The sequence below is a fragment of the Sus scrofa genome, chromosome 17 (assembly GCF_054392235.1).
Source record: "Sus scrofa isolate SSC_HxYL_T2T_F1_AM1 chromosome 17, Sscrofa_HxYL_maternal_Yorkshire_Landrace_v2.0, whole genome shotgun sequence".
NCBI lineage: Eukaryota > Metazoa > Chordata > Mammalia > Artiodactyla > Suidae > Sus > Sus scrofa.
The window spans coordinates 59,351,201-59,493,365 of record NC_139399.1 but is presented as its reverse complement, the minus strand read 5'-3'; the positions used below and the strand labels follow the sequence as shown (position 1 = coordinate 59,493,365).

Sequence of the window (142,165 nt, the reverse complement as noted above, 5' to 3'; positions counted from 1 at the left end):
GTTTCCTTCCCCAGAGGCCACCGTGGCCCCAATTTCTTGTGTTTCCTTCCAGAATCCATGCATACCCATATTTCTCTTCTTTTATGAATGTTTTCACACAAGTGGTGAAACAATAGGCACTACTCTGTACCTGCTTTTCCTCTGAACCATATCTTGGAGATCTGGTCCTATCAAAGCCTTCTTCCTCATTTCTAACGCCTGCTGGGTCCTGCAGGGAGTGGGCCAGCTTCAGTGGCCTTAGCCAGCCCCACTGATGGACAAGCTGGTTGTCTCCAGTCCTTTATAAATGTACACTATCACAGCGACCTCCATCTTCCCAACACACACGTGTGCACACATGCTTACACACACACTAGGCCGCTGACCTGTAGGATCCGGTTGTCCTAGAAGGTGGTACTGAGTCTTACCCAGGAATAAGCACTGAATCAGGGAGAACTTGTTAAAACTACACATTCTGGGCCTGCACCGAAGGCAGAAGCTTGGGTGAAGGGGCCCTGGAATGTGCATTTTTAGCCAACACTCCCAGAGAGGAGGGACTCATAGAGCCGGGGGCTGTGGCAAAACGGTGGACTGTCCAGCTGGGTTTTCCAGCTGTGTTCCCAGCTCACAGGCCCTGGGGTTCGCCCTGACCCCCATCCCCGCATCTCCCTTTTATTCTGTTCATGTGAGGCTCCAAAAAAATTTTGAGGGGCATAAAAAGAGCTCTAGGTGGTGAAATATAATATGCAATAATGAAGCTAAAAAATCATTAAATAGGGACACAGAGGCAAAGAGAAGCAATAGGGCAAACCCAAGACTCCAAAGGCCCTGGTATTGATACATAGCCAGGCTGAACTTGAACCCAGGTCTTCTGACTCTTGGGCCGGGTTTTTTCTGCTGCATCCCACACCACCCTGGTCCTGCCTCCTGTCAGCTTGCCATTGCTCATGCTCCCACCACCCCTCCCTCCTCCACCTGTTCACTGCTCACACCATCACCCAGCCCACTCCTACCCGTTCGGGACCATCCACCCATCTCTGTGTCCATAGACACTCATCCAACCACCCATCCTCCATCCAGGATTCGAGCACCCAATAAGTGCCAGGCCACTCCAAGCACTGGGAGCACAGCATCCACACAACAGTTCTGTTCCCACCCCGGAATTTCAGTGCCTATGGAAGAGATTGACTATAGACAGATAATCATGCAAATACAGACCCCAAAAGAGAATGTTTAGGAATGGAGGGGAGAAAGTGGAAAGCCAGGGAAGGCCTCTTTGGGTGAAGACCCTCTCCTCTGAGAATTAAATAATAAGAGGCATGAACTTGGGGGAAAGAGGGAGTTCCCGTCGTGGCTCATTGGTTAACGAATCCGACTAGGAACCATGAGGTTGCGGGTTCGATCCCTGGCCTTCCTCAGTGGGTTAAGGATCCAGCGTTGCCATGAGCTGAGGTGTAGGTTGCAGACGCGGCTCGGATCCCACGTTGCTGTGTCTCCGGCGTAGGCTGGCATCTACAGCTCTGATTAGACCCCTAGCCTGGGAATCTCCATATGCCGCGGGAGCTGCCCAAGAAATGGCAAAAAGACCAAAAAAAAAAAAAAAAAAAAAAAACTTGGGGGAAAGAGAAGGGGGAGGCATTTGTTGAAGAGGGAATAGCATGGGCAAAGAGTAGAAAGAGCAACAAGTTGGAGGGATGGGGGAGAGAAGACAGAGGGCGGGAGGTGAGGAGAGGGTTGAGGTGTGGGGACACACTGGCCACAGTGAGGATGATTCCGGTTGGAACCCCAGTCACGTCACGGTGCAGGGGAGGGGGGAAGGGGGGTGTTGAGAGGATCACGGGACCTGGGGTAGGGGTACAGAGCAGAGACCACCAAGCCAGGAAACAGACTCCAGGAAGCCCACTGAGAAGAGGCACTGGGAAGCCAGAAAGCTCCTCTCAGGACAGGTCTCCTTCCTGCCTCTCCCCCCAGGAGAAGCAGCCCTAGTCTGCCCATCCAGCTGGAATACTCTCCCCAGTGCCCCCACCAGCTCCCAGATTCCACCCCCCTGCCCAGGTGGCCAGGCCACCTCCTCCCACTTACCTGCCGATCGTGCCGCTGCAGGGGGTTGGGGGTGGGATCTTCCCCACTCCTGCCCCAGCTCATTAGGGGTTCCCATCAGGGGTCCCCTTAGGCACCACCTAGTCATCTAGGAACCCATTAAACTTAGCAGGTCATTCCATCCATCCAAAACCTCCACATAGCCTCTGCAGTAACACAATGCTATTAAGTGAGTGCCTGCTGTGTACCAGACTCTGGGTTCAGCACTTTCCAACAGTTCTTTCATTCTGATCTCTCCGCTCCCTGGATGCCACCACCCCATAACCTGGGAAGAAGAAATCAGATCATATCCCTCCTCTGCTCAGAATTCCACTCTCATGACCACATCCACGCACCACCTTCCAATGTCTCTCCTTCCTCTCTCCCCTCACTCACAGCAGCCCCCTCACAACACACACACACCCTCCCACCCCCACACACACTGGCCTGCCTCCCTCCTGCTCCTCGAACAGAAGCACGATCCCACCCCCGAGCCTTTGCACTTGCTCTCCCCTGTTCCCCAGATATCCCTATGGCTCCTCTCTCCCACCTCCTTCGGGACTTTGGGTTGGTTGGTGTGTTTGTTTGATCAATTCTTTATTTAGGTAACAAATTGGTTATGTTCACTGTATTGTATGAAACACCACAATATCATACTGGAAAGGTACTACTATCAGTACAGGGTTGGATCAGAGTGGACAGTTTGAACAATAAACCATTTTGCATCCTTCATTCCCTACCTTTTAACAACCCCCCAAACCCAGTCAAGGGACAAATAGCTTTTAACATCATCATGTAAAGCACTTTTAACTTATGAGGCTAAAATCTAAAGAATAAATAAAATACGTTGTGGCATTAACAGGCCTTTGTTTAAATACAGTCTTCTCTTGGAGTTCCCCTGTGGTGCAGTGGGTTAAATATCCAGCGTTGTCCCTTCTGTGGCTCTGGTTGCAGCTGTGACATGGGTTCTATCCCGGGAACTTCAATATGCCACAGGCACAGCCAAAAAAACCGAATAAATAAAATAAATACAGCCCTCTCTCACTGAGGCCCTCGCTGACCTCTGCATTTAAGCGCAACATCACACACAGACACACACACACCAGCACTCCTCCTCTCCTTCCTCTTCTTTCTTCTCCCTCACAGCACTCACCATCTGACCAACTGTACCCCTACCGTGAGGATGTAAACTCCACGAAGACAGGGTTAGAGCTGCCTTGTCTTCTGCTGTACTCTGGGGCTTATCCCAGTGCCTGGCACATGGCAAGTGCTCATTCCTGGAGCACATCTTTGAGAGTCTTCTGTGTGCCAGACTCGAGGTGGCAGATACAGGAAAGAACAATACGGGTGGAAAGCAGCATCAGAGGCCCTGGGTCAAGCACCTCACACAGCCACTTCTCAGCTGTGGGACCTCAGAAAAATATCAGCAGCCCGAGGCACAGCTGATCCCAAAGACCAGCTCCCCACTCCAGTGCCATCCCACTGGCTCTTTCAAAGGATACCATGACATCCACAATGTCATCATCCTTCTCTGGAAAATGCTGCACTCAGTGATACCATACGATCTGTGCTTTCACGTTTCACCAGAGACTCCAATTAACCCAACCCACCTCGACGGAACCCTCAATGACCCAGAGCTGGGTTTTGCTGTTGTTTATTTGGTCTTTCTTTTTACTTCCATTAGTTCATTTACCAGTCATTCACTTCCCAGGCACCAAGCTTGTGGCTCACATGGAATATCACGGATGCCCCACTTACAGACAGGACCGATACATACAGGGACTTGGAAACAAGGAGAAAGACGGGCTAGGAAACCAGGAGCGGGTATGAAGCCACAAGAAGGCATAATCACTGAGTGGGCTTTCACTGGATGGGGTTGGTAAAAATGCATCTTCTCTTTTGGACCCAGGTTATACTTCCACAAAAACTTTACATTTTAAAAAGTATAAGAGAAAAAAAGGAAGGAAGGAGAAGACACATTAGCACACAGATCGAAGTAATGCATAGACAAGGGTCTGGAAGTTCACACCCCAAATCATAAAACCACCCTGGGAGGGTGAGGAAGGGCCCAGCCCTGGGGTGGGTGGTCCAAGATGGACTTTCTGTCTCATCAGAAATGTTTTCATGGGAGTTCCCGTCATGGCTCAGTGGAAAGGAATCTGACTAGTATCCATGAGGACACAAGTTCAATCCCTGGCTTCGCTCAGTGGGTTAAGGATCCAGGTCACAGATGGGGCTTGGATCTGGCACTACTGTGGCTATGGTGTAGGCCGGTGGCTATCGCTCCAATTGGACCCCTAGTCTGGAAACTTCCATATGCCACAGGTGTGGCCCTAAAAAGACCAAAAAAAAAGAAATGTTTTCATGATTTGAAAGAATGGATGTGTGTATTACTAGCATCATTTGACAACACAATTTAATCCTAGAAAAGACAAAAAGGCCAGATAGGGAATCAAGGAGCATCTATTGAGCACCTACTATGTGCTCCAGGGGCACACAGTTTGACCAGCCAAGTCCTCATCTTCCCAGGTGTCACCTTAGCTCCACCAATGATGGAAGCTGGAAACAGGAGTCTGGGTTCCTCTCTGTCTCCCTGTGCCTTGCACAAAGTACTTCTCCCCACCTCCCAGATGAGGAAACAGGTCAGCAAGGTTAGTCATGGGGACACCAACACACAAAGAATGTTCCTGAACATTTAAGGAGAAACCCAGGTGAAAGTGCTTAGTGACTTCACCGGATGCCTCAGGACCAGCTGCATGAAAATGCAGAGCCCCTCATCCTGAAATCACTAGGAATCTCCAGATGCAGCAGCAGGGCGTTAAGCCAAGAGCAGGGCCCTTCTGAACCCAGGGCCCTGTGCGCTTGCCCCGCTTGCTGGCCCATGAAGCCTGCACTAGTCTTGGTTTAGCCCACCGAGAACTTTTTCAAAACCCAGATTGAGAATTAAGGAAGTTTTCTGAGTACCTTCAGGCACTCTGAAAGCTCCTACCTCTGGAACTTTCCATTCCATGCCAACTATCTTCCATGCCAGCTGCCTTTTTATTATTATTATTATTATCATCATCATCATCATTATTATTATTATTTAGCTGCACTCACAGCACATGGAAGTTTCCAGGCCAGGGATCAAATCCAAGCCTCAGCTGCGACCTATGCCACAGCTGCGGCAACAGCGCATCCTTAACCCACTGTGCCATGGCAGGAACTCCACGCCAGCTCTCTTAACATGCTGGTGTTGGGAAGGCCTAAGAGCAACATAGGCTCCTCCTTCCCACAAGTAGCAATAAAAATAACAATAGCAGTTACTATTCCTGAGTACTTAGTGTGTGCAGGCATTGTGTTGGGGTTTGCACCCATCCAACTGCTCAAGTCCACTCATCAATGCTATTAGGTAGATGCTGTTATGGGCAGGCTCTGGAGGTGAACACTGAGGCACAAAGTGAGGAGCTGCTCAGCCCAAGTCACATAACCAGATGGGCTTCGTACCCAAGCCTGTGGGGCTCCAGAGCCCACACACTGGCCCAGGAAGGAAGGAAAAGGCCGGCAGGAGGCGGGTGGGTGGAGATTGGCAGGGCTGCCCTAGGCCAGGGAGCAAGGCTCCAGGATGGGAGCTGCAGGCAGGGCTACCCTCTGTCCCACTGCCTCCCCTCCCCACTTGGAGCCCTGAGCTCAGGGCTGGAATGGCCTTTGCCAGGCAGTGGTTTCATCATTCCCTGCCAGGCCCTGGGGAGCCTCTGGGAGCCCAGCAGAGCTGTCCAGGCCAGACCACTGGGGAAGAAGCACACTCCAGGGTCACTGAGACCCAGGTTCAAATCCTGCCTCTGCCACTCACCCGCTGTGACCTCAGCCAAGGTAATCCCCCTCTGTGTCCCTTTCGGTTTTTCCTTTGAACCTCAGGCACAAAGGGGCAAATTATCCAAGCCAGCTCCTCAATTCACATCATTTGTCATCATTGTCCACACAAGGTTCCTCTCTGGCTTCATTTATTCTCTTTAACGCCACTCCCTGCCCACCTCATTCTCCTATATTCGATGTGTATCTTTTATTAGTAGTAGTAGTAGCAGTATTTCACTTTGATTTTGAGGTTGACTGAGTATAAAGTACAGAAAAGGAACTTATCTCAAAGAATTTTTTATCTCAATATATGTTTATATATGTATAAATCCATGTGAACACCATCCAGATCAAAACATAGGACTTTCACAGCAGCCCTGAAGGCTCCCGCATGCCCCTTCCCAGGCAATACTCTGCCCACAAAAGGAACCACTAATAGGACTTCTAGATTTATATGATCTGCTCTTGAACTTCCCATCAGAAGAATCACACAGTATATGGTCTTTTGTGTCTGGCTTCTTTCCCTCTACATGTGCTGTGAAGATTCATTCTCAATGTGTATGAATCAATAGCTTACTCCATGTTATTGCTAAATAGTATCCATTTATAGATGTATACATTCTGCTGATCTCTTCACTTGCTGAAAGACATTTGAGTTGTTTCCAGTTTGGGGCTATTTTAAATAAAATTTCTGTTTACAGGTCTTTTGCAGACATATATTTTCATTTCTCTTGGGTATACTGAAGGGCAAGTGTTTTGTGTGTGTTTTTTTTTTAATTTACTTGGGTATAATTTCTGAACTTAACAGAAAAAAAATTACAAGAGTTACAGGGACTCTTCACCCAGGATACAGGATATCCTTCACCCAGATTGTTTATATTTCATCCCACTTACTTTATCACGTCCTCTCCATTTATATTTCCCTCTTATCCTGAATTACTTGAAAGCCAGTTGTAGACATGATATCCTTTTACCCCTAAACCCTCCAGTCTGTATCTCCTGGCGCACCCATTACACACGCGGTACTATTGCCACATTCAGGACATTTATCAATACAGCACTATTATCGAATCCACACACCAATTCAATATTCCATAATTGTCCCCAGAAAGATCTTGAAGATTTTTTTCTGGTCCAGGTTCATATCTAGCTTCCCTCAGTTGTATGCAGGCTCTTTCAACAGTTCCTCAGCCTCTCCTGGATTTTCTTGTCCTGCTTTTGAGGATGACAGGCTAGCTATTTTGTAACACGTCCTTCGCATTGCATTTGTCTGATCTTTCCTCTTAGTTAGATTCAGGCTATGCATCTTTGCAGAGATATAATAGAAGTGATGCTGTATTCTTCTTGTGTGTCCTGTCAAGTGGCACACTATTGTGATTTGTTCCATTGCTGGAAAATTGGGATAATAAAAGCTCCCACCTCCTAGAGCTGCTACAGGGATTAAATGAGACACGACCTAGGGCCTGCTTTTGTAATTACTATCTCTCTTACATTTGGAGGGAGGACAGGCATGGGATAAAGGATCAAACATAGGGCTGTCCCCACCCAGACCTGTCTCCTGGGCCCTAATCCTCACCCTGCCTCCTAGAACTTGCAACCAGGATGCATAGAGAGACAGGAATGCACAGAAGCCAAAATTCTAGTCAGACCAGGCTGGAGGCCCCTTCATGCTGGCTCAGACTAATCCCCTGTGTTTTGGGGACCCAAGGCCCTGAGAGTACTGAGGGCTTCCCCAGTGTCATAGAGCAAGCCACTCAGCCTGTGAGGGGCTCTGGCTGCTGCACCCTCCATGCCAGGAATTTTTTTTTTTTCTCTCTCTCTCTCTTTTTAGGGCCACACCTTCAGCATATAGAGGTTCCCAGGCTAAGGGTCGAACTGGACCTGTAGCCACTGTCTATGCCACAGCCACTCAGCCAGAGCCACACCAGATATGAGCCACATCTACGACCTGCACCACAGCTCATGGCAATGCTAGATCCCTAACCCACTGAACAAGGCCAAGGATTGAACCTGCGAACTCACAGATACCAGTCAGATTCGATAACTCCAGGAATTTTCAACCTAGGGTGATTTTGTCACCCAAGAGACACTTTGCAATGCCTGGAGGCATTTGTGGTCATCAAAACTGGGGGCAGGGATGCTCCTGGCATCTAGTGGGTAGAGGTCAATGATGCTGCAATGCCTAAGACAGCACCCCACAGCAAAGAATGATCCTGTCCCACATGCCAACAGTACCAAGGTTGAGAAGCTCTGGTTCACAATGAATTGACAGAAGCCAAAGGGTGAGCCTCCGGCTAACTTATGCTGCCTGCTTTCTCACAGGGCCCAACTGGCTGCAAAGTAAAGGCAGCCTGGATCTTCAGCAGCATTTACGGCTTAAAGAGAGGAGTCCCCATTGCACAAACAGGGCTTTGCTGGCTGTGACTGTTCTTTCCCAAGTCAAGGAGGGTTCAGTTCAGTGCTTTTGAGGATGTCACAGCCTCTGGGGAGCTGGAGGGTGGGAGCTTACAGGGGTGTCTGGAGCCCTGGCCTGGAAATGCAAGAGGCAGGGTATCTTAAACCACCCCAGTAGCAAGATTGCTAGGTGAGGGTGGCTACATCCTGAGATCACATCATCATTTCTGAGCTCTGATTTTATAAAATCTGAGGCTCCAGGTGGTCCTAGTTCCAGGCAGAGAGAAACAACTAAACCTGGCATGTAGCAGATTCTCAGTAAATGACTTGTGGACAAAATGAATTGTAATAATAATTGATATTTATTGAATATTTACCATGTGCCAGGCACTGCTCTTAGCATTTTGCTTGTATCATCTCATTTAATCTCACCATGTCGATGCATTAGCTACTATTCTTGCCACCCCTGTTTTGCAGAAGAGAAAACTGAGGCACAGAGAAGTTAAGTCATTTGCCCAAAGTCACAAGCTGTTAAGTGGAACATGAATGAATGGATGAACAAATGAATGCATGAAATGAATACCAGTCCCCACCTAGATTAGCATTTTTCCTTCAAACATTACTGAATCAGAAATTCGGTTACAACTCTTCTTGGGCCATAACAACCCCAGCCCAACCACTCCGACTCTACTCCCTGGTCCTCTCTCTCACTGCTTTAAGGGGCTATGTCCCCAAACCTGGGCGTGAGGTAGAGATTTCTACCACAAAGGCCTGGGGATCCATCAGGGGCTTATTTCCCACCAAGCCCATGCTGTACAACAGTCAGGAATGTCAGAGACCCATTGCACAGATACAGACACCGAGGCTTAGAAGGGGGAGGGTATTTATTCCAGGTCGAACATCTAAGTGACAAACATCTAGTGACCTGCATCCACTGTAGTACTGTCTGAGCTAAAAAATGGTTGGAAACAACTTAAATGTCCATTGAAAAGGCACCAGTTAAATGATTACTGTACATCCATGCAATGGAATATTATGTGATCATTTAAGAGACTGAGTCAGCTCTACAGACTGGTATGAACAACCTCCAAGATACACTTTTGAATTAAAAAAAAGCCAAGTACAAATCACAATGGAAAGTGGTATGATGTGATGCATGTAAATATTGTGTGTGTGCTCAAGCTCACACAGACCATCTGAAACAAGAAAGACTGCTCAGCTGGAGTTCCCTTTGTGGCTTGGTGGTTTAAGAACCGGACCTAGTATCCATGAAGATGCAAGTTCCATCCATGGCCTTGCTCAGTGGGTTAAGGATCCAGTGTTGCCACAGCTGCAGCACAGGTGGCAGATGTGGTTCAGATCTGGCATTGCTGTGGCGTGGGCCGGCAGCTGCAGCTCAAAGTCAGCCCCTAGCCCAGAAACTTCCATAAGCTATGCAGGTGCAGAGGCGGCAAAGGGAAGAAAGAAAGAAAAGAGGGAGAGATGGAAGGAGAGAGAAAGGGACAGGAGAAAGAAGGGAGGGAGGGAGGGAAGAAAGAAAGAAAGAAAGAGAGAGAGAGAGAGAGGAAGGAAGGAAGGAAAGAAGGAAGGAAAGAAGGAAGGAAGGAAGGAAAGAGAAAAACTGCTAGGAACTGCAGTGACCTTGGGGAAGGGAACCAAGAGTCTAAGGACTAAAGTGGGAGGGAAACCAACTTTTCACTGCACACCCTTTCACATCTTTTGGAATTTTGAACAATGAGCATACATTATATATTCAAATTAAATAAAATTAAAAATAAAAATGCATAGAGGCCATGCAGAAGTTGAACCGAAATCATTCATGAGAGGTGACAGTGTGGGAGACAGAACAGGGTAAGGAGGGCATCCAACTGGAGGGGAGGGGTGTGTGTGCAGAGGTAGGAAACTGGTTGCATACAGAGGACTGTCAAATAAGTAAATATATTGAGGACAATGGAAGCCAATTTTCCCACTGTTGCAAAAACGGAAAGAGAGAAGATTAGAATAAACGTTATGGTGCTGGACTGCATCTAGAATTATCAGTTGTAAACTCACAGGTTTCTAAATAGATGTTGGGGGGGGGAGATAGGGAAATAATATGGCTATAAATACATGTCTATGTATATATACACACATAGCTCTCACAGAGCCTGTGCGTACGCCTGGGAGTACAATGGGCACACCTCCTGCTCATTGTACAGATGCTGTCTTCTAAATACCATTCTCTACTAAAAGAAGCCAGGGCTCCTTGGAGAAATGGCTGATCCCAGGGCTGGAGTAGGGGAAGCACTAGCTCAACCGGGAACACCTCGTGCCAGAAGGTAAGGGGAAGTGCTCAAAGAAGGATGGGGATGTGTCAGAAGGGCAAAGAAGCTAACAACAAATAGTCATTGAAAGTTTGATGAGGAACAGGCTATTTACATAGCTTCAAGGTACCGCCCCTCAAACTGTTACTAACTGCAAAGGGGGAAAAAGTAACTTTACAGATGTGAATTCTGGCAGATGTCTTCAACCCAGTGATCAAAGAGAATACCATCCTCATCACAGGGGGAAAAAAATGTGTAACGTGAGGTGATGGATATTAACTAAATTTGTGTAATCATTTCATAAAATATACATGTATCAAATCATTCGGTTGTACACCTTACACTTACATCATGTTATATATCAATTATATCTCAATAAAACTGGGGTGGGGGAGTAAACACTATCAACAAGAAGACGAAGAGAAGAACATGGCATCACTTGTGTGGTTTATCTGCATGACCTGAAGATGCACGGCCTGAACGTAACCACAAGGAAACAACAGACAAACCCAAGGTGAGGGACATGCTACAAAATACAAAACAGGCCTGTCATCCTCACAAGAGTCAAGGTCATGAAAATTAAGGAAAGACTGAGGAACTGTTCTAGATTAAGGGAGACTAAAGAGACATGGCAACTAAACACAGATGTAATTTTGAACTGGATCCTTGTACTGGACACGCTTAGGTCAACTGGGGGAACCTGTAAACTCAGAACATGGTTATACTGTGATTTTATAGAAAGTGTCCTGTTTGTAGGACATCAAAGCATCAGGGGATGATCAGGCAACAGGTCAGCATCTGATTCTCAAATAATTTAGGAAAAGAATGTTCTTTGTACCATATTTATAACTTTTCTATAAATTTGAGATCTTTTTCAAAATAAAGTGTTACAGACTAAGACCTCCAAAATTCATGTGTGGAAATAACTCTATGTTAGGGTGTTTGGAGGGAGGGTCTTTGGGAGGTGATCAGGCCCCTCGGGAATGGGATTAGTGTCTGATAAAAGAGACCCCAGAGAGCTCCCTTGCCCCTTCTGCCATGTGAGTTCACAGCATCCACGAATCAGGAAGCAGGACCTCCCCAGACACCAAATCTGCTGGCAACTTGATCTTGAACTTCTCAGCATCCAGAACTATGAGAGATAAATTTCTGTTGTTTATGAGCCACCCAGCCTAAGGTATTCTGTTATGGCAACCAAACTGACCAAGACAGAAAGTTTTTTTAAAACAGAAAAAAAGTAAGAAATAGAAAAAGATCCAGGATTGAATATGATTAACAGGAATTAAAACACATACTCATAGCATTTCCTGTGACTCAGCAAGACACTCCTTTGTATATGCACAACTAAAATATGTACATATGTTCACCAAAAGATGTGTATTCTAGAATGTTCATCATAGCCCAATTCTAAAGAGCCATTGGCTGGAAACAACTTAAATGTCCCTCAGCAATAAAATGGGTAATTACACTGTGGTATGGCCCTGCAGTGAAATTCTATTCATTAACAAAAAGGAACGAACACTGATACACACAGCAACTTGGATCAATGTTACAGTTGCAGTACTGAATTAAGAGAAGTTAGACACAAAAGAATGCATATTGGAGTTCCTGTTGTGGCGCAGTGGTTAACGAATCCTACTAGGAACCATGAGGTTGCGGGTTCGGTCCCTGCCCTTGCTCAGTGGGTTAAGGATCCGGCGTTGCCGTGAGCTGTGGTATAGGCTGCAGACACGGCTCAGATCCCGCGTTGCTGTGGCTCTGGCCTAGGCCAGTGGCTTCAGCTCCGATTGGACCCCTAGCCTGGGAACCTCCATATGCCGTGGGAGCGGCCCAAAGAAATAGCAAAAAAAGACCAAAAAAAAAAAAAAAAAGAATGCATATTGTATGATTCCATTTATATGAAGTACAGAAACAGGCAAAATTCATGTTTTCTGTTACGAAATCAGGATAAGGAATTCCCGCTGTGGCTTAGTGGTAACAAATCCGACTAGTATCCATGAGGATGCCTGGCCTTCTCAGTGAGTTAAGGATCCGGGGTTGCCATGAGCTGTGGTGTAGATTGCAGATGGGGCTCAGATCTGGCATTGCTGTGGCTGTGATGTAGGCCAGCAGCTGAAGCTCCAATTCAACCCCTAGCCTGAGAACCTCCATACGCTGCAGGTGTGGCCCTAAAAAAAAAAAAAAAAATAGAAATCAGGATAATGATTGCCCTCAGGTGGTGGAGGAGCTTCTGGGGTTCTGGAATGGTCTGGTTTTGGATCTGGATGCGGGCTACATGCATGGGAAACCCACTGAGCTGTATCCCTATGTTGTGTGCACTTTTCTCGGTGTGTATATTTCACTAGGAAGAAAAGACAAAAACGATGAGATGCATGTGTGACAGAGATCAAGCGCATTGGGGTGAGGGCTATGAGAAGTGAGTGAAATGGATATGGGGAGTAGGGACAGAGGCAGAAAATAAAACAAAATGCAATGAAGACCTTGAAAGGACTGATGGCAACCCCGTCCTAGGAACTGGGAAGCGTGACTAGCTAATGCCCTCCCCTGAGTCAAGACTAAAGGAAGGAAAGGGTCCCTAATAACCACATGTCCCTCACCAGTCCCAAGAGGGTCAGCGAGGTGAGCTTGATGACCGGCCCCATTCAGCATGAGAGGACTGAGGCCTGGCTTGGCAGCCCTGTCTCCTACCCCAGTTCTCTCTCTCCCCAGCCTACTGACCCCCACCTACCAGTTCTCAGAGGAATCCTTCTCCTCCCTGACTATCTCCGACCTCCAGGGCTCAGGAGGGCTAAGGCCTGTGAGGCAGGGATCTGGTGACAGCTATAAAAATAAACAACCGCCCAGCTCCCTGGCCTACAGACTCACCTCACAGAGATCTCAGCTGGGCTGGGCCCAGGCAGGCTGGCCAAGGTGCCTCCCAGGCCTGGCAGGCCGAAGGCTCAGTGGAGCAGGTGGTGGCGGTGGCAGCATGGGGCAGAGGGGTTATCTGGGGTGGTGCGGGGTAACTGGTCCCAGTGCAGCTGCCAACGTGCTCTGCAAGCGACAACAGGGGCTGACCCTCTCCGTTTCCAAACTGAGGGCCTTCTTGGCAGATCACATATGGAGGCTGGGGAGCAGGATTGGGGCTCACTTAGCAGAAGAGATTCTGTCTGTTCCAAAGGCCTGATTCAAGCCTATCCCAACAGACAGCGAGATTTCAGAGTCTTAGAGGAGACACCTGAGGACAGGCAGAAAACTCATGGCCGAATGTCTTCTGCATTACTTCTGCAATTAAAATGAATTGAAAGAAATCCTTCCACCACATCTGATGGAAATCACTGTTCCTAAGCAAAAGGCAAGCCCTTTGTTTTGAGCTCATGTGCAGTAGTGTCAGTAGAACATTCTCAGACAAGGAAGCACTGGGGCATCACTAAGAAATGCAGGTCACAAAACAGCTCACACAGGTTGATTCCGTTTTGGCAAATGTATCAGTTAGAAATAGATTCAGCTGCCAGTAACAGGAAGCCAAAATGTCAGAGACCTCAATAGGCAGAGATTTATTTTTCTATCATATAAACAAATCCAGAGCAAGGCAGACAAGGACTGGTGTGGCTGTTCTCTCACCATCAAGAACCCAAATGCCTTCTACCTTTTGGTTTCAACCCTCTCAGCACGTGGCCTGCACACTTCAGTGTTTGCCTCATGTTCAAGATAGTCCCTGAAGTTCCAGCCATGACATGAGTCCCAGGCAAGAAGTAGAAAGAAGTGGGAATTGGGGGGTTGCAGAGGAGGGAGACAAAAGTGAATGTATCCCACAGCTGAGTCAGCCCATTTTAAGGAGCTTTCCTGGTGCCCTCACCGACAACCTCTATTTTTATCTTATTGGTCACCCCTGGCTGCAAGGGAAGCTGGGAAATGCAGTCTCCGTAGGGCATTTGCCCCCAACAGTAGAGAGGTCCCGTTGTTAATGAGGAAAGTCGGGGGTGGCGTGTGAATATCAGAGAGATAACATTTGGAGTTCCCATTGTGGCTCAGCAGGTTAAGAACCTGACAAAGTCTCCATGAGGATACGGGTTTGATCCCTGGCCTCGCTCAGAAGGTTAAGGATCTGGCATTGCTGCAAGCTGTGGCATAGGTCACAGATGCGGCTCAGGCCCAGTATGGCTGTGGCGTAGGCCTGCAGCTGCAGCTCCAATTTGACCCCTAGTCCAGGAACTTCCATATGCTGCAGGTGGGGCCATAAAAAGAAAAAAAAATAGACATTAGCTACAATGAAGAAAAACACCCTTGGAACAAAAATTCTGGAAGAAAATAATGACTGCTGCTCACAGAGCTCTCTTTCTACAATCACCCTGCATGAATTAGCCTGTCAAGTCTTTACAAAACACCAAAACACTGTAAAGAATTTTATTTTCTTCCTCTTCTTCCTTCTTCTACCTTCTTTTTTTTTTTTTTTAGGGCCACACCTGCAGCATCTATAAGTTCCCAAACTAGGGGTAGGATCAGAGCTGCAGCTGGAGCCTATGCCACAGCAACACCAAACCTGAGCCTCATCTGAAAACTACGTTGCAGCTTGCAGTAATGCCAAATCCTTAACCCATTGAGCAAAGCCAGGGATCAAACCCATATCCTCATGGATACTAGTTGGTTCTTAACCCTCTGAGCCACAACAAGAACTCTTTATTCTCTTATTATACTTACAGATATAGAAACTGAAGACAGCAAGATACAGTCACTTACCCCAAATCACACAGCCAGGAAATGGTGACTTCAGACGTAGAATACAGGCAGCCAAATTGTAGGATCTGGACTCTTAACCCAAGATGATAATGATGTTATTAATAATGATGATGGAAAAATAAAAATAAATTTAAAAGAAAATGATGATGATGGCTGGCATTGCTCTAAATATGTTGCATGTATTAACTCATTTAATTCTCACAACAACTTTATGAGTCAGGTACTATTATTATTCCATTTTATAAACAAGGAAACTAAGGAACAGAGAGGTAAAGTGACTTGCCCAAGGCAACACAGCAAGTGTTAACAGAGCTTATTTCTGGGTTGAATTATTGGTGCTTTTGGGGAGTTCCCATCATGGCACAGCAGAAACAAATCCCACTAGGAACCATAAGGTTGCAGGTTCGATCCCTGGCCTCGATCAGTGGGTTAAGGATCCTGCATTGCTGTGGCTGTGGTATAGGCTAGCAGCTATAGCTCCAATTGGACCCCTAGCCTGGGAACCTCCATATGCTGTGAGTGCAGCCCTAAAAAGCAAAAAAGAGGGAGTTCCCATCGTGGCGCAGTAGTTAACGAATCCGACTAAGAACCATGAGGTTGAGGGTTCGGTCCCTGCCCTTGCTCAGTGGGTTAACGATCCAGCGTTGCCGTGAGCTGTGGTGTAGGTCGCAGACACGGCTCGGTGTAGGCTGGTGGCTACATCTCCAATTAGACCCCTAGCCTGGGAACATCCATATGCCACAGGAGCGGCCCAAGAAATGGCAAAAGGACAAAAAAAAAAAAAAAAAAAAAAAAAAAAAAAAGACAATACATTCATACGATACCAAACACCAAAGGTACAAAAAAAAGAAAAAAAGAAAAAAACTAGAACTATGGGTGCTTTTATTCCCTTCTTTTATTGACACTCTGTAACCTCCAACCATCCTACCACGATTGTGCACTACTTAGGATATCAAATAAAATCAACCCCTCTTAGAGTCCAGCCTTCTGCCTTCCTCCTAACTGCCTACTACCCCACCCGGAGGCCTCAGGGAGGCCTGGCCCACCTCCCTCCCCAGCCTCCCCTCTTTCCCTCCTCAGTGCCCTCTCCCCTGCAATCACCACTTCCCAAAGAACTCTCCCTCTCTTGGCTCCCAGCCTCCGCTCCTCCCGTAGCCCACTCCTGGCATGCCCTTCCCCTCATTCCTGCAGGGTGAACAGCTGCCTGTGGCTTCAGGCCCTGGGTCAGAGGTTCCTCACCCACAAGGTCTCCTGGGCCCAGGCAGGCAGCCTCCCTGTGCCCTTCACCCACTGCACTTTGCCTAATCCAGAGCCAAGGGGCCCATTTCATCCCATCAACAAATCTGTTAAAGCCCTGGCAGGGACACCTAGTCATTCATCCTCAAAACAACCTCTCTGAGCCCCACCCTGGGCTCCACTGCCCTGCATGAAGGACTGTGCCACCCCTCTGTCCTCCTCTTCCCACTCCACCCCAGATGCCTCCACTCTTACCATACTGGTTCTTCACTTTTTCCCTGACACAATGAACTTGGTCCTGTCTCAGGGCCTTTGCACCAGCTGCTGCTTCTGCCTAGAATGCACTCTAAATGCTCTCCCCAGTCACCCTGTACCACTTTCCTCAAGGCCTTTATCACAATCTGAAATTAGCCTGCCAATCCATCATCCTGCCCCCCACCCCCACCCCACCAGAATGTCAGCCCCAGGGGTGTAGGGACTGTCTTGGGCCCACAGCAGGTGTTCATTTGATGATGGCTGACTTAACTATATGAGTGGAAGCTGGTACTGCTCTTTGTTCACGGGTGAGGAAGCCAGGCCCAAAGTGGTCAAGCATCTTGCTGAAGGTCACCCAGCACATAAGGGACAAAGCTCAGAGGGGTTTTTGCTCTGCATCTTACTCAAACATGAGTCCATCAAGGTCTCATCGGGGTCTGCCCCTCTGTTTCCCCAGGTACAGAAGGTAGGAGACAGGAAAGTAGCTTAGCCTGGGTCTTAGACAGATATGGATTCACATTCCAAGTTTTCTGATTTCTGGGCGAGTCCCATCTCAGAACTTCAGGTCCTCACTCTATGAACCGGACCCGTATTGCTTGGTCTCAGAGGGCACCTGGGAAAGATGCAAACTCTCCCAAGAGCCTCGATTCCTCAGGCCACCCAAGCCTCCCTCCCCTGCACACGGCCACGGCCAATACAAGGTTGAAAACCCCCAAAGAAGGACAACCAGCTGGTGCACCAGCTGGAGCCACTGAGTCTCCACTGCAAGCTACCCAGGCGATCATCCAGGCCAAGAAAGGACTAAGGGGTGGGGGCAGGAAGGAAAACAGAGCAGATGAGATGTTTGGGGCAGGGGGGCAGGGGGAGACAGGAGGAGAAGGCCTCACGCTAGGCACTCACCAGCCACTGACCAGCACCTTCACGTCTCTGTGCCTCAATTTCCCCAACGAGGGAAAGGGGATGATAAACAGCACCCAAATCATTGGATTATGGCAAGAGTAAAAGGCACGTAAAGCACACATGGTAACACCTGGTACAGAGGGAGTGCTCAGGAAACCAAGGCTCCTCCCCCATCATACCTCACCTGGCTCAGGCCTCTGCTCAGATGCCACCTCCTTGGAGAGGCCTTCCCGGATCTCCCCACCCCTCCCTGCCCTACTTTCCTGCCTTCAGAGCCCTTGACCCCACCTGTCATTATCCTGTCTGGTTACTAGATACTCACTGTTTCTCCCCATAAATTGTCACCTCCATCGTGGTCTCCACATATCCCCAGCACCCAGCATAGGGCCTGGCACACAGCAGGTGTTCGATACACACTTACTGAATAAGTGGGGGAAAAAATAACTGGACAAATAAATATCTCAAAAACAACAAAACAGTCCCAGGGAGGTCTGGCAGGACTTTGTGGGAGAAGGTAACATTCTTTAGGTGTTTAGATAGGGAAGTCCCCCTTCACTTTCCTACCCAGTTCTACCATTCTTAGATGTGCAGCCTTGGACAGGTCACTTCCCCTTTTGAGCCTGCTTGTTTGGCAGGAAAATGCCAATAACAAAAGCCATGGTCTCCAAGAAGCTGATGAGCCAGCACACGCTGAGCACACGACCGGGCACCTGGCAGTGTCTCCAGCTTTTATTTCTGACACCCACTTCTCTCCTTGGTAAAATCACCAGACTGAGGCAATTACGTAAGATTATAAAGTGTAAATGCATTCCCTCAACTCTCTTGTCCTGGGCAAACATTGGTTGGGGTTCCAGCTAGCCTCAGTGGTCAACGCCACTAAATGGGTCGGTGGTTATCATGACCAGCCTACCCGGACAGATGGAAGAAACCAGCAAATCCATCTGTGTCAAGGTTTTGGTGTGCTGTTTTGTGCAGTGTGTAAGCACTGAACCTGCATCCACTGTCATTCTTACTTCTCAAGGTATGTCCCCGGCTTCCTCATGCTTCACTCCATCCAACTTTCTTGTTTGCCAGCTTTTGGATGGACTGGCCTCTCCTCCCTGCAAGCCCTTAGCCTTCCTAGCCTAGTGATCCATGGGGTGGGTGTCCCCCCACCTATGACACTTCCCCAAGTCCTTGGGCACAGCTCTGTCCACAGATGCTTCCACAGGCCACCCAGACTGCCATCGGAGCCCTCAACCTGTTAACTACTTCTCCAAGGCCTCTTCAGGGGTACTCAGATGGGCTTAGGTTCAAATCCCTTAATGTTGCTTACAAAGTGTGAAACCATAAGCAAGTCACTTAACTGGCACTTGGGGCACCTGAGCTGGGGGCAGCACAGGGAGCCCTCCAGGCAGAGTCCAAGATTTCAGGTGGGGGCTGGGATTCCCAACCAGGCTCTCAGCCCCAAGCTTTTCCCAGAGACTTGGGAGTCCGACATAGCTTTCTAACCAGCTCCACCCTTGTTCTACCTGAGCATTAACCCCACTATTGCGGACCTCAGTTTACTTTTGTAAAACAGGAGGAGCACTGTCCCTAGGTGCTCATGCAGATTGCAGCAAGTTGGGAGTGTGCAAAGAGCCACACTCAGCGCCGCCTCTGCCACAGCACTCAGGAAAGGGGAGCCTGGAGGTCACTTTTTGGCCAGGCTGCTCCCCTCTCACCTCCTTTGCACCAGTGACAAAACTGGGTGAGCCACAGCCACCAGGCAACCCTCAATGACCAAAGGAATGGGGATGGGAGAGGTTTGTTCCTAAACTGCAACTCCCCTCCCCACCCAAAGACTGAGCCACCTCCTTCCCTAGGTCCAGCCCCCCAGGCTCTGCCCTTCGGCAGCTAAATCCTAGAGGCCATTGAGCTGGTGTGCTGTTGCTGGTACTGGACTTTGAGGCTCCAGGTTCCCATCAGTCATCTGGCTGCACAGGGTAAGGAGGAGACCTGTCTGGGGCCACACCGGAGGTCCAGGGCCAAAGTGAAGTTATTTGTGCCCAGTGTTCTGGACAGCCCTCAGGCCACAAAGAGAAGACACTAGCGTCAGGAAGGTGGTGTTTGCCCTGATCTCCATAATGGTGGGGGCTGAGTGTCTCTGTCTCCCATATCCCAGGCTCCTACGGGGAAAGAACATTCAAGCCCCCAAAGGACATGGGAGAGAAAAAGCACTCCCTGTTCTCAAACCCCAGTATCAGCAGCTGCTCTCAAGATCCAAAGCTGCCCCAAAGCCCGCAGCAAACGAATCTATAAAGCCCCCCCATTCCACCCGCCACCCCTGAACTCCTAGGGCAGGAGGACTCCAAAGCAGTTTCTCACATTTAGGGATGTGACAGCTAAAAGGCTGCTCCACAGCTCTAAAGGCAGGCCTCGTAATAGCAGCAACCTTTCCAAAGGTTGTTGTGAGGTTTAAATGAGATGGGGCAGGTCCAGGGTTTACTGGACAACATCCCCTGGCAAGCACTGGCCACACTCGCACTGCACTGAAGACTCAAGTGCCAAATGCCAGGAGCCTCCCAGTGAAAATAATAACACGAGCAAACGCTTATATAACACCTCCTGCGTGCCAGGCACTGTGGGACGCTGTACGTGTATCCACTAACCCCTCTGTCTATATCCTCAACTCTCAGGAATGCTGTCCAGGGCTGGAATGGGGGTGGAGGTTCAGTGTTGAGGGGCAGGCAGGGGGGTGGGCAGGGAAGCAAAGGCTTTGCTGGAGGCCCACTTCTGTCCCAGGGAATCAGGGACCACAGCCCTGGGTTTACACCTAGGCTCAGCCACCTTGAGCAAGCAGGTAAGGCTGGACCTCAGTGTCTACACCTAGGCAAAGAGGACAAGCAGTACATCTCCCACCTCTAGGGAAAGGAGTGCAAGTACAAACCTTGGCCCACCTCCCCCACCTGGCCCAGATTCTCCCCACCGGCTGGCCAGGGACACACAAACACAAACTCGCCCACACACCCAAGCTACTCTTAAAAATACATATGTACACATATACTATTTATTTAACAGCCTGCCCCCACTGCACTCACCAAAAGAATCTGCCAAGACTTGGGCTCGGTAGGACCAAGACCTGTACCCCTCCTCTTTCAGAATCACTGTCCTGCTGGCTGGGTCCCCAAGTACTGTGCAGAGGTCACAGCTCTCCAGGCCCCTCGAAACCCAAGCCTAGCACTCAGGGCCAGCCAGAAACCCTGGACCCCCTCACCAAGCAGGGTTCCCAAACACTCCTCCCAGCACCCAGGGGCACTGAGTCATCCTGAAAGCCTGACCTAGCACTCCTCTGCCCCTCCCCCACCCCAGGCCTGGTACCCCCATCTCCAAGCACAGGCCCTGGGGGGAGAATCAGAGGAGAAAAAGCAGCTGCAACACCCCCACCCAACCACCTAAAAAGCCAAAAATAAGAGCAACTCATACACACAACAACCTCCCCCCTGCATACCAGAAAAGCAAATATAAAATCATAAATCCAAAATAAAAGGAAAAAAATCAAAAATCAACTACTGCCCCCAAAAGGCTTTTTAACCATTCTCAAAAAAAAAAAAGTTTATTAAAAGTGTTCTTAATGCTCGAACGGAAAAGATTCCCAAATATACAGATGCCTCTTTTCTCATAGAAATAGATTATTTTTTATAATACAAAAAAAGACCAAAAAAACAACAACAAAAACAAAAACAACAGCAACAGAAACAACCCCGTAGGAACATCTTTAAGCGATTACTCAGGGCCCGGCTGACAGTTACACGTGGGTTGCGTCAGTCCCGTGTACACACGCGTTCAGCCATGTTTAAACCGATTGCATCAACTTCGAAACCGGCCCGCCCGCCGGCGCCTGGAGAGGGGGCAGGAGGAGAGGCAGAGTTTATCATTCATCTGTACACATAGACATTTCTTCTTTAAATAACACCACGGGCGGGCGCCTCATCTGCATGTGCGGTTGGTTTGGACAAAAATATAGATATATATAATAAAATATTAAAATTACCGACGAGCTCCCCGCGCTGCCAAGTGCCCCAGTGCCAAAGTTTTGCCGGCGCCACTGGGGGCGGGGGCGGGAGCGCGGGCGCTTCCCGGAGTCACTGTGGCCGCGGCGCGCCCGGCAGCGCGGAGGCCGGCGGGCCGGCAGGGGGACGCGCGCGGGGGCCGCGCTAGCAGTGGCCGGAGGAGGCGAGCAGGGGCTCGGGCAGCTGCTTGAACAAGTTCCGCAGGGTGCTGAGCTCGCGCGACAGCTGCTCCACCTTCTTCTGGAGCCGCTCGTTCTCGGCCGTGAGCTCCAGGACCTTATGCTGCGTCTCCAGGTTGCGCATCTTGGCCTTGTCGCGGCTCTTGCGCACCGCGATGTTGTTGCGCTCACGCCGGATCTTGTACTCGTCGCTGTGCTTATCCACGGTCTTCTTGGTCTTACTCTTGACCTGCGAGGGCGCCGGCGCCGCCCCCGCGTAGCAGGCGGCTGGGGGCGCCTTGGCGTCGGCGGGGCTCGGCGTGCCGGGCGGGCTGGACGACGAGGATGTGGACAGGCTCCCGCTGCTGCCGCTCGGCACCGCCTGGTAGCCGAGGTAGGCGCGCAGCGCATACGGGAAGCCAGCCGCCATGCCTGCGGCGCCGCCGCCCGGCGCTCCGGCCTCCTCCTTCCGCTTGCAGTCCGCGGGCTCGAAGCCCGGCTCCGCCTTGAGCTCGGCCGGCTGCGGCGGCGGCGGCGGGGGCGGCGGGTGTAGGGGCGCGAAGCAGCCCGGGTGCAGCGCGTTCTTGGCGGCCCCCAGACGCCCCAGGCTCACGTAGCCGTATTCGGCCGCCTTCTTGCAGTTCTTGCCCCCGTAGTCGTCGGAGAAGAGATCGGAGAGGAAGTCGTGGTGCTGCCCGGAGGAGGCGGGCGCGGGGGCGGGCGCGGGCGGAGCCGCCTCGAAGGTGTCGGTGGCCGTGGCCGGCGCCGGGGCCTGCGGCGCGCCCAGCGGCTCCAGGTATGGGCTGAAGTCGATGGCGCGCTCGTGGTCACCGATGCTACCCAGCTCGCCGGCGGGGGGGCGCGGCCCGGGTCTGGCCGCGGGGGGCGCCGCGGGGGCCGCCTTGCCGCCGTACGCAGCAGCCAAGCAGTCCGCCTCGTAGTAGAAGTTGGCCACTTCCATGGATTTAAAGGCAGGCGGCGGCGGCAGGGGGAGACATGCTGGGTCCCAGGCCACCAGGCGTTGCATGAACGCGGGTGCCCGGGGAGGGGGCCTGGGGCTGCCCGCTCCGGCCGGCCCGCAGGTGGCGCGGCCTCCTGGCTCCGAACTGTCGCTGCTGTGTCGCTGCTGCTGCTGTTGCTTTTTCCGCTGGATTGGCCGCTATTAGTGCGGGGGCTGGTAGCTGGACCCTCGGGTGGGTCCCCTTCCCGGTCCCGTGCGCGGCTCTGACTCGCTAAAGTTTCTCCAGAGCCCGGTTATTTATAAGGCGGGCCATGGCAACGGCTGCGTCACGCCTGGCGGCCGCCCCAACCCCTCCCCGGGCACGCAGAGGACACGCTGTGGCCGCCCGAGACCCCCGGCAGGGCGGCGGTGGGGCACCGTGACCTGACTGAAGATCTGGAGCGCGCCCTTGGGGGGTCCTCCGGCTTCGGGGGCCGCCACACGCCCCCTGCCCACCCCCACCCTTCGGACTCAGGATTGGAAGCGAGAAGAGGCGCGAACCCGCCCCCGGACCGCCCCCTCTGGGCTGGAGGCTGTACTAGAAGGGAGGGGGGAATCCGGGGAGGGGGCGACGCCATCGCCTTCCCCCACCCTAAACGCGGCCGCGGCCCGCCCCCTGCTGGAGGAGGCCGTGGCTTCAAGATCAGCGGCTCTCAGCCCCAACTCCTTAAGGAGGGGACGCGCCCCAGGCGGGATCCTGGAGACCCCAAACCCCTGCTCTGGCTATTGGAGAGGTAGCCCATCTCCAAAGCCCTTCCAGGGCCCGGCCCCGCCCCTAAACTTGCCCTCGTCCCCAACTTTTGGAAGGAGAGGATTTCACGCCTATAGGGACTTCTCTCCTAAATGCGAAGACTTGTGGTTGGGGGCTTTGGGAGTGCAAGTCTGGAGCAAGCTCCACTGGAGCATCTGCCAGGGGCCCGACCTTGCCCCTCTCCTAGCCCTGCCCAGCACAGCCGCCCGCCCCCTCAGACCACACCCGGGTATTCTCCAGCCCCCCCCACTCCCACTTGGGCACCCAAAGTGTAGAAGGGGGTGTAGGTGCTAAGCTCTGACATTACTGTGTCACCTTGCGCAGGTCACTTAGCTAACCTTCAATCCTTGAAGGTCTCAAAACTTATTATTAGTTGTATTATTGTCTCCACCACAGACTCCCAAACATAAGGCTTTCTGCTCTAAGATGCACAGCAGAGAGAAGGGCCTCTCCCAGGGTGTAAAGAGGCCCAGAGGGGGCATAGCACACCCCAGGTCAGATGGCCTCATGTCCCCCACTATTCTCAAAGAAAAGCCCTGGTCCCTACACTCTCAGACCTATTTGCCACCAGAAGGCCAAAACACCTGTTTCTGAGGCTTGTGCGAAAGGAGTTCTGCCAGGCCCCAGTGGGGGCTATGCAGAGAGAAGGGACTCCCCTGTTTTTCCCAGGCACCTACTGTGTGATGTGGGCGGACCTGGCCCCAGAGTTTGCATTTTCACCCTGTGGAGACAATGCACTTACTCCCCTGGTTCAGAGATGGGGAAACAAGGTGACCCACCTGGATCTATCTGAAGGTAGGCCTGAGGCCCTCTCTGCTGAGTGGGCTCCAGCACCATTCCTAGGCCATTTGGGCAGCTCCTTGGGCCAACCCCTCTGCCACTCCTGGTCCAGACCGCCCAGGCAGGAGCTCCCAGCCTGCCTGGTCTGACCCCCAGCCCACTGACCCCAGCCCTGGCCCTGGCGGGCAGGCGGGCATTGCTCAACCTTCAGCGTTATCTGCTGAGCTGGAGTGACCTCCGCCCCAGAGAGCTGGAGAAATGACATCTCTGAGTGCCCTTGGGGGGTGGGGGGCAGGGAGGGACAGGATGAAACACTGGCCTAGCCTGCTGGGCCTTCCCAGCAGCCTCTGGGCCAGGGAGGGATCCAAGGCCCCAGGGCCACCCAGCCAAGCCTCCCAAGCTGCAAAATGGGACACTCAGGGCTGAGCTTGAGGGCCACTGCCTCCGAGAGGCCTCCCTGCCCCATCTACTGGTGAACTTCCTTCTCAGCCTTTTTCTCCAGCCACCATTCTCCTAGTTGTCTTGTCTATACCTCAGCCCCCCTCCAGACTCCAGTGCTACTGCATGAGCACTGACCCTCCTCCAGCATAGGTCGGGCATGCCTAAAATCTACCAGTGAGCGAATGCATTTGCTGTTACCTCTGGACCAAGAACACCGTTTCCCCAGCTCTGCCCAAGACAGCTCCTCAGCGCTCAGCCCAAAGGTTACCTCCTCCAAGAAGCCTTCCCTGACCTCCTTGTGGGAAGTCCTGGGCCCTCAATCACTCGTTTCACTCCCTCTGCTTCATGTCCTTTGCCATTATCATAGTTAACATTATCTCACCTACTCAGCGTGATTTCTGTCCCCATTGCCACTTCCCCTTTTCATCTCCACCAGGGCAAGGATTTTTGTTTGTTTTGTTCACTACTGTTCCCCCATCGCCTAGAACAGTGCCTTGCACACAGAGGTGCCCGATAAATGGAGGAGGCTGAGAAGAAGGTGAGGTCCTTCCCCGTTAACTGGACTATGTGACCTCAGATAAGATGGATGGATCCCCTCTCTGAGCCTCAGCACACACACACCCCCCCCCAGGGTTCTGGGGAGATGCACTGAGATCTAGGGAGTCTGCAGCTAACTGAAGGATTTGCTGTGTGTCCTCAGGCCCATATTTCACCCTCTCTGAACCACATTTTAAGCTCTTTCCATGAATTAACTTATTTAATCCTCCCAATAATTGGTAGGAAGCAGGTCCTGTTATAATCTGCACTTTACAAATGAGAAACCTGAGGCCCAGCAGAGCTAGCCAAGTGTGCCTGTTCAAGGTCACATTCAAGGGGTAGGAAGGATTAAAGGCTTTCCAGTCTGACTTTCCTCTTTAGGTTCCCCCCCTTCTTGGGACTGTAATAAATCATAATAGGTCTGACCATGTTAGCCCCATTCTGTGAATGGAAAAGCTGAAACCCTGAGAAGGCAGTTGGGGTCACACAGTAAGTCAAGGGATAACCCAGACCCTGGGAACCAGCCCCCAAGGACCAGACTCGATCCCATCAAGGTCTTGCCTTTCTGTCCTCACCCACCAAATACCAAACCTTTTGCTTCCCACCCTGCCCTGGCCTGACGGTGAAATTAGTGGCAGTTGCCACCCCAGTGCCACCCCAGGTGTCCTGCAGGGAGGCTGCGTGCATGGGTGACGTAAGCCCTTGTTTTCACAAGGCTCATTGCTCAACTGGCCTTGCCTGCTGCCCCACCGTTAATGCTCAGCCTTCCCCCGAGGAGGGGGATGATGTGAGCTGAACCACTATGGCCCAGAGGCCTGGCGCATGCCCCAGTGGCCCTGCAGGCAGCAAGGGCCCAGAAACCAGGATCCACCTGACACCACCTACAACGACCTCTCCCAGTTACCGTCTGGACTAGGTGTTTGTAGGAACCTGGGGAGGAGTCCAGGGAGGGTCTCAAACTGGCAGCCAACAGCCAAATCCAGCCCAGACTTGTGTTCAGCTTGACCCCATGGTGTTTTGCTTCAGATTTTGTGTTTGTCTGGTGGGTTTTTTAATGCATTTATTGCCAATATTTTTAAATCAAGATACTCCACATCAAAATTCAAAATTCCAGCTTCTCTTTCAAAACCAGAAGCCGTGGGCTGGGCTCACATGGCTACGAGTGGTGGGCAGGAGCCAGGCAAGGACTGTGGAGGAACAGGCACTTTCTAACCCAGATATGCGCCACCCTCTGCACCCAAACTGCTTTCAGAATTCCTTCTCCCAGTCTCTGCAGCCTTTCCTTAGCCCCATTCCCAGGAGGAAAAAACCAAGGCAATTTGCCCAAAGGGATTCCCATTGTTGCTTCTTTGACAGAGTGGGGTAAAAGTGTTTGCAGGGGAGGCTTTGAAATCAGCCAGCAGGTGGAAAAATAAGGCTGAAGGGAGAACCATCAGAGATGGTCCGTGAAGACTGTCTCTAGTGGACTTGGAGTTAGGGGATTGCAGGGTTAGACTTTTGTTTCTGCTCTGTACGCACCTGGCTGTGGCCCTTTGGTGATCTCTTAAATGAAGGTGATAATATCCCTTCTTTCTTGGGCCTTTGGGCTTACTGTTCCCCACAAACACTGGCCTGCCTCAACACATGGGAGTGAATTACCTCTCCAGAGCCCCCAAAAGGGTCTGACCACCCAAGTCATGAAAACCTCGCAAAGCAGGCAGTTGGGAAACAGGTCCAGAGGGGGTTAGGACTTAACCCCAGGATCACAGTGAACTGGTAGAAGAGACAAAAAATACCAGATTCCAGGTGTTCCCATTGTGCTCAGTGGAAGCAAACCTGACTGGTATTCATGAGGATGCAGGTTCGATCTCTGGCCTCGCTCAGTAGGTTAAGGATCCCAGGTTGCTGTGAGCTGTGGTGTAGGTCACAGATAAGGGCTCTGATCCCATGTGGCTGTGGTGTAGGCCAGCAGCTACAGCTCCAATTTGACCCCTAGTCTGGGAAATTCCATATGCCACAAGTGTGGCCCTAAAAAGCAAAAAAGAAAAAAACAGATTCCCCTGATTGACATGTCCTAGATTTTTCCCGCCATGCCTCCTCTTTGAGGCCTCACTTTCCCCATCTGCCAAATGGTGCCTAGGTCAGATCCCTGAGGCCTGTCAGGTCCAGTGTCCTAGGATCCGGAATTTCGGAGTCAGGGAGAGGCTGGGAGTGGTGGGGGCGAGGTGGTGGGGGGATGGAGGGGTGCCTGGCTAGTGAAACTTGCTTGAGCATATGCTGCCACCAGGTGGCCAGCTCTGGGAAGGCAGGAGAGGTTTAAATGAAGCTCTTTGATTGAGGACCTACTAGATATTTTGCTTTTAGTATACAGAGGTCAGCACTGTGGATATAATTAGATGCTCAAAGGGTAAGAGCAAGATGCCACTGGAAGAAAGAAAAATGCCCAATAAACAGACAAAAGGTACTTTCGTTTAGCCATTAATCACGTAGTTTTTAGCACCTGCTGTGGTTCGTGCCCTAGAGACATATCTATGAACAAAACAGAAGAAATTCCTGCTCTTAAGAAGTTGATATTCCTTTTTGGGAAGACAAACAATAAACAAGATAAATGAGTAAAGCATGCACTGTGTTTATTCTGATAAGCACCGTGGAAAAAATGCTGTAAAGAAAGGTGATGGGGCGTGTTGGGGATTTTATTTTAACATTAGGTTAGAGTGGTCAGGAGGGACCTCATTTTTTTTTTTTTTTTTGACTGCCCTGTGGCATATGGAGTTCCTGGGCCAGGGATTGAACCTGCATCCCAGCGCTCCCAAAATGCCACCAATCCCATCGTGCTGCCAGGATAGGGCTCACTGAAGTGACAAGTGACCAAAACCATGAATGCACTGAGGGAGTGTGCCATGCAGATAGCAGCGGGATGAACAGTAAGTGCAAAGGACCCGAGGTAGGAGCATGCCTGGCCCATGCATTTGCTATGGTCAGAATACAGGGGAAGTAGTAGGAAATTATCTCATAGAAATAGAGGGGCCATATCACACAAGGTTTTGTGAGCCACTGTAAAGACTTTGGTTTTTACTCTGGGTTAGTGGGAGCCATGAAGAATTCTGAGCAGAGGAGTGACAAGGTCTGACTTAAGTTCTAATGGAATCCCTCTGGCTGCCTCCAAGGGACGGACTGTACTGGAGGTAATGGCAGAAGCAGGGAGCCCAGTGCGGAAGCAACTAGAGTCATTGGTGACGGTAGATTCCACCAGGCCATGGAGGTGTTGATAAGTAGAGTCTGAATCTATTTTAAAAGTAGAAGCTTCAGGATTTGCTGATAGATCCAGTTACGGAAAAACCACACAATGGACACTCTAGAGCCATTTAAAGGAACAAGGTATATGACACCAAAAGCACTAGCAACCAACAGGAAAGAAGTAGATATATTTGACACATCAAAATTAAAAACTTCTGGGGAGCAAAAGACAAAACTGGCAGACCAGAAAGGCAGCCTACAAGATAGGAGAAAATACTGGCAAGTCACATTTCTGATAAGTGGTTAATATCCAGAAAATATGAAGAATGCCTACGACTCAACAACAGAAAAACAACCCAATTAAAAATGGACAAAGGAGTTCCCGTTGTGGCACAGTGGTTAACGAATCCAACTAGGAACCATGAGGTTGTGGGTTCGATCCCTGGCCTTGCTCAGTGGGTTAAGGATCCAGCATTGCCGTGAGCTGTGGTGTAGGTTGCAGACGCAGCTCCGATCCTACGTTGCTGTGGCTCTGATGTGGGCTGGTGGCTGCAGCTCGGATTGGACCCCTAGCCTGGGAACCTCCATATGCCACGGGAGCAGCCCTAGAAAAGGCAAAAAGACAAAAAAAAAAAAAAAAAAAAAAAAAAAGGCAAAGGCTTGAAATAGATATTTCTCCAAAGATATGAACGGCCAATAACCACATGAAAAGATATTCAAAATCACTAATGATTAGGGAAATGCAAATCAAAACCACAATAAGAGACAACCTCACACCCAATAGGATGGCTACTGTCAAAAAAAAAAAACCAGAAATAACAAATGTGAGTGAAGATACAGAGAAATTATAACCCTTGTGCAATGTTGGTGGGACTGTAAAATGGTACAGCCACTGTGGGAAACAGTAAGGTGAGTCCTCAAAAAACTAAAAACAGAATTACCACATGATCCAGCAATTCCACGTCTAAGCATATACCCCACCAAAACCAAAAGCAACTTTTTGCGGATTTATTTGTATACCCATGTTCACAGAAGCAGTTATTCACAATAGCCAAAAGGTGGAAGAAACCCAAGGGTCCACTGATATATGAATAGACAAACAAAATGTGGTCTCTACATACAAGGGAATATTGTTCAGCCTTTAAAAGGAAGGAAATTCTACCAGGTGCTACAACATGGATGAATCTTGAGGACATTATGCTAAGCGAAATATGCCAGGAACAAAAGGACAAATATCATCTATTCTACTTATATGAGGCAGCTAGAGCAGTCAAACTCACAGAGACAGAAAGTAGAATGGTGGTTGCCAGAGGCTGGGGAGAAGGGGATGGGGAGTTGTTAAGTGGGTTCAGAGTTTCGGTTTGGGGAGATGAAAACATCCTGGAGATGGATGGTGGTGATGGTTGCACAACGGTGAATACATTTAATGTCACTGAACTGTAGTTAAGACGGTAATTTTTTTTTATGACCACACCTGCAGCATATGGAAGTTCTCAGGCCAGGGACTGAATCTGAGGCACAGCTGCGGCAACGCCAGATTCTTTAGCCCACTGCACCAGGCTGAGGATTGAACCCGCACCTCCGCAGCAACCCAAGCTACTGCAGGTGGATTCTTAACCCACTGTGCCACAGCAAGAACTCCCAAATGGCAAATTTTTTTGAACATTTGTTTACTGATGATTAATTTTAACTCTTTACTTTGTAACAGTTTTAGGTTTATAGAGGAGTTGTAAAGACAGTACAGCATTCCCATAAACTCTTTGTACAGCCTCCTTTATTACTAGCCTCTTACATAAGCATAGCACATTTATCAAAACTATGGAATTATAAGATGGTAAATTTTATAGAGCAAGCATATGATCCAGCAATCCCACTCCTGGGTATATATACAGAAAAGATGAAAGCTCTAATTTTAAAAGATACATGTGGGAGTTCCCTAGAGGGAACTGTGTGTCTTGGATTATGGCTGTGGCTCAGGTTTGATCCCTGGCCCAGAAACTACCCCATGCTGTGGATGTGGCCAAAAAGTAAAAATATACACACATCCCAGTATTCTTAGCAGCACTATTTACAATGGCCAAGACACGGAAACAACCTAAGTGCCCATCGACAGATGACTGGCTTAAGAAGATGTGGTATAATATATACAGTGGAGCATTACTCAGAAAAAGGAATGAAATAATGGCATTTGTGGCAACAGAGATGGACCTAGAGAATATTATACTTAGAGAAGTAAGTCAGATGAAGATATACTATATAATATCACTTATATGTGGAATCTAAAAAAAAAAAACAGAAATATATATACAAAACTGAAACAGACTCACAGATAGAAAACAAACGTATGGTTACCAAATGGGAAAGGCAGGGAGGGATGAATTAGATGTATGGGATTAAGAGACATACACTACTCTACACAAAATAGATAAGCAACAAGGACTGACTGTATAGCACAGGGAACTATATTCAGTATCTCATATTATTATTCAATATCTCATAATATTTCTGAATCACATTGTTGTACACCTGAAACTAGCACAATATTGTAAATCAACTATACTTCAATTTATTTATTTATTTTTGGCCATGCCAATGGCATGTGGAAGTTCCCAGGCCAGGGACTGAACCTGCACCACAGTAACAACCTGAGCCACAGCAGTGATAACGCTGGATCCTTAACCTGCTGAGCCACTAGGGAACTCTAACTATACCTCAATTTTTTAAAAGACGGTAACATTTATGCTATGTGAATTTTACCACAACTTTTTTTTTTTTGTCTTTTTAGGGCCACACCCGTGGCATATGGAGGTTCCCAGGCTAGGGGTCCAATCAGAGCTGTAGCCACCAGCGTACGCCAGAGCCACAGCAACGCAGGATCCAAGCCAAGTCTGCGACCTTCACCGGAGCTCATAGCAACACTGGATCCTTAACCCACTGATGGAGGCCAGGGATCGAACCTGAGTCCTTATGGATGCTAGTCAGGTCCGTTAACCACTGAGCCATGATGGGAACTCCACCACAACTTTTTTAAAGGACAAGGTAGATTTTCACATGTCAACATGGAGAGACGCCCAGTGGTGTTGTGAGATGAAAGAAGGGTGTGGCAGAGCAGTCTCCCGGTAGAGTTCTGATTGTCTTGAAAACTTTCACCATTAGCTTAAAAAAAAATTGTTAGTTCCACAAGGGGTTGATGAAGGTTTGGGAAAACAACACGTTTACACACTTTTAGTGACCTTGCAAGGTGCATCAAACCTCAAGTTGTGCTTTGGCCATAGGTTATAAATGGGAAACGCCAATGAGCCCAGAAAGACTTGGCATTTATACTACAGAGACACACCTGCACAAAGACACATGGACATGCCATAGCAAATCTCGTGATGGAACATCAGTGACTGTTGTTTCCAAGAAATACTCTGCAGATGCTAAAAAAAGAATGGGGCAGCTCTGCGGGAGATGCTCTAGACCAGCACTGCCCCCCAGAACCTTTCACTGAATACTTTCACTGAATGTCACTTTGACAGAGAAACAAATATTGAACTCTAGCTCCTGGTGTGCATGCTGAAGTGTTTTGGGGTGAGGCGCACTGGCGCCTGCAACTTACTCTGCATTTCACTGCCCTATCTCTTTGGTCTTCTTTATTGGGAACAGTTCCTTGGTCTGTCTTCCCTAAAAATTTAAGCTTGACTTTGATGCTTTTGAAAAAGTCAGTTATTTTGTAGCATGTCCCTCCTGTGGGTCTGTCTGTCTGAAGTTTCCTCATGGTTGGACTCAGGCTATGCAGGAACCACCCAAGTGGTGGTGTGTCCTGTGTTTCCCACCAGGTGGCACCTGAGAGCCACATGTCCTATTACTAGTGATGTTAATATAAATCACTTGGTGGAGTGACAGCTGCCGGGTTTCACCACTGTCAGGTTACTGCGTTTTCTCTTTGTAATGAATAACTATTTTTTTTTGTTTTGTTTTGTAAATAGATCATTTGTGTCATTTTTTAATTTTTTTTCCACTGTACAGCATGGGGACCAAGTTACACATACATGTATACATAATTTTTCCTCCCATTATCATGTTGCAATGTAAGTATCTAGATATAGTTCTCAATGCTACCCAGCAGGATCTCATTGTAAATCCATTCCAAGAGCAATAGTTTGCATCCGTTAACCCCAAGCTCCCAATCCCTCCCACTCCCTCCCTCTCCCCCAGGGCAACCACAAGTCTATTCTCCAAGTCCATGATTTTCTTTTCTGTGGAAAGGTTCATTTGTGCTATATATTAGATTCCAGATATAAGTGATATCATATGGTGTTTGTCTTTCTCTTTCTGACTTCTTTCACTCAGTGTGAGAGTCTCTAGTTCCATCCATGTTGCTGCAAATGGCATTATGTCATTCTTTTTTATGGCTGAGTAGTATTCCATTGTGTATATAGACCACATCTTCCTAATCCAATCGTCTGTCGATGCACATTTGGGTTGTTTCCATGTCTTGGCTATTGGAATAACTATCCTGAGGGGAAATATTTTTAAACCATTTAAATATCCTATTACTCCTGCAACTTTCACAAATTTTTCACTATTTCACTAATTTTAGCATCCATTATGATGCTTGACCCAATCGATCTATTGTTATGTAATAACTCCACAAATTAGCAGCTTAAAACAATAATAATTCATTTTCTCACTGATTTTTGTGAGGCAGGAAATCATTAGTAGCTTGATTGACAGTTTCTGCCGTAGAGCCTCTCAGAAGTTTTCAGTCAAGATGTTGGCTGGAGCTGCAATCTGCTGGGCTGTCTAGCAGAAAGAGTAGAATGTAAGCCATAATGAGAACCCCATGTTTAATGTTTAATTTTATAGTAGTCACAGTTTATAAAGTAGAAAGGATGCAACTGGAATTAATTTTAGTAACATATTTTATCAAACCCAATATATCAGAAGTTCCCATTATGGCTCAGCAGGTTAAGAACCCAACTAGCATCCATGTGGATGTAGGTTTGATCCCTGGCCTCGCTCAGTGGGTTAAGGATCCAGTGTTGCTCTGAGCTGCAGCATAGGTCTCAGATGCAGGTCGGATCCCAAGTTGCTGTGGCTATGGCGTAGGGCTGCAGTTGCAGCTCCAACTGGACCCCTAGCCTGGGAGCTTCCATATGCCACAGGCACATCCATAAACAGAAAAAATATATATATCTAAAATCTTCTCATTTCAACATGTTCTCAATATAAAAAATTATTAATGAGATATTTGACCTCCGTGGTTTTTTTCACATTATCTTTGAAATTCAGTGTGTGTTCAACAGAGTGCCTCCCAACTTGGACCAGCCACACTGCACGTGTAGCGGGTATCGCAGCAGACAGCTCAGTGCTAAGGGATCTACTTCCAAGATGACTCCCGTCTATGGCTGCTGTGGGCAGCCTCAGCTCCCCAGCATGCAGGCCTCTTCATAGGGCTGCTTGAACATCCAGGTAGAGGTTGTCCTCCTCAGAGAAAATGATCCAAGGGAGAGAGCAAGGGGAAAGCACAAGGCTTTTTTTCTTTTTTTTTTTTAATGGCCACACCCACAGCATATAGAAGTTCCTGGGCTAGGGTTCAAATAGGAGCTGCAACTGCCAGCCACAGCCACAGCCACAGCAATGCCAGATCCTTAACTCACTGAGCGAGGCCAGGGATCGAACCTGCAACCAATGGTTCCTAGTCGGATTCGTTTCCACTGCACCACGATGGGAACTCCCCGCTGGAAATCTTTAATCTGCTTTCTGTCTCTATGAATTTGACTACTCTAGGTATAAGTGAAATCATACGATATTTTTTCTTTTGTGACTGGCTTTTTCCCCTTAGCGTCTTGTTTTCAAGGTCCACCCACATTGTAGCATAGGACAAATTTTCATTCCTTTTTACTGCTGAATAGTATTCTATTCTGTGCGTATACAACTTCTATTAATTTTGTATTTTGCACTCCATGTTAAGTCCAGCTAGAATCTACCTTTGTTTTCAGTGTGAGTTAAAGATTTAGTTTTATTTACGGCTACATTCCCAACACCATCATTTGAATGGTCTCTCCTCCACTGGGTCGTGGGGCTGTCTTTATTGCGTCTTTGGTCCTCATGCATCCAGATGCTCTGCAGTCACCACTCTGCCCCATCGGTCTGTTTCTCCCTGCATCGGCACCCCCGCTGTTTCTGTTATAATGGCCTATGTCTTTTAACTGCTGATGGGGAATTCTCCTCTTTACTATTCTTTCTTGCAGGTTGTGGCTAAGTTCTTCCCAGGCCACATCTCATCAAATCCTCAAAACAGTCTTGTGTCAATGGGTACAACCATTATGCTCACATGACAGGTGAGAAACTGAGGCCTCAGACAAAAAGTGACTTGAAGTTTACCGAGCTGGCAAGTGACAGAATTAGGACAAGACAAGGCCTGTCTGATTCTCAGGCTGCCCCTTGATCTCCAGCATCCAGCTGCCTCTCCCATCTGTAGTTTGCCAGGTTCTTATCTGTAAGAAGGGGGAAAAGGCTGGAAAGGCCTGCTGGGCTGGCCACTTGCTAGTCAGTTCTCGTATCAGGAAGGAAAACCACTCATATTATGAAAGGAAACCACTGAGCATTTAAATAGAGAGACTTTCCAACAGGGAATTAGTTAGAAAGATGATAATGAGTCCAGAAGCTACCAAGAAATTGTGAAGAAATTCAGAATCCACAGCATCACAAAGCCATTGCCACCTCTAGGCTGGAAGGATCAAGGGAGGAGGTCACATTATAGCAGCCTGGGGCCTGTGGTCACTCAGCAAAGCTGGAAACACAGTAGACTGTCCTGCAGGATCTGGAACCATGGAGAGTCTCAGTTGTTGATGGAGATGCAGCCCAAGGTATAAGGAGAAAGGGAAAAATACTCTGGCTCCTCCCTTCCTCAATCCTCCAATCTCCCACCAGGAGCCCCCATGTGCCAATGGGAAGTCAGCTGACCTGGAGCCTGGGACATGCAGCCTCCACAGACCAGCCCCTCTGTAACTCAGAGCAGAACAGGGGAAGGGCTGAACAGGGATCTGAGGGCAAAGAGGACCAGTCCCTCCCCAACAGGCCCTTCCTTCCTGGTCCCATTTCCCACCAGGCAGTCCCCACCATGGTTCCAACTCTGGCTTCTTGGATCCAGTGATACTACATCCTCCTTCTGTCCCTCTGGCCCCCAGCTGTAGCTCATCCTGGGTGCCTCATCCTGCCGTTTTGGCTTCTAGGCTCTTCTATCATCTGTATAAGCAATTCCCTGTATTTCATCTTCTGTTTTTTTGTTGTTGTTGTTTTGTTTTGTTTTGTTGTCTTTTCTAGAGCTGCTCCCGTGGCATATGGAGGTTCCCAGGCTAGGGGTCCAATCGGAGTTGTAGCCACCAGCCTACACCACAGCCACAGCAAAGCAGGATCCAAGCCGCATCTGCAACCTACACCACAGCTCATGGCAACGCTGGATCCTTAACCCACTGAACAAGGCCAGGGATCGAACCCACAACCTCATGGTTCCTAGTCGGATTCATTAACCACTGAGCCACGACGGGAACTCCTCCATCTTCTGTTTTAAATGCCTAGAGTGGCCTCCATTTCCTAAACTGGGCCCTTGCTAATACAACCAAGCCATACATCACAGAAGGGCCACGGTAATACATGCCAAGTTTGTGGACTGACTGAGTAATGGACCAGAGGGGGGAGCAGAAATTAAGTGAGCTGAGTTCTCAAAGTAGGGCAGATCCCGGGCACACCATGGGCCAAGCTACAGAGTAACCACAGCAATCCCAAGGCTGACTCTGGGTCTACGCAGACGCTGTGGATTCAAAAGTCAGGACCCAGGTATGGCTGAGAGGCTCCATCTAGCTCTGGGCCAAGGAAATCAGCTTCTATTAGGGGCTCCTATGTGCCTCTCTGTATCCATACATCCCCACGTCAGATTTCTAGGCCTGCCGTAAACTTTCTAGGGCTGCCAAGCACCACAGACTGGGTGGCTTGGAGGCTGGAAGTCCAAGATCAAGGTGTCCAGAGGGTTGTCTTCTTCTAAGTCCTCTCTCCTTGGCACATAGATGGCCATCCTCTCCCAGTGTCCTCATATCCTCTTTTCTCTGTGTATTTGTCTTATAAGGTCACTGGTCATACTGGATTAGGACCCAGCCTGATGACTGTGTTTTAACTTGATCATCTAAGACCTTATCTCCAAAACAGTCACATTTAGGGCCAAGACTTCAACATATGAACTGGGAGGGGAGCAATTCAGCCCACGACAACCCCCAGTCTCACGAGGTGGGCATTACCAGCCCTGCTTTCTAAATGAGGACATGGAGGCCCAGACAGTGATCAGCCCACGGCCACCTAGAGCTGAGTCAGCTCAGGTCCAAGCTGCCTCACCTACCAGGCCCCCAGGACTCTTCCCTCACTCTCTGTGACTGCCTAGCCCCTGGGAAATGGATTCTGGTCTTCCCTTAATTTCTTTCTCTGTGTCATCCAACACTGATCCAGCACATGTTGAGCATTTATTATGGACCAGCTCTTCCACTGGCACTTTGTGTTTTTGTTTTTGTTTGTCTTTTGAGGGCCAACCCACAGCATATGGAGGTTCCCAGGCTAGGGGTCAAATCAAAGCTACAGCTGATGGTGTACACCCCAGCTACAGCAACTCAGGATCTGAGCCACGTCTGCAACCTACACCACAGCTCACAGCAATGCTGGATCCTTAACTCACTGAGCAAGGTCGGGGATGGAACCCAAGTCCTCATGGATAGTAGTCAGTTTTGTTAACCACTGAGTGAACCATGATAGGAACTCCTCCACTGGCACTTTGTAATGTCTTCTGTATACACGAGATGCCTCTCCCTCAATCCACTGCTCAAACCCCCACCAAGCACCTTATTTGTAATAATGCCTCTACCCACACAGATCCATCTCCTGCTTTATTTTCCCTTACAGTGTTATCAATGCCTGAAAGTCTCCTACGCACGCACGCACACGGGTGCATGTGTGTGTTTTATAGTATTCCCCCAACTAGACTCCCTGAGGGCAGGACCCAGGTCTTGGTGTACCCTCAGCGCCTAGATAAGATGCATCATAGGTGCTTAATGTTAATTCAATAAATAATCAAAGGAGTGAATGCTCTTCTCAAGTCTCACCAGACATCTGTAAGGTGAGGGCCCCAGGATCCTCATTCTATTGAAGAAGAAACTAAGGCTCGGAAACTAAGTCCAAAGGTCACCCGGCCAGTAAGTAGTGAAGATGGAATTTGAACCCAAATCTCTGTTCTCAACTTCCACACTCAGGCCAGCCTCCTTGCCTTGGCCTTCTAAGTCTCTCTTTGCTCTGTGGCTTAACAGCCACCCTGAACCTCTTATTCTGCAAATTTCCAATTCCTCCCTGAACTGGGCTGCAGTATCACTTTGTGCCAGCAGGTGTCATCACAGAATTCCTCTCGACCACAATTAGCTGTTAAGCACTCTAGAGCATGAACCTTCCAGTTTATTTAATTACCTTTAAGGATATTTTCAAGTTTTTGCTACACAAACCAGTCTGCAGCTACATCCCTGCACCTGTGTTCATGGCCTATTGGGTGATAATTTCTCTGGGGATGGATTCCTAGAAATGGAATTGCAGAGAGCAATGAACATTTTTTTTTTTTTTTTTTTGGTCTTTTTTTGCCTTTTCTAGGGCCGCTCCCGAGGCATATGGAGGTTCCCAGGCTAGGGGGTCTAATCAGAGCTGTAGCCGCCGGCCTACGCCAGAGCCACAGCAATGTAGGATCGGAGCCACATCTGCGGCCTACACCACAGCTCACGGCAACGCCAGATCCTTAACCCACTGAGCAAGGCCAGGGATCAAACCTGCAACCTCATGGTTTCTAGTCAGATTCGTTAACCACTGCGCCACGATGGGAACTCCTGAACATCTTTAAATTGCACGGATTCCATGAACTTGCTAAGCCTGGTGTACAACTTAGGAGTGTGGGGCCCACAGAGGGCATGTGGGTTATCCAGGGGCATACAGCTAGCTAGTACAAGAGCCAGATTTGAAACTGGCTCCACTGGCCATGAACTTTTCCAATGCACTTGGAAGATATTTCCACCTAAGTTCAAGTGCTATGTTTATGCATTTTTATGTCTCTGGACCTCGATCTGACTACTCCTTCCATCACTCAATCATCCGTTTGTTCATTTAACAAATGCACTAGTGAGATACAGGCTCAATGCTGTAAGAATGGCTCAAATAACACATGTCCTGGAGTTCCTGTTGTGGCTCAATAGGTTACAAACCCAACTATTATCCATGAGGATGCAAGTTTGAACCCTGGCCTCGCTCAGGAGGTTAAGGATCCAGCACTGCCATGAGCTGTGGAATAAGTCACAGACATGGCTTGGATCCCACATTGATGTGACTGTGGTGTAGGCCAGTAGCTGCAGCTCCAATCTGACCCCTAGTCAGGGAATCTCCATATGCCACAGGTGCAGTCCTGGAAAAAAAATGTCTCCTAGACAAAAAAAATTAGTTTACATTTCCATTTTCACTTCAATCTGAATGAAAACAGTCCAGAGTTGGATGATGGCTTTACGGTATCAGGGACTCAGACTCTTTCTATCTTAGAGCACTCCCATCTTCAACCAGTAGTTTTCATCTCATGGCCCAATATGGCTGCTTGAGCATTGCCATTGCACCTACAATACTACCAGTAGGAAGTAGAGAAAAAGAAGTAGAAGTCACCCTCTTTAGGACACAAACAAGAATGTTTTGTGCCGCTTCCACTCTCACCTTACTGGCTGGAATTAGGCATATGTCCTATAATACTGCCAGAGAGGCTGGGAACAGTAGTCATTGGATAACATAGCTGGGCAGCCATCATGTTTTCCTCTAAAACTTGGGACTCTATTACCAATGAATATATTATCCATTCTCTGTCACTCATATATTTTCTGAGCACCCACCATGTGCAGAAGAAGGTGCAGCAGACTAGAAATAGCGTAAACTTCATAATTTGACTGTCTTGGGTTTGAATCCCAATTTTGTCTTTCCCAGCTATATTTCATCACCTCTCTGAGCCTCAGTTTCCTCATTAATAATATGGAGACAAGAGAGTAAGCATGATCATCCCATGCGGGAATTTTATGAGAGACACGATATAGACTTAGGACTGAACCTGGTGTACAGTTGGCACTAAGGAAACAGCAGTTGCATCAGACTCCAATGTGTATTTTATGCTGATAGCACATCTCAATTCAGACTAGCCATGTTTCAAGTTCTCAGTAGTCACTTGTACTATACTAGACAGCACAGATCTAAACCATCAAATAAAAAGATAAATGTTTTAAAAGAAAGAGAGAAAACAAAAGAAATGGCAGCTGCTTTTAAAATCAGCCAGACCCTAAGCCAGACTTCCGGGGGCCAGAGGTGACTTAGCAGAGGCCCTGCCCTCGATTCCAGTGGAGAGACATTCCAGGGCAGCCTGCTGTCAATAAAAGCCCAGAGATATGTCTATGAATAATCCCAATGCATCAATCATGCATGAGTCAGAGCAGTTATACCCATAAGTCATAAAGCAGCAGCTGGGCCCAGAATTCCTGGCATCCTTCCAAGCCCATCTCCCCAACCCCATTTTCCAGAGGAGCAAATAGAGCCAAAGGGAAGATTGCAAGCACAGTGTGACTACACTGTTTTATTTTATCAGTCTCCTCCTAATGGGGCATGGGGGTTGGTTCCAGTTTGGAGTCACCATAAACAGACTTGGCCGGGCCTTCCCATACCTACAGGAGCAGGGATTTCCAGAGAGGCTGGGAAGAAGGAATTGCTGGGGTGAATTACAGATCTGTGGGGTGCTCCAACTGCAACGGAGGGAGATGACTCTCCCCAAGTTACTGACAGATCACAACCTCAGCACCACTGACATTCTGGGCCAGAGAATTCTCTGGTGTGGGGGCTGTTCTATGTCTGGTAGGCTGTTTGGCAGCTTTCCTGGCCTCTACCCACCACAAGATGCCAGGAGCATACCATCACCCCCAGTTGCGACAACCACAAATACCTGCAGACATTGCCAAATGTCCTCTGAGGGTAAAAAGCATCCCCAGTTGAGAATCACTGCTCTCAAAGTACAGAGCCTGCCAGTAGGGTTTCTAAACACAGATTCTTTATGCAGATTTGTGGATGTTACTGATTTTCTTCTCTTTGGAAAGGGTCTATGACCTTGCTAGTTACTAGTTTATGAACAAAGATTTCAGGTCATTATTAGGATAATTAGTGGAATTTGAATATGGACAATAAGAATGATATTATAACATTGTATCAGCATTAAATTTCCTGATTTTGACAACTATACAGTGGTCATAGAAGTGAATGTACATGTTATTCAGTGATGCACATCAAAGTAGTTAAGACTGAAAGGACAATGTGTCTTTCCTGTGTAACTGACTCTCAAATGGTTCAGAAAAATTACACATGCACAGAGAAAGAATGATAAATCAAGTGTAGCAAATTGTTGATAATTGTGGGAATCTGAGTAAAGGAGATATATGGAAGTTTATTGCAACATTTTGGCAAATTTTCTGTAAATTTGAAATTATTTTTTAGCAATTATTATTTTAAAAGTGGTGGTTTTTTTTTTTCTTTTTTCTTTTTTTTTCTTTTTAGTGCCACACTCACAGCATATGGAGGTCCCCAGGCTAGGGGGTCTAACCGGAGCTACAGCCTGCTGGCCTACACCACAAACACAGCAATGAGGGATCTGAGCCAAGTCTGCAACCTAGACTACAGCTCACAGCAATGCCAGATCCTTAACCCACTGAGTGAGGCCAGGGATGGAACCCGCATCCTCGTGGATCCTAGTCGGGTTCATTAACTGCTGAACCATGACGGGAACTCCTTAAAAGAGTTTTTAAAAATCCTCTATGCTTTATTCTAGTTTTTGAAACATGGTTTTAATCTATTATTCCCGCCTACTCCCAGGAAAAAGATCCATGACTGTGCCCAAGATCTGGACCTCATTCAGGTCACAGTCCCAAGGATCTCCCAGTACGAGTTCTCTTTGCATTTATTTGCATCTGTGAAGTGCCGAGAAAGAAGTTTCACCCAACATTAACAATGATTAGTTATGGACCCACCAGGCCCCAGTTTTGTTCAAATGTCCACCCCTCCCCTAGGCAGCCCAGTTGCCTCAGAAAAGTGACCCCATCCCCAGATCCTTGGAAAGCCTGATGAGTCCAAGGGGCAACTTATCTTCCCGCTAGTGACTTGTCCAGGAATGGGTGTGTGGTGCAAGAGAGCCAGTGAGGAACAAGGAGTCTCCAAGCTGGTTTTTCACTTGTTTGGATGAATAAGACGCAATGGAGTAACTGATAAGACATCTGACCCGAGGACTCTTGGATGGTGCCCTGATGACACCATGTGAAAAAGCCAGATAGCCTCCTGGAAGATGAGAGGCCACAATCAGAACTGAGACGCCCCAGCCAACAACAAGTACCCACTGCTGGATGTAAGAATGAGGCCACTGTGGACCTTGCAGCACAGCAGGAAGCTGAATGAAGCTGCAAGAGTAAGACAGGTGAAACAAAGAGCGGAACCACCAGCCAATCCACAGAGTTGTAAGGAGAAATGCATTGGCACTGTTATAAGTAACTGTTTGGGGGATGGTGTGAAGATTCGATGAAGTTATCACATGACCCGGCATGCAGGAAGTGCTCAGTAGATGCTGATCACCATTGCGGACCACACATTACTGCTCTCAACCCCGGGCCGTACACTCCCTCCGTTTTCCTCCATCTAACAAAGCACTCCCTTATCATCCTGCACCCATCTCTTTTCCCCACATCTCCTGTCCCTAGATTGTCTTTTTACTTGCAACTGGGAGGGCAGGAACCACTGCTATATGGCCAGCATTTTACATGGCATCCGGCCCACGGCAGGTCTCAGTAAAGATTTGGTGAATAAATTAATGGGGCAATCCAGATCAATGTGACTTGAGGCAAGTCATGGGGGGGCTCCATCCCCCAACACTGTGACACCTTGAGGGGCAGCTTGGCAGCCTGAGTCTCACAACTAGGAGGAGCTGGAGAACAGAGATCTGAAGAAGGGGACAGCCACTTCCTCTCTGGGGAGCATGTGAACCAGAAAGCAGGTACAGTGAGGGCAAAGGCCTGGCAGCAGGATGACAGTGGGCGGTGACAGAAGACAAGGCTGAAGAGTCAGCAGGGCCTTGACTGTCAGGTGAGGGTGTGGCTCTCACCCCATCACTTCAGGGTCAAGCATTAACAGATATTTCTGCAGGGGTTCCAGCCTTTCACGGTGCTCACTGTGAACCTTACAACAAGCCTATGAAATGTTATTCTTTCCATTGCATAGAAGGAAAATGGACCCACACAGGCTCAGAAACACAGCCGTGAGACTCCAAGCTTCAAAGGCCAGGATCCTTCCACTGTCCTTCACTGCCCTTGGCCTTCCCCAATTTTAGGTGTGTGATTCCACATCTTCCCTCCTTTCTGACTTTGTTCTACCTCAATGACCAAAATTATGCATCATTCTCTAGGGCAGAAAAACTGCTTTATGCCACTCAACATCTCTACTTGAGACATCCAACATGCGCCTCACACGAAGCATGCCCAAAACAGAACCCCTGGTCTGCCCCTCCCTAAGCCTCCTCCCACCTTGTTCTTCCCCAGCTCAGTCTATGGCATCTCCATTCTTCCAGTGGTTCAGGCCAGAAACCTGGGAGTTGTCCTCGATTTCTCTTTCCTTCACCCCACATTCCATCAACCAGCAAGTCTTAGACACTCCACCTTCAAAATGCATCCAGAATCCACCACTTCTCCCACTTCCGAGGTCACCCTGGTCTGACCCTCCATCTCCTCCTACCTGGACTATTGCAGCCACATCCTCTCTGGACTCCTGCCTCTGCATGGTATCTGAGTGCACTTCCCACACACAGACTGAGGATCCTATAAAAATGTAAAGTCAAGGTCACTGTATGATTCTTTTTTTTTTCTTTTTAGGGCCAAGAACATTTACAATTCAACAATAAAAAGACAACCCAACTGTTAAATGGGCAAAGGATTTGAATACCTATTTCTCCAAAAATATGTGCAAATGGACAAAAAGGACATGAAAAGATGCTCAGCATCTTTAGTCATTAGGGAAATGTAAAACAAAACTATAGTGAGATGCTTACAACCAAAAGCAGAAAATAGGAGTTCCCATCGTGGCTCAGTGGAAACGAATCTGACCAGCATCCATGAGGATGCAGGTTCGATCCCTGGCCTCACTCAGTGGGTTAAAGATCTGGCATTGCCGTGAGCTATGGTGTAGGTCGCAGATGCAGCTCAGATCCCACTTTGCTGTGGCTGTGGCTTAGGCTGGTGGCTACAGCTCCAATTCAACCCCTAGCCTGGGAACCTCCATATGCCGCAGGTATGGCCCTAAAAAGACAAAAAGCAAACAAACAAAACAACAACAACCCAGAAAATAACAAATGCTGACAAGGACATACAGTAACTGGAACACTCATACATTGCTGGTGGGGGTGTAAAATGGTGCAACTGTCATGGAAAACAATTTGGCAATTCCTCAGAAAGTTAAACAAAGTTACCATTTGACCTAGCATAAACCCAAGAGAAATGAAAATAAATCTCCACACAAAAATTTGGACATGAATGTGTTCACAGCAGCATTGTTTATAACAACCAGAGGTGGAAACAACTCAAGTGTTCATCAATTGAATGTGTAAACAAAAATGAGGATTATCCATCCAATGGAATGGTGATGACCAAAAAAGGAATGAAGTCCTACAACATGGGACAAACTTTGAAAACACTATGCAAAATATAAGAAAACAGACCAAAAAAGACCACATACTGTATGATTCCATTATATTATATATGTATATATATATTTTTTACTTTCAAACTGTATGAATGTCCTACATATTAAAAAAAAATCATTCTCTTAAATACAAATCAGGTCATGTAATTTCTCTATTCAAACCTTAGAGGGAAGTTCTCTGGTGGCTAGTAGGTTAAAGATCTGGCATTGTCACTGCTGTGGCCCAGGTTCAGTCCTTGGTCCGGGAACTTCTGTATGTCATAGGCACAGCCAAAAAAAATTAATTTTTTAAAAAATTAATTAAAAATTTGTAAAAGTTTATGGAGTTCCCGTTGTGGCTCAGTGGTTAACGAATCCGACTAGGAACCATGAGGTTGCGGGTTCGATCCCTGGCCTTGTTCAGTGGGTTAAGGATCCAGAGTTGCCATGAGCTGTGATGTAGGTTGCAGACGCAGCTCGGATTCTGAGTTGCTATGGCTGTGGTGTAGGCCAGCGGCAACAGCTCCGATTGGACCCCTAGCCTGGGAACCTCCATACGCCGCAGGAATGGCCCAAGAAATGGCAAAAAGACAAAACAATAAATAAATAAATAATTAAAAATTAAAAAATAAATTGTAAAAGTTTAAAAAATTAACAAATATTTAAAATTAAAAAATAAAAAACTTAGAGATGTCCCAGCTCATTTTAAGTAAAAACCAAAGACCCACTAAATCCTTTCAAGATTCTACCCTATCTGACCCTCTCTGACCTCCCCTCCCCCGATCTTCCCATCGCTCACCTGGTTCCTATCTCCCTGGCCTCCTTGCTGTTCCTGGGCATGGCAAGCATGTTCCTGATTCAGAACCTTTACACTTGCTGTTCTCTTGGCTTGGAACAATTTTTATTTATTTATTTTTTATTTATTTATTTATTTTGTCTTTTTGCCTTTTCTAGGCCGCTCCCAAGGCATATGGAGGTTCCCAGGCTAGGGGTCTAATCGGAGCTATAGCTGCCGGCCTACACCACAGCCACAGCAACTCGGGATCTGAGCCAAGTCTGGGACCCACACCACAGCTCAAGGCAACTCTGGATCCTTAACCCACTGAGCGAGGCCAGGGATCAAACGTGAAACCCCATGGTTCCTAGTCGGATTCATTAACCACTGAGCCACGATGGGAACTCCCATATTTATTTTTTTGCTTTTTAGGGCCACACCCACAGCATATGGAAGTTCCCAGTCTAGGGGTCCAGTTGGAGCAACAGCTGCCAGCCTACACCTCAGCCACAGCAACACAGGATCCTTAACCCACTAGGCAAGGCCAGGAATCGAACCTGCATCCTCATGGATACTAGTCAGGATTGTTACCACTGAGCCACACTGGGAACTCTTTAGCTTGGAACAGTTTGCCCCCAGATATTGCCATAGCTCATTCCATCTCTTTTAGGTCTTAGCTCAAATGTCACTTCTTGAACAGGTCTTCTCTGACCTTCACCCCCACCTCCCAGGAGACTGTCATGTTCCTTGCTATTTCCCTAGAATAGCCCAGGCCAGGTGGGTGCTTAATAAATATGTGCTGAGTGAATGAATGAATGACCTTAGCAGTCTGTTTGTCCTTCACCCATCTTGTGATGCACTAGGAGATTGATAGACATCAGCAGTAACCAGCCATCGCAACCTGCTTGGAGGTCTGGGACACGTGCAGAGAGCTTGGGAAGCTGTCTCCTTGAAATCTGAGATCCAGCCCCCATCAAGGCAAAACACGTTAAACTCCTGGATTTGAAAAATCGAATGGTGTATGCTAATAATACAAGGCCACCCACTTTTGCCAGAATTCATCAGGATTTGGGCTGCAACCTGTCCCTGCTACAGAAGCATACTTTTCTTTCCTGGGAGGAAGTATAGAAGGAAGCAGGGAAGGAGCACAGGCCTGGCTGGAGACAGCAGCCACCCGGCACAAGAACACCCAGGAATCACACCTGAGGTGACTGGCTTTTCCTAGCAGCTGAGAAATCCAGGGCTTAAACCCTCAGAACACCAGAACAAGGATGGAGCTCCAAAATACATTCTAGAAGGGGTCTTATGTCCGGTCCCTGCTCCCCCTGGGCACCTCTTGGGTCCTTCCGTGGCCTCCCATTTGGTAGCACCATATGGAATTTATGTGAACAACTATTCTGTACTTTGTAGCCAGCTGGACGTGTCATTTACCTGCTGAGGCAGTAAAGTCATTTGGCTGAGCCTTAACGCATTCAGCATTTACTGAGCTTCCAACAGGAGCCCTATGCTGAGCCAGACACGGCGGTTCAGCTGTGAACCACCCAAGTCCCGGCCTTCGGGAGCTTGCTTTCTGGTGGGGAGGACGCGAACTCTTCACCGCCTACGACAAGCACTGAGAAGACAAAAGGGATGATGTCACAGTGACTGGCGGAGAGGAGGGAGCAACTCAGAGTGGCGCGGTCAGGAGGGGCCTCTGAGGAGGCAACACAATTCGTTATTGTAAGAACATGCTGTTGTCCAGCCCTTGGCCCGGCGCCTAACAGGTCTTAAGCGCTCACCAAATCTTAGTGACTCTCAGCAGTTTCCTGTCCTCTCCCTCAGGAGAGCAGGAGTCCCCAGGGGTGAGTCAGGCTCGACGTCTCTCGTCCCCCGGCGCGCCGCGCACCGTAGGGGTACGCTCGGTCCTCGCGCGGCAGGGCCCAGAAGCCGGCCCGGGGTAAACCGGTCCCAGCCAGGGAGCACTGTTTAAAGTGCCCAGGAAGCGCTGGCTCCCCGGCCCCGACCAGGCACCCTCCACACGGGTCCCTGGCACAGAGTAGACGCTGGACTGCGCGTGCTGAAGAGACGCCGCTTCTAGGTCCGCTGGCGCAAGACCTCGGCCCTCTCCACCGGCGGGTAAACCGAGCCCGAGGTGGGCGTCCACACTGCCCGCGTTCCGGTGCGGTTGGCGCCGGAGACGGAGCGGGACCGGGAGAGAAGCGCCGCCGCCCTACGCTTCCGTGCCCAGCTGCGCCAGCTGCGGTCCTGCCCCCCGCTCGCCGCGGTTGGCTGCGGCTCAGCGGCCGCTGATTGGCCGGTGTGGCCCCGGCGCGGGTCCGGATTGGCTGTGACGCGCGGCCGGGCGAGGTCCCCGCCAGCGCCGCAGTCGCGCGCGGTGCTGGGCGGTCATTGGGCGGCGTGATCTCGCCGCGGTTCCGCGGCCCTGCCGCCGCCGCCGCCGCCGCCAGCAGAGAGCACCGGGCGGGCCAGGCGAGTGGCCATGGCGGGCGCGGAAGACGGACCGGGCCAGCAGCTGGAGCTCGACGAGGACGAGGCGGCGTATTGCCGGCGCTGGGGCGCGCAGCATGCCGGGGCCCGCGAGCTGGCCGCGCTCTACTCACCAGGTAGGACCTCTGGGCCCCCCTCCGGGCCTGCAGTCACCCGTCCGAGCTACGGACAGCGACCCCCAGTCCGCTGTATCGGAACCCCTGCCTCAGGCCTCGATGCAAACTCCAGCGGCTTCTAACTTGCAAATAGCACCCCTAAGTCCGGGACCCCACCCCTGCGCCTCTTCCAAGCCCAAGCTAGAATCCCAGTCCCGGGACTTTCTGGATGCAAAAACAGTCCCCAGGTCTAGAAACTGCCATATCAGCTCCTCGGGCAACAAACAGCTCCCATCATCCTACCAGATCCAGATCCTAGCCCAGGGTACCCGCGGCTGCAAAGAGCGTCCCTAGACTTAGGAACCACCCCGCACCCCAGGACCCCGTCCAAGCTGAAGGCAACCCCTCAGCCACATGCACCGTCCTCGACCCCCCCAAAAGTTACACCGTATTCCAAGTTCCCCAGATCGGAAGTTCACACTCTAGGGCCCCATCTCTGCCCTAGCCAAGGCCCTGGACTTTAGTAACCTCACCCCACAAATCTGGGCACGTTTAGGCTCCCTGCTCTGGGAACATCAACTCAGGGTCCCACAGCTAATGGGTTCCCCAGAAACTTTTCCTCCAAAGCCCCATCCTGTATTTATAGATTCCATCTGCAGACCACCCTTCCCTCCTCCTCCCCTCCCCCCAGCATTATCTCTCACTCCATACTTTGGAATCCTAGGGTGGTGGGGGCACTACGAATCTTCCATTTAAGCTCCTCTCATATACAAGCCCCAACTCCAACCTTCTCCCATGTGTTTATATTAGCCCCCTCTATTAGGACTTGAGGGTCTCCAGAGGTTCTGTCCCCAGGCCAAGGGCCCTGGCTTCTTCCTGCTGGGCCTACCATTTCTGCTCCGGCAAGCACCAGCGCCCTCCCCCTTCTCTGACTTCCACTTGAGCTTCAGGAATCTCATTGCCAGGTTGCAGGAAGGCCAAGTGTCCCCAGGGGTTAAGGAAGTGCCTTTGAGAACTCTGGAGTCAGGTGACTGGGAGGCCCCTCTGCCTGGATGTTGCCATCACACCAAGCTTTGTTTGTCAAACGTTCGGACATCTTTCATTTTGCCAGGGTGTATCCACCATGTACAGCCCTAGCCTGGGGCAGGCATGAGTCCACTACCACCTTTGGCTTTGTGCCCTGACTGGCCTGGGTTTGCATACCATCTCTGCCATAACTGTGACCTTGGGCCATTTGCTCTCTCTTTGTGTCCTAGCTCACCAGAGGCCTTTCTAGACTTGTAATTCCATGTTCTGTTTGTAATTTTTTTTCATGCCTAAGTTGGGCACCTGGCCCATGCTGCCATGGTTTCTTCAGCCTGTTCCCCAGACACCCAGTCTGTGGCCTTTAAAACCTCCTCTGCTCCCTAAGACAGTCTGGACCTGACTTCCGGACTCTACTTCTTAGCTGTATGACCTGGGCCAAGCCACTTTCCATCTCTGAGCCTCTGTTTCCTCACCTCTAAAATGGGAACAAGGTACAGTTTATCTGTTCCTCAGTATCATTGAAAAGAAGAAATTAGATCATCTCCCTTGGCCAGTGCCTGGGATACAGTAGGCAATCCCTGTTATTAACCCAATAGTTGAACCTTTCCTGTGAGTCTCGGAGTAAGCTGCCTTGCCTCTTTGGTCCTCAGACTCACCACCTGGGATCAAGGATTCAGGGGCCCCCCTCCTTTGGTGTCCAGCTCTACCCACCTTCAACCAAATCGTACGTTGTCATTCTAAGCCTCCCCAGTGGACCACCATCTCTTCATTCCCATGATTGACCCTCTGTCCACTTCTGGTTTCCCCAAGTGCCCCTCACTCTCTAAAGAACAGCCACTTGGGGATCTAAGGCTGCAATCTCCTGGTGCCCCACACCTGCAGTCAGAGACCTTATCTCCTCCTGACTGCACTTGGGGCAGGGCTGGGAAAAGTGCCTGGGTAGGGGGAGTGAGGAAGGAAGAACGGTTTCTCCAAATTCCATCCTCCTCCCTCTGCCTGCCTTTGTCCCTTTCTTATGTAGCTTTTAATAAGAACCTTCATTTCTCTGGGCCTAAAATAAGGGGCCAGACTGAATACATATTGAGCACCCTTGTCCCAGTCCCTGTTCTAGGCTTTGAGGGCAAAGAGGTAAACAAAGTAAGAAGAATGGAGCTGGCATTTTAGTAAACTCAGTAAACAAGGGAAATATCTTACTTGCCTAATGGTGACAAGTGCTGTGAAACTTGTAGCAGAAAAAGGGAAAGTGAAATCACAGTGACATTTTAGAGAGAGGGCAGTAGAGAGAGGCCTCACTGACCAAATGACGTTTAAACAGAGACTAGAAGGGAGGGAAGCATGAAGATATTTGAGAAAGGATTGATCCAGACCAGGGACACGGCAAGTGCAAAGGCCCTGAGGTGAGAGCAAGCCTGCAGTGTTTGCAGGACACCAAGGAGGCTGGTGGGCTGGAACAGAGTGAGCCAGGGGAGAGGCGGAAAGTTCCTGGGTTCCAGGACTGAATTCTTGAGATTCCTGGGGCCAGAGGGGATTGGCACCTTAGTAGTTGGCAGCAATAATAAGGCAGTTAACATAGTTGGCATTTATTGAGCACTGACTGTATGCTGGGCTTTTCTCTCATACACTCTCATTTCATCTTCACGGAAGTTGTCTCTGGGGCACCCTGGTATTAACTCCATTTTACAGACCCCAGTAGCCTCCTTATGGCCCACCCCCCATATGCATTCTTCCTAACATTTCTTGCCTGGGATGCGACTTGCATCTGCCCCCACCAGAGGAAGGCCAGCAGGGCCAGGGGCTGCATCTGTTTGGCCTGCCTAAAGTGCCTGCACTCTGTCCATCTTTAAGATCTCCTCTGATGGGAGTTCCCATCGTGGCACAGTGGTTAATGAATCTGACTAGGAACTATGAGTTTACGGGTTCGATCCCTGGCCTTGCTCATTGGGTTAAGGATCCGGCATTGCCGTGAGCTATGGTGTAGGTCGCAGACGCGGCTCGGATCCCGCGTTGCTATGGCTCTGGCGTAGGCTGGCGGCTACAGCTCCAGTTCGACCCCTAGCCTGGGACCCTCCGTATGCCGCGGAAGCGGCCCTAGAAGAAAAGGCAAAAAGACCAAAAAAAAAAAAAAAAAAAAGATCTCTGAGGCTTCGCAAAGAGTGGTGACCTGCCCGTGGTCATACAGCCAGCAGAGCCAGAACCAGAACACTGGTCAGGGGCATTGTGGGTTCCATGTTCTAAATTTTCACTGTGGAGGTGAGCCATCCTGGGGTGGGTGTGCGGGCAGGGACCAGTGTTCCGGGTCAACAGAGCAGCAGCATGTGTGCAGGGCCAGCAGGCGAGACAAAGGGCTTCGTGTCAGCTAAGAGCTGTGAGTCGCCTGGTCAGGGCAGCTTGGGGCGAGGCAGCCTCAAACTGATCCTGTGGGCTCTGAGTGTCTGGCCAAAGAGTTGGGGCCTGGTCCTGTGGGTCTCAGAAGCCACAAGCGTCCAGGTTTGGGTTTCGCAGCACCACCGCCCCCTCTGCCAGGTGCTGGTGTTTGGGAAGAGCTTGGAGGGCTTGGCCGGCCTCCCCAAGCCTCCTGGGCAAACCGGGAGGTGAGGCAGGTGTCCAGCTTCCCAGAAGGTGCCAGCTGGCGCCCTGCCTCCAGGGGTGGATTTTGAGGAGTCCCTGGAACCAGCTGTTCACTACCCTGGCTAACTATGGATGACCCTGCCCTGTGGGACACAGGGACTCTTAGCGAGGGCTCAGGGGAAAGGTGGAGGGTGTAGGACTGCTAGGCGGGGGTCCTGGCCCGAGTCCTAGAGCTGAGCCTGGGTTCTGTCCCCCACACATGCCTCCCTGAGGCCCCTTCCCTGACTGGGCCCTGTTCCTGCCACACTTCTGGCCTGGATTCCCCTGTCTCCCTCAATCTTGTTCTTTCTCCATTTCTTTGTCTCTCCTCCTCCCTGGCCATACTCATTCCCTCTTTCTCTTTGTCTCCCTGTAATTGCTCCCTGTCTCTGTCCTCTTCTCTTTCTCATCTCTCTGTGTCTCTGATTCCTCTTCTCTCCCATCTCTGTTTGTCTCTTTGTCGCTCTTCCTTGTGTCTCTCTTGGTCCCTGTCTTCTACCTCCTGTCCCCCCACCTCCCTGAGGCTGAGGGTTTCCCAGTGGCCAAGGGCCACCAGAAGTGCAGGATATCCAGGGCTTGTCTGACCAAAACCGGAGGCGTCGGGCCTGATGCCACGCCTTGGGCCATGGCCTGCCCCCAGGAAAGCAGAGGTGGCCTCCCCTGCACCTCCCAACCCTGCACAGCCACCACACACAACCCAGCCCCCTCCCCAGGCCATCAGGCATCCCCATGATAACTCGGCCCAGGTCATGTACCCTGGCCAGGCCCAGCGCCCTACCAGAAGCAGCCTGAGCTCTTCTGAACTGAACAAAGTCCGTCCCTCCCTAGGCCTCAGTCTGCCCATCTGTGAAGCAATGCCATTTAGACCACCTGACCATGCAGGCCCTGCCAGGCTGACTGTCCATGCTGTGACCTTGATGATGCTGTGGGCAAGACACTTTCTCTCTCCAGGCCCAGTTTCTCCCTCTGAAGGACGGGGCATCTGGCAGGCGAGGCCTGGCTGGGATCACCCCTGGCCCCCCGTATGTGACATGTCATAGGTGCTCCATGAGGGCCACTTATTATTATGGATTTATTTTTTTGTGGATCAAAGTTAAGGCACTTGTTGTCTGCAGAAGGATCCAGATTCCAGAAGCCAAAGAGATAGAGTTTAGATGGGAAAGTATTCAGATTTGGGGACATTCTTCTTGGCATGGGGAGAGAGCTGGACTGTCTTTGAAATCAGGACAGCCCTGAATATCCAGGCTAATATGTTCCATTTATGAGCCCAAGACCCAAACCCAGCTCTTCGTTTTTACCCACTGAGCCTCAGTTCCCTCGTCTAGGACATTTCCTCTCTGAAGGGACTGGATGTGAGTGAGACCATGGCTCCCGCTAGAAAGCCCAGACCACTGCAGGGGCCTGGCCAGGACTGCCACCAAGGGAGGCCCACCCAGTGTGAGGCTGCAGGAAGGGGAAAGGAGTGGGGTGAACTGGGAGCTCTTGCGCTGTCTGATGGGAGCCACAGCTGCTCAGGCCAGGGGTGGCCGAGCCCTGTATTCTCAAAGGAAGCAGGAAGATAGGAATTTAGTGGGGGTTTTTTAAATGTAGCTAATTTTTTTTAAACTGAGAGTATAATATGACAGAAGGAGCAGGTCTGCAGCCTCTCAGACGTGTCCTACCTCCTATACCCCATCCCGTAAGAGGTCTCAGTGGGTGGAAGCCATTGTTGTTGTTACTGTTATTTGATCATGTGGCTGTCCCTATAGGCAGGGGACAGCAGATGGGTCCCATACCACTACCCATCCTGGCTTCCTGCTTCTGAACCACAGGTCCTGGCCACAAGCAGAAACCACAAAAGGGAAGGCCCTTCTGGGCCTGATCGTTGTGAGCCCACGTGGGGACCACTGGGGGTGGGGGGGCCAGGGCCTCGTGGCCCAAGGGAAACGGCCCCTGACTGCAGAGTGGGAAGGAAAGGGCTTCCGCATCTGCCACTGTGTTGCTGTTGGGATCCTAGCCCTTTCTGGGCCCAGGGAATGTCCCTTCGCCGCTCTGAGCCTTGGCCTTTTCACAAGGCAGCTGTTCTGCTCCTGGCTTAGGGCGCAGTCTGCTGCTGTGTAGCCTGGGCAAGGCCCTTTCTCTCTCTGAGCCTGTTGCCCTGTCAGGAACAATGGGTCGCCTCATATTTCCTCCCCTTGGTGCTTCAGTGAGGGGCTCCCAGAGACAAAGCCTGGCACTTTTCTTTAGGATCGTGGTTGGCAATTTGCTCATCACACAAGGATTTTTTGAGTACCGGCTGTGTGCCAGAGCCCTGGTGAGCAGGCTAGGCATGGTCCTGGGCCTCCTGAGTTTGCATTTAGGGGAGATAGGCATTATACAGGCAGTGACAGTCCCCATGATGAGTCCTGGGTTGAGGGACTCCGGGGGTCAAAGGAGGCATCATGGTTGGCTTCCTGGAGGTGGAGGTTCCAGGTTGAGGGTCCTTGGGACTGTCTGCCTGAGGAAACAGTATTTCCAGGGACCCTGTCACACATTGTGTCACCCACATGGTGTTTTTATTTCCTTCTGCTTTTGTAAATTTTAGTTTACAATTACAGGAAAAGACAGAGTTCCCTCTGTGGCACGGTGGGTTAAGTTCCCGTCATGGCTCAGTGGAAACAAATCTGACTAGGAAACGTGAGGTTGAAGGTTCAATCCCTGGCCTCGCTCAGTGGGTTAAGGATCTGGCGTTGACATGAGCTATGGTGTAGGTTGCAGATGCGACTCAGATCTGACATTGCTGTGGCTGTGCTGTAGGCTGGCAGCTGTAGCTCTGATTAGACCCCTAGCCTGGGAACCTCCGTATGCCTTGGGTGCAGCCCTAATAAGCAAAAAAAAAGGAATCCGACTGCAGCAGCTTGGGTTGCTGCAGATGCTGATTCAATCCTGGCCCAGCCCAGTGGGTTAAAGGATCCAGCGTTGCTGCTTTAGAAAGAGAACAGGTGCTTGGTGTCCCACTGTCCCACCCAGCCCACCTCACTCCTTCAAATCACCTGCCTGGCCTCTGGAGTTTAACCCTTTCGGAGTTTCCTGGTGGCTCTGGGTTAAGGAACTGACATTTGTCACTGCTGTGGCTCTAGTTACTGCTGAAGCACAGGTTTCATCCCTGGCCTGAGAACTTCCCATGCTACAGGCGCAGCCAGGGGGGATAAAAGTTTGAGAGCCTGCTCAGTACTGCCTCTTCTCCCTGTGGCAGGAGCTCCAGAAATGATCACCAAGGCCCGGTTCTCCTGATTTCCTGACTCATTGGCTAGAGCCCTGCCTCATGGAGATTGGGTGGGGTCTGAACCCCCAGGATTAAAAACCGTTTATAGCCTCTACCTCCAAATAATTACCTGTGAAAGGGGATGGGTGATGGGATTTTAAAAAGAAGCTCATTCAGATTCTTTGAGGTGTCTCTAGAGAGACCCGGGAGGCTGGCATGCGGGTTCTGTCTGCCAAAGAATGCGGCATATGCAAGGCCAGCTTTGTGGGCTTGTGACCGGTGCACAGGGCCCTATGTTCACACTCGGTTTAACATAGCCGGCACTGAGTGTATGACCTTGGGCAGGCCTTCCCCTTCTCGGGGCCTCAGTGATATTCATCTGTGAAATGGGTAGGCAGTCCCTCAGTTCAGCCTGTGGTTAACACTGTAGACTCACGGAACATAGTCAGAGATGCCCCATGAGCCCAGCTCTGCCTGGCTTTAAAGCTCCATCCCTCAGCCTTTGCCACGCGGCCTGCACTCACCTCTCACCTCCTCTCCCTGCAGGCAAGCGCTTCCAGGAGTGGTGCAGTGTGATCCTCTGCTTTAGCCTCATCGCTCACAACATGGTCCACCTCCTGCTGCTGGCCCGCTGGGAGCACACGCCCCTTGTAATGCTGGGTGTCGGTGAGTGCCCACAGCCCTGTTGCCTGCCCTGGTTTGCCCCGGGGCCAGGGACTGACCTAGGGTCTGTGCCATGGATGGCGACTTACACACCCACAAGGGTGTGTGCGCATGTGAGGACATAAATAGGGCCCAGGGTATGATGGGAACCCTGCGTCTCATCTCAGTCGCTGACACCTCTGTCCTTGTCACTTGGGCCAGAAACCTCAGTTCCTCTCCTCCTCTTCCATTCCGTATCCCAGCCGGCAGCAAGTACTCTTGGCTATTTACTTTCAAAACGCCTCCAGGGTCCATTACCCTCCACCTCCATCATCCCAGCCCCGGCCCAGCGCCATCCTCTCCCGCCTGGACTGTGGCGGAAGCCTCCTCCCTGGTCTGCCCCCACCCCATCCACTCTCGACAGGCAGCTGGGAGGATCCTGTTAGATCCTCCATGAGGTCGTACCACTCGCCTGTTGTTGCCCGTATTCTTAGAGTAAAACACCAGCTCCTCGGCATGGCCTGGCCCCAGTTTCTCTTCGCATCATTTCCTTCCTCTCCTCTGGCGCACCCATTAGCTCAGGGCCTTTGCACATGCTCTTCCTGTGCCTGGAACTCTCTTCCCACAGACATTCGTGGTGTTCACTGCCTCATCCAGGTCACTTCCTCAAAGAGGGCTTCCCTCAAAAATAGCAGCCCTGGAAGTTCCCATTGTGGCTCAGCAGAAACGAGTCAGACTAGTAACCACGAGGATGCAGGTTCGATCCCTGGCCTTGCTCAGTAGGTTAAGGATCTGGTGTGGCCGTGAACTGTGGTGTAGGTGGCAGACATGGCTGGGATCTGGCGTTGCTGTGGCTCTGGTGTAGGCCGCCAGCTGCAGCTCCAATTGAATCCCTAGCCTGCGAACTTCCATATGCCGCAGGTATAGCCCTAAAAAGACAAAAAAAAAAAAAAAAAAAAATAGCAGCCCTGCCACATACCACCCCTGACCCTTCTCCAGTGTATTGCCTCTTTCTTGATTATCTGTCTCCTCCCACTCAAATCCCTGAGAGTAGAGATTTTTGTTTATTCGCTGCTGTGTCCCCAGCACAAGGCCTCACACAAGGTGCTTGGTAAATATTTATTGAATCAGTGAATGAGTGAATGAATGAGCACGCTGCAGAGCGTTAGTGCCTGCTGGGTGTTTTCCATTGGTCAGTCCCCACCTCCCCATAGGCAGGGAGGTAGATTTTGCAGTTATCATTTTCCAGATGAGGAGACCGAGAGGCTCAGAGAAGGGACTGACCAGAGTCACACCTCACACCAGAAAGCACAGCATAGTTCTTATTTCCCTGTCTCCACTCCCAGGTCCTGGGGCGACTGAGTTCTTTCCTCTCCTCACACCGCCCCCCACCCCCTATGCTGGACACTCATCCCCTCCCCCACCCTGGGCTCCCAGGCTGAGGGGCAGCTGTGCCCTTGGTCCACCTGGCCCGCCCTAAGTGTTCAGCTTCCACAGTGTCATTAAAAGCATTCTGGCGCCGAAGCCAGTAGTGCTCAGGCCAGTTAATTGAGCCATCTGGGTCTGGACTGGGGATTAACCCATCCAGTGCTGGGGAACCTGCACCCTGCCCACAGGAACCAAGCATGCCCCCCTCCACCCAAGGGGAGAAGGACCTGCACCTCCACCCTCTCTGCCTCAGAGCACCACATTCAAGGGCGGGGATGCAGACAGTGTGAGCCCTGATGCGCCATGTGGGTCTGGGCCCCTACAGACCCAGGTTCAACTCCCAGCCATGCCACTTCCTGACTGGGCGCCTTGGGCAAGCCCCATGCTGGGCCCTTTTAACTCTTGGTGGTAGCCTAGTGAGTAGGTTCTCATCACCGTCTTCTGAGAGGCCATTGGCCTTCCCCAGGCAGCCGCAGAATCTGGGGTTACTGCACAGGCTGCAGTCAGCTCTGGGAGGAGGGCGTGTTCCAGGCAGTGGGCCCAGGCTGGGCAAAGGGTCAGCAGTACCAGAGCCCAGGTTTGTGTTTGCAAGCCAGGAGGTTGGGCATTCCAGGCAGTTGGGACCACAGCTTCCAGCTCTGGGCCAGGAGCTCTCTCACCTGCATGAGACACCTGCTCTCCATCCCACACCTTTGCCTTCTGGCTGATAAGAGCAGACAGTCCGCTGATAGTGGTGTTTGCACAGCTCCTAATCGATTTAAATAGCTGCCCTGATTTGTGTGTTGACATGCAAGAAGTAAGGGCACCGTGCCAGCCTAAAGAGCCCACCCCCAGCCTGGTGCCATCTCCCCAGAGGTTCTGGTGCCCCTGCCAGGCCCCAGAAACCAAGGGAGCGGGAAGCCCTGAAAAGGTGCCCAGTAAATAAACACAGACGACAAAATGCCAGGAAGCAAAGTCAAGATAAGGGAATTGGCAAGGAAGAGTTGAGGTAAGAGGTCAGGGAAGCCCACTCTGGAGAAGGGGACATTTGTGTAGAGGCCTGAAGGAGGTGGCGGGGGGGTGAGGGGGATGCTGGCAAACAGTTACCTCTGTGCAGGGCATCCCAGGCAGAGGAGTGGCAAGTGCAGAGGCTTTGAGGCCGCTGTGAACCCTGGGCATTTGGAGGATAGAGAGGAGGCCAGTGTGGCTGGAGAAAATTCATGAAAGGAGAAGGAGCTGGCAGCAGCTCAGAGGCACTGTGGGGGCGGGTGTCGTGTAGAACCTTGAAGGCTGTAGTCTGGACTTGGGGTTTATTCTACAGGCCATGAGAAGCCATTGGTGAGTTTCCCAATTTCCCAGACATCATCTGACCTGCAGGGAGGATGGAAGGGGCAGGAAGGGCCAGAGAGGAGGTGAAGATGGTGGCCCAGACCCCAGGAGGGCAGTGGAGGTGGTGGAAAGTCATCAAACTCCGGGTGAGCTGTGATAGGTGAGCCTCCAGTGTGACTGTGGAGGTGAGAGGAAAGAGGGGTCTGTGGCCTAGGTGGTGGCTGGGACAGGGTTGGAGGAGCCTGCCTGAGGGCCCTGGGGAGGTGTCCAGAAATTGGAGATCAGAGTCTGACATCAGGGAAGGAAGCTGGAGATAAAAATCTGGGCGTCCTGGGAGTCGAGATGGTGTTTGAAGCCCAGGTGCTGGCGGAGACCCCACCCCAAGCCCTGTGCAAACTCAGCTGTGCAAACCCCAGAGGAGGCTGAGGCCTTCCCTGCTTCCAGGCGGGAAGAGGAGGAAGAGCCAGCCAAACGGGTGGAAGGTGAACCAGGCAGAGTTGCACAAGCTAAAAGGAGCTTATGTTTCCAGAAGACTTGGGGGGTCAACCAGGAGCCACCACCGAACAGACCAGCAAGGAGAGGCACTGAGGGGGACCCATGGATTGGGCCACATGGAGGTCATTAGCGACCCCGACAAGGACAGTGTTGCCACAGTGAATGAGTGACAGATGAATGGCCCGGGAGCCCTGAGCTGTTTACTGCACCTGGGGCAAGTGAAGGAAAAGTGTCAGGGGTTGTGAGCTGGTGTTGCAAGGAGTGAGTAGGAGTTTTCTGACAGAAAGACAGAGGGAAGAGAGTTCCAGCAGAGAGTCACAGCGAGTACAGAGGTCAGCAATGAGCTGAGCAGTCACAGGGCCTCGGGTCATAGCTCGTCCCACAGATCAGGTGAAGAGTCTCCACAGGATTTGAGCTAAAAGGTGGTAAAGACAGGATTTGGCCCCAGAACTCCGTATGGCCCAGCCCTCAGCAGCTTCTGCTCTGTCTCGGCCCCTCTCTCTGTCTCCACATCAGGGAATGAGGTGGGCAGGGGCAAAGAAGCCCCAGCTGGGGGGCCTATGAGGAGATGGAGGCCCCAGGGGGCCCAGGGACTGTCTCAAGGTCGCCTGGTGAGTCCTCTTCCAGTGCCCTGCAGGCGGACTGGTAACCAGGCCCAGACCACTCCCAGGGTGAGGCAGCCACTGGGTTCTGCCACCAGCGCCAGGACAAAGAAGCCTCTGTGTGCCTGCCTCTGCCACCCCTACCTTCATTAAAGATTCCGTGAACTGGAGGCCTGGGGTTGCTGCTTGAGATCACAGAGCCATTTTGTCACTGAGTCAGAGAAGGCTCCTCTCCAAAAATAATCCTGACATCTGCCTGAAGCCTACATCCCTCCGTGCTCACCCGGGTCGTTTGATAGATGACACAGCTGAGGCCTGGAGAGGGGAGCAATGTTTAACTATTAACTGCGGCTACATTTGGGGAGCACTTCCTTTGTCCTAAGGACCTGCATTAGCCCATTGTTATTAACCGATTGTGGTAATGAAGTAAGTGCCATTAATACCCATTTCCCAGAGCTGGACATAAGTGGCCCTTGCCATGGTCTCAGCCCCGCCCCAGCAGCCCTGCCAGCCCCAGAGGCCTTTCCCGGCCAGGGGGTTGAGTGGGGCGCTTACCTGCCTGGTCTCACCTCCTCCTCCGGAAGGTGGGATGTGCTCGAGCCCATCGCCATAGCACAGGACATGAGACAGTAGACATTTTTTAAAAATTGACTTAACTTCCTAGAACAGCTTTATTTTTTTAGTTTTATTGAATTAGAGTTGATTTACAATGTTGTGATAATTTCTTCTGTCCAATAGAGTGATTCGGTGATACACAGACACCTATCCTTTTTTTTTTTTCATATTCTTTTCCCATATAGGTTTTTTTTTGTTTGCTTTTTGTTTTTTGTCTTTTTTCTATTTCTTAGGCCGCTCCCACAGCATATGGAGGTTCCCAGGATAGGGGTCGAATCGGAGCTGTAACCACTGGCCTACACCAGAGCCACAGCAACGCGGGATCCGAGCCGCGTCTGCAACCTACACCACAGCTCACGGCAACGCCGGATCGTTAACCCACTGAGCAAAGGCAGGGACTGAACCCGCAACCTCATGGTTCCTAGTCGGATTCGTTAACCACTGCGCCACGACGGGAACTCCCCATATAGGTTATTATAGAATATTGGGTGGAGTTCCTGTGCTCTACAGCAGCTCTCCGTTGACCAGCCATTCCATATACAGTAGTGTGAATATACCAATCCCAAGTCCCCAGTCCATTTCTAGAACTTGAACAAATAGTACTGTGAGTTCCCATATATCCTCTGCCCCCAACTCCCCCCCCCCTTTTTTTTTCCTGCTTTCTAGGGCCGTACCCATGGCATGTGGCAGTTCCCAGGCTCGGGGTCAAATCGGAGCTACAGCTGCCGGCCTACACCACAATCACAGCAACCCAGGATCCAAGCCGCGTCTGTGACCTACAGCACAGCTCACGGCAACGCCGGATCCTTAACCCACTGAGCAAGGCCAGGGATCAAACTCACATCCTCATGGATCCTTGTCATGTTCATTAACTGCTGAGCCACGACGGGAATAATATTTGTTTCCCCTGGGCCACAACGGAACTCCCTTCCCCTATTGTTAACATTTTGTATTAGTATCATGTATTTGTTACAGTTAATACACCAATATGGATACGTTATTATAAACTGAAGTCCATAGTTTATTCAGATGTCCTTAGTTTTTAGCTGATGTCCTTTATCTATTCCAGGATCCCGTCCAGGATTCCATATCATGTTTAGTTGTCATATCCCTTGAGGCTCCTTAGCTGTGACTCAGCTAATACTTTTCTTGTTTTCAGTGTTGTTGACAGTTTTGAGGAGTGCTGGTATTTTGTACGCTGCCCTCTAGTAGAACTTGCTTAGCGTTTTTCTTAGTGGGTTATGTGGCTCGGGGAGGAAGAGCTTCGAAGTCAAGTGCCATTTTCATCACACTGTAGCAAGGGTATGTCCTAGCATAGCATCATTCCCACTGTGATGTCAACCTTGACCCCCTGGCCCAAGTGGTGTTAGTCCAGTTCCTGCACTGTACGGCTTCTCCCCTTCCCCTTCCCTACTGTGTTCTCCTTGGAGAGAAGTCACTGTGCACAGCCCATAGTTAAGCTGTGGGGAGTTTCACTCCCAATAATGCACTTTTTAACAACTTTGACAAAGCACCCAGCGTACAAGAAGGGCTCCAGTGTTAACCATGATCACAAAACGTTGTTTTTCTAATGTTGTTTTTATTATCATTGTTATCATCTGTACGGATTAAATGCTTAGGACCGTTAAGGACATAAGATGTGTAACCGGCTTAAGACTGGCCTTGGTGCAGTGTCGGGATTAAGAGAGAGAACACATTTAAGGTGCTGGCACAGGGCCTGGTAACTATACGTACTCAATAAATGTCAAGTAAAAACAGGTAATAAATAGGTAAAAAAATAAGTTTAATGGATGGAGAAATAGGTAGATAGCTGCAGTCTTTACCCAGAGAGGATGAGGGCCTGTGTCTTCACACAGGTTTATGAATAAACAGGCACAGGAGCCTAAATCATAACAGCCCAAACCTAGAAACAACCTAGTCGTCTGACAGCAGAACAGATAAATGTACTGTGGTACCTCCAGACCGGGGCTATGACTCAGCAGTAAAAAGGGTGAACTCCTAAATACACACATGGATAACTCTAGAAACATTATGCTTGTGAAGGAATCTAGGTCCAAAAGAGCACATACTGTACGAATCCATTTATATGAAGTTCTAGAATTGACAAATCCAATCTATGATTATGGGAAGCAGATCAGTGGTTCCATGGAACAGGGGTGGGAAGGGAAATTGAAGGGGCCTACTGGGGGGCTGCATTCTCTTAAAGGCAGCATTTAGGGGCACCCTTAGAGCAGTTGGGACAGGGGGCCAAGAGGCACCTCAGCTGACCCTTTGCTGTGCAAGTGAAGATGCTGAGGCCCAGAGTGGGCTTGCCCAGGGTCACACAGCAATGTGGTAGCAACAGGGGAGGCCCTTGACTCATTGATCTAGCTCCTCCTTAGCTCTTGGCCACAGTGCCTCTAGTCCTTCCTGGTAGACATGAGGCAGTGTGTGCATAGCATCTTGTAGTATGCAGCAGGCACTCTATTAATGCCTCTAGACCTACTGAGCACAGTCTAAAGGCATGAAGCGCTACTGGTTTTGGAGGCTGGTAGACCCACCACTCCCCATCCCATGGCTGCCACTTCCAAGCCATGGGACCAGGGTGGTAGTTCAACTCTGAGCCCCTTTCCTCATCCTAGAAGCAGGGAAAATAAATAAGGCCACCTCGGATAGTAACAAGTGCTATCAAGAAATAAAGCAGGGAGATGTGACCAAGATCACCTGCCTGGGAGGATGGCTGGGGTGGGGGGGTGGCAGGTGACATTGGTCCTGAGCTAGAAGGCTGAGAAGGAGTCAGCCCCTTGGAGATCTTCAGGGAGGGGGTAGGGTGCCCCTCAAAGAACCCTTAAACGGCCCCGCCAGACCTTGGACAGCCAGTTTGCAATGAGAAACTAAACTTGAGAGGGTGTGCCCTGAAGTCACGTGACCCAGTGGTCTGCATTTGTTTTGTGTGTTTGTTTACAGCTCTCCCCCTCCTATCTCTTTGTCCCAATGATATGAGCTCTATGTCTGAGGCATCTCTGGCTCTAGAGCTTAGCACACAGTAGTAGGTCCTCAGAGAATGTTGCTTGAGAGACTGAATAACTGAAAAACAGCAGTAATATGTATTGAGGGCTTGCGGTGCTCAACAAATGTTTACTGAACCATATTATGGGCTGGGATCTGGGATGCAGCTGTAAAGGAAAGACTAAAATCCCTGACTTCATGAAGCTGATGCCCTTGTTGGGGGAAACAAACAGAAATGAAGTCCAGGGTGATAGGTGCTTGGAGAAGAAAGATAGGAGGTAGAAGACGCTGGAAGATGGAGGTAGTTACAGTTTTAGATCAGGTGTCCCTGGAGGACCTTTGAGGCAGAGAGATTTGAAAGAAGCGAGGGAGTGAGCTGTGCTACATCTTGGAAAAGAATGTTCTAGCAGAGTGAAGAGCAAATGCAGAGACCCAGAGGCATGTAAGGGGGTGCAAAGGAAAGAGAATATGCAAGTAGGGCTGAGATGCAGAGGGAGGGGAGCGAGACGGGATGGCACTGGGGTGTCACCCTGGGCAGTTTGCTGGCCACTCTGCCTTGGTTTCCCCATGTGGACGGGGTGGCAGTGCATCCTGATGTGTTGGATTTGGACCTCAAGGCAGGTTAAGAGCCCAGCTCTGCCACTTGCCAGCTATGTGACCTCAGTCTAGTTATTTCTGTTCTTTTTTTTTTTTTTTTTTTTGTCTTTTTGTCCTTTTTAGGGCCACACCCGTGGAGCTTCCCAGGCTATGGGTTGAATCGGAGCTATAGCTGCCGGCCTACGCCAGAGCCACAGCAATGTTAGATCCTTAACCCACTGAGCGAGGCCAGGGATCGAACCCACAACCTCATGGTTCCTAGTCAGATTCGTTAACCACTGAGCCATGACAGGAACTCCTTTATTTTTATTTTATTTTATTGCTTTTTAGGACCGCACCTGCCGCATATGGAAGTTCCCAGGCTAGCGAGGCTGGGGATTAAACCCCTAACCTTGTGGCTCCTAGTCGGATTCATTTCCACTGCTCCATGACAGGAACTCCTAGTTATTTCTGTTCCCCAAGCCTCAGTTTCCGCCTCTATAAAAACGGCACCAACTTCTAACAGAATGTGAGAATTCGTTAAGATCAAGCATGTAAAGCCCTTGTGTCTGGCACTGAGAAAGTGCTCAATAAATTGCAGTTGCTATGGGTTTTTTTAATCATCATCATTCCAACCATCTATAGAAAACAGGCGCAGAGAGGTTAAGTAACATGCCCAAGGTCACACAGCTAGTGAGTGACAGCTGGAATGTGAGTCCAGATGTAACAGCACTTAACCTTTCTATGGTACCAAACCCTTAAGTGAGTGAATGGTTTAGAGGTTTCTGAGGGACTGCATTCCAGTTTTGAACAAATTCAGAACAAAGACAAGAAAAAGGCTGCTAGAAGCCAAAATATCACATTTATTGTTGATCAAAGCTAGGGTCAGGGGTGGGGCATGTCTTCTGTTTGGACCGAAGGTACTTCCTGACATCAAACCCCAGGATGTTTCCATCTAGTCACCAGCAGCGCTGGAGCAGAGTGGGCTTCCCCCGTGGGGCCATTGGGAGCCCAAAGGGGTCAGCTCTTCCTATAAGGAAAGGACGGGAGGGTCTCAGCAGGCCCCTTACTCTCTCCTGACCCGCCAAGCAGATGGGGCCCCACACCTCCCCTGGGGAAGAGCAAGTAAAGGGGCAGCTTGAGGCCGGGAGTGTTACATCTGAGGCTCCATCCTAAGGGAGGAAGTGTTCCAAGGAGAGAAGGGACACCCTCTCCCCTAACAGATGAGTGAGTGAGCGAGCCAGGGAGGGAGCAACTTCCTGATTTGGGGTAGGGAGTGGGCAGGGATGTCCCCCTGCCCCCCTGCCCCCCAGCTCACCCTCCTCGTGTCCACAGTTGCAGGGGCGCTCATTGCTGACTTCTTGTCTGGCCTGGTGCACTGGGGAGCCGACACCTGGGGCTCCGTGGAACTGCCCATTGTGGGGAAGGTGCGTATATTGACCCAGCCCAAGGACAAGGTCAGGCTCTCTGACCTTGGGTGAGTCCCTGAGCCTCTGTTGCCCTGTCTGAACGATGGGAGTCATCACTCCAGCCTGACCTCTGTGCCCCTCCTCCAAGACCAGAACAAGAATCCCCTGAGATTTTCTGGAAGCAAAGGCATCAGGTGTGGGACAGTCAGCTTTGATACGTGTCCGCCTAACCAGAACCCCTTGAATTTGGGGGCCACACTACATCTTGGTCTTTGCCTGCCCTGCAACTCGCTGTCTTCAATGAACTTCATCTTGTGTCAGTCAGACTTTTTTGATTGTGGTAGAAAATCTGTACAGACTTAACCAAAGAAAGGTACTGATTCATGTACTGAAAATTTTAGGGGTAGAGCCAAATTAGAGCATGGTTGGGTCCAGTAGGGCGGACCGACCGGATTCTTTGAACTCAGCCCCTCTCCGTGTCTGTCTCTGCTTTCCTCCCTCCTGGCTTCACGCTCATGTATTCTTTCCCCTGGAAAGGGGGCTAAGATGGCTCGCAGCTCCCAGGCGTCTATCCTCCCAGCTCAGCATCCCCAGTAGAACTCCCTTTTCCCATAATTATGGCCAAAGGCCTATGGCTTATTCCCACTGGCCCAGCTTGAGTCACATGCTCACCTTTAGCCACTCACTGTGGCCAGAGGGATGGGATGCTCTGTGCAGGCCAGGGTCACACTCACTCAGAACTAGGGGGTGGAGGGGTCAGCCTCATTGGAACAGCTTGTACTAAGAGAAGAGGGGGCGTTCCCCTCGTGGCTCAGTGGTTAATGAACCCAACTAGTATCCATAAGGATGCAGGTTTGATCCCTGGCCTTGCTCAGTGGGCTAAGGATCTGGCGTTGCCGTGAGCTGTAGCGTAGGTTGCAGACACGGCTCAGATCTGGCATTGCTGTCTGTGGCTTTGGTGTAGGCTGGCAGCTGTAGCTTTGATTTGACCCCTAGCCTTGGAGCCTCCATATGCCGAAGGTGCGGCCATAAAGGATAAAAAGGCAAAAAGAGAGAGAGAAGGGGCTGTTACCAGGAGGGGCCTGGATGCTGGGAAGAAATAGAGGGTCCTGCCTGCCACTGTGAGGAGCCTCCTCAAGTGTCCTAGGGTAGGAAAGGAGAGCAGAGATTGTCACCAAGAACCCTCATAGCCCAGATGGGGAAATTGAGGCCCACGGGGGGCAGTACCATCCCAAGGTCCCCACCAGGTCATTTCGACCCCTCTTCTGCTAAAGTTACTAGACCCAGACCCCGAAGGCTGGGTGGGGCCTGTACATGGAGGCATGCTCCAGCACCCCAAAGCAAGGAGGTGAGCCCGGGCGGAGGAGGTCGTGGAGAGTGGCTGACCACCCCAGGCTGACTGGTTGGATGTACCCCTGCCTCCCATCCCACCCAGGCTTTCATCCGACCCTTCCGAGAGCATCACATCGACCCAACAGCCATTACAAGGCATGACTTCATCGAGACCAATGGGGACAACTGCCTGGTGACGCTCCTGCCACTGTTAAACATGGCCTACAAGTTCCGCACCCAGAGCCCAGGTGAGCATCGGCCTCCAGGGAGCCATCGGGGCCAGACACACAGCACGCCCCCATGGGCCTCTTGTGGTGTGTGTGCACACTGGGGGCGGGGGGGGTCACAATATTGTAATAATTCTTAGTTAGGGGTAGGGGGGGTCACAGTATTGTAATAATTCTTAGTTAGATGCTCCCTAACTGAAATTAGGATACTTGACATAAAAGCTCTGTATCTCCAGCTTCTCTTGTACAGTCCCAGTCTGGCCTCCCTGAGTCCTTGTTCCCACTTGGCTGCACTGGGCCAGAGCTGGGCTGCAGAAGCCCCCCTTAGACACAATGCACGTGCTCCAATTTGCCCCCTCCCCAGTACCCCCTGCTCCCCTACACCGGGCCGCCTTACCCATTGGCACTGCCTCCCTGTGCCTGCGAACTCTGTCCTGGATTCAGATCTCCGCCCTGCTTGTCTGGGGGAGGGAACGTCCTAAAGTAAAGCAAGTCAGTCCAGTTCTCCGAGCCTCACTTACCTTGTGTGTCAGGTCAGAGGACGGCGGCGGGAAGATGGGAGACCCGTCTTCCTCTGTGCGGGCTTCTTTTAAGAACTTGACACCTTGCTGTTGCTCAGAGCACCCCCACCTCGGGGAGCTGCGATGAGGGTGTGATGGTGTGGGTGCTGTGGCGCCCTACCCGCATCCTCTGCCCCAGCAGCTGTGAGTGGCGGCTGCTGTGAGCTCCCAGCTGCCCCTTCTGAGAACTGCCAGGCAGGTCCTGTCTCTCCTTGGGATAAGCCTGAAGCCAATGACAAGAAAAGTCTACAAAAGACCAGCCCCCTTGCCTCTGAGTGGGACTAACTCTGTGGAGTCAGCAACGTTTCAAAACCCCCATTCCCAGGATCAGGCTGAGACAAGACTTCCCCCAACCTCATCTTTGCTTAACTCTTGCCCTGCCCTGTCCTGCTTTCCGCCCTCAGACGTTTTTCCAGAAGAGCGGATCCTTCCCCTCCTCCCATCAGATAACTCATGTGCCTTATCACAGGCTTTGCTGCTAGGGAATCTGGAAAAAATGTGATTCCCATTTTATTGATGAGGAAGTTGAGACTTAAAGCCATAGTCGCTGTCCCAAGTTCATACAGTCAAGAAATGTCAGAGCAGGAATCTGAACCCAGCTCTGCCTCACATTCTTTTTTTTTTTGGTGTTTTTAGGACCGCACTCATGGCCTATGGAAGTTCCCAGGCTAGGGAGAGCGAATTGGACGGCAGCTGCTGGCCTACACCACAGCCACAGTGACGCCAGATCCAAGCCGCATATTTGACCTACCTCACAGCTCATGGCAACGCCAGAACCCACTGAGCAAGACCAGGGATCAAACCTGCATCCTCATGGATGCTAGTCAGATTCATTTCCACTGAGCCGTGATGGGAACTCCTGCCTCACATTCTTAACTATTACTTATGCTTATTCCATTTTCTGCCCACTGAGCAAAAGGGGAAACTGGGGCCCAAAGGGGAGTCTGAGACTGCCCGGGCCCTATGGGAAGATGGAAGGAGGCCCGGATGCCGTCCTGGGAAGGGAGCTGCCCAGGGGCAAGTGCTGAGGGCCAGGCTGGCAGTGGGCCCCGCCCTGTATGACGGCTGGATGCACCCTCTTCCCACCCTGCAGAAGCCCTGGAGCAGCTGTACCCCTGGGAATGCTTCATCTTCTGCCTGGTCATCTTTGTCACCTTCACCAATCAGATCCACAAGTGGTCGCACACATACTTTGGGCTGCCGAGCTGGGTCATCCTCCTGCAGGACTGGCATGTCATCCTGCCCCGTAAACATCATCGCATCCACCATGTCTCACCCCACGAGACCTACTTCTGCATCACCACAGGTGCGGCTGTAGGGTGGCATGGAATGGGCCACCCCCCACTCCGACTTCAGCTCCATCCTTAGAGTCGGTGGCAGAGGTCACAATGGGAGGTTGTACAGTCCTTGCCCTACAGGAATGTTCTCTCCGAACACCTATTTCTTGAGTACCTACTATGTGCCACGCACTCTTCTATGTGCCGAGGACACAGCAGGAAACCAGACACACACACACACATACCCTCTTCACAGAGTTGTGGTTCCAACCACCTGTCCACCCAGAAAATACTTATTGAGCACCTACTATGTGCCATAGCACTGAACAAGAGAGGCCAAGATCCCTGCCTAAAATAAGCACTACATCTGATGGTCCTAACTGCTATGGAGGGAAATAAAGCAGAGGGTAAGAGCGGGAAATGGGGGAGCTTTACCCTTTAAATAGGGAGGTCAGGGAAGGCCTCACTGAGAAGGTGACATTGGAACTGAAGGGAGAGATCTGGAGGAAGAGCGCTCCAGGCAGCAGGAGCAGTAGGTGCAAGGGCCTTGAGGCAGGAACACATATGGTTTATTTGAGGGCAGGAGAGGTGACAGTCCAGGTGGAGAATTCTGGGGGGGGAAACGGGATGAAGGGCGGTCGTTGGGGAGGAGGGCGTAGCTATTTGTAAAGGAGGTCAGAAATCTGAAAAAACTGTGGGAAGGGCCCTGCAGATAAATAGGGACAAATGAGTCCAGGCAGAGGGAAAAGCAAGTGCAAAGGCCCTGAGGCCAGATCATATCTGGTGTGAGGGAGGAATACGCCATTGGTCATTAACAGGCCAGTGCCTGTGAGGTGAGGCAAGGCGGGCAGGTTTTCCAGGGCCAGCTTGAGATCTTTTTAAGCTTAAGTATTGCATAGATGCTGTTAAGTCAGGCCAGCTTGGGTTCAGCTCTCCGCTCTTCCACATGTAACTTTCGGAGGCTCACAAGCCTCCCTGGTTACCACTTTTCTCATCCACAAGTTGAGGCTACAGCCACCTCCCCCACAGACCACTTCCCAGGGCTGGGGTGTGAATGCAGATGCAAAGGCTTGGCACATAGTAGGTATTCAGTAAGCTACAGCTACTGGTTTGGCGGGGCTGTGGGATTGGGGTTGGTTTGGGTTTTTTGTTAGTTTGATTGTTTCTTTTTTTCCCTTTCTGGAAGCAGAACTGACAGGCACGAAAAATATTTTGTACATCCTACAGTCATGTTTTTAAGGCGCCAGTGGAGGCGTTCAAATTTAGGCTGTTTAGGAGATCATTTAACTGCTCCAGGACTGGGATAGTCTTGGTTTGGCCATGTCCTAACTGGGAGACACCCCTGCAAGCCTCAGTCTTCTCATGTGGAAAATGAGAGTAACGATAGTATCTACTTCAAGGTTCAAGTGGAGGCTGTGATACGGGTTAAATAAGATTATGAGCAGTCTTCACGGAGCACCTCCTGTGTGCCGGCATCATTCCAGGCACTGAGATCCACAGTGAAAGAGCACGGGGTTCTGCTGTTCAAGCTGACATTCTAGTTGGGAGTTAGGGAGAGAAACCAACACAAAACTCGGAAGTGATGAGTTAATGAAAATGATTACAATTTATCACAAAGACTATAAAGAAATAAAAGGATGATGTGACAGTCCTGGAATGCTAAGTGGTAGTCAGGACAGGCTTCCTGGGCAAGGTGGCAATACAGACAAATAATAAGAAACACCGCCTCCATACCTGGCATATAGTAAGCGTTCAATAAGAAAGTGATGAGGGGATGAAGGCATGTCTGAGAAGCCCCCAAGTCCATTGTGGGAAGCTCTGGTCCCTAGGTTCCTTGATCAGTCCTTGTCACCCATCCAAGCAGGGCCAACTCTCTCTACATCCTCTTACTGCTGCTCTTCCATTCACCCCTTCCCCCACCCCCTGCCCTGTTTCCACTGCAGGCTGGCTCAACTACCCTCTGGAGAAGATGGGCTTCTGGCGACGCCTAGAAGACATCATCCAAGGCCTGACAGGCGAGAAGCCTCGGGCGGACGACATGAAATGGGCACAGAAGATTAAATAAGTCGTCTGTGCCGCCACCTTATTGCCAACCTTCCCCAGCTCCCCTAAACCGAAGCCATCTGCCAAATTCCAGCCTCCTTGCACTGGCCCCTCTAGGTGGAGAGGACATCTCCTGGGCTGGGCCCAGGCACCCCCAGCCCACCCCTTGTGACAGAGAATACTTGAGCCACTGGTTTTTTCATTTTCTTTCATTTTTTTTCCTTGGCCCCTCCCCAGCCACCTGAGCTGTTCTGTCTGCCAAGCCTGACTCTGCAAAAAAAAAAAAAAAAAAAAAAAAGGAGCCCTGCCAGCCATCCCTGGGATTGAGGAAAAGCTCATCAATTCCCCACACTCCCACCACCACTGGGCAGCCCAGAAGTGTGGCTGGTATTGGGGCATTGAGTCAACTTACCTGTTCCTCTGTGTCTGCCCTCAGTAGTCAAGGAGCCCCCAGGCACAACTCTTTTCCTGGAGCATCACCCTGCTGTGGCCCTGCAAGCTGACCCTGAAGGCCTGGATGAGTAGACAGTGACAGTCACTCCCTTCAGCCTAGCGTGTCCGCCCGAGGATGGCAGAGGGCAGCAAGGGTCTGGGGGCAGCCAGCCAGAGAGGCCAGAATTTCCTGATCAAGGCTGAACCTCCCCTCTCCCCCATCTGTCCATGTGATTCCAGCCAGAGCTGATAATTCTAATCAGAGTATGTATTCAGAGGGCACAGCCCCTTCAAAGGGTCTTGGTCACTGGGGAGGAGACACAGTGTCCCCTCTGGCCAGGGGTATGTCAGAGAAGGAAAGGTGGGGCTCTTCGTTTTGTTTTTTTTTTTTTTTAAAGGTGCTTGCTTGTTTAATGTAAATAATAGAAAGCCTTAATATCTTTTCTGTAACACGGAGTAATATTTTAATGTCATGTTTTGGATGTACATAATATATTTATAACAAAGCAGCAAGAGTCTACTTAACCTCAGCTGCCTCGTGTTTCCTGGTTGGCTGGGGGTGTGGGAGTCAGGAACCTGGAGGGTGAGGCCCCACCCCAAGCCTGGGCGAAGGATGGAGGCTTTGTCATCTGAAACAATCAATGCTGACATCTACTCCAAACGCTTCTGGAGGGGACTCATGATTTGGTGAGAAATGTTTTTCATTCAGGAGATCATGATGGTAGAGTAATGAAGGCTGACCCCTACTGTTGAATTCCTTCAGCAAATGTTTATTGGCACGTGGTGTGTGCCAGGAGCTGCCCTGGACACGGGGCACAGAAGGGAACAAACAAGCACTTAACCTGGTGGAGTGGACCTCCTGGGGAGAGAGACAATAAACATAAATAAATGCACATGGACATTCAGATGGTGATTTGTAAAGAAAATCAAACAGCTTGCAATTACATTGGAAAAGTAGGATGGGGCTGCTTTGGCAGGGCGGTCAGGGAGGGCCTCTCTGAGGAGGTGACATTTGGGCTGAGACCTGGAGGAGGAGATGGAACCAGCTGGGGAAAGAATGAGGGGAAAGCCCTCCTGGTTGGACAACAAGTATAAGGGCCCTTTAAGAGAAAGTGTGGCTGGACTGGAGTGAGCAAGGGGAAAATGAAAGATGAGGTCTGAAAAATAGAAACTAATTATATGGAACCTCACCGATGGAGGCAAGTGGGAAGACAGGACATTTTAAACATATGAGTATCTTGTTCATGTACTTATGGAACAAATAAAAGGCACCTCCGTTTATACCAGGCACTGGGATTCAGCAGTGAACACACAGGCATTGCAGTTAATATCTAGTCTGGGCTAAAAAGGTTCCACACTATTAAATGGGAAAACAAAAACCTGGAAGGGACAGAGAAATAACATTAAGTTTTCTGCTTTGGGCCACACCCATAGCATGCAGACGTTACTGGGCCAGGAATCAAGTCTGTGTTGCAGAAGTGACAATGCCAGACCCTTAACTGCTAGGCCACCAGGGGACTCCAATAAAAGACACTTTAGAGGAGTCACAGATAGAATTCATCAACTCTGAATGACAGAAACTATAACTTAAGCAAAAATTAATAGCTAAAATAATTTTATTAGCTCATAATTGAAAGGAGGTGTTTCTGACTTAAGATTTGGCAGGACCCAAAGGCTCACATGATTCATCAGAACTAGGTCTCTGTCTAGCTCTGTTTTTCTGAGTTGAGATTTGACAATGGGCCAGTTCAGCATCTCAGTAGAAAAAAAGTCTCCTTTCCCAGCAGCTGCAGCAAAAGCCCCAAGGCAGGCTCTTACTGGCCTGGATTGGGTCATGTGCCTACCCTGAACTAACCATCTTGGGGTTTGGGAGGGCAGGGGATGGTGAAGGGATCTGATTGGCCAAGGACTGAGATGTCTACAGTGGGGTGGGGCAGACAGCCAAACTCGGCAGAGTCAAAATAAGCAGCCTTGAGGCTGCAGGAGTTGCCTTCCTGTTTTCAGACACTGCTGGGGGTGTTTTCTAGGCCCTACCAACATGTTAGTTCCCCAAAAGCCAACAAGAAAAAACAGCCTGAGTCCAGAGAGGTGAAGTGACTTGCCTAAGACCACACAGCAAGTAAGGCAGAGCCAGGCCTCACACTCAACTACCTCACCGCTCCTGAATCCCAAGGGCTGGAAAAATACTTTGGATTATGATGATCGTTGTACAACTATAAATATAATAAAATTTATTGAGTTTCAAAAAAACAAGACAGAAAGAGTTCCTGTTGTGGCTCAGCAGGACACCCAACACAGTGTCCTTAAGGATGTGGGTTCAATCCCTGGCCTCCCTCAGCAGGTTAAGGATCCCACGTTGCCACAAGCTGCTGGATCCCAAGTCGCTCTGGTGTGGCACAGACCGGTGGCTGCAGCTCCAATTGGATCCCTAGCCTGGGAACTTCCATATGATGCAGGTATAGCCCTAAAAGAAAAAAAAAAAAAAAAAAAGGAGAAATGTTTTGTGGCAGGTGTGGGAAAGTTGGGGTCACTTGTGAGATGGCAGTGTTCCAAAAAGTACCTCTTGAGGGCCAGGCAGTGGGAAATGCTGACTCATACCTACTGAACCCTTAGCACAGGCCAGACTGTGGAGAGCAGCATGTGTGGGTCCCATCAAGCAGTCCCCAAAGCTCTGAGAGGGGAGCACACCTAGTCCCGTTTGCAGATAAGGAAACTGAGGCACAGACTGTCCATGGTAGGTGGCAGGGCTGGAATCTGAGCCCTGATCTGACCCTGCACGTTTGAAGCTTTCACCCGAGCCTGCCTCCCCACAGGAGGAAGGAGGATGCAGAGGCAGGCGCTGGATGAGAAACAGCAGCTGACACTGAGAGCTGGGATGCCCTGGAGGCATCAGACCCCAAAAGGGCAGCTACTACTCACATCAGTTGATGAAAGAGGAGACAGAAATCCAGACTTTCTAGGGAGTTCCCATCGTGGCTCAGTGGTTAATGAATCCGACTAGCGGGTTCAGTTAGATCCCTAGCCTTGCTCAGTGGGTTGGGGATCCAGCGTTGCCATGAGTTGTGGTGTAGGTTGCAGACGTGGCTTGGATCCCGCATTGCTGTGTCTCTGGTGTAGGCCAGCAGCAACAGCTCCAATAGACCCCTAGCCTGGGAACCTCCATATGCCGCAGGAGCAGCCCTAGAAAAGGCAAAAAGACAAAAAAAAAGAAAAAGAAAAAAGAAATCCAAATTTTTTAAATGCTCCATTTTTAAAATATACCCTGGGCAAAATAAAAACAGGTATTCAGGTGACTTCTGCCCACAACGTCCCAGGTGGTGCAGGGATGGCCTGATGTCAGGTGGATTTGTGCTGCTATCTGGCGGTGGAGTGGGGCAGGTGGTCATGCAGAGCAAACAGGGGTTTCCAGCTCCACTGGAAAAAGTCACGCATCCCCCTCTGCGCTGACTTCTTATAGGGAGTCTGGCCTGGGCCCCTACTCCCAATATCAGCCCCACCCTCTTTTGATAAACCTAAAACTTTCAACCTTTTTGTTTTTTCTTTTTTGGCCGCCCCGAGGCATGTGGAGTTCCCGGGGCAGGGATCAGATCCGAGCAGTAGCTGCAACCTAAGCCGTAGCTGCAGCAATGCCCCATCCTTAACCCACTGTGGGGGACCGGGGATCAAACCTGCATTCCACCGCTCCCAAGGCACCACCGATCCTGTTGTGCCACAATGTGAACTCCTCAAGCTACCCTCTTAAACATTATAATAGGTAATGCATGCATAAGGTAAAGAATAATAAACAATACAAGGGTCAGCTGACTGTCTCCAGGGGGACAAATCCAGTGTGCCTATTTTTCTACTGTCCCCACGAGCATTTTTTAATGGTGGGAGGGAAAAGAATATTTCCTAACATGTGACATTCAAATTCAGTGTCAGTCATCAAGTTCTACTGGCACATAGCCAAACCCACTCACATTATCTATGGCTGGTTTTCTTCTTTTTTTGCTTTTTAGGGCCGCACCTGTGGCATATGGAAGTTCCCTGGCTAGGGGTCCAATCGGAGCTGCAACCGCTGGCCTACACCACAGCCAGAGCAGCACCAGATCTGAGCCGCATCTGTGACCTACACCACAGCTCATGGCAACACCGGATCCTTAACCCACTGAGTGAGGCCAGGAGTTGAACCCGAAACCTCATGGTTTTCCTAGTCAGATTCGCTTCTGCTGCACCACAACGGGAACTCCCCTAAAGTATTTACTATCTTGCCCTTTATGGAAAAAAAAAAAAAATCTGCCAACTCCAGGTCTAGAGTGAAGGGTAAATTGCTCCTCACTCATGTGCCCCCCGAGCCCTCAGTTCTCCCCAGAGGACAAGACCCTTGCAAGTCCCTTATATAGACACAGAGGCATGACCGTGCCCACTCTTTTCACAAAATAGGTAGAAAATTACATATACAGTTCTGCACCTTGCCTTTTTTCATTCACTATGTTTTGGAAACTGTTATATCAATATTTCCTAATTCCTTCTTACAGCTGTATAGCATTCTAACTTCAGGATGGGCCTTTTTTTTTTTTTTTTTTTTAACTCATCTATCCTCTAATTCTGAGGTCATTTTCAGTTTAGTGTAATACAAGCTGCCATTGTGTGCATCAGAGAACTTAAGTCTTTGTTCCTAGAGGCCAGTAGCCCTGAGGGGTCATGTCCTAGAAACAGGACTGCTGGGTCAAGGATGTCCATGGGTGACGTTTGAGAGCTCATGCCACTAAGGCTGTGCCCATTTAAACTCTCAGAACTTTTGAGAGTACCAGTTTCCCCACACCCTTGCCAACACAGAGTGTTATCAAGTGTTTTGTTCTTTGCCAATCTGATAAGTGGTTTTAATTTGCATTTCTCTTACTTTATTTCATTGAATCAAGGTATCATTGATTGTAAGATGCAAACTGATTTTAGAGATCTTTGAAGGTAAAAATTTGCATCTTAGAATCACTGAAATACAGTATGTTGAGTGAAATTGGGTATCTTACCCCATTTCTTTACTCTGTACAGGTCCTTTTCTTATTTTTCTTGGGAGGCAGGACAGTAGTGGTTAAGAGCTTCAGGTTCAAATCCCAGCTCTGCCACGTACAAGTGAGTTACTTAATCTTTCCACCTCTCAAATTTCCTCATCCATAAGATAGGGTAGTTGCGAAGATTAAATGAATTTACATAGGCAAAACACAATGTTCTTGGAACATACTAAATGCTCCATAAATGTCTTTTATGGTTGTCATCTTTCCTTTTGGATTTTTCTTTTAATTTTTTTTTTTTTTTTTTTTTTTTTTTTTTTTGGCCAAGCCCATTGCATGCAGAAGTTCCTGGGCCAGGGATCAAACCCATGCCACAGCAATGACAATGCCAGGTCCTTAACCCACTAGGCCACCAGGGAACTTCAGGATCTTTTTATCTTACTGAGACACAAGGGATCTTTATACGTTAAGGAAACTCATCCTTTTGGTTTTTCTCCCACCCCAGATCCCTGGTTTTTACTCCTTTTTCCTTGACCACAAAAAATAACAGATGACACAAAATTCAGACATTACAGAAACAAACTGTATAGGAAGAAGTCAGTGGAAATGACCCAGATGTCCATCAATATAGGAGTAAATGGGAGTTCCCGTCGTGGCGCAGTGGTTAATGAATCCGACTAGGAACCATGAGGTTTCGGGTTCGGTCCCTGCGCTTGCTCAGTGGGTTAATGATCCAGCGTTGCCGTGAGCTGTGGTGTAGGTTGCAGATGCGGCTCGGATCCCGCGTTGCTGTGGCTCTGGCGTAGGCTGGCGGCTACAGCTCCAATTAGACCCCTAGCCTGGGAACCTCCATATGCCTCGGGAGCAGCCCAAGAAATAGCAAAAAGACAAAAAAAAAAAAAATATATATATATATATATATATATATGAGTAAATGAACTGTACCATAACTCTCTATCCACCCACTCCCATCCTTTTTTTTTTTTTTTTTTCTGAAACTGCAGCATGCAGAAGTTCCCAGGCCAGGGATCAAACCTGTGCCACCACAGCAACCCGAGCCACTGCATGGACAATGTCAGATCTTTAACCTGCTGAGCCACACGGAAACTCCATTTTTTTGATTGTGTGTTTTAGCAACCACAGCAAACTAAATACCTTAATATTACACATCAGACATAACTCCGTGAATGTACTATGAAATGCTACCAGCAAGTGTGTCACACACCCCATCCTGCACAGATCCCTCCCTCCGTCTTGTGAGTGCCCACAACCCTTTCCTGTCAACAGCTTTACTTTCTGTACTTTGTAGTATAAAAGCTATAGCATGAGGTTGGGCTTTTTTCCTTAACTATCGATTGGAAATATAAACAGAAAACTTTATAATGTTATCCACAACCTTGCTACTCAAAGTGTGGTCTGTGCCTCAGCATCGGCATTCCCTAGGAGGCTGTTAGAAATGTAGCATCTCAGCACCCCTCACCCCCACTGAGTCTGCATTTTAACAAGATTGCTAGTGATTCCCGTGCACATTAGAGTTTGAGAAGTATTGTGCTAAAAAATAATATCGTAGGTCCTGTAAAGTATATTGCAATTTTTACACTTTGAATATATCTGGTCAGAGATCCCCAAACTGCCTGGATGTTTTCCCACCCTGCTGAGCACCGTGTTTTTGAGTGAATGCTGTGAAACAGTCCAAGTTCATATATCTCTTTCCTGGAACACTGTGCTAGTTTCCTTGGCTGTAGATAACAACTTACCTTTAAGAGCAGCTTAAGCAATAAAGACAGTTATTATTTCATGTCTTGGGCAGCCCAGGATTCATTCAGCTGTTCAACTACATTATCAAGGTCCTGCTTAGTTCTTGCCCTCTTTCTGCGCTGGCATCTTTGGGATGTCAGCTTTTCAACCTCAGGCTTGTGCCTCATGGTGTCTTCATAAATGCCACAGCTCCAGCCATCACAACCTCATATTGTATGAAGGAGGAAAGGGGACAGAAAAGGCTTCCTCCCTAGCTATTATTAGAAGAAGGAAATTTTCCAAATATGGCTCCTCCCCAACTCACTGGCTAGAAAAAACTAGATCACAGGCACACCCCTGGACCAATCACTGGCAAAAAGAAATGGCAGTGCCTGTGACTGGCTTGGGATCATACCTGGAAACTGGACCTTCTGCCTCCTAAACAAAACCAGGCTTCCGTGAGAATGGAAAGACATGACTGATCTGGCAGTCAACAGTGTCCAACACACCTCCACTCTGGACTCTTCACCTCCAGTCTTGCTGCCACCCAATTCAATTTCCTTGAGGCAGCCAGGCTGCACTTTGTAAAAATGCAAACCCGCTTAAGTTTTGCTTAAAACTTCCCAGGCTTCAGCTCCCTCACCATAGAGGAAATATCAAGTGCCCCATAGTTGAATGAACTGGCTTCCAAACCTGATTTTACTGCTTATTACATGACCCTGGGAAAGCCATCCTACTCCACCGAGTCTGTTTCCACAGATGACAAATGTCGAGATGATAGCTACTTAGCAGGAGTCACTGAGGAAATGATAACAGTAAAAATAATAATAATGGTAGCAACTATAAAAAATAAAAATAAAAACTAATAATGGCAGCAACTAATATTTATATACCACTCGCTCTGTGCCAAGTCTTTTTCTAAATTCTTCAGTTCTATTAGCCATTTTAATATTCCCACGAATCCAATAAAACAAGACTCTCATCCTCACCCGCTGAAGCTACCACCAGCTCAAGCGCAGAGACCGAAGGGAGTACAGGCGACAGAAATAATGCAGCTCTAAGGTCTGGCGGCGACCTCCGGGGAGGGGGCGGAGCCTCTACGAGAGCTTTAGTTTAGGGAGGACTACAACTCCCAGCAGGCTCTGCGACACCGCTAGCCTATAATAACCAGCATGCCACGGGCTGTCGGGGTTAATTTACTCCTCCTTCGAAGCGCTCTGTGGAGTTAGTCTTATTGTGAGTTTTGCTTGCCAGAAGTTTCCTGCGGGAACCAAGGAATCTATGCCAGTAAATAATTATGAGCATTGTGGATGAGAGGCTTGTGTTTTAATCTTCACGCCTCCACCTGTTAGCTCTGAGTCTGTTTTCTCATCTGAAAAAATGGGGCTATTCCTGGGAGTTGTTGCATTGAGTTTTGAGGATTAAGAGCTGGATATGACAGCTTGATAAACGTCAGCTCTTCTAGTATCCCCTTCTCCCTCAGTGCCAATGCGTTTATCAACGTATTTATCTCCACAGTAACCCTATGAAGTTGGTACTGTCATCCCCCTTTTCACAAGAGGAAATTGATGCCAAGAGAGGTTCAAGTCTCTTGCTTGAAGTCAGACTGCAAAGTGAGTGGTGAAGCAGGCCCCGAACCCAGAAAATTTCATTCCAGAGGTGAGCCCAGCTAAGGAGCCCAAAAACCTCCCACTTGCTATCTTGACGTTTACAGTGACCTAAAGTCAGGGGGCAAATATTTTCTGTGCCCTTCAAGGTAAACTTGAATCATGTGATACACAGAATAATGTCAAGATGATTGCAGGCAGCCACTGCTGGGAAGAAGACACAAGTGGCACTCTGAGAATCATAGCTGAATTTGAGCTGGTTGGAGAAATCAGGGATAGCGTCCCTGAAAGGGCAGTGCTGGAGCTGGGAAGAGTTGGAACAACGCAGGCAAAAGCCCTGAGGAGGAAGAGGACATGCATACCAGAGGTCTTGAAAAGGGCCAGTGTAGCTAGAGAGGGACAGCAAGTCTTAAGAGGTTCAGGCAGGGGAGGGAGGAAGTAAGACACCCAGGGTGCAGATTTTAGGGAGGCACTCATTTGAAGGGTGGTGCAAGCGCAGAGCCTAGATCTGAGAGTGAAAGCCCCTTTAGGTTGGGTGCCCTAAACACCTCACTGGCCCGATCCTAGTCCTGGCCCTAGGTGCCAGGTCTTGTGGGTAGTAGGGTGGATAACATCTTGATTTGCCCTGGCGAGTCCTGGTTCTGCTTGTTGTCTGAGCAAGATTTCAGTCTTGGCCCCCTTTCAGTCTAATGACTCTCCTTGTTGGATAAGTGTTCTGTGGTCCCTCAACTTGCAAAGTCTGTGTTTTATTCTGTGAGAATGGGGAGCCACTGAAAAGTTAAGTTGAAGGATGTTTTGAGCAGACTCAGGCTGCCATAAGGAGAATGGAACATGAGGGCAAGAATGGAGGCTGCTAGGTCATCCAAGTGGGAGAAAGGGGGAGCCTGGAAGAAGTGGATGGAGAAGAGAGATGCTTAGGAGACACTGCTGTCAGAACAGAATGATGAATTGCATGCACTGAGTGAAGGCTTCCAACTTCCTTGTTCCTCTGCACTGAAAGCCCTGGTGTTTTCTCTGCCCATATTTAGCTGTGTTACCTTGAGGCAATCTTTTCACCTCTCTCAGCATCAGTTTCTATATCCATATTAAGGGCTTCTCAGAACATTTAAGATTGAAGAGTTTCTTCTGGATTTAACATTTGCAAAATGTCCCCAGGGCCTTTGCACATGCCATTCCCTCTACCTCCTTCCTATTATTCAGGTCCTTATTGAAGTTTGAAGGAGGCCTTAGAAGGCCCTCCCTGACCACTCCTTCTCTAGTTTACTCTCTATCCTATTATAGTTATGTTCTTTCCCACTTGTTTACTTTCTTCCTGTCTCCAACTAAAATGTAAGCCCATGAGAGCAAGGGCTTGCTTTTTCAGGGATTATAGTCATCCTTAGCACCTAGGACTGCATCTGGCACATAATAGATACTTAGTAAATATTTGTTTGATATAATGAATGAAGGAAGGAACAAGCGAATGGGGAATGCGTTCCTTGACACTTTAATGCCCCCCAAACCATTTTAGCTACCCTTCTATAAGACCCTTCTGGCCTGGGAGCATCCATCCTGGAAGCAAGACACCTGGCCCACATTCAAATTCTGACTGAGGCACTTAACAGCTGAGTTTAGTTAAATCGGTTAACACCTCTTCCCTTCACTCTGCAGTTTAATCCCAGCTTCATTCTTTTATCCCCACCTGGTAGAAATGTGAAGATCCAACTAGATAGGAAAATGCTTAAAGCAAAATAGGCATTTTAAAAAATATATTATAAATTTGCATGTTTACTTTTTTACTTTTATCGATTTACAATACTGTGTTAGCTTTAGGTGCACAGCATAGGGATTCAGGTTTTTGTGGTGTGGTGCTGTTGTTGTTTTGCAAATTATATTCCATTATAGGTTATGACAATACGCGGGTTTTTTTAAGCTTTCTTATCTTTTTCTTTCCCAGTCACGCCTTTCCAAGTCTGATCACCCTTGCCTTTCTCACCAAGCACCTCAATAGCTCCTTCGCACCCAAACCTGAAGGACCTTGCAAGCTGCTGGCCATGGCGCACGCAAATATTTCCTCTCCTAAAGGGCAGAAAAAAAAAAACCTTCCCGGCAACGGGTCCCGCGGTCTGCGGAGCTGGCGTCAGCGGAGGGATTTGCGCATGCGCACACGCATGCGTAGAAAGGCCCCGGGACGGGCGGGGGGTGAAGAAGGGGCCGGCCTTTGAGCGACAGCGACGCAAGATGGCAGCCACCACGGGCTCGGGTGAGCGGGGGCGCCGGGCCCGGCCGGCCGAGGGGGCAGGGGTTCGGGCCGGGGGCGGGGGACCTGCAAAGGCCCTTGCTGCGGGGCTAGGGTCTCTGCGTTGCCTCTGTCTGCTGGGCCCCACGGCGGCGACCCAGGCGGCCTGAGTGGGGAGGAGGAGCAGGCGGTGGCCGGAAGCACGGGCGGGGGCCTGAGGGGCCTGTGGGAGGCGCGGCAAGGCCCAGAGGCTCCCCCGGGCGGTGTGAGGGCCCAGCTGAGAGGAAGGGCCCGGCCCCGCTGCGCTGCTGGGCGGCGAGAGCGGGCGAGGGGTGAGCCCAGAGACACCCCTGAGGAGACTGGAGCTGGCGGCTCTCTGGGGGGAGATCAAGGGGTTCTCTGGAGGACGAGGAGGCTCCCCCAAACGAATGGAAGTCCTTTATTGGGTGCTGAGGGTCTAGGCGGGGGGGAAGCAACCGTGGGATGTCCATTTAGCGGGGACTTCAGAGAAGCCTCTCCGGATGGATGGGGGAAGGAAACAGCATTCTGAGAAGTGATTGAGAGGATCCCCCATTGGTTCAGGGGACGACTCCAGTGTTAGTTTTGGGGATGGGGTTAGCTGAGGAAATTTCTATGTTGATTAGAAAGGGGGTGTCTGGGGTGTCTGCTTTTGGGGAGATTCGGGGTATCTCTACAGGATAAGAGAAGGGGAAAAGGATTTCTCGGATTCCAGCGGGATCTCGTTGGAGCATCAGAAAGTGAAATGACCCCATGGTTACCAGGCCCCTATTTGAGAAGATAGATGTTAGGTTTTTGGATAGCTCCGGGTAGGGCAGTTGGTGGAAGCCTGCGATACTGGGCGAAGAAGAGATGAATTGGGAGCCCTGGAGGTGTCTGGGGTAGGAGTCAACTGAGGGAAGCCCCATGCAGTGGGTGACAGTAAGAAAAGGTCGGGTTTCAGAAATATTTCTTTTAGAAAAGATCTTTATTGAGTGTCACTCCTTTCCACTCTTTTGAATATTGATAACACATGGTTGTTCAGCTCAGCAGTTCTCCATCGACTTGATGGGCATGGGGAGAGGGACAAGTGAAATGGGAACCTTGGGTGACTGGAGAAGAAGGCTGAGAGGCAAGAGAGCATGAGGGGGCTACACTTTGTGTGTGTGTGTGGAGGGGGGGGTCTACCAGGCCCTAGTAGATAAAGGGAAGTAGCATTTATTTTGAAACTGGATTCCCTGCTCTACATTTCTGAGATGTGCCAGAGGATCAAATCCTGAAGGGTCTGTTTCAGAGTTAACACTCCCAGTTGAGCATCAGGGGATGGACTCAAATGGCCTTCTGGAGCAGGCAGGCTGAGGATTGCCTGAGGAAGGTCCCTCAGAGGGGTTGATGATGCAAGAGAGTCTGATTCTGGAAATGCAGGATTTGGGAATGACAGTGTCTCCCTCCCTTTTGGTGAGGATGCTGTCCCCTGAGGTGCCTGGCAGTCAAATTGGCCAGTGAAGTCCTCCCAGATGAGGTGACAGTGGGTGACCTGTGATGGAAAAAGCAAACAGGACCACCAGCCCGGACATTGAAATCTGATGCTGCAGCAGTGTTGTTAGGAGAGAGTCGGTGACCCAAAGTGAACAGGGTGGGGGGAGTGTGTCTTTCAACGATGGTCCCCCTCCAGTATCCTAAGGAGCCATCTTTGGCTGATTGTTATAGTGGGAATAGAGGGAATTTGAAGTGGGGGATCTGACTGAAGTCACCTGCCACAGGCTGCCTTTTATACTTAAAGCAATGGGGTCTTCCTAGAGGACAGAGGAAACCATACATCATTTTCCTAGATTTTGATTTCAGTTGGAACAGTGCTGAGTCAGTTCATTTACCAAGAGACCGCCAGAGACATTCTCAGAAGAGAGAGGCTGAGTCAGGCCAGACTGCTGTGGGAAACCTCTCACTAGAATAACACCCCTGCCAGGTTGCTATGAACAGGGGGGTGCACTGTGCCTGGAGCAGCCAGCATTATGGTGCTCTTGCAACTCAGCCCTGTTGGCAATCACTTGATAGTGGCTACCTATAATCCGGTTTAACAGCTACCTAATTCTAACTTCTTGAGGCCCTGCCAGTTGAAGAGTTCTTCATAAATGCTGTGGTGGTCAGATAAAACATCTTCAGCTGCTGTCTAGTGGCATATAAGAACACTTGGCATGGTTTAGATAAGATGGAACAGGTTTTGAGTTGCCCTAAAATGGGTTTCCCAGAACTCCTTTATTTATTCAACAGGTATATTATTAAGGGTTTGCTGTGTTCCGTGTGAATAGCGAACAAGATGGACATAGTCCCTGTCCTTGAGGAGCTTCTCTTCAAGTCAGGAAGAAGCCCATTAAAGGACAAAATAATTAAGAAGATTTCAGATAACAGTAAATGCTGTGAAGGGAATTGTGTAATGTAATAGTGTCTGGAGAGGTGGTCAGGAAAGGCTTCTCCAAGAAGGGGCATTTGAACTGAGACAAATGATGGAAGGAGCCAACAGTGTGTGTCACAGGCAGGGGAGGGGGAGACAGTGAGTGCAAAGGCCCCGTGGCAGGATGAAGCTTGGCATGCTGAAAGAATAAAATAAAGGCCTTAGTGTGCAAGGAAGTCTTCTTAAAGAGATGGGTTGCAGAGATACGGCTTTGGATTTTTTTTTTTCCCCTTCTTTTTTTTTAATGGCTGCACCCTGGGCATATGGAGATTCCTGGACCTGAGATTGAATCCAGTCTACACATCAGCTATAGCAGTGCAGGATCCTTTAACCCACTGAGCTGGGCCTGGGATCCAATCCATGCCTCCACAGTGACCCCAGCCACTGCAATTGGATTCTTAACCCCTTGCACCACAGCGGGAACTCTTGGTTTTGGATTTTATTCTGTGTGAAGGGAAGCCATTAACAAGTGTTTGGTCTGAAAGAGACATTCAGTAAATATTTGTTGAATGAATAAATGAGAGTCTTAAAAAGAGGAGAAAGATCCGATATCTGCTTCCAAGCAGTAAGAGTGCAGAGTGCTACGGTCGAAGCAGAAAGATTTTATTTGTATTATACTAAAATAAGTGTACAGGCCTCTCTGCTAACCCTGAGAAGCCTTTCAGGTGTGGTCAGAGGCCCTGAGGCCTTCCCTAGACTGGTTTAGAACAAGCCTCTTGATTAATCCATGCCCCTGGTTGCCAGGAAACAGCTGTGAAGCCTTTGAGTTCCTATAAGGGCTTAGTTTTTTGTGGTCACTGCTTTTAACACTTGGCAACACCTTCTCACCTCCTTTGGTTCTGCAGTGTGTGACTTCTGCCTAGCTCTTAGGGTGTGGGACTGTGGAAAGTACACTAGAATCCTCAGGATGCCCATGCTGCCCTGGCCAAGATTGCAGGACCTCAAAGAGTAGCTCTTGGTTGCCAGGCCTTTCCTCTCACCCAGCCGCCTACAGTCTTCCCTGACAATTAACCAGAAACTTGAGTACCAGAAGAGTAATCCCTTTGCGTTTTAAATTTGCATATGCTGGAGTGGCCTCATACACACACTCCTCAAATGAACATTTAACTAAATGGGCAGTGGATATTACGTGGTCTTCCATTTCATTCAGGGGTGTTCCCCAGGAGCAGCTGGAGCTGGGAGATGAGAACCTGTGGTCTCTTAGCTCCAACTGGCACCTTAAGATGCTCACACGGTGAGACACACAAGAATGATACCAGCTGAGTGCCTTTTGTACGACATGGGCCCTGCTTTCAAGAGGACTTCTTCATGTGGTACTCAGCTGAAGGCACAGCATTCTGCTCCAGTGATGGAGGGAAAATGCTTTGTTGGGCTGGTACAGCCTATAGCTCCTCATAGGGATTGCCAAGGCTAATGTGATGATTGAGATGTTCCCCTTCACAATAACTTTATTTATTTTTTTATTTTTCACAATAACTTTAAAAGCACCCTCTTCCTACCCGCCACTGCCACATCCCCTTTCTCTCCCCGCTTCCCACCCCATTACCTCAAGTGTAGCTCCGCAATGGTTTGATAAAAGTAGAATAGAAAAATGTGAAGTCAGGAATCCTCTCTTTAATTCTGAAGGGCCTCAGGGACGTACAGAGCAGCACACTTTGTGAAGTAGCGATGTTAACACTACAGCTGGATATTACACGTAGTGGTCTAGAGTTTTTCTTAGTACTTTAACTTAGCTGTTATGTCGTCTCATTTAAGGCTCCTCAAGCTAGTAAGCTAATCAGGGAAAGTGTTTCTAAGGGAGACTGGTGGCTGGCTGAGGAATGGTGACACTCAGACTAGAGCCTAGAGGGATTTTTGTCTCTAGTTCCTTCCCCAGCCTGCTCTCGTACCATCAGAGGGAAATGGAAAGGCAAGAATTTGGGCACATGCCCTTCCTTGGTCTTGGTGTTAATCTTGGTGATACAATGGGCTTTAATGAGAAGCTTCTGCTGCCTGTAGCAGCAACTCTTTTTATAGCATCGCTGGCAACTTTTTATCCCATTCTGGGTAGTGCGCTGGCTAATGAGAGTGAAGTCCACATCTGAGGAGGGTCTTGCTTATACCATACACTAAATCACTTGCCCTTATTGCACTTAGGGCCCCTCATGTCATGTGCAAAGTAATTAAGTCCTTGTTTTCAATTTACAGGCAAGTCCTTCAGGCTTCTTAAAAAGCTGCACTTCTAGGGCTTGCTGTCCTAGGTGCTGTTTTAAATGCATCGTCTCCTTCCTGACAACAGCCCTTTGAAGCAGGTATCTATTGTGAAGGTGAGGAAATCGCAGCCCAGAGAGGAGAAGTGACTTGTCTGGGGCTCAGAGCCAGTGACTTGCAAATCAGGGTTCAGAACTGGGACAGCTCTGCTCCAGGACATATGCTCTTGGCCGTATTATCATTTTTCCAGCCCCTCACTGCCTCTTCTCCAGCTAGGCATCTCAGGTTCCTTCTGCCATTGGCAGGTCTATGACATTTCCTTCCTTGGCAGATTAGTTCTTTCATGGGTAGATAGTAATGACACCAAGTAGGATTCTTTCTTCATTGTCACATTCACCTTATACAGTAGTACTTCCAGTAAGTGTTATCCCAAATCTTCTTCTTTGTCTCCATTATTGTCGTCCTTGTCCTACCAGAACTGTCTTTCTCTTGCCTAGAAAACTGCAAAATTCTCCTGCTTGCGGACTTGCCCCTGTCCAGTGCATTCTCTATAGAGGAGGCAGAATGATTTTTCCAGACAAAACAGAAACTACCATTCCCCGCAGAAAGCCCTTCCTGCTGTACTTAGCATAAAATCCATCTCTCTTCCATGGCCCACTAGGCCTTCTGTGGTCTTGGCCTTGCCTTCACGTGGCCTTGCGTGACGTGTACACCTCTCCTCTTGTTCTTCCACTTTTGGGAAATGCTCTGCCTGCACGTGACCACTGCTTCTCCTTCTTCAGGTCCCAGCTCTGCAGAGAGACCATCCCTGCCCACCCCTTTCAGTATAGTCTTCTCACTCATTGTCACATCTCTGTTCTGTTCTAAGTGCTTAACCTTGTCTGAAGGTTTCTTTTTCTTTTCTTTTCTTTTTTTTTTTTTTTTGTCTTTTGTCTTTTTAGGGCCGAACCTGTGGCATATGGAGGTTCCCAGGCTAGGGGTCTAATCAGAGCTACAGCTGCTGGCCTACACCACAGCCACACCAGATCTGAGCCATGTCTGCAACCTACACCACAGCTCATGGCAACTCTGGATCCTTAACCCACTGAGTGAGGCCAGGAATCGAACCTGCATCCTCATGGTTCCTGGTGGGATTCATTTCCACTGTGCCATGATGGGAATGCCAAGGTTTCTTGTTTTGTTTTGTTCTGCACATTTTCTGTGCCTTTCCAGTAGGGCAGGAGTCTGTCTTGTTCTCTGCTGTATCCCTAGTACCCAGCATAGCCCCTGATGTATAGTAGGTGCTCAGCAAATATTGAATGTTGCAGTTAGTTAATCCAGGCTCTTATTTTAATGTAGCCAAATACATACATTTGACATATTTGGAAACAATGTATCTGATCAGACAGAAGCAAGAGTACCTGCTCAGCCTTTCAAAAAGGAAAGCTCTTATCCCTAGGTGTCCTGAGACACTTACCACACCTCATTCTTTGTCTCCACCCCTTTCAGAGAAAATTTGGTCTTTGGCCTCAATGTCCCTAGCAGCAGAGAAACACAGGGTCTTACATTTTGCAACCAGCCGTTTGTTGTCACATTGTCTGGACTGTTAAGAATGATAGATTGCCACTGTAGATCACTGATTCTCAATCAGTGTACACGAGAATCACCAGGAGAGTGTATTCGGTTGCTGGGCTCTACCCTCAGTTTCAGATTCATTAGTCGCATAGTGTAGTGTTTTGGTGTGTGGCCTAAGAATTCACATTTCTAGCAGGTTCCCAGGCGATGTGTAGGCTGTAGGTCTGGGGACCATAATTGGAGAGGAGAAACAGGCTCCTCTGGACAAGCCTAACTAGGCACCCAGACCGCGCTTGCCAGTTGCTCAGCAATAAAAGGACCTGCCCCTGACTTCATATCCACTTTTCAAGAACATTGAATCCAGGTACGTCACCTTCCAGGCCTCCTTGTTTTCCAAAATGGTAGCCACAGCAGGCTCCTTGTCCAGTTCAGGAGCCCAGTTCAGGAGTTTGGTTACCCATTCACATCTTCCCTGAATGGGTAACCAAACCAGTTACAACTAGCAGCTTTCTTTCCAAGAGAAACCTGTAGGTCTCTGCCATTTTATTTTATTTTATTTTTTATTTATTTATTTGTTTATTTTTTTGGTCTTTTTAGGGTCACACCTGAGGCATATGGAAATTCCCAGGCTAGGGATCGCATTGGAGCTGTAGCTGCTGGCCTACACCACAGCCACAGCAACGCCAGATCCAAGCCACGTCTGCGACCTACACCACAGCTTACAGCAATGCCAGATCTTTAACACACTGAGCGAGGTCAGGGATCGAACCTGCATCCTCATGGATACTAGTCAGATTCGTTTCTGATGAGCCATGATGGGAACTCCGTCTCTGCCATTTTAAATCAAGACCCAGACCAGAACAGGATTTTCTAAGACTGGTATACTATAATAGCTGCTGCTTTGTGGCCAAGATTTTCCCAAAAAGATATTTTAAAGTGCTTCAAAATCCGTTTTGTACCACAAATATTTTAATGTGTTGCTGTGTTTCAAATTACTGCATTAAATGTTTTACTAGGGCATGGTGTAAAACCCTATCAAATATTCATGCTTTTTCAACCTGGTTGTCATATTTTCTTTATAATATCCTGCAGCTGCTGACTTTTCAGTTTATATTTAGCCAAGAGAATAACTGGCTGACTTTTGATATTGACACAGATCCAGGAAAAATCCTTCTGAAAAGAATTCTGAAGTAACAGGAACCAATGCTTTCTTTTTTAAAATATCTTGGATTACTGTGTTATTTTAGCACCTTGATAAAGTTATCTTAACATTTGCATAGTTAACTTTTTGATAGTTACAGTTTGTTAACAAGAGTCCATTTTTACATCCTCTGTATTAATATTGTCTCTTGAAGCTGTTTCTCCACCTTTTAGGTGTCAGGTTAACACAGAAATTTTAGGATTCCTAAAATTTAGGTTGAGTCACCCTGGGAAGAAAACATTAAAGAGTAATACTGAGTTTTTCTGATTCGTTCTTGGTTTTTGACATACACGGGTTTAATTTTTTTTTTTTCCAGCTTTTTGACTTTTTGCTGTTTCTTGGGCCGCTCCCGTGGCATATGGAGGTTCCCAGGCTAGAGGTCAAATCAGAGCTGTAGCCACCAGCCTACGCGAGAGCCACAGCAACGTGGGATCCGAGCCGAGTCTGAGACCTATACCACAGCTCACAGCAATGCTGGATCCTTAACCCACTGAGCAAGGCCAGGGATCCAACCTGCAACCTCATGGTTCCTAGTCGAATTCATTAACCATTGAACCATGACGGGAACTCCTAATTTTTAATATGTTCACTGAAATCTTTTGTTTAACGTGTCATGATTTTGAGCTAATTCTCCTCCCTTGGGATGGGATGAAGTCCTCCGTGTAGCTGATAGACTCACAAGGTGTACAGGATTCCTGAATTCCACCAATGTTTGAATTTACGTCCCTAGGCTAGCCCCCGAAATTCTAGAACAAGGGTATGGTCAGTCCAGTTGGAGTTAGATGCGCTTGCTTGTTAGAAAATAAGGTGCCTTAACTTTGTATGCAGTTTCTAAATGGTTGGAATATCAGTGACATGCTCTCAAATATATTTTTATGAAACAGATCAGTTTGTAGTGAAGAATTCTTGACTTGGAGTTCCTGTTGTGGTGCAGCAGAAATGAATCTAATATCCAGAAGGATGCAGGTTTGATCCCTGGCCCTGCTTAGTGGTCAGGGATCTGGCATTGCTGTGAGCTGTGAGGTGGATTGCAGAAGTGGCTTGGATCTCGCGTGGCTGTGGCTGTAGCCAGCAGCTGCAGCTCCAGTTTGATCCCTGGCCTGGGAACCTCCATACGCTTCGGGTGCAGCCCTAAGAAACAAAAAACAAAAAAAAGAAAAGAAAGAAAAAGAATCCTTGACTTGTGTGCTTTGGGGGGAAAACCGGTTTTCCCTCATTTCTTTCTTTTATTTATTTATTTATTTATTTTGTCTTTTTGCCATTTCTTGGGCCGCTCCTGTGGCATATGGAGTTTCCCAGGCTAGGGGTCCAGTCAGAGCTGTAAACCCCTTTGATAACATCATGCCACAGCCACAGCAACGCGGGATCCAAGCTGCATCTGCGACCTACACCACAGCTCACAGCAACGCCAGATAACCACTGAGCAAGGCCAGGGATACAAACCCACAACCTCATGGTTGCTAATCAGATTCGTTAACCACTGAGCCACGACGGGATCCCCTCATTTATTTCTCTTAAAGTAAGTTTCCCTAAAAGTGTGTGTCTGTCTGTCTGTCTGTCTTTTTAGGGCCATACCTGCGGCATGTGGAGGTTCCCAGGCTAGGGGTTGAATCAGAGCTGTAGCCGGCCTACGCCACAGCCACAGCAACTTGGGATCCCAGCCAAGTCTGCGACCTACACCATAGCTCATAGCAATGCCGGATCCTTACCCCACAGAGCAAGGCCAGGGATTGAACCCACATCCTCATGGATACTAGTCGGGTTCGTTAACCACTAAGCCAGAATTCCCATATTTCCCTAAAAGTCTTGATCACACTTCATTAAAAAATAAAACTACTTACCAAATTTTAATTATGTCAAAATAAAAAACCTTAGGTACCTCAGTTATATGGTATCAGTGTCCAATATCTTGGCCGCAGTAGAGCATATTAGAGTTTACGGTGAAAAAGGAAGAGATACTGCCTTTTCTTCAATCAGAAACATTTATTGAGGATCATTACATACCAAGAAGCATACTGGGTTCTGGGGAGAAAGGATTGAATGAGTCATGACTCTAACTTGAGAAGCTCCAAGAGTGAGTCAGACAACAAAAAGAAAATGAAATTTAAAGAAAAAGAGAAGGTCCAGAACAGACATTGTGTGAGGGTAAAGGAACTTGGGGGTGAGGGGGAGCTCTAAGAGTACCAGTACCTCTGCAGCCTGACTGCTCAGCTCCTTATTGAAGATTTGTGTTTCTTCTTAAGATCATTGTATTCAAAATTTAATGTATAGCTTTTCTTGGGCTATTTAAAATCCATACTAAACCCCTTTGATAACATCATCATTTTAGAACTCTCCTTTAATAGTTCTATGAATGTTTCCTTGCTGTATTCCCAGAAATAGACCAGAGTTAGAATTTTGTGACATTGAGCATTGTTCATACTGGAATAATAACCCTGGCTGACACCCAGCCACCCATTCATTCATTCAGCAAGCATTTGAATGCATGCTCTGGCAAAGCACTCTTTGACGTGTTGGAAATTCAGCAGTGAACAAAGCAGCGAAATTTTACTCTCATATTCAGATGGGAGAGACAGACAATAAACAATTAATGAAGTGGAAATGAATACTGTACATTTAAAATGTCAAGTGGTAATGATGCTGTGAAGAAAAATAAAGTAAGATAAGGGAATGGGAATTTAGATGAAGAATAAGGGAGCCAGCCAGCCATTCCCAGAGCTGGGACCTAAAATTCTGGGGCGAAGGAACAGCAGAGCACGAAAGGCCAACTCAGGTTGCCTATTCAGGAACTTCAAGAAGGATGGTATGGCTGAAGGAGGGTGAGCAAGCAAGGGGGAAGGTGACAGGACAGGGTGCTGGGAAGCAGGTGGGGGTCTGTGGGGAAGGCAAGGAGTCTGGATGCTAGTTGTAAGGGCGAGCCAGTGGAGGGCTTTGAGAAAGGGGAGTGATGGGATCTAAACTTACCAGTAAAAGGCTCACTGCAGAGAATAGACTGTAGGTAGACCAAGAAAACAGGAAGCTGAGGTGGCCTGCTCTGCAGTGGTCACAGTGGGAACAGTGAAAATGATCATCTGGGGGATGTATTTGGAAATAGGTTCGATATGGGCTGTGAGGGGAAGATTTCGTATCATGACTCCAGAATTTCTAGCCAGAGAAATCTGTGCCATATACTGAGATTCAGGAGTACATAGTAGTTTTTGTTTTTTGAGGCGTGCAAGGGACTTTTCTTGGGAATTATTTTAAGTTGGAGAGGCCTATTAGGCATCTACGTGGAGATGTCTAGGAGGCTGTTAATTGGAAATATAAATTAGAGAGTTATTAGCTTCCTTGATCTGGATAAAATCACTTGAGTAGGGCAGAAAAGCAGGGGTTAGTGGGCTGTGCCCCAAAGCCCGGCAAACCAGTGTTTGGAGGTCAAGGAGGTGAGGCCTCTTAGCCAGTGAGGAAGGAAGTGAAGCTGAGGCTGGGGGAAGAAGGAGGGAGTTGCCAGGTGCAGCTGAGAGCTCCAGGGACTTGGGGCGGGGACTGAGAACTGACCACAGGATTTGGCTAGTGAGTGCTGCCTGGTGCCCTTGGCGAGAACACTTTGGGTGAGTGACTAGCTAGAAAAGCCTGATTGGAGTGGGTGCAAGTAGGGTGAAGAATTGCAGACACGGGGTCTGGACAGCCCTTTTAAGTTGTTTTGCTAAAAAGGAACAAAGAAATGAGATGGTAGCTAGAAGGGGATATGAGGTCAGGTGAGGCGTTTGGGGGTTTTATTTTATGGTGGTTAATACAGTGTGCCAGAGAAGGTGATTTAGTCCCTGTGCCAGCTGTTCCACAAAGTGCTCAGCAGGTTTTACCTCATTTATTCTTCCTCGCCGCCGCCTGCAGAGGCAGGGCGTATTGGGACCCCTGTTATGCTGACGTCAGGGTAATTTGCACGGTCACTCAGCTAGATTGCTAGAAAGTTGCGGAGCCAAGGACTTGATCCTAGGTCTGTGCTGTCAATCCCCTGCTGAGAGATTATAGAATTTTCTCCTAAGTATGTATGCTGTGATTCTTATTTGTGGGAGAGAGCTTTGCCATTACTCTGAACAGCCTGTTTCAGAGAGAGTGGTCCACTAACTTTCCTTACGTTTGTGTTTCTACTTCCTTGGCATCTAAAAATCATTTATGTGAGTACACACATACAAGGAAGCATGGGTCGACTTTGTGTTAATCGTCTTTAAAATAGAGTGTGCATACCTTTTTATCCTTTGCTCAATTTTTAAATTTTTCAGCAAATATTTATCTAAAGCCTACCACAAAGGCTAGTTTGGGGTGGGGGTTAATGGAGAAATATTAGAAACAGTTTTTTTATTTCTCTCTTTTTTGGGGGGGGGGCACTCCCTCGGGGCATGCAGAAGTTCCCAGGCCAGGGATCAAACCCAGGCCACAGCAGTGAGGATGCTAGATCCTTAACCTGCTACATCACCAGGGAACTCAAAGACCACTTATTTTAATGTTTTTTTGTAAAAATGGGAACCACTGCCACAATCACACAAATTAATATGTGCTGCCTTAAATCATTTAACATTCCTTCCATTTCCCACCTATCTCAGCCTCTAAGAAGTTCGGTAACCTGTTCTGTCTTGACAGTATTTGCTCTAAGCAAATGCTTCTGGCTTTCTATCCTGAGATGTTCATAGTAACACATCCTAACCTGGCCTCTAATCCTTCAGCCAATCCTGAACATTACCCAGGAGATTGGCCTTGTCTCTTGTCCTGCTCAGAGCCTTTCACAGCTCTCCACTTGTCACCCTAAGGATAAGCTCCAGGCCCTTTAGTAGTAATATGTTCCCACTTCTTTAACTTTCATCAAATTTAGAGGGGTTATGACCCACTCAAAGGTTAAGAAACATTGTCCTATGATTATATTTCTCTCATACATTTTGATACTATTTTATTGAACTTTGTATGTATATATCTTATTTCCATAGTGAGACTTTCTCTCTTATTGGGAGGCTCCCATTTTTACTTTCATAGCCCTAGTAGGGTCCTGCATGGTGTCGGATAGGTGTTTGATAATTATTGTACAGAAAGAAGGGTTTGTATGTATATATCACTGACAAATTTATGGGTAGGGAAATTTTGACAAGTAAAACGCCTAGCTAACTTTGTAAAAAATTGCAGTCATGAAATGTGTGAATGTGGAATGAGCTCAGTTTTACATACATTAGGCATGGTAAACCATAGATGGTTCCTTACCAGATAGAGGGTTGTATACCAGCTGAGCAGGTGCTAATCTGTTTAAATATCAGAAAAGTTGAATGAATCACTGCATAATTTGCAAATTTTTGCAGTTCCTAATTTCTGCTAGCTGTTGTTCTTCCAGGCTTTGTGTTTGTTTGTTTGTTTTTGTTGTTGTTGTTTTCTGGGGGTTTTTTTGTTTGTTTTTTTGCCATTTCTTGGGCTGCTCCCATGGCACATGGAGGTTCCCAGGCCAGGGGTCAAATCGCAGCTGTAGCCACCAGTGTACACCACAGCCACAGCCACAGCGATGCGGAATCCAAGCCGAGCCTGCAGCCTACTCCACAGCTCACGGTAACGCTGGATCCTTAACCCACTGAGCAAGGGCAGGGATCAAACCCGCAACCTCATGGTTCCTAGTCGGATGCGTTAAGCACTGCGCCACGACTGGATCTCCCAGGCTTTGCTTTTAATCAGTTTTTTAAGATTTTTTTTTTCTGTCATTTATTTATTCTTTCAATCAATTTTTGAGTGAAAATAAAAGTTTATGGCTTAGAAAAAAATGAGTTAAAAAGTAGTAGTCTCCTGTAAAAGCTATCCACTTTGCGCACTTAAATTCTGTAGATTTAGCTAATAAATAAAAACCAAATGAGTACTTAACTGCCCAATGCCAGATTAGCACGTTTATCAGTCTTTACTTACCATTCTGACAAAAGGTTTAAAATATCCTCTGAGCTAAACCTAGGGTGTTAGGGCTCAAAGGGGTTTTTGATAACAATTAGGTGACCTCAGATGTTGCAAAATTGTGGCCCATAAGCAGAATTTGACCCACAGACATTTAGCCAGAGCAAAGGAGGGACTCCCCTTTAGAAGGGACATGTATTCTCCAGCTCATCTCAATTCTTAAGACTTTCAGTTGTTTTGAGCTAGACATTAAAGAAATTTGCAAAAAAAAAAAAAAAAAAAAAAAAATTTGCTAAGCCATACCACTCTTCTTGCTAATTTAATTTTGTTCTTTGAAAAATATGTTATTTATCTTAACATGTAATGGTTTGTTGTGGTTAGTTTTAAATGAATTAAATCTTTTTATAATTTCTCAGTTTTAATCTCTAATTTGGTAAATATGAATAGCTATAACCCACATAAACAAAGGCTCTTTGACATCAATAAATTTTTTTGGTCTCTCTCTCTTTTTTTTTTTTTTTTTTTTTAAACAGCTGCACCCACGGCATATGGAGGTTCCCAGGCTGGGAGTCCAGTCAGAGCCGTAGCTGCTGGCCTATACCACAACTCATGGCAACGCCAGATCCTTAACCTGTCCTTAACCCACGGAGCAAGGCCAGGGATTGAACCTGAATCCTCATGGATGTTAGTGGGATACATTGACGGCTGAGCCATGATGAGAACTACTTCAGTAATTTTTAAGAGGGTAAAAGGGTGTTGAGGCCAAATAAGCTAAAAACTGTTGTTCAAATGGAATAAATGCGTATTGTAATCAATATATAGTATATTTATTCTGATATTTATATGTATATTCCAGCTCCTGCTTGGAATATTTCTAAACTGCCTAGTAGATATTGGCTGGTCCAAAGTTTTTCATTTATTAAGCTGTTTTGATGCCTGCCTTATAACTGAATCAAATTGAATCATCCTGTAATGTCGCTACAGAACTAGCAAAAAACTGACTTTGTCTTCTGTGGTGCTCAATAACTGTTCCAAATACTAATCTTTTTTTTTTTTTTTTTTTTTTTTAGATTTAAATAGTGTCATAAAATTTTTAATTTTTTTATTACTCAGTGAATTTATTACATTTATAGCTGTACAGTGATCATCACGATCCATTTGATAGGATTTCCATCCCACAACCCCAGCACATTCCCCCACCCCCCAAACTGTCTTTGGATCTTTAGTGTTGTATTTGAGTTGATTTTTCTTGTTTGTGTATCAATTGTAGATTTTTGGTTTGCAGTTATTCTGATGTTTTGATATATATGAGATTGTTTTAAGTTGTTGGTCTCTTAATTGCAAGTGCATCTCCAGTGTCCTGCATTTTTACTCACCTCTTCTCATGATTTCTGATTTCCGTGGCATAATTGTGTGTGGATGATTTCATATCTTTACTGTATATATACCTTTACTGGTGAGCCTTGTCATTTGTTGTATTTTTGTTTCCTGTTGCAGCCTTTTCTTTTCTGCCTAGGGAAATTCCTTTGGTATTCATTGTAAAGCTGGTTTAGTGTTGCTGAATCCTTTTAGCTTTTGCTTATCTGTGAAGCTTTTGATTTCTCCTTCAAATCTGAATGAGAGCCTTGCTGGGTAAAGTAATCTTGGTTGGAGGTTTTTTCCTTTCATCACATTAAGTATATCATGCCACTCCCTTCTGGCCTGCAGAGTTTCTGCTGAAAAATCTGCTGATAACCTTATTGGGGTTCCCTTGTATGTTATTTGTTTCTTTTCTCTAGCTGCTTTCAATATTTTCTCTTTGTATTTAATTTTGGTCAGTTTGATTAATGTGTGTCTCAGTGTATTCCTCCTCTTGGGTTTATTTTATATCATACTCATGGGGCTTCCTGGATTTGAATGAATGGTTCCTTTCCCATGTTAGGGAAGTTTTCAGCTATTATCTCTTGGAATATTTTTTTCTGTCCTCTTCTCTCTCTCTCTCTCCTCCTTCTGGCACTCCTGTGATACAGATGTTGGTGCATTTAATGTTTAATGTTCTTTGAGACTCTCTTCATTTGTTTTCAATCTTTTTTCTCTTTTCTCTTCTACATCCGTAATTTCCACTAATCTGTCCTCCACCTTGCTTATTCGTTCTTCTGCCTCCTGTATTCTGCTGTTAGCTGCTTCTAGTGAATTTTTTATTTCAGTTATTGTGTTTTGCATCTCTTCTTGTTTAAGTTTGATATCTTGTATCTCTTTGCTCAGTGTTTCCTGTAAGTTATCCATATTTGCCTCCAGTTTATTTCCAATATCTTACATCATCTTTAGCATCAACATTCTAAAGTCTTTTTCCTGGAGGCTGAGAATCTCCTGATCACTTAGCCAATTTGCTGGGGTTTTTTCTTTCTCCCTCATCTGAGTTATAGTTCTCTGTCTTCATTTTTATGGGCTTTTGGTGTGGTGACCTTTTTACAGAAAATAGAGTTGTAGCCTCTCTTACTTCTGGTGTCTGCCCCCCTTGTGGCTGAAGTCAGTATGGGGGCTTGCTGTAGGCTTCCTGATGGGAGGGACTGATGCCTGCCCATTGGTAGGTGGAACTGATTCCTATCCCTCTGGTGGGTGGGGCTTAGTCTCTGGATGGGATTAGAGGCAGCTGTGTGCCTGGGGGGTCTTTAGCAGCCTGTTTACTGATGGGCTGGGCTGTGATCCCACCTGGATTGTTGTTTGGCCTGGGGCCAGATTTTCCCCAATTGGCCACCTCCAGAGAAAGGCATGCTGCTGAATATTCCCAAGAGCTTTGCTTCCAAAGTCCTTCCCCCACAACAAGCCTCATTCACCCCTGTTTTCCCAGGAGGTCCTCCAAGAACTGTAGTCAGGTTTGACCCAGATTCCTATGGAGACTTTGCTTTGCCCTGGGACCCAGTGCACATGAAATTCTGTGTGTGCCTTTTAAGAATGGGGTCTCTGTTTCCCCCAGTCCCGTGGAGCTCCTGCACACAAGCCCCACTGGCCTTCAATGCCAGATACTCCAGGGGCTCTTTCTCCCAGTGCCAGATCCCCACATGTGGAAGTTTGATGTGAGGCTCAGAACTCACCCCTGTAGGTGAGTCTCTGTGAACCAGTTAGTTTCCAGTCTGTGGGGCTTCCCACCCGGGAGGTATGGGGTTGCTTATATCGCGTAATCACCCCTCCTACCTCTTGATGTGGCCTCCTCTTTGTCTTTTGGAGTAGCATATCTTTTTGAAGGTTTCTGGTCCATTTGGTTGAAGATTGCGCAGCATTTAGTTGTAAATTTTGTTGTTTTTAGGAGAGAAGTTGAGCTCCAGTCCTTCTGTTCCAGCCATCTTAATCCCATCTCCCCCAAATACTAATCTAAAATAAGTTTACTGACTCATTTTTTTGTTATTGTTCTCTTGTGTATGTGGGCCTTGTACACTTTGTTTTTAAGTAATTGAATGGCTGATCCAATGGAAATAACTATTGGAAGTACAGGATTCATTACTAATATTGTATTTTTCCCTACTTCACAAGTAAAAAATAAAAACATCAGAAAGATATAACTTGAATTCACTATCAGTTTCGAAACTGATAGCAGTGAGTTTGTAATATTTGGATTAAGATTTCCTAAGCAGGAGTTCCCGTTGTGGCTCAGTGGTTAACGAATCTGACTAGGAACCATGAGGTTGCGGGTTCAATCCCTGCCCTTGCTCAGTGGGTTAAGGATCCGGCATTGCCATGAGCTGTGGTGTAGGTCGCAGTCGCGGCTCGGATCCCGCGTTGCTGTGGCTCTGGCGTAGGCCAGCGGCTACAGCTCCAATTCGACCCCTAGCCTGGGAACCTCCATATGCCGTGGGAGTGGCCCAAGAAAATAGCAAAAATACCAAAAAAAAAAAATTTCCTAAGCAGGGAGTTCCCATCATGGCTCAGCAGTAACAAACCCAACTAGTATCTGTGAGGATGCGGTTCGATCCTTGGCCTCACTCAGTTAGAGATCCGGTGTTGCTGTGAGTTGTGGTGTAGGTCGCAGATGCAGCTTGGATCCCTTGTTGCTGTGGCTGTGGTGTAGGCCGGCAGCTGTGGCTCAGACTTGACCCCTAGCTTGGGAACTTCTGTATGCCATGGATGCGACTCTAAAAAGAAAAAAAAAAAAAAGATTTCCTGATCAGACCTGGTTATTAGATGAAGAGAAAACATTTCTAGCCATAAGGATATTCTTTGCTCAAGTTTACAAGAGGAACAGTTACACCAGAAATAATTAATATAGCCCGACTTCAAGCTCTGACACAAAAAATAGCACATTTTTTAAAGTTTTATTGAAATATAGTTGATTCACCATGTGATAATTTCTGCTGTACAGAGTGATTTAGTTATACATGTACGCACATTCATTCTCTTTCAGATTCTTTCCCCATATAGATTATTGCAGAATATTGGGTAGAGTTCTCTGTTCTGTACAGCAGGTCCCCATTGGCCAATCATTCCATATACCTCAGTGTGCATGTGTCAGTCCCAAACCCCCAGTCCATCCTTCCCAGTACTTTTTTTTATCTTACCAAAAAGAGTAACTTAAAGTAGAGGTCATATGTTTAACTTCCATTCAGTAATGAAGGGCTTAGCCATGGGAGCTGCCGTACTTGCTGCTGATCATTTGACTTGAACAAGTTTTGGTGACACTAAAAAATAGGGACCACTTGGAGTTCCCTGGTGGCACAGTGAGTTAAAGATATGACATTGTCACTGCTGTGACTTGGGTAACATCTGTGGTGCAGGTTCAACCCCTGGTTCTGGAACTTCTACATGCCTCAGATGCGGCCAAAAAAGAAAAAGAAAAAAATGGACTGCTTAGTCACTTAAGAAATACCATTAAGTGAGATTCCCACTCTCAGAGAATCCTTGATCCTTATTTCAATCAGGTGTCATTTAACTAAAGCCCTTTGAGCAGGGCTTGACTGATGTAACTCGCCTGGGGAGAGTGTTCCAGGCAAAGGGAATGGCAAATGAAGAGGCCAGAGTTAGGACCTTGCCTACAGGTTGGATCAAATATCACAAGGTAGTGGTTTTAAACTAAAACCACTAAAAAAAAAATCAAAATATGGAAAAGGGGGTTGAAATCATCCATAATCCTTGCACCCAGAGATAACTTCTGTCACCATCTAAGTCTGTGCTTTCCAATGTTTTGTTTTGTTTTAATTTTGACCACATTTGCTGCATGTGGAATTTCCCTGGCCAGGGGTTGAACCCGTGCCACAGCAGCAACCCAAGCCGTTGCAGTGACAACACCAGATCCTTAACCTGCTGCACCACAGGAGAACTCTGAAAGTTTCTCAGGATGTCACTTAGCATCTGTATTAGTTTACTAGGCATCCATGACAGAATACACTGACTGGGTGCTTAAACAGTGGAAATCTGTTCAGCGTTTTGGAGGCTAGAAACCCCAGATCAAGGTCAGCAGGTTTGATTTCTTTTGAGGCCTCCCCCCTCGGCTTGCGGGTGACTGCCTTCTCACTGTGTCTTCTTTTTTTTTTTTTTGTCTTTTTGCTATTTCTTTGGGCCGCTCCCACGGCATATGGAGGTTCCCAGGCTAGGGGTCCAATCGGAGCTGTAGCCACTGGCCTACGCCAGAGCCACAGCAACTCGGGATCCGAGCCGCGTCTGCAACCTACACCACAGCTCACGGCAACGCCGGATCATTAACCCACTGAGCAAGGGCAGGGACCGAACCCGCAACCTCATGGTTCCTAGTCAGATTCGTTAATCACTGCGCCACGATGGGAACTCCTCACTGTGTCTTCTCTACTCCATGCAAGTGTGCATCCCAGTTGTCTCCTTGTGCATCTAAGTTTCTTTTTTTTATATATGCAAACTTTTTTTGTCTTTTTAGGGCCGCACCCACGGCATATGGAGGTTCCCAGGCTAGGGATCGAATTGGAGCTGTAGCCACTGGCCAACACCACAGCCCCAGCAACTCAAGAACCGAGCCTTGTCTGTGACCTGCACCACAGCTCAGCAACGCCTGAGCGAGGCCAGGGATCAAACCGCATCCTCATGGATACTAGTCAGGTTTGTTAACCACTGAGCCACCATGACTTGGAACTCCTGTTTCTTTTTTGTATAAGCACACCAATCAGATTGGATTGGGGTGTACCCTAAGGCCTCATTTAATTTAATCACCACTTTAATGGCTCTGTTTCAAAATACAGTCACCTTCTGAGACGCTGGGAGTTAGGGCTTCAGTGTGTGAATTTGAGGGGACACAGTTCAGCCCATTACACAATCTGTGAATAAGTACCTCGTGTTTATCAGTCTGTCAGTATGATTCTGTGTTCTTTGGATATTCATTTTTATTACCTGTTAGTGACCACAGTAGTAATAATGGCACAGTGATTTCCGCCCCCCCAAGCCAAACTGGATTAGTTAGGATTAGTAAAGATTTAGATTTAACCTTTTCTGAACAAAAAGCATTGTATTGTCAGGTGTTTTGCTTATAATGTCACAAATATTCTTCAGTTTTGTACTTGCTGAAGAAGACTTAATCATTATAGCCAAGTAATCCAGGTGGTCATTCTAGGAATGAAAAATGCTAGTGTTTTCCAAACAGACCATTCAAGAATGCTTTCAGGTTTTTTCTGTTTCCTTTGTAGTATCCTCTGTGCTATGTAATATTTTCCTTCAATCACCTGACTCTTTTTGCTTGTACAATTTAAAAGGAAACTTTTACCACCATCATAAAGGAAAAGGTAGTATGCTATTACTTGCCCTAAATAAGTGGTTTTTGTTTTGTTTTTTTGTCTCTTTCTTTTTTTTACGGCATATGGAGATTCCCAGGCTAGGGGTTGAATCAGAGCTACAGCTGCTGGCCTACACCACAGCCACAGCAATGCCAGATCCAAGCCACGTCTGTGACCTACACCACAGCTCACGGCAATGCCGGATCCTTAACCCACTGAGCGAGGCCGGAAATCGAACCCGAAACCTCATAGTTACTAGTCAGGTTTGCTAACCACTGAGCCACGATGGGAACTTCTGAATAAGTTTTTCTTAAAAGTGAATTCATGACTGTAAAATGAAGGGTTCCATGTACCACCTAAAATTATCTAGTGCCCCAGTAGTAACTCCATCCTCCCAGTTGCTTATACCAAAAGCCTGAGAGCCATATAGTTGACTTCTCTTTCTCTTGTACACTTTTTTTTTTTTTGGCCATGGCATGCAGCGTCTTTTATTGTGGAATCTCAGTTCCCAGACCAGTGGTTGAACCCAGGCCACAGCAGTGAAAGTACAAAATCCCAACCACTAGGCCATCAGAGATCTCTCATCTCACATTCTTAGGCAGCCTGACAGTAAATATCTAAAATTGTGACCTCTGAAATAAAATAAAATTATGCTATATTCTCACCACCTTCACTGCTAATACCTGTAATCTTTTGCTAGAATTATTGCTATAGCCTCCTAGCTGTTTGTACCCTAGCTCCCGTCACTGTATACAGCAGCCAGGGGGATCCTGTTAAAAACAAGTCCTGTCATTGCTTTGTTCAAAACACCAGTGGCTTTTTGACAGTTGGAGCCCCTCATTTCGTACTTTTCTTTGATCTCACTAACTTGGTTATTAAATCAGCATCTTTGCTATTCTCAGATGCTCTGGGAAAGGTCCTACTTCAGGGCCTTTGCACCTACTGTTTTCTCTGCTGGGAAGACTCCCCTCAGCTACCCGTAAGTCATGCTCCCTATTTAGAATTGTAACTCCCCCAAGCATTACTCTCTGCTCCAGAACTCCACCATCTGTCATACTTAGGTAATTTGCATAATTTGTATATGTTTCCTACTAGAATGTAAGCTCCATGAGGACCGGCATTTTTTTTGTTGTTCACTGCTTGTTTTCTAGTGCCTAGAAAAGTGCCTGACAAAGTAGATGCTCAGATAGTCCAGTTGATTTGTTTGTTTGTTTGCCTGCCTTTTCTAGGGCCACTCCGGCGGCATATGGAGGTTCCCAGACTAGGGGTCTAATCGGAGCTGTTGCTGCCAGCCTACACCAGAGCCACAGCAGTGCAGTATCCGAGCCACGTCTGCAACCTACACAACAGCTTGAGGCAACGCCAGATCCTTAACCCACCAAGCAAGGCCAGGGATCGAACCCGCAACCTTGTGGTTCCTAGTGGGATTCTTTAACCACTGAGCCACCATGGGAACTCCTCCGGTAGTCCAGTTGAATTAATAATAATGTATTGAACACCTTGGGAAATACTGAAATATACTGGGAACACTTCCCACAGTCTTGAGTTCCTCCAGTGAGTTTTTCTTCATGGTCATGTGTTAAGCGCTGCGTGGCTCTGAGAGTCTGGCCATTTGGGGGCTCGGTAAAGACAGCTTGTGGGAGTTCCCATTATGACTCAGTGGTAAGGAACCCTAGTATCCATGAGGATGCAGTTTCAATCCCTGGTCGTGCTCAGTGGGTTAAGGATATAGGTTGCCATGAGCCGCAGTGTATGTCACAGATGAGCTTTGGATCCTCTGTTGCTGTGGATGTGGTGCAGGCTGGCAGCTGTAGCTCTGATTCAACACCTAGCCTGGGAACTTCCATATGCCGCAGGTGTGGGCCCTAAAAAAAAGAAAGAAAGCAAGCTTGTGACTTGCCTGGATCCTGAGTTTTTCCCAGTGGAAATAGTCTAAGTGCCAGGGCTTGAAGAGGGGAGTGGGGAGAGAGGTTGGCAGGACTGGTCGGGAGAGCACCATCCCTGTCTGGCTGAGAACCTAGATTCTGCTCTGGAAGACACCCAGAAACAGTGCAAGCCTCTCTGGGTACAGGGGCATGAACCTGTGAGACATGTTGTTTGCTTGATTCCATGAGCTACTTGCTGGCCTTTGGGGTTTTTGGAAACAGGTAAAGCAGAGTGCTGGCTGCCCTCTTAGCTTTTTCACAAGTTAAGAGAGAAACTATGCCTTAAATATTTGAAATTTTTCATTCTTGCTTTCAGTTGACTCTGAGTTGATCAAGAGGACACCATTGTTATGTGATACGGTCAGGGCAGCTGTTCCTCCTAAAGTAGTTTGGGAGTCATTCCAGTAAATGAGCATGTCTTAGACTCAGAAATGTACAATAAGAACAAAAGAAGTAGACTCACGTCTTTTCTTCCAAGGAACTGTTGTTATCACTTTATTGACAGTTTTCATCTCAAACTAGTGGGCCTAAATTAATCAACATTATGACATGTAAACCCTTTATGAAGTTTTTCAAAGCTGTGGGGGTGGGGTGTCTTTCTAGGTTCGGTCAGTAGCCCTGGTTTAATCGTCACTTCACCTGTAACAAACCGGGTACCCCTTCCTTCTCGTTGTGCTGGTCAGTACGGATAGCCTCGTAAGCAGCAAGCTTGAGGTATGACAACTTTGAGCAGTTTTTTGCATGTAAGCATCTTTATTCTCAGGTGGTGCTATTGAGCAGCTAGCTGTAGGTTTACAAGTTCCCCTGGAGTTGCTAGTATCTTGAATTTTTCTCCATTTATTTTAGGAGTAAAAGTCCCTCGCAATTTCCGACTGTTGGAAGAACTCGAAGAAGGCCAGAAAGGAGTAGGAGATGGCACAGTTAGCTGGGGTCTAGAAGATGACGAAGACATGACACTTACAAGATGGACAGGGATGATAATTGGGCCTCCAAGAGTAAGCGTCGAGCTACGGCTATAAATGTCAATGTCTTAAATTCACTGTGCCTCCTTTTAAAAAATATTAGCCTTATCACGGAAAAAGCTCACCAATGGTATAGTTTCTGAAATGTGGCTATTCTTTTTTGACCAGTTTCAGTTTATATATTTGAACCTCCTCTGATGCTGTTTAATCCCTCTAAATGGTAAGCAAAAACCTGTTCAGACTCATAGTGTGAATTTACATGACAATGTAGACAGTGAGGTTTGAGGTAATTGCACCCTCAGATGCAGATTTGGAACAAACTCTTGTGCTTATCAAATAACACGACTCCCAGATACAGCCAACATTCCTGAAGACAATATCCAGATGAACTTTGGAAAGCCGTCTTGGTTGTGGTTTTTACTCATCATTTCCCAGTCCTACCATGCATCTCTCTCCTAATTCATTGAGCCATTCAGCAAAGGGTTATTGCCTGCCTAGTCTGCTTGGGTCTGTTCCAGGCCCAGAGGCCTTTGCAGAGAAGACGACAGTGGGAAGGGGGAATGTGACCTCTCTTGGAGACCTTCATGGTTTGCGAGTTCCCAGCCTTCGTGATGTCAGCTAACCTTTTTTTATGGTGCATAGTAACCCCCCTAGAAATGCCAGTTAATGCCAGAACCTGTTGTTAGATGCTACCATTGTGTAGTTGCATTCCATTTCACAGATAATAAGGAAAGAAACTCAGAAGTGAAGTTACCCGCACAAAGTCATGTAGCTGATTATTCCCAAACCAGGTCTGACTCCAGAGCCTGTGCTCCTAACGCTATGCTATATTGTCTCCTTCCTATTTATATTTTGAGTTTTCATCTGTTCCCATTAGAGAATATCCTAGAGTGGTAAGTAGTAATTTGATGTAGATATGAAGAAATAGATTCCAATTATGTGACACTTGTTTCAGACAAGCAGTAAGAGATTCTGCCTGAATGCATCAGGCCCTTTCCTGTGTCTGCTTGTGCTTAAGGATGGTGATGTTCATTCATTCTTTTCATTTCACGCAAGGCCCTGCACCAGCTCTGTGGGAGATAGACACGTGGGATGTGGCCCTGGCTGAGAAAAGGAAGCGTGCGTGGTGCTCCTTCGGTGTTAGGACAACCCAGCAGTTATCTTTGACTGTCGTGAACACTCATGATGAATGACTGGCTTTGCTGTTTAACATTAGTTTTTGAGTCATTTTTGTGACCCTATAGTTTTGTTTGGGTTTTTAAAAAAAAAAAAAAAAAAAAGAACAAAAAATATTTGATCTGTTTTTCTTCAGTTCTTGATCTTTTTTTAATCCGAGAAAACCAGGCTTTTCTGAATCTATTAAATATTGGGAAAAACCTGATCTAGAAAGCTCATTTCTCCATGGGGGTCATTCTCTTGCTGTCTCTGAAAGTCCATTGCATAGCGATGACTTCCTTCATTGCATTTCTTCTCTTCCTAAGAATGGTTTAGGTGTTTTGAGGATGCGAACTGTTCTGCCCTCTTCTTTACTCTTCAGAGCACCTAGAAATGACTCCGAATGGGATAGTTGTTTCAGTAGACTTGTTAATCAGCAGAACTGATTTTCAGGTTCTAACAAATTAAGAATGAATCAGTGTACAACATCACGAATACACTAAATATCACTGGGTTATACACTTAAATGAACAAATAAAATGAACCACAGAGTTCTGTTAAATATTCGGCTCTGCCTAAAACACCTTTGATTACCCTGAGTTTCAGTTTACCTCTTTCCAAAGGAAGCTAACTTTTAATGAGATTATGCCATATCTGTCAGTAGTCACTCTCATTTGTCCCTCTATGCCCTCACTCTACACCCTTGACAATCATTAACTTTCTATATCCATGAATTTTTCTGCTCTGGACATTTCATGTAGTCGGAATGAATATGTGGTCTTTCGTGATGGGCTTTTGCTTAGCATAATGTTTTCAAAGTTCATCCATGTTATAGCGCTTACCAGTAGTTCATTCCTTTTTTTGGCTGAATAATATTCTTTAATATGGATATACCATATTTTGTTTATCCCTTGATTAGTTGATGTGACATTTGGATTTTTCCCACTGTTTGCCTATTATGATTAAACTTGCTATGAACATTTGTATACAAGTTTATATGTGGACAAATGTTTTCAATTCTCTTAATTATATACATAGGTGTGGGATTGTTGGATCATATGATAACTCTGTTTAACTTTTTTTGTTTGCTTTTTAGGGCTACATCCATGGCATATGGAGGTTCCCAGGCTAGGAGTCAAATTGGAGCTGTAGCTGCCAGCCTACACCACAGCCACAGCAACCCGGGATCCAAGCCATATCTGCAATCTACACCACAGCTCATGGCAACACTGGTCCTTAACCCACTGACCGAGGCCAGGGATCAAAACCTCAACTTCATGGTTACTAGTTGGATTCATTTCCACTATACCACAATGGAAACTCCCTCTGTTTTAGCATTTTAAAGATGTTAACTTTTCCAAAGAGACTGCACCCATTTTACATTCCTGCCAGCAATGCATGAGTGTATGAGGGTATCAATTTCTTTTTTTTTTCTTTTTCAGCCACACCTGGAACATTATGAATTTCCCAGGCCAGGGATCAAATCCAAGCCGCAGCTGCAACCTACACCACAGCTTTGGCAATGCTGGATCCTTAGCTCATTGCACCACAGTGGAACCTCCAAGGGTATCGATTTCTCTGCCCCCTTCCGTCACCAATCCTGTCTGTCTTTTTTTTTTTTTTTTTTTTGCTACACCATAGCACATGGAAGTTCTGGGGCCAGGAATTGAACTCATGCCACAGCAGTGACTATACTGGTCCTTAACCCACTGAGTCACCAGGAAACTCTTTCCCTTATTATTTTTATTGCCCTGGCTCCCCAATGTTAAAAGCAAAGTCATATAGGAAATTATCTGCTTCTAAATGCTTCCTGTGACCCGTCTATTTTATGGTTAACATACAAGGTATATGCTCTGTGTCTGGAATATTGACACAATTATTAAGGCATCTAAATAAAGCCTGAGTAACTCATCTCTCCCTGTTAATTCTTGTTACTGTGAATCTCAAAAATCCTCCACCAGTATTTAAAAGGCATATACCATATGATCCAGCAATTCTGCTAGGAATTTACTCTGCTTTTCTTGAACGTATTGCCCAAAAGCCTGCACATGCAAAATTATTTCATGCAGTGTTTTCAGCAGTAGCAAATATTGGAAATCATCTCAGTGTCTTTGAATAGACCATATTATGTACTGTTTAGCTTCTGAAAAGAGTGAAACAGATTTATGTGTGCTGAAATGGTGTGGTGGTCTCTGTGAAACCTAAGTGAAAAAAGTGAGGTACCTTTAAAGAAAGCAGTACACAGAAGATTCTGTCACTTGGGATGGGGATGGGTGAAGGAGGAGGAAGAGGTCAAACATACACTCTTACCTCTGTGTGCTTAAAATCCTTTTGGAAAACGTAAGCTGGTGACTGGTTGCCTTCTTCAAAAGGAATCTGGAGTTCCAGTCGTGGCTCAGTGGAAACAAATCTGCCTAGGAACCATGAGGTTGTGGGTTCCATCCCTGGCCTTGCTCAGTGAGTTAAGGATCTGGTGTTGCCGTGAGCTGTGGTGTAGGTTGCAGACTCAGCTTGGATCTGGCGGCTGTAGATCTGACTAGACCTCTAGCCTGGGAACTTCGATATGCCGCAAGTGCAGCCCTAAAAAGCAAAAAAAAAAGGGGAATCTGGCTGTCTGGGGCGTGCTCTTTGAGTGCTTTAATCGTGTGTGTGTGTGTGTGTGTGTGTGTGTGTGTGTGTGTGTGTGTGCGCAGGTGGGGGTTTTTTGGCCATACCCACAGCTTATGTCAGTTCCCAGGCCAGAGATCGAATCTGAGCTTCAGCGTATGCCACAGCTGCAGCAATACCAGATCTTTAATCCACTGTGCTGGGCTAGGGATTGAACCTACACTGCTAGAGGCAACGACAGCTCCTAACCCACTGTGCCACAGCAGGAACTCCTGTATATATTTATATTGGAAAGCAAGTCCTCCAAACCTAAAAGCAGAGCTTCCTGTCCAAGTGCCCCTTACAAAACTCTGGCAAATCTCTGATTGTCCACAGCATTAGATATGGAGTATTTCTACCCTGACCTCAGAGGTGCTAATAGTAGCCAGGTGCATGTGTTCCTGCGTGCCTGTGTGTGTGTGTGTGTGTCTGTCTGTCTGTCTGTCTGTCTGGGCCTCAGCTTTTGAAAAGGCTACAAAATATCAGATTGTGTGAATTTGCCGTATTTATTTAGTCAGTCCCTGGCAGGTGGACATTTGGATTGTCTGCAGTAGCAAAAATAACGATGCTTTGACTTTGTGCAGGTATAAGGCCACCTGTAGGAAATTGCTAGAAACGGTCCTGCTGGCCTGAGCATGTCTGTTTCACATGTTGGTAGGCACTGCCAAATTGTCCCGTGAAATTCAAGTCATAGCCACAAAGTTGTTTCATGATCAAATAATGAATCTTTCTTTTTTTCTCTCTCTTTTTAGGACTGCACCCACGGCATTTGGAAGTTCCCAGGCTAGGTGTCACATTGGAGCCACAGCTTGCCAGCCACCATGACAACCACAGCAACGCCAGATCCAGGCCCTGTCTGTGGCCTACACCACAGCTCACAGCAGCGCTGGATCCTTAACCCACTGAGCAGGGCCAGGGATTGGACCCACATCCTCATGGATACTAGTTGGGTTCATTACCGCTGAGCCACAACAGGAACTTCTCAAATAATGAATCTTAAAGAGAGCAGTGTACCTCACAGAGACCGAATGTTCTGGCAACTCTCCTTTAGGCACATTTCCTTTCTTCAGTGAAACCTTTTTTAGCAGGTCCCTGGAGGACTCTAAAATAGAAGAAAACTAGAATCTGTAAAAGTTTTGCTTTGGGCTAAAATTTTTAGTGACCCTTCAGGTATCTCTGCTCATTTGACTTGAGGTAGTTTTCATCGTGTTACAATGAATTGCCGGTTGAACATCACTGGTTAGAAATTCAGTATTTCGTAGAATTCTCCTGTGACGAAGCAGGTTAAGGATCTGGTGGTGTCACTGCAGTGGTTTGAGTCGCTGAGGTAGCTTGGGTTCGACACCAGGCCCAGGAACTTCCACGTGCTGTGGGCACAGCCAAAAAAAGAGAGAAATTCAGTATTTCTCTTTTTCTAAGAAGTTAATCATTGCTTGGATGTTTTTATTTATTTATTTTTAAGTAATTTTTTTTTTTGGTCTGCTGCATGTGGAAGTTCCCAAACTAGGGATCAAACTCATGCCATAGTTGTGACCCAAGCCACAGCAGTTGACAACCAGATCCTTAGCCCTCTGAGCCAGCAGGGAATTCTGTAGCATAGATATTTTTAAATTAGACTTTCATTGTGTCAAGAGTAATGTTAAGATGTAATCTATGTTATCAGAATCCTATTACTAAACTGTTAATATGTCGAATGGTCCATGACCTCTTATCCACAATGATAAGCCACAAAATGTGTCAACAGATGAATGAATTGATGCATTGGTGTCTCCAAGATGTATCAAATATTTTAAAAGACTTTGTGGAGTTCCCAGTATGGCACAGTGGGTTAAGAATCCAATTGCAGAGAATCAGGTTGCTAAGAAGGAGCAGATTCCATCCCCAGCCCCATGCAGTGGGTTAAAGGGTCTAGCATTGCCCCCAGCTGTGGCATGGGTCACAGCTGTGGCTCAGATTCCATCCTGGCCTGGGAATTTCCATATGCCCAGAGTGAGGCCATTTTAAAAAAAGAAAAAAGACTTTGTGATTTTAGTAATTATGAGCCCTCAGGGGGTTTGGGTGAGAGGGGCACGCCTGCAGCATGTGAAGTTCCTGGACCAGGAATGAACTTGTGTCACAGCAATAATCTGAGTGAGCCACAACAGTGACAATGTGAGTTCTTAACCAACGGAGCTGCCAGGGAATTCCCCAGGGTCTTATTTATTTATTTATTTTTATTTTTTAATTTTGTCTTAGGGCCACACCTGCAGTGTATGGAAGTTCCCAGGCTAGGGGTCTAATCAGAGCTGTAGCTGCAAGCCTACGCCACAGCCATAGCAGTGCTGGATCCAAACTGCATCTTCGACCCTACACTGGATCCTTAACCCACTGAGTGAGGCCAGGGATTGAACCCATGTCCTCATGGATCCTAGTCAGGTTCATTAACTGCTGAGCCACGAAGGGAACTCCCCCAGGAACTTTTTCATATAAGAAATTGTGTGAAAAAACCCATTGAGCATGAATGCAGGACACACCGAGAGACGAGTTTGAGATCCATGCCGTCAACAGATCCTTATTGATGGTGAGGCTGTGCTAGGTGCTGAGGCTAGACCTTTTATCATATTTTCCATAAATCTGTATGGAAACCATGCCCCTGTTTGCTTCCTGCTTGTTATGTTTACTGAGTGAGTTTTTCTTTCTCTGGAGAAACTCATTAATTGCAGTGAGGTGTTCGTTTTATAAGAGCGTAAAGAGCAATGTTTGTTCATTCAACAAACCTTTGAGTACCAGTTCAGTTGTGGCTCCTCCCCTCCTTATCCTGAGTTTAGTGAGGGGTGTCCGATGGGAGACTGAATGTCAGTCTTCAGATGAGGGGTCAGGAGGACTCAGAAAAGTGCTCGTGGGCTGCAGAGCTGCAGGGGGGCAGCCAGTGTCAGGGCCCTGAGGGAAAGAGAACTTGGGGTGTTTGAAGAGCTGTAGCATGGAAGCTATAGGGGCTGGATGCAGAGGGAGATGAATAAAAAGGAAAGCAGAGGTTTGCAGGGTCCAGTCCAGGAGTTCAGACTTCCTTTCTCAGGCTACCAGGAAGCCATTGCAGGGGTTCAGCCGAAGGAACAGTTTCTGGTACTAAACAGTTAGGCTACTGTGTGGGGAGCAAGTGGTAGCAGAGCAAGAGAGAAGGCAGAGGCTTGGGGAGAGTGGTTCAGGTGAGCCGTGGTGGTAGAGAAAAGTGGGTGTGGGACCTCTTAGAGGTGCAAGCTGAGACCTGTTGATGATTGGAGGGTAGGAGGTGAGGGAAAAGGGAATCCTGGCCGGCTGCTGGGTGTCTGCTTTAACTCACTGGTGGATGGTGGTGCTCCTTAAGGGGAATAAGAGAGGAGGAGCATCTTGAGGCTAGGTGAAATCCAGAGTTGAATTTTAATTTTGTTATAGGTTGAGGTCCCTCTTAAGTGGATGTGAAAAGTTTCTTTGGGTATATGTTTTGTTTTGTTTTCCCTTGCTTTTTAGGGCCATACCCGCAGCATATGGTGGCTCCCAGGCTAGGAGTCTAATCAGAGCTGCAGCTGCTGAGACCTATGCCCCAGCCGTGTGTCTGCGACCTACCCCACAGCTCATGGCAAGGCCGCAACCTCATGGTTCCTAGTCATATTTGTTTCCGCTGAGCCACAATGGGAACTTATCTTTGGGTATATGTTATGACTGCATTCTGAATCTTAAAATATATGTTCCAGTTTTTAAATTAGGGATGGGCCACTGCTCAAATGTAAAGTTTCCAAGCATGTAAATCGCATCTTCTTTAACTTATTCCCCCCAAAGACCACTAGATGTCGCTGTTTACACGGGAGCCATTTCTGACACATCACACAGTGAGGGAGGGGCACCCAGAGCTCTGAGAGTGGTCCCTGCCCTCCAGGGGGCCAACGAGTTATGTTCTATGCTTTGTACATGATGGTATTTAGTGCATTGGCTGATGATCCTGACATGAGCAAATATTTAGTGTGACTTCCCAGAAAGAATGCCTCTTACCATTTCCCAGAGTGTAGAAAAATTAACATAAAAACAAGTCCATCTGATTGGATTTAATAATACTGACTTAAAACTTCAGTGATACTAACTTAAATTTTCTGTCTTCCTTATGTTTTCCTGAAGCCAGAATTTATACACACTGGTGTAGGGACTGCTAACTTTTCAAGTAACAAGTAGACTTTGAGTAATGGAAGCAAATGCATCAGTTCTGCAGTCAGGAATAAATGGGGTTTCAGAAGTTCTACCTTTTTGAATTCTTTGTAATTGCCTGACATGGCTGTACCCTTTTTTCTTTTCCAGACAATTTATGAAAACCGAATATACAGCCTTAAAATAGAATGTGGACCTAAATACCCAGAAGCACCCCCCTTTGTAAGATTTGTAACAAAAATTAATATGAATGGAGTTAATAGTTCTAATGGAGTGGTAAGTAGTTTTTCCATGTGTTACTTGGTTATTTGATGATATTGCAGTATAAACGTGCAGATTTGGAATGAAAGCCTCTTCCTCAGTTGTGTTTAGCTGTTCCTTGTGCAGCATTTACTCTGCCCTGTGTTACTCAGCACTGTGCCAGTCACTTTGAGATAAGAGCTCATTCAGTCTCCTGATAAACCCCCAGCAGGTAGAGAGGAGGAAACGGAGGCATGAAGGTGAAAGATCTTGCTCAAGGTCACGCTTTTACCTCATGGGCCTTTTTTGTGGACGACTAATGCATAGTATTTTTTTTCCTTTAATGGCCTTGCTTTTCAAACTTTTTGTCTTTTTAGGGCCGCATATGCAGCCGAGGCTAGGGGTCAAATCAGAGCTGTGGCCGCTGACCTACACCACAGCTCCTGGCAGTGCAGGGTCCTTAACCCACTGAGCGAGGCCAGGGTTCAAACCTGCATCCTCAGGGATACTAGTCAGATTCGTTTCCTCTGAGCCACGACGGGAACTCCTAAACTTATTTTTACCACCATTTTCACTACCATGAATGGAAACCAGTCTCATTTGTCATAAGAAGGCAGTGATGGCAATGGCAAATGTTACAAAAAACAAAACAAGCTTGATAGTTTTTCCACCATATGTTGCTTACCAAAGGCTTTTGAGCCTCTGATCCCTGCTCTCTTGTTCAGAGAGGAGATCAGCAAGTATTAAAGATGCTACATATTAGCATCACACAAGCTAATAAGCCTTCTGTTTTGAGATAGTCGGAAAACTTGACAAAGTAGAAAAGAGGTGAGCCTTGTTTCTGTGTTCAGTGTTGTCTGAGTTCCACCTGAAGTGCTGAATCCAGGACTCTGCTCACACTGAGAAACTGTTTTGGGAGAAGCCGCACGACTTGAAAAGGGATGACTCTGAGGCAGGCCCTTGTGATTAGAGCCTTGGTCCTGAGTAGTGGCAGCAGCTGGCCCAGAAGCAGGTCAGGTCATGTCATTGTTTCAGAGCCAGTTGGATTGAGTCTCACCAAGTGTCAGGACCATTTCTCTAAAAGTGGCTTTGCTTATCCATAATTTCCTTCTCCCAAACAGTGAGCGTTTGGGACACAAAAAGGGGGAAACAGACTAACTGGAAGGAGAGAGTCCCATGAACACTCTGTGTGTCACATACCATTGCGTGATCAGCATGTTCAATTTGAAAAAATGCGTTTTACTCAGTGTTTCTTCTGTAGCTTAGCTTCAGCATACAGCTCTTCTTTTGTTTGAGAACCTGACAGTAATTTGGCTTTTGTTTGCCTTTGTGTAGGTGGACCCAAGAGCCATATCAGTGCTAGCAAAATGGCAGAACTCATATAGTATCAAAGTTGTTCTGCAAGAGCTTCGACGCCTAATGATGTCTAAAGAAAATATGAAACTCCCTCAGCCGCCTGAAGGACAGTGTTACAGCAATTAATCAAAAAGAAAAACCACAGGCCCTCCCCTACCCCCCATTCGATTTAAGCAGTCTTCATTTTCCACAGTAGTAAATTTTCTAGATACATCTTGTAGACCTCAAAGTACTGGAAAGGAAGCTTCCATTCAAAGGCAATTTATCTTAAGATACTGTAAATGATACTAATTTTTTTGTCCATTTGAAATATATAAGTTGTGCTATAACAAATCATCCTGTCAAGTGTAACCACTGTCCACATAGTTGAACTTCTGGGATCAAGAAAGTATATTTAAATTGATTCCCATCATAACCGGTGGGGCACATCTAACTCAACTGTGAAAAGACACATCACACAATCACCTTGCTGCTGATTACATGGCCTAGGGTCTCTGCCTTTTCCCCTTCCCCTCCCCCTGCTTCCCTCCCTCCCTGCAACAGCCCTCCAGCTTGGGGTGGCTTGTTAGAGTAGATGTGAAGGTTTCAGGTCACAGCCTGTTGGACTACTGCTGGGTATGGGGGGGTGCTTTGTCTGCACCCCTTGTTTCTTTTTTTAAGTCTTAAATGATGCCTCCCTTCCAAGCCATCATCCTTTCCCCAACTCTCCACTCCCACCCTTGGCCGAAGCATAGATTGTAACCCCCTCTGCTCCCCTCTGAAATTGGCCTTTGGTGAGGAATTCAGGGCTTTCCCCATATCTTCTCCCCCTACCTTAATCGAGGGGTGCTGCTTTTTCCTTCCTCCTCCTCAAATCCCTTTTTGCACCATCACCACCCAACACTTTCCATGGCACTTCCTTGCTTTGGCCAGAAGCCATCAGGTAAGGTTGGAAAGAGTCTCTGACCGCCCTCATTTAGTTTTGGAACCATGTTTATTTACTCTCCACCAGCCTGGGAAATGAATATTGGGTTCTCAGCCCTGCCACCCTCTGCTGTCATCATCAGCTGATGCGTTTTTAGCTCAGGTTTTGATAAGATGAAAGAACAGTCACCAGGGCTACTCAGACCTGCCAGCTCTCGAAGTCCTTGGTGGTTAAACTTGGAGAAAGGCCACGGAAGACACTTGTAAGCACACACAATCCCTCTGAATGAATTGTTTTCTTTTCCTGTAATTGCTTTTGCTTTTAAAAATTGAAGAAGTTTTGAAGGTATCTCATTTGGTCATCCTTGCAATCCAATTTGGGTCTAGTTTGGAATCTGACAACTGGAACAAAAAGAATCTTGAATTCGGTGCATACTTTGGTTTTGGTGCTGCTGCTTCTCACGGTCCTCAGCAGGGATTAAGAAAGAACTCGGTGTGCACGGCAGATCCCCGAAATTGGCGGGCTTGACTTTCCGGCAAATTGCTGCGTTTTTCCACTTTTCTGTTCAGGACCACTAAATGCTGAGGTGTGGATGCATACCGAAATAAAAGCAATTCATTGTGTTCTAAGGGTTTTTTTTTTTTTTTTTAATTTAGCGTTTGTATAAAACCACCTTTTGAAGCAGCAACTATCAAGTCTGAAAAGCAATTGATGTTTCCATTAATCTTTTTCTGGGGAAAACCTTAGTTCTAAGGATTTAACATCCTGTAAGTAAAGTTTAACATAACAGTATTCCATAAGCAGCCTTTTTATTGTCAGACCATTGCCTGATTTTAATATAATAAAAAGAAGTGTGCGTTAATATTTAAGAAGCGGTGCTCTTCTTCCTCTTGGCATATAATTTATTCAGGAGCAGAATTTAATATCATAGATGCTTTGGGATTCAGTTTGGTCTCCTAGAGCAGGGGTCGGCAAACTTTTTCTACAGTGGGCCAAAGTTAGTAAATATTTAGGCTTAATTGGCCAAGAGACAAAAAAACAAAGAAAATGAGTATTTATATACATGAGAGAAAACAAATTTCCAGGTTGTTTTGATGAAATTCAAAATGGTAATAATTGAGTACAGTTTTTTGTAATGTTACAGATCTGCTGAGAAGAATGGAATGCTTTTTTTTTTTGGAGATGACATTTTACTTAATTGGATTCAAGATTAGTATTCCCTGTTATCAAACCAATTGCAAATGTTCAGCTATAAAAATCCTTCATTCAAGGGGCCATACAAAACTGGGCAAAGGGCCAGATTTGGCACATAGACCATAGTTTGCCAACCCCAGATCTAAAAGATTGGGTTGGTTTTTTTTGGTTGTTTTGTTGTTGTTTTCTTTGGCTATACCTGTGGTATGTGGAAGTTCCTGGGGCAGGGATCAAACCTGTGCCACAGCAGCGACGAGCCACTGCAGTGACAATGCCAGATCTTTAACCCACTGAACCACAAGGGAACTCTGAGTCTTCTTTCCTTTGATTTAAGTAGCTTTGTGGGACCCTAGCTATTAAATCTCCACTGGTACCTGCTTATTGGCTCAATTTAGTTATCTGTTGGAAAGAAAAGAAAATAGAGTTTGCCCATGTATTTCTAGTGATTAAAATAAGAATCTTGGAGTTCCCGTCGTGGCACAGTGGTTAACGAATCCGACTAGGAACCATGAGGTTGCGGGTTCGCTCCCTGCCCTTGCTCAGTGGGTTGACGATCCGGCGTTGCCGTGAGCTGTGGTGTAGGTTGCAGACACGGCTCAGATCCCGCGTTGCTGTGGCTCTGGCGTAGGCCGGTGGCTACAGCTCCGATTCAACCCCTAGCCTGGGAACCTCCATATGCCGCGGGAGCAGCCCAAAGAAATAGCAAAAAGACAAAAAGTAAATAAATAAATAAGAATCTTGATCTGATGATTCAGTTTGTCTCCCATCCACTGTGGGAGGAGTGGAAACATGTCAGTGGCTATTTTTACTCAGGATCTGAACTTGCTGCTGTGGTCCCAGCCACCAACAGGCACCACCTTGGTGTCCTGTGGCAGGAGCCAGGTCATTCCATGTGGGCTGTGGAACCAGATCAAATGTCAGAAAGCACTGCCCGAATTTCTGCCAAATGGTCCTTAGGACTCTGACCTCTGGAGTAAATTGCTGCCTGTAAGCTCCCCTGAGAGGAGATCAGGCGAGGGACATCTGTGGGCTCCTCACCCTTGGTCAGTTCTCTTAAGGGAGAAAGCAGATGGGGGATTCTAAAATTACTTCAAGGAGTTTCCATCATGGCACAGTGGTTAACGAATCTGACTAGGAACCATGAGGTTGTGGGTTCGATCCCTGGCCTTGCTCAGTGGGTTGAGGATCCGGCGTTGCCGTGAGCTGTGGTGTAGGTTGCAGGAGCAGTTCGGATCTGGCGATGCTGTGGCTGTGGCATAGGCCAGCAGCTACAGCTCCTATTAGACCCCCAGCCTGGGAACCTCCATATGCCGGGGGTTCGACCCTAAAAAGACAAAAAAGCAAAAATAAAGTAAAATAACTTCAAAATGCTACTAGAAAATCCCAAAGCAGGAGTTGGTTAAGAATCTGACTAAAGGGGCTCAGGTCACTGAAGATATGGGTTGGATTCCTGGCCCAACAGTGGATTAAGGGATCCAGCATTGCTACAGCTGTGGTGTAGGTCGCCGCTGCTCAGATTCAGTCCCTGACCTAGGAACTTGCATATGCTGTGGGTGAAGGCATTTAAAAAAAAAAAAAGAAAGAAAACCCCAAAGCAAATATAGGACTAAATCTAAAAAATGGAAGCTCTTCTGTCCAGTGGCCTCCAGAGGAAACAGTCCCAAATGAAATCCTAGACTTGGTGTGCTTTACCTTAGTGGGCTTCAGGGAACTAACTGAGCTAGAGCTTCAAGACCTCAGCTAGAACCTTCTGTGACCAGTGGTTGAGTCCATGTCTGAGGATACGTCCCACATTCGTGTGATTTGCTCTTCATTTTTGCTCGTGGGGTTCACAGGTGGTCTTAGTGGATGCCCTGAACATAGGGCCGAGAAGAAGCTCTCTGAGGTGCAGAGAGGGCCCTTCTTTCACCAGGTGACCTCTGATCCCCAGCTCCTACCAGGTCTCTGCTCTTGAGAGAAAGTACTTCCAGCTGTTGCTTTTCACTGTGTAGAACGGCAGGGGGCGGGGGGAAGGGGGGGTCTTCACCGTGACCTGGCAATGCTGGGGGCGGGGGGAGCACCCAATTCTGATTGGCCAACAGCAAACCAGTGTGGGGTCTCTGCTGCGCTGTGACCTCTGACCACAACCTTGGAGTGAGGGCAGTACCCTTGAGCTGCTTCTCTGCTGAGTTGAGGGCCCTTTGGGAGGTGCCGCTGATGCACTGCTGCCTTCAGATCTGATGTAGTTGAGTCCTCGGTACCGGCCCTGCCAGGTGTCCACTCCTGTCTGCCTGCCGGCCAGTCCCTGCCTGTCCTCTTGTCCTCCCCCCAGCCCATGACAAGTGGACCCTCAGTCATGTTCCCTTTCCTAGCCTGTGCCTGCTACGGAACTCTGTGAAGGACTTAGTACATGGAATCGGGGATTTCAGTTATCAGAGGAGCAAGTTCTAAGGAAGGGCAGCTTATGAAAGCTTCTCTTCTCTCCATTTGAGAGAAGATGCTGGGGGTGGGCTGTGCGGACTGCTCATGGCTGTGAGCTATAGGGGTGACAGCTGGACCACCTCAGAGGCGTTCTTGTGGGGATTCCATCAAGTTACTGGTTATTGGCCCATTATCTGGAGGTGACCGTGGAAGAGGGGAGGTCTTAGTGCTAGAGCAAGCCTCCCCAGCCCTGAATAAGAAGGCACTGGCCTCGTTACCTCATCAGGGTTCTGGCATGTGTCTGATGAAGGTGCTCCTTGGTGCTGGGGATGTGGGCTCAGTGAATGCCAGATTTTTATTTTTATTTTTTTTGACCACACTGTGACGTGTATAAGTTCCTGGGCCAGGGATCGAACCCAGCAGTGACAATGCCAGACTTTTTTTTTTTTTTTTTTTTTTTTGTCTTTTCAGGGCTGCACCCACAGCATATGGAGGTACCCAGGTTAGGGGTTGAATCAGAGCTGTAGTCATCCACCTACACCACAGCCACAGCAACGCAGGATCCGAGCCACATCTCCGACCCATACCACAGCTCACAGCAATGCCGTTATCCTTAACCCACTGAGCAAGACCAAGGATCGAACCTGTGTCCTCATGGATGCTAGTCAGATTCATTTCCACTGAGCCACAGTGGGAACTCCAACCACACCAAGTTTTTAACCACCAGGTCACCAGGGGACCCCAGTCTTTTTTTTTTTTTTTTAATTGAAATGTAGTTCATTTGTATCATACTAATTTTAGGTGTAATCTTTCTGATACAGATTTTTATGTGAAATCTCCTAACGTTAGTGTGTCAAACTGACAACTTCTTTTCATTCCCACGTAGAAGAAAGTACCATCGCAGTTTGCAGGCCACAGTTGAATTCTCTGAACAATGAGGCTCTGTCACCAGCTGTACCTTGTCCCAAGATTTTCATCTTGGTAGCCTTTGACTTTTGGGAAGCCTGCAGTCCTGGAAGCTCTGCCTGGGGACAGGTGGTGGGTCCTCAGAGCCCGGGCAGCACCACCTGTGACACAGGTAGAAGGTGCCAAGTAATGCAGAGTTGCCGCAGGATCCATGGGAAACAGACCCACGTTTCATTGAGTCTGAGACGCTGTCTGCTGTGAGATGCTTTATTTTATGTACACTGGCCAGGAAAAAACGCTGCCAATCATAAGGGTAAGACACTCCTGTTTCTGAGGAATGCCCCAGTTCCAGAAATGTTAAGATGTGAAAGTGTCCATTTTAGATTGGATTGAGAAGTAGGGTGTCTTGTCAGGGGTGATAAGGACAGAGGTGGTGGCCACCCTGGCAGTGAAGGATGGAAACCATCGGACATCCCCTGCTAAAGAAATTAACCTGCTAAAGTTCCCTGGTTGAGGATCCTAGCAGTTAAGGACCTGGCGTTGCCTCCTGTGGCTTGGGTCACTGCTGTGGTGCAGGTTTAATCCCTGGCCCAGGAACTTACACCTGCTGCAGGCGCAGCCAAAAAAAAAAAAAAAAAAAAAAATTTAAGGAGTTCCCTTCGTGGCTCAGCGGTTAACAAACCCGACTAGGATCCATGAGGATGCGGGTTCAATCTCTGGCCTCACTCAGTGGGTTAAGGGTCCGGCGTTGCCGTGAGCTGTGATGTAGGGCACAGACTCAGCTCGGATCCCGAGTTGCTGTGGCTCTGGCGTAGGCCAGCAGCTACAGCTCCAATTAGACCCCTAGCCTGGGCACCTCCATATGCCACAGATGCGGCTCTAAGAAAGACAAAAAGTCCTGGAAGTGTGGACTGCCCTGTTCAAGGACATGGGCATGTTTAGCTTTGTCATTTTTTTTTTTCTTTTGTCTTTTGAGGGCCGACCTGCGGCATATGGAGGTTCCCAGGCTAGGGGTCTAATCGGAGCTGTAGCCACTGGCCTCCACCACAGCCACAGCATCGCCAGATCCGAGCCACATCTGCAACCTACACAGCTCACAGCAACTCTGGATCCTTAACCCACTGAGCGAGGCCAGGGATCGAACCCACAACCTAATGGTTCCTAGTCGGATTCGTTTCCGCTGCACCATGACGGGAACTCCAGCTTTGTCATTTTCAAGTTGCCTCCCAAAGTCATATCAACTTACCTTCCTACCAGCAATGTAGGACAGCTTCTCCTCTCCCTTTCTCTTATACCTCTTATTTGCCCATCTTTCAGCTGAACTACTTTATAGTTTCACGTGCATTTTACGTGCAAGGTTGTCTTAAGTTGAAAAGCCTTCTTCCACCCTCAATTATGTCATCTTCATTACTTTCTCCTACTGATTAGTAAATGTGCCTCAAGCGAAGGAGTTCTTACTGTCTGAGATTCTCATTGGAAGCATAGACCGACCAGTGGTTTGTGTGTGGCTTGGCCAGGTCAGCCAGTAAGTGGCCACCTTCACCAGCCACGAGGGTCCTGTGAGTGAGCGGAGGTGAGATCTTCAGGTAACCTCTCCATCTCAGGGGGTGCCAGCGCAGGCCCTGGAGTCAGGTGCGCCAACCCACTTCCACGTCTACCAGCTGTGTGGCCACGGGCCTCTCTGTATCCACTTCACAGGATTGTTCTAAGAATTACGTGAGGTTTTACGTGTAGTGAGATTCTCACAATCCTCAGCACAGAGCAAACCCTCAGTAAACGTTACTTAGCTACTGTTAAATCACCCCATTCCACCGCAGAGAAACCTCCCAGGTACTCCCTCCAGGTGCCTGGGTTCTGGCTCTAGCTTGCGTGCCCGCTGTGGACCAGCAGAGGGCGCCCGCGCCCTGCAGACGTGTGCGGGCGGGGTCGGGGGTGGGGGGCAGGGCTGGGGTGGAAGCGCAGGCAAATGTGGCCTCTGGGCAGGGACCGACCACTTCTGAGCTGACCGTGCGCTCTTGGTGCAGGGGGACGCTGCAATGGGCGGGGGTTGCGGGGGGTACACAACCACCACCCCCTGTCCCATACCTGGAGGACTAACGCATCCACGCTACCAGCGCATGTTTTACCGAGGATGAGCTAGGGTCCAGGATGTGTCCTCAAGGTTGCCTAGCCTAGGTGTTCATGGTGGGGTCCTGCAGCCAGGACAAGGCGGCTTCTGACTTAAGGGGTCAAATCTTGCAAGGGCCCAGGAGGGCTGCTGTGAACTGGGAGATGACTTTTTGCCTCAGGAATGAGGGCTTAGGATGGCCACATCTTTCAGTTTGAGAGAGAAGCCAGACATCAAGGTTTACTAAAATAACTCAATTTTGATGGTGGCGATAGATTTTATTTTATTTATTTATTTTTGTGTGTGTTTTTGCCTTTTGAGGGCCGCTCCCGCGGCATATGGAGGTTCCCAGGCTAGGGGTCCAATCGAAGCTATAGCCACTGGCCTCCACCAGAGCCACAGCACAGATCCAAGCCGCGTCTGCGACCTACACCACAGCTCACAGCAATGCCCAGATCCTTAACCCAGTGAGCAAGGCCAGGGATCAAACCTGCAACCTCATAGTTCCTAGTCAGATTCGTTAACCACTGAGCCACGACGGGAACTCTGGTGGCGATGGATTAAAGGCTTTTTTTTTTTTTTTCTTTTTTTTGGTTGGCTTCTTAGGGCAACACCTGGGGCATATAGAAGCTCCCAGGCTAGAGGTCAAATCAGAGCTGTAGCCATTGGCCTATACCACAGCCACAGCAATGCAGGATCTGAGCCACATCTGCAACCTACACCACAGCTCACGGCAACACCAGATCCTTAACCCACTCACTGAGCGAGGCCAGGGATCAAACCCACATCCTCGTGGATCTTAGGTTCATTGACTGCTGAGCCACAAAGGAAACTCCCTAAAGGCTTTTGGTTATTTTTGTTTTGTTTTGTTTTGTTTTGTTTTGTTTCGGTCTTTTCTGGGGCCACATCCACAGCATGTGGAGGTTCCCAGGCTAGGAGGTCTAATCGGAGCTGTAGCTGCCAGCCTACACCGGAGCCACAGCAACGCTGGATCCGAGCTGTGTCTGCAACCTACACCACAGCTCACGGATCCTTAACCCACTGAACGGGGCCAGTGATTGAACCCTCAACCTCATGGTTCCTAGTTGGATTCGTTAACCACTGAGCCACGACGGGAACTCCCCTAAAGGCTTTTTAATTTCAATCACCAGTTACCACCTCCAAGCTACCTTTTAACCCTTCCTTGGAGGAAGGCATTTTGAGGCAAAACCATGTCCCCCCTTTCTTGACCTACTCACCTGGTCCCCCTCTTTCAGGCCTCAGTTTGCAGGCCCCCTGCTCCATCTGGGTTAGGAGCCAAACCCATCCCTGAGCTTTCCCAGTGGAACGTTCCTTCCTTGGTTCATTCATTCATTGAGCAAACATTTATTGAGTGCTTCTGTGTACTGATTTCTGTACTGGAGTCTCAGCAGAGAACAAGACAAACCAAAACCCCTGCCTTCTGAGTTGATATTGGAATAGAGCAGACAAAATAGGCTAAGTGAACTCACAATGTCATTTCAGAGCAGAATACCCCAGTAAGGAGTTCCCCTTGTGGCACAGCAAAAATGAATACGACTAGTATCCATGAGCGTGCCGGTTAGATCCCCGCTCTCGCTCAGTGGGTTGGGGATCCAGCGTTGCCGTCACTTGTGTAGGCTGCAGATGCGACTTGAATCCTGAGTTGCTGTAGCTGTGGTGTAGGCTGGCAGCTGTAGCTCTGATTCGACCCCTTGCCTGGGAACCTCCATATACCACACCTGCAGCCCTAAAAGGCCAAAAAATAAAAATACTCCAGTAAAAGGACAGGATGGAGAGACAGCACTGGGCAGGGGTGGCCTTTCTGAGGAGGAAACTTCCAAAGTGCCAAGGACCTTCCCTGCCCAGAACCTGGCAGGGGGCAGTTCCAGGCGAGGGAATCACAAGAGCAAAGGCCCTGAGGTGGGAAGATGCACGTCACGTGGTCACAGAAGTCCACGGCACCTGGCCCATAGTAAGCACTATAATCAGATCAGGGGACACAAGGATATGCTGTGCCTGGCCCTGCACTGGGCACTGGGAGGTGATACCTGCTGAATGAATGGATGGATGGGTGAATGCATGAAGGAACAGACCCAGGGTTTGCCCAAATCCAGCTGCTTCTGCTCTGGTTTCATCAGCTTGATCCCAGGCCTCTGCCCACACACTCTGACCTCATATACAGCTGGCTGGGAATTTTCCAGTTCCATCTCTGGCTGGCCTGCATAACCTCAGACATTGCCCCCCAGTCTGGCCTGAGTCCCCATTTATGTGGCCTAGAAACTGGCCCAGAGTCCACGTGGTATGTCCAGGGGTGTGGGGTGGAGAGGGGAGCTGAGCTAGTATCTCATTTCCCTGGGCCAAGGTGAGCAGGAGGGTCCAGGAACATCAGGCCTTTCCTCAGGAAGGTAGTGATCTGGGGGCTACAGAAGCCCCCACCCACCTTTGTCCTGGGCTGGGGTCCAGCCTGAATGAAATGAGGTCTTTCTTGAACGGTGGTCAGCTTGGCTCATTCAGTCATAAACAGTACACAGAGAGGACATGTCTGTCTGTCTGTCTGACTCTTGTTCATTCAACAAATACTATGAGGGCCTGCTCTGCGCCAGGCACTGGGGATGCATAAATGAACAGGACAGAAAAGTCTCTGACATCATTCCAGGTGTGGGAGACAGAGTAAAGAAATAATGCCATCGTGGCTCAGTGGTTAACGAATCCGACTAGGAACCATGAGGTTGCAGGTTCGATCCCTGGCCTTGTTCAGTGGGTTAAGGATCCGGGCATTGCCGTGAGCTGTGGTGTAGGTCGAAGACGCAGCTTGAATCCCACGTTGCTGTGGCTGTGGCGTAGGCCGGTGGCTATAGTTCCGATTAGACCCCTAGCCTGGGAACCTCCATGTGTCGTGGGAGCGGCCCAAGAAAATGGCAAAAAGACAAAAAAAAAGACAAAAGAAATAATGCCCAAACAAGATAATTTCATAACTGGATCAGGGCAGTAAAGGCCATAGAGTGAGCCAATGTGACAGAAGAAAGGGTAGGAACTACTTTACATGGGTGGTCAGAGAAGACCTCTGAGGAGTGACATCTGAGCTGAGTGCTTATTGGAGAAAGAATTGGCAGAGGGAGCAGCAGGTGCAAAGGTCCTGAGGCATGCATGCGCTGGGAGGGATAAAGGGACAGCAAGGAGGGCAGTATGGCTGGAACAGAGTGTGTGAGGGTGCTGGTGGTGGGAGAGAGGATGAAATGGAGGCAGACCTCCAGGCTCTTGAGGACTGCCGTGATGGAAAAAATGATAGTGGCCTCCTTATGGAGTGATTGTCTAAAACACAGTAAGAGCTATTATTATTACTGTTATTATCCATCACTGTCATCCTCCCTGGGTCTGGGCCTTGGGACCATTCTGAGAAGGTCCATCAGGTCTTTCAGGTTCTATCTGTGGCTTGTAGCATAGTGGTCTCCTCTCTTGGCCCAGTTGTCCCTACCAGGGTCTGGGGAATGGGACTGAACCCTGCCTGGCACAAGGTGCCCTGAGGGGCACTCTAGCCTAGAGCAGTGGTCTCCCCTCCCAAGGAGCCCTACCCTGGCTGCCATGCCTCAGCCATTCACAATCTGGGGGCATCTCCCCAAGCCTGGTCTAAATCCTGCTTCCCCTGGGTCACCCTGAGTGGATGACTTGATCTCTTTAAGCCTCAGGTGGGGCCACCACCTGCCCAGGCCAGCCCTGCCCCTGCCCCTCAGCCTTTGCAGTGGCTCTGACACCCAAGCAATGGATTCTTTGGAATGTGATTATTTTTCTTCCCAGATAATTCAGGCCAGAAGACAGACTGGCCACTTCCGGCCACACTGTTCTCACTGCCTTCCTGACCCTTCACTCCACAAACTTGACACTGTGGTCAGAGGCCTAAAGCCAGACCCAGGACCATGCCTCCCCTTGCCCTTCCTGATCAGCACCCAGCTCTGGGAATCCAACTGTAAACACCCAGGACCCTCAGCTGCCTCTTTCCCACAAGCCCCAACTGCTTACCCAGCCATGGAGTCCCGGGAGCATTGCCCTCTACAGTTTACAGGGTGATGCCAAACCATGAGCTCCCTGGAACTTCCCAGTTAACCCAGGGACGCATTGGCATCCACACTTCCAGATTCATTCATTCAACAAGTATTTAATGAGCACCTACTGTGTGCCAGGCACTGCCCTAAGTCCAGGGGATACATCAGGAAGAAACAGCTGCCCTCGTGAAACTGACATTCTGGATGTGGTGATGGTTGAGGGAGAAACAATAAAGAAGTGAAAATCCAATTATGTAGAATATTGGTTGGTGATAAATTCTACGGAGGAAACTAAAGCAGAGTGGGAGGTGCTGGTGGTATGAGTAGGGTAGGGCAAGGAAGCCTTGATGTTTGAGAAGGTGGCGTTTGAATACAGACCTGAGAAAGGAAAGGAAGTGAATCATATGGATAGCTGAGGGATAGTGTTTCTGGTAGAGGAAACAGGCAGTGCAAAGGCCCTGAGGCAGGAGCACACCTAATTTGTTGGAGAAACAGCTGGAAGGCCAGTGTGGCTGGAACAGAACAAGGGAGGGGGAGGCCTCGTAGATTCAGTGAAATGCAGAATGTGCAGACAGTGGAGACCACAAAGTTCACTCATGGGGTAGATGTGGGGTGTGAGTAGAGCGGGTTGGGGTTGGGGGCAGGCTTGGCTCAAGTCCAGGAAGTAGCGTTTCCTGCAGAGAAAGCTTTGGAGGAGGCAGTTTGTGAGGGGGCCTTTCTCGTGCTGGGGGTGAGTGTTATATGGTGATGCCTACAAGACCCCCAGACAAAGGATCAAGGAGGCTGGCAGGTCTAGAGCTGAGCAGAGAGCTGGAGGGAGGGGCGGTGGGGACAGACGCCAGAGTAGCAGGCATGGAAATAGATTTTAAGGCTGAGTCTGAGCTCCCCAGGAGCAGCAAGGTTAGAAAGAGAAAGGGAGGCCCATGTAGAGTTCCACTGCTCATGGCTTTTAAATTAGGAAGAGGGAGTTCCCGTCGTGGCACAGTGGTTAACGAATCTGACTAGGAACCATGAGGTTGCAAGTTCGGTCCCTGCCCTTGCTCAGTGGGTTAACGATCCGGTGTTGCCGTGAGCTGTGGTGTAGGTTGCAGACGCGGCTCGGATCCTGCGTTGCTGTGCCTCTGGCGTAGGCCGGTGGCTACAGCTCCGATTCGACCCCTAGCCTGGAAACCTCCATATGCCGCGGGAGCGGCCCAAGAAATAGCAACAACAACAACAACAACAAAAGACAAAAAAAAAAAAAAAAATTAGGAAGAGGTTCCCCTTCCTACAGGTGTAGCCCACCTGGGCAGGGGCCCTGGGAGTCACTGGCACGCTCTGCCTCTCCTCACGGGCACTGATTTGCCCCAGGCACAGAGCACAGCCAGGACTGGACTCCACATTTCATTTAGCCCGCTGCTGCATGGCCCTGGGGTCTTCTGATGTCAGCAGGATGAAATTGAGGCCCAGAAAGGCTGAGTGACCAACCCAAGATCACACAGCTCTGAGCCACAAAGTAAGATTCAGCTCTGAACAGTGTAGCCTCGAACCAGTCACACAACCTTCATGGCCTGCCCCCCACCACAAAGATTATCAACTACTTGACCTGTCCGGCAAGGTCCAGTTATGCAGCTCTGACTAAATAAATTAAGGTGACTGAATGATCACACCCACAATCTCACTTTCCTTCCCATCCATCCTATGATGTTGTTGGTGCCCCCATTTTACAGATGAGGACATTGAGGCTCAGAGAGATTAAGTTTCTAGCTTAGGGTAACTTACTACTAGAGTTGGGATCTGAACCCCCTATGCCTCGTGGGCCAGGAGAGGTGACCTAGGGGTTACAAATAACAGTTAAGTCCTAACAGGAGTTCCCGTCATGGCGCAGTGGAAAAGAATCCAACTAGCATCCATGAGGATGCAGGTTTGATCCCTGGCCTCACTCAGTGGGTTAAAGATCTGGCGTTGCCATGAGCTGTGGTAGGTTGCAGACATGGCTTGAATCTGGCATTGCTGTGGCTGTGGTATAGGCCAGCAGCTGTAGCTCCGATTCAGCCGCTAGCCTGGGAACCTCCACATGTCACAGGTGCAGCCCTAAAAAGACCAAAAAAAAAAAAAAAAAGGAAAAAAAACCTTACTGAGTGTCTTCCACATGCTGGGTCCATTTACTGAAATACCTTTCCCCAGGCCTATGAGGCAGGGACTACTTATCAAACCCATTTTATGGAAGAAGAAGTTGAGGTTTAAGTGATGGTCCGAGGGAGTCCGCTGGCCCCTGCAGCTCCTGGTGTCCCCACTGACTCCATCCTTCCCAAAGGCCCAGGGTGGTGGGAAAGGCTAGTGATGCTGGATGACCTTGGGCTGTTTGCTGGTCCCTGAGCCTCAGGCCCCTCAGCCCGACATAGGCCATGACTCAGCGCCCTGAGTCCTCTCCCAAAACCCAGCCCCAGGAGGAGCATTGTAAACCCCTTGCTCACTCCCAGCCCAGGACCAGATCCATTAGGCTGATGTCTTGTAACATTTTTTTTACCCAAGGCCAGTGCTTCCTGTGAAATTATAGATAATGTGACTCTCAAGCCTGGCCAAGCAAAGACTCTGCGGGACTCTGGGGCCCAAGGAGGCAGACCCCAACCAGCTAGGCAGGACCAAATGTGCGAGGGCTGTGTGTGGCAGTCTGCACACCACCACAGCGCTGTTCAGATAAATCACAAAACCAGCTCCTTGACCGGACATGGGTACAGCCAAGCACCTTCCTGGCCTGAGTTCCTGGAAGCCAGCACAGCCCTGGTGCGGAGGGGAGAGGCTGGGCAAGGGCCCTGAGGCTCAGAGAGGGATACCATTGGCCGGAGACACACAGCTAGCAAGTGGCTGATGGGAGCTTGAAAAGGGGGTTCTGAACAACTTCATGGCTGAGCTGCAAATCAGCTGCAGCTGCTGCAGTCCTGACCCACGGGGGGGGGGGCCCCCTAGAGACGGGTGTGGGCGTCCTTGAATTGGAGGAGCAGAGAATGCTGTGTGTGTGAGTGTGTTTTAAGAGAAAGAGAGAGAGAATGTGAATGTAGGAGAAAAATCTAAAAGGAAACATTCCAACATTTTAACACCCTCACTGCAGCCACCCGTTTGAGAACATCCAGGGACTGCCCCTGCCTGGGTCACTTGGCAATGTCACAACTGTGGCGGTGCTACTGGCATTTGATGGGGAGAAAGCAGAGGTGCTTACCATCCCGAGTGTGCATGGGTCAGCCCCCACGGCAGGGAGCAGTCCAGTCCCCTACGTCGGCGGTACCCGGGCCGAGAGACCGTGCTCTAGCCTGTGTGAATGCGGGAGGGGGCTGTGTTTTTACCCTTAAGCGTGTCCTATTTCCTAAAGAGAATCGGTGCAGCCAGGACTGGGCTGTGTGCCCTGGGCAAGTGTCCTTACCTCCCTGATCACCAGCTGTGGCCTGGGGGGCACAGGACACTCCCCTCTGGTGGCTGTGGGAAGATTCAGTGAGACAAGGTCTCTGAAGGGACTGACTCACTAGACCCTCAATTCAGGAGAAGTTCACCTTTGTGTCATTAGGAAAAATAACAGTAACATATCCAGGGGCTGGGCTGGCATGTCACGTAAAGTCACTCAGTTCACCCTCACCCAACCCGCTGAGGGAGAAGTTTTTTATTGAGCCACCCAACAGGATGCGGAGTTCCCCGGGGCCAGAAATCAGATCTGAGGTGCAGTCGCCACCTGTGCTGCGGCGACACAGGATCCTTAACCCACTGTGCTGGACTGGGGATAGAACCTGCATCGCTGCGCTCCCAATCTCATTGCACCAAGGGGAACTCCAGAGGGAGAAATCATTTCTTTATCCCTTATTTTGCAGATGAAGAAATTGAGGCACAGAGAGGTTAGGCAACTTACCCAATGTCACACAGCAAGTGGCAGAGCAGGGATTGGAACCCTCATTTCAGAGCCTAAGTCCCCACCCCCCAACCAATGGGTCCCTCACTGCCTCTCACATCAAGTAAAGGGATTTTTTCAGTTGAGTTTTCCCAGTTGTCTTCTCCAAAACTTGAGATGATTAAGTCTTTGTTGGAATTCAGATCACTGCTAAAATGGCAGGTGTCCCTTGTACCTGGCCACTGCCCTCCACCTAGGCTCCAGACACCCTGCTTTATGGTGGTTCCCGAGAGAAGGTCCAAGACTAGTGGGACTTTCACTCCCCCTCCTGTCCTGAGCCAACTTCAGAATTCTCCTTGTCATGAGCCTTTTTTTTTTTTTTTTTTTTTTTGTCTTTTTGTCTTTTTCTAGGGCCACACTTGTGGCACATGGAGAGTCCCAGGCTAGGGGTCAAATCGGAGCTGAAGGTGGCGGCCTATGCCACAGCCACAGCAACTCGGGATCCAAGCCACGTCTGCAACCTACACCACAGCTCACAGCAACACCGGATTCTTAACCCACTGAGCGAGGCCAGGGATCGAACCCATAACCTCATGATTCCTAGTCAGATTTGTTAACCACTGAGCCACGAAGGGAACTCCATGAGCCTTTTTTATAGGCATGAAATCCAAGCCTTGGTCCTTCTGAGGATATGGAGCTCCTTGCGGGTGGGATGACCTTGTAGAGCCACTGGACAAGGCCACGGGGCAAGAGTTGGGCTTTGAAGAGCTCTGCAGCAAAGTCTAACCCCTCTTTGGGATTTGGGACTGTGTTCTGGGAGAGTGGGACCACAGGCCCATTCCTCTTGGCGAGCACTTGTGGGCCAGGCTAGTGCCAGCCCGGGACAGCCTTCCTCTCATCCACTCCCCACACCAGCTCCCACCACACTGGGCGGCTTTCCCCCAGTTACAGACGGGGAAGCAGGCTCAGGGAGGAGCAGCCACTCACCCATCCCTCAGCATAGAGCCAGGTTTTGGGCTCTTTGCCCTGCATCCTGCCACCGCCTCCTGACCGCCAGAGGCTGCAGCGAGAGGGATTGAGGGCAGACAAGGGGAGAAGTTGCTTCCCATTGTCCTGGCTCTAGGCTCTAACCAAAGGTGCTGAGAGTCCCTTGGGTGGACATTCTGGGGAGTGTCCAGGGTGTGGGGCATCAGCATCAGTGGGGTGAGGTCCCCATTTATTCAGCCTCAGGTGTCCCTGAGTGTGGATGTGGGTTTCTTGGTGGGGGAGTGATGCCTGCAGAATCTGATTCCCTTGTCACTTCAGTCAGACAACTTCAACTGCTCCTCACACCCACCCCGTCACTGGCTGGACCGCCTCCAGCTTCCCCTTCCCTGCAGTCCAAGCTAGCATCCTAAGGGATGAAGGCTGTCTCCTGGCCACCCATGACTGGCCCTGGACCACCCCCCACAGCTGAGCTGCTCTTGGTCTGTCCCTCCGTTGACTTGAGCATCCACAGGAGCAGAGGCTGTATGCATTTCCTGTGGCCGCTGTAGCAAATTGCTGCAAACTTGGTGGCTTGAGATAAGAGAAATTATTCTCCCACTGTTGTGGAGAATTCAGAAATCAAGGTGTCAGCAGGGCCACGCCCCCTCTGGAGGCTCCAGGAAAGAATCCTTTCCTGCTGTTCGGGTTCCCGGAGAGCTCCCACTGTTCCTTGGCTTGTAGATGCAGCCCTCCAGCCTCTGCCTCCATCTTCACACGACCACCTGGGTGTCTGCGTCCTCTGCTCAGAAGGATACCAGTTGTTGGACTGAGCGCCCCCACCCCGAGTCCAGTATGATCTCATCTTAAGGTCCTTGACTAACGGCATCTGCAAAGATGCTCTTCCAAATATGGTCACATTCCGAGCTTCCGGGTAGACATGAATTTGGGGGGACACTGTTTAAGCCACTGCAAGCGCCTACTGTGTGCTCCAGGCCCTAGGGGTAAAGTAGTGAACTAGACAGGGCGGGCTCAGCCCTCATGGTGTTCCAGTTCAGAGGTGGGCTGGGGAGAGACAGAAACGGGTAATTACAGAAATGATGCTGCAATTAACTTTGCCAAGAAATGTTGGACTCGGGACACGAACGGCAAGAGGCGGAGCCTTGGGCTGGGCAGGGGCCAGACCATCAACCTCCTCTGGGTCTGTGTGCTGGCCTTCCTCCCTGCTCTTTGTCCCCTCCCTCGCTTCCTGGGACCTCGGCTCAGAACTCACCTCTTCTGGAAGCCTCCCCTTGACCGCACAGGTGCCCCTTTTGGGCTCCCAAGGCTCCCTGAATTCCTCCCAGCACTGGTAGCTGGTAGAGTTGTATTTTTTTTTTTTAACTTGGACATTCTTCAAGTTTATTTATTTACAAAAAGAATGCTTTGTATAAAAATAATAATAATAATTTAAAGCAATGATAGAAAAATGCAGTGACTTTCTCCCCTCCCTAAGTCCAAAGTCTGGAAATTATCTTTCTTGGAAAGTAGATTCACTCAGCATGGTCAGTGGTACACAGTAGGTGCTCCATAACATTTGAATACATGGATGGCCAGTGCTAGGCCCTGGGGACAGCGAGATGATTCCTGACCCCCAGGAACGCATTGAGGTACAATCTCTATGTTGCCCAGTCTAGAGTGGGGCATAGAGTTGGTGCTCCGTGAATGCTGGCAGTGGTTGGGGAGTTGCCTGTGGGGTCCCCTCCATCTTTGCTGCTGTCCCTGGGGAGGGGAGTCCTTGGCGCAATGAGGGCGAGACCTTGGGTGAGGCGGGCCCAAGAGGCTGCTTGGTGGGACGGCGGCTGGGAGAGGTCCTGGCCGTGCCACAGGGATGTGGGAAGTTCCAGCCTGTGGTCTCAGGGAATTTCCTGCTGGGCCTCCACTCCGGTGGCCAACTTTCAGCATCAGGGTCTTTGTCCATAGTCACTACCGAGGCATCAGGGCCTTGCAGGGTGGAGTCCAGTGGTCAGTCCATTAGCATTTATTGAGCACCTACTGTGTGCAGGGGGGCTGTATACATTCTCAGTGGTAAATAAGACCAGCCCTGGAGTTCCTGTCATGGCTGAGTGGTTAATGAACCCGACTAGGATCCATGAGGATGTGGGTTCAATCCCTGGCCTTGCTCAGTGGGTCAAGGATCCGGCGTTGTCATGACCTGTGGTGTAGGTCGCAGACACAGCTCGGATCTGGCATTGTCGTGGCTGTGGTATAGGCCGGCAGCTGTAGCTCTGATTCAAGCCCTAGCCTAGGAACCTCCATATGCAGCGGGTGCGGCCCTGGGAAAAAAAAAAAAACAGTCCTGTCTCTCCCTGATGGAGCGTGTGTTCCAGGCAGGGCAACCCCACAAACAAATCTGTAAGATGTGGGGACCCAGTGCCAGGGAGAAAGAAGGCAGAGCAGTTCAGGGAGTGGCAGATATTAAACAGATCAGGGCGGCCTCCTGGAGGAGGTGACATTTGACAGAGAATCAGAAGGGAGGAGGGCGTGTTAGATGTCTGGGAAAGGACATTTGAGGAAGCAGAGGAAAGGCCCGAGGTGTGACGTTGGCTTCAGGGGCAAGGAGGAGGGAGGAGCCGGCGTGGAGCCAAGGGCGGAGGGCAGGAGGGAGCACAACCCACGCGGCCTTGTGGACACTCTGAGGACTCTGGTTGTTCTCTGGATGAGGTGGGAGTGAGCCATGCAAGGTAATAGCACAGAGTAGACGTGACTTGGGTCTAATGTGAAGTCCTATCCTCAGCACCACTGATGCCAGGGCTGGAGCGGTCTCTGTCGTGGCGCCGTCCCGAGCACTGTGGGATGTTTGGCAGCACCCCGGCCTCTACCTTCTGGACCAGTACACATCCCTTTGCCTGTTGTGGCAATCAGAGTGCCTCAGACATGGCCACATGTCCCCCGGGGATGGGGGGAGGGGGGCAGAAGCACCCTGTTGGCCTGTAAGAGGCTGTCAGGAAGCGAGACGGGAAGTGGGGAGACGGGAGAGGAGGGGTCTTCGATAGTCCAGCCAGGGAGGCTGGTGGGAGGTGGTAAGGAGAAGTGGTTGGCTCTGGATCTAGTTTGAAGTAGGCGCAGACGGGAGGTGCTGACAGGTTGGATGGGGGTTTCTGGCCTGAGCCACTGGGTCCAGGGACTGTGGAGGGGTTGCTGTGTGATCCGTGTGGGATGGGAGTGGAGTGGGGTCTGGACACCTGGGTCCTGGGAGTCTTTGGGCTGTGGGCCTCGGTGGAGCGGAATAAAACATACTAGACCTCACTTAGGGGGGCAGAGTCAATGAGAAAGTACTGGATTCAGCTGCACAGGTGTCAGGGAAAGCTTGCCACAGCCACCCCCTATAAAGCATTTTATTTTGGGCTACCCTGTACCCACGTGATTTCATTTGATTCTCACAACAGCCTTTCAAGGCTGGTGCCTTTGGTAACCCCAGTTATGGATGAGGATGCAGGGGCCCAGAGAGGCTGAGTGACTTGCCTGAGGTCACGCAGCAAGTTAGGCACGGAGGTGGAGAGGAATCCAGCTCACCCAGAAGTCCAAACCTGGTCCGTATCCCCATGGCAGGCTGGGGGGTGGGGTCCAGGGGAGGAAGGCTTTATTTTCTTTTTTCTTTTCTAACTTTGTTATTTTCTTTATTTTCTAAAGTTTCTGCAACGAACACATTTCTCTTTTGCATTCAGAGAGAAACAAAGAAAGGAGGTTTGGGGCTTGTTTTTTTAACAAGCTCCTGGTGAAGCTGTTCCCGCTCACCCTGCAGGACAGCTGATTGGCTCTGGGTCTCAGTTTCCTTGTCAGCAGCATTGCTGGTGAGCTGACACAAGGAAACCAGCTTCAGGAGGGGCGAATTAGCGTGAAGAGTAAATATGACATCTCTGAGATTCCGCTTAGAGCTGATCATGTAGAAAATACATGTTGCCTGGAAGAAAGAAAAAGAAATACTTGCTTAAGTCCCCAAAGACACCACGTATGGGGATGAGGTCCACCTCAGTGTGGTCTGTGGTAGTGAAAACAGGCAACAACCTAAATGTTCCTCAAGGAGAGCCTGGAGAATAAGCTGAGGTGACTTCCCAGGGTGGAATACTACGCAGCTATGAAAAAGAACAGGGCTAGAGGGAGGGCCTGGGATATGTTGCTGAGTAAAAACCGCTCCAATGTATATCTTGATACTATTGTAAAACAAAGACAAAATAGGAAAGAGAATAGATACGGATTTGTTTGTGGACCCTCAGACAACCTCTAGAAAGGACCAGATTTATTTTGTTTTTGAAGCATGTAGAATTTCCCCCGGCCAGGGGTCGAACCCCTGCCACAACAGCAACTGTGGCATTGCAGTGACACCCGTGCCCCTGCAGTGACAGCACCAGATCCTTAACCAGCTGTCACTATAGACCTCCCAGAAGACACTCTTAACGGGGGCAGGGCTAAGGGTCAGAAACAGGAAGAAGTCCTGGCTTTTTCTCTTTTTTTTTCCCTCCAGTTATTATTATTTATTAATACAAAAGAGTTCAAGCCAACAAAGAAAACATAAAGAATAACATCCCCACCACCAACCCAAGAAAGAAAATGTGGAGAGAACTGGGCCTCAGTGACCCCTCCCGGTACTTTCCTCCCCGCTCACAGGAACCTCCGTTCTAAACCCGCAATTTATTCTTCCCACGAGTGTCTTTGCTACTCACTTAGCACCCTTGAATTTGACTGTTTCGTGTTTTGTTTTTTTTTCTTCTGTGTGCGTTACCTTCCCCCTCAGAGATGTAGAAAATTAATTTCAAAGAAGTTTTCTTGCATCATCACCCCTCCAGATTGCTCCTGGAGCTCCAGTTTCCTGGAACAGGGGGCTTCACCCCTGGTCTGGGCCCCCAGAGGCCCCCAAGGAGAGCAGCGGAGCTGGCGGGGGAGCAGATGAAGCCCTGGGCACAGGAGTCCAGGCTCGCTCGCTGGGCTTCTGCAGGCCCGGGGCGTGGAGCCAGCAGGCTGGAGCCAGGCGGCCTCCCGGGCCTCCTCACAGCCGCTTTTGATAAAGCCCCTCTGTGCATGGGGTGGGGGGGCCCGGCCGGCTGGAGCCAGCTCACATCTGGAGGCCAGCACAGGCCCGGGGCAGCCGGCGCGGCTGACAGCGGCGCCACCCCGAGCCACACGCCCGGCCCTGGGTAAACAGGCCCGCGCCCACCCAGCGGCTCACCTTTCGCCCACAAGGCTGCCTTTCTTCTCGGACCCGGGCCGAGGCCACCACGAACATTCCTCCCAGCACAGGGCAGAACGGGCCGCTGACCTCGAGGCTGGGCCGAAATGTGAATCCAGGCGCCAGGCGGTGGGGTGGGGGTGCATGGGAAAGCACCTACTGTGTGCCAGGTACCAACCTTGTTTCAGGTTTACTGCCACCCTGGCAGGGATACATATGGTTAAAAGTGTCTGATCTGGAGCTAGGAGACCTAGGTTCAAATCCTAGCTCTGGCTGTGTGATCTTGGGCAAGGCACTCACCCTCTCTGAGCCTCTTCTGTAAAATGGGAATTAAAATAGTCCTTCCCCCAGCAGTTTATGTGAATATTAAAGAAGTTACCCTAAGTTTTGCTCAGAAGAGTGCCTGGCCCATAAGAGCTCAATATTATGACGCTTCAGTCACTCATTCGGCAAAGCTGTACTGAGGGTGTTCTGTGCTGGGTACAAGGGTTAAGATGGTGGAAAAATGGGGACTCAGCTGTCAAGGAGCTGCATCCCTACTCAGCTGAGCAGGGACACTTCTGAGAGCAAGGCCCTCACCTTGTCCCACAGCCTTCTCCCCTGGGACGAGTCTACTCTCCAGCCACCCAAGGGACATCCAGGGCCAGCCTGGGCTCCAGACTGCAGGGGAGTGGACAGTCAGGCCAGGGCTTCCCACCCCTTTCCCCAGGGCTTACCACCCAGGACTGGCGTGGGGCCTCACCTCCTGTGCCAAGAGGTTGGTGGGTAGGGGCAGGAGAAGCAGCCAGGTTTCCTGACTTTGGACCAGGTGAAGCTGCTCCAGTGCACACCCAGCTCCTCCTTTTCCTGGCACTGGGGCCCTCGTTTCTTCATTTGCAGGGATGAGGGGGTGGGGACATTAGGTACCTCCTGACCCTCTGTTTCCCCATCTGCCAGAGGGGCAATAGCACAGGTACCAGTCATGCCATGGAGTTGGGGAGGGCCCTTGAGAGAGGCCCCAGAAAGGGCACGGGGCCTGGCACAAAGGGAGAGGTCTGAGTGGAAGTCAGGGCGCCTTCCTGGAGGAGGCCATTGTGCTCTAGTGGGGGAAGGAGAAGCAGGAATCAAAGGAGCCTCAGGGAGAGAGAGAGAGAGAACTGAGCCACTACCTGGTACACAGCCCACATACCACCCAGCATGTCACCAGAGCCAGGTCTAGGTCACTGTTCCAGCAATCCAACAAAGTCTATACTCTAGCCACCCCCATTTTACAGATGAAGAAACTGAGGCCCAGAGAGCAAAAATAATGTTTTCCCTCAGGAACTAAAAGCCAGGAGGCCATAATGCCCCTCCCTCCTTCTTTCCCTCCTCCCTCCCTTCCTTGGGTCTCACTGCACCCTCATTCTGCGCTGGATTCGCCGAGCCCCTTTGCCGAGCCCCTTCACACCGCTGTCAACCACCAACCTGGAACCATCCTTGCCTCTTCTGGGCCTCAGTTTCTCTCCTCTGAGCAATGGGTTCAACCTCTCCAGACCCTTCTGGCCCAGTGTCCCTGACTCAGGGCCGCAGGAGTGAGCAGCAGCCAAGGTCAGCTGGGCTGGGGGGGGCACCCCTACCCCAACAAGGCGGGGTGGGGGTCCTCCACCTGCTGCCACCCCCCAGTTCCCCCGTGAACCTGCTCGCCAGGCTGGAGCCAGCCGCCATCTGGAGCGACGGGCTGTTTATGGAGCCAGGCGGCGGCGGCGGCCCTGACCCGGCCAATCTGGAAGCGATTAGCAGCCCGGGCTGGGGAGCGTTTGGAGTTCTCATCAGTGGGTCGGGACCCCCCCCAACCCCCACATCCCACACCACCCGGAGCCAAGGCCGCTCTGGGGGTCTCCGAGGAGCCCCCTTTCTTGCAGGGCACTCCAGCTCGGACCTGCTCCAAGGCCTAGAGCTCTGAAAACCGGCAGCGGTGAGACTGGGCCACACACAGGCCAGGATGCGGGGGTGGGTGCAGAGGGTGGGGGGTGGGGGAGAGCTGGGGCCTTCCTGGAGGAAACTTTATGCAGAATTGCTTTCTGGCATGTTTGGTTTTGAACATACATACAAGTGCACAGAGGACACACACACACACAAAACAAATAGCACAGAAGGTGTAAAAAGTGTGAAGCAAAAAGTCAGTGCCCTCCCCTCCTCTTCCCAGGCCCCGACGCCCCCCATCAGACAAACCCAGTGTTCTCAGCATCCAGAATCTTCTGAGATGGTGGGAGCATCTACACACACATCTATCTAGTTATTCTTTTTGCCTTTTTCTACAACTGGCTGCCTGCTTCACATTCTATCCTGCCTCCTCTCCCTTGAATTAATCCGTATTTCTACCTCTATTACTGTGAATAATTCTAATGTTAATAATAATAGCAGCAGCTATTATTCTAAGATTTCTAGAGGGCTTACTACGGGCTGGGCACAGTTCCAAATACTCTTCATGGATTATTGATGAATCAAGGGTGGGAAAATGACCCTACCTGAGGACTGTCTATTATTTTATCACCCCCATTTTGTAGATGGGGAAACTGAGGCACAGAGTGGTGAGGCAATTGCCCAGCGCCACACCGCGGTGACTAGCAGAGCTGAGATTCAGGCCCAGGTCGTTGGGCTCCCACATCTATGCTCTGAAACTGCATCATCCAGCCTCTCCCAAGGTTCCAAAACATTCTACTGTCTGGATGGATCTGGTGGGTTTGACGAGGCCTTGGGTGATGCACCATTGGGTTAATTCCATCTTGGGCTGGTGCCAGATGTGCCTTCCGCCACATGGACCTGGTGGGAGGTCCATTCTCAGAGGGGCCTTAGCTTGAATCACACTGTTGTCTGATGGCTCTCTCTCCCCTGACAGAATATCAACTCTAGGAAGACAGAAATTTTTGCCTATTTTATTCATTTGGGCATCCTCAGAGCCTAGAGCAGAGTCTGGAGAACAGTAGGTGCTCAAAAAAATTTGTTGAGGAGTTCCCATCATGGTGCAGTGGAAATGAATCCAACTAGGAACCATGAAGTTGCTGGTTCGATCCCTGGCCTCACTCAGTGGGTTAAGGATCCAGCATTGCCGTGAGCTGTGGTGTAGGTGGCAGAGCGGCTCGGACCCTGCGTTGCTGTGGCTGTGGCGTAGGCCAGCAGCTGTTGCTCTGATTCGACCCCGAGCCTGGGAACCTCCATATGCCACGGGTGCAGGCCTAAAAAGCAAAAAAAAAAAAAAAAAAAAAAAAAAAAAAATTCATTGAGGAGTTTCCCTTGTGGCTCAGTGGGTTAAGAATGCAACTAGTATCCATGAGGAGGCAGATTTGACCCCTGGCCTCACTCAATGGTTTAAGGGTCCACCCTTGCAGCAAGCTGCAGTGTAGGTCATAGATGCGTCTCCGATCTGGTGTGGCTGTGGTGTAGGCCAGCAGCTCAGCTCTGATTCAGCCCCTCACCTGGGAACTTCCCTATGCTGCAGGTGCAGCTGTTAAAAAATTAAAAAATTGTTGAATGCATGAAGGTATGAACGAACGAATGAGTCACTGGGGAGCCCGGATCTGTCCTGAGGTGGGTGGGGTCCAGGCCTAACCCTGGGGAGGGGGAAGGAGAAGGGGGTACAACTGGGAGAGGAGGAAATACAGAAGAGTTTATAAAGCACTTGCTGTATGTACATCAGGCACTTTCTCATTCCTTGGGCCTGAAAGACCCATCACACAGATGAGGAGACTGAGCCCCGTTCATTCATTCCACAAACTCATCCTTCAGTTTCCAGACCCTGGGCTGGGGGCAGGGGCGATAGCAGAGAACAATCCAGGCACGGACTCTGGTTTTTTAGAGCTGGTGTGAAAGGCGAACCCAACAGGAAGGGAAACAGAATGAACCAGAGCTCGTGCCTGGGCATCTGAGCCACCCCACTCCACAGCCAGCTGCTGATGTGAATCCTGGCGCCACGCTGAGTGACTTGGACACAAGCGATGGCTCTCTGTCCCCACTTCTGGATGTTCAATGACAATTAGTATCGTGGGTAGCACTTATGTAGCGCTTACTGTGTGCCAGGCCCTCACCTCAGCACTTTACATAAATGAGCTCCTTTATTCTCAGCAGTCCTCTGAGGGGGGACTGTTACCATCCCCACCTTACAGATGAGAAAACCGAGGCCCAGAGAGGGTAAGCGACTTGCCCAGGGACACACAGAGGTAGACCCGGGAAAGTAACATTGTGACATCGCACCTAAGGTCATGGATGACAAATTCAGGGTGAAATCACGGTTGGAGGGAGAGCGAGGGCTGGTCGGGGGGTCTCCCATGGTCTCTGCAGGTTTCGTTTCCCTCTCAAAGGTGGGAAAATGGATGCTCAGTCATCATTTCCCAACTCTCTTTCTGAGTCCACAACAGCACGTCGCCACACACAACCACATTACGTGGAATGACTAACAGTGGACTCGGATCTGAACTTTGACCCAGCTCTGTCTGACTCGGGGCTGAAAGCAGCCCGAGTGAGGGGGGGCCCCTCCTGGCCCCCCCTCAGCCTCTGGGCCCTCCAGGCTCTCAGTGACGCAGCTGTGGTGGCGTTTGGCAACCCAGGCTGCCCGCAGTTACGACAGCCCCAGCATCTGCCAGGGCTGGTGGGGGAGCTCAGGGTCCGGCCCTGCCTCTACCAGGTGACCCTCGTCCCCCCAGCCCTCCTCTCCTGGCTCCGCCTTTCTTTATGTCCTTTTCACCAGGGGACACCTCAGTTGTTCACCGTGACCAGAAAGCACCTTGAGGGCAGGAATCTGTCTGCGCTTGTCGCCACTCTCTCTCCCCAGAACCAGCCTACAGCTGGCACTCAGTAAGTACTTGATGAACGAACAAGTGAAAAACTGGGTGGGGAGTTTCCATTGCGGCTCAGCGGAAACAAACCAGACTAGTATCCATGAGGATGCGGGTTCGATCCCTGGCTTCACTCAGTGGGTTAAAGATCTGGCGTTGCTGTGAGCTGTGGTGTAGGTCACAGACTTGGCTTAGGTCTGGCATTGCTGTGGCTGATGGCTTTGGCTGGCAGCTGCAGCTCCGATGTGACCCCATAGCCTGGGAACCTCCATATACCACAGGCATGGCCTAAACAAAAAAAAAAACCCTCCCCAAAAAACCACAAAAAAACTGGGTGAATGAATTGCAACCCCTCCCATTCTTCTTTCCTTCCTTCTTTCCACAGATCCCTGATCAATAACTGACCAGGGATCAGTTATTGAGCACCTACTGTGTGCCAGGCTCTGCACTAGGCTCCAGGGACACAGTGGTGAGTGAAGCAGGAGAAGATCCCTGTCCTCCAGGAGCCAATGTTCTTTTTTTTTTTTTTTTTTTGCCTTTTTGCCTTTTTGCCGTGGCATATGGAGGTTCCCAGGCTAGGGGGTCTAATCGGAGCTGTAGCCACTGGCCTACACCACAGCCATAGCAACTTGGGATCCGAGCTGCATCTGTGACCTATACCACAGCTCAGGGCAACACCCGATCATTAACCCACTGAGCAAGGCCAAGGATCGAACCCGCAACCTCATGGTTCCTTGTTGGATTCATTAACCACTGGACCGCGACAGGAACTCCAAGGAGCCAGTGTTCTAAAGAGGATGCTGTTCCCCAACATCGTGGTCCCGAAAAATGCAGAACCGCAGCTGGAGAAAGGGCAGGGGAGAAGCTCTGGGTGTCACGCACCTGCAGCAGGTGGCTGGGCCTCTGGGGGTTGGAGGTGTCTACCGGAGGTGACTCTGCCGTGGCTCATTGGGCAACGACCACGTGCCAGGTAAGGCAGCAAAGCCTGCCCCTCCTTGGGAGGCCCGGAGGAAAGACGTGGGAGTGAATGGGATACACGTTACACAAGAGGAAACCCTGGGGCACTGACCCTGCCCTCTCAGCCCGGAAGGGCTCCTGAGGAAGTGACGCCCTGAACACAGGGCCAGATCTGTGGCGACAGCACTGACCGTGACTTAGAGGAAGAATATCCCTTCCCGGCAGGGGCACCCGCCTTGCAAAGGCAGGAAGGTTGCCACGCCCCTCAGAAGTGGGCGGCTCTGCCCGGGATATCCCCCTCTGGCCTCACTGTACCCTTCTGCACAATGGGAACAATCCCCTCACCCCCTGCCAAAATCAAGAATGCTTGAAGGTTCTCTGGGAGCCTGTTAGGGCTGGGCAAGGTGCTTTATTTAATTGTTTATTCTTTCCCAAGGCACATGGAGGTTCCCAGGCTAAGGGTCTATCTAATCAGAGCTGCCACTGCCGGCCTACACCCCAGCTCACAGCAACTAGGGATCCAAGCCGCGTCTGCAACCTACACCACAGCTCATGGCAATGCCAGATCCTTACCCCACTGAGCGAGGCCAGGGATTAAACTGGCATCCTCTTGCGTGCCATTCGGGAGCATTACCTCTGAGCCAAGACGGGAACTCCAAGACACTTGATTGAAATCCTGCAGGGAGTGCTGTTTTCTCCCTGTCTCCCTGCTAGGTTGTGAGCCTGTGGGAGAGGGCCTAACACAACCTGCACACAGTAGGTGCTCAGGGAGCGTCTGTGGATTAAATGAGCCAGTGAGTCTGTGTTTCCTCATCTGTGTGATGGGATGATGCTGACTGGCCACAGGGAAGGAATGAATGGCGTTTACAGCTTGTGTTGTCTCCCTCCCCAGCTCCTCGTGGTGGGGGAGGCCTCTGTGAGCCCCCTCTTCAGACATGACCCTCTCCGAGGACTGGGGGAGATGGAGATGAGAAGGTGGAGGGAACAGCTCTCAGCTCCAGACTTCGAGGCAGGATCCTGAGATGCCTCGAAGGAAATGACAGGCAGCCTCATTTACAATGGAAGGAAACTGAGGTACAGCAACAAAAATAATACAATCCGATGCTTACTGAGCGCTTACTCCCAGCCCAGCGCTGTGCTAAGCCCTTTGACCCAAGCTCTTTCATTTAATCCTTCTAACCATCTTCCTTGTCAGAAGCTAGTACTGTGACCCTTATTTGACAAGTGGGAAAATGAAGACTTGGGGAGCTAAGTCAAGACCATGCCTCCTGGTTTTGTTGTTTGTTCGTTTGTTTTGGGGCCCGA

General features: G+C 48.9%; 3 protein-coding genes and 3 long non-coding RNA genes across 8 annotated transcripts; 2 read left to right on the top strand and 4 right to left on the bottom strand.

Annotated features, from left to right (window-relative positions):
• Positions 1-21,251: 21,251 nt before the first annotated feature.
• On the bottom strand, positions 21,252-23,122 carry CEBPB (CCAAT enhancer binding protein beta). The gene has a single exon (NM_001199889.2). The coding sequence runs from the start codon at positions 22,913-22,915 to the stop codon at positions 21,875-21,877; it is 1,041 nt and encodes a 346-aa protein (NP_001186818.1). The 5' UTR covers positions 22,916-23,122; the 3' UTR covers positions 21,252-21,874.
• An 8,254-nt stretch (positions 23,123-31,376) lies between these two features.
• On the bottom strand, positions 31,377-47,369 carry LOC102164659 (uncharacterized). Of its 2 annotated transcripts, XR_014832560.1 has the most exons (4): positions 46,956-47,369; positions 43,461-43,543; positions 33,290-33,401; positions 31,377-33,114 (listed from the first exon to the last, which is right to left on the bottom strand). It is a non-coding gene; the product is annotated as an uncharacterized LOC102164659 (long non-coding RNA). The 2 variants fall into 2 exon arrangements; XR_002339851.2 differs by lacking the exon at positions 31,377-33,114 and having other exon boundaries at positions 33,257-33,401.
• A 195-nt stretch (positions 47,370-47,564) lies between these two features.
• Positions 47,565-71,448, top strand: PEDS1 (plasmanylethanolamine desaturase 1). 2 transcript variants are annotated; one of them, NM_001205093.2, is made up of 6 exons: positions 47,565-47,780; positions 55,162-55,281; positions 64,605-64,696; positions 66,114-66,258; positions 67,891-68,103; positions 70,018-71,448. In NM_001205093.2, the coding sequence occupies exons 1-6, from the start codon at positions 47,657-47,659 to the stop codon at positions 70,137-70,139; spliced, it is 816 nt and encodes a 271-aa protein (NP_001192022.1). In that variant the 5' UTR covers positions 47,565-47,656; the 3' UTR covers positions 70,140-71,448. The 2 variants fall into 2 exon arrangements, with proteins under 2 accessions (NP_001192022.1, XP_005673061.1); XM_005673004.4 differs by lacking the exon at positions 55,162-55,281 and having other exon boundaries at positions 47,623-47,780.
• LOC110257429 (uncharacterized) lies at positions 64,112-78,378 on the bottom strand. Its single transcript, XR_002340004.2, has 4 exons — positions 78,267-78,378; positions 66,759-67,020; positions 65,751-65,821; positions 64,112-64,299 (listed from the first exon to the last, which is right to left on the bottom strand). It is a non-coding gene; the product is annotated as an uncharacterized LOC110257429 (long non-coding RNA).
• Positions 78,379-81,048: 2,670 nt separating this feature from the next.
• UBE2V1 (ubiquitin conjugating enzyme E2 V1) lies at positions 81,049-115,310 on the top strand. Its single transcript, NM_001205094.1, is given in 4 exon segments — positions 81,049-81,126; positions 103,870-104,018; positions 112,092-112,217; positions 113,517-115,310. Coding segments are annotated over 4 exon segments (444 nt in total). The 5' UTR covers positions 81,049-81,104; the 3' UTR covers positions 113,664-115,310.
• Positions 99,739-105,275, bottom strand: LOC146395368 (uncharacterized). Its single transcript, XR_014832585.1, has 3 exons — positions 102,940-105,275; positions 101,275-102,137; positions 99,739-100,029 (listed from the first exon to the last, which is right to left on the bottom strand). It is a non-coding gene; the product is annotated as an uncharacterized LOC146395368 (long non-coding RNA).
• Positions 115,311-142,165: the final 26,855 nt, after the last annotated feature.

What these genes read in the sequence shown, in the direction of transcription:
- CEBPB (NM_001199889.2), bottom strand. Translation starts at nt 22,915, where the DNA reads ATGCAACGCCTGGTGGCCTGGGACCCAGCATGTCTCCCCCTGCCGCCG.
- PEDS1 (NM_001205093.2), top strand. Translation starts at nt 47,657, where the DNA reads ATGGCGGGCGCGGAAGACGGACCGGGCCAGCAGCTGGAGCTCGACGAG. An exon ending in AACTGCCCATTGTGGGGAAG is followed by an intron (nt 64,697 to 66,113) that starts GTGCGTATATTG and finishes CATCCCACCCAG; the next exon opens with GCTTTCATCCGACCCTTCCG. An exon ending in CTACTTCTGCATCACCACAG is followed by an intron (nt 68,104 to 70,017) that starts GTGCGGCTGTAG and finishes TTTCCACTGCAG; the next exon opens with GCTGGCTCAACTACCCTCTG.